The sequence below is a fragment of the Elgaria multicarinata genome, chromosome 2, assembly GCF_023053635.1.
Source record: "Elgaria multicarinata webbii isolate HBS135686 ecotype San Diego chromosome 2, rElgMul1.1.pri, whole genome shotgun sequence".
Lineage (NCBI taxonomy): Eukaryota > Metazoa > Chordata > Lepidosauria > Squamata > Anguidae > Elgaria > Elgaria multicarinata.
Window position 1 is genome coordinate 125,267,047 of NC_086172.1, and position 108,418 is coordinate 125,375,464.

A 108,418-nucleotide genomic window follows, 5' to 3' on the forward strand; every position below is an offset into this window, starting at 1 on the left:
TAACAGACTGATTGCCAGTTACTTGGAGGTGTGCAACGGCATCAAAGTACGTAGGAACAGCCACAATGACTGATGAGAACTGGATTTGGTGCTGGGGTGGGGGGACGTAGCCCAGAGCAATGCCACGTGTCTTGGGGTGGGGGTGGGGGAGATGAAATTCAATTACACTGGGGGTACTTCATGTTTTAAAAATCTAAGATGCCTGTGAGATGTTTCTGTAATCACATTGATAGCAATTAAATATGTAAGTACCACAGCCAGCAAATATTGCAACTCCATTTTGCTAGCCTTATATTCATTTCCTCCATGATTTAAATATGCTGGATTGGATCCAGACTACCTGCGAGCTCCACTGTGAGGAAGGGGACTGGATTTTGATCCCCAACTCAAACAGAAGGAATTTTTCTGTTTGTGGAAGGGCAAGTCTGGATTTTATCCAGTGACTAAAATCTTTCAGGTGTGTACACCAGACTAGTAAAAGATTCCTGTTATTCATATTTAGAGAAACTTGGTGATATATATGGCAACTACAATTCTTTTAGGCTTAGAATATTTTAACTGTTCTGCATGTGATCAAGGTTTTTGACATTCCTATCCCACATTTTCCTTATTACTTCTGAAGTAACAGTTGGGATTCTACTATATTGTACTGATAGTTGGATTATACCATAGCCAGTGCTATGAGGAAACATTTTCTTCAGAGCAAATGTCAATGAACAGATGACTGGTACTTCAATTGAAGAAATTTGTTAAAGCACTACTTCTGTGCTCCAAACCATCTTTTCTTGAGAAATGTAAATGTTGAAATAGTAACTGGCAGGACTCAAAGCCAGTTTAAAGTGCTGAACCAAAAATCCAAGAACTCAGTTGTATTTATATGTTGTCACGATGTGTTATGATGCAATTCAAAATCTTGCATGAGCCAGTCAATATTCAAGCTTCAAGTTGTTTTTTGCAACAAGCTGGCCACCTTTAACTTACATAGCTTATTAAGCCACCACTCAACACATGTAACTAAAGAGCATTTATTGTATTCTCTGCTATGACTTACTGCTTCCAAGTAATAACATTGTGGGGAGGAGAAACCAGAGAGGGATACACACAATAACTGGTGAAGCAGATGTGAGCAATCCTGGGGGTGTTGAACAAAAACAAATTGTCTAAGCAAAGAGAAAAATTAAACTAAACACTCACAGAAGGCATTTCCTTTCCTTTTTAAAAAAATTTGAACTGAATAAATCCCTTGAAATTCTAACAGACTCAGTCCCATATACGGACTAACAAGAATGAACAGGAGGACTACAATACAAAACTTTCACTACAGAATGCTGTACAGACCTGTTGTCTAAACCCTCCCTTAAAGCCCTGTTAACCATGCTGTCTCATTATTTGCTTGCTTGCTGAGCTTGTCTGCGGAGAAGGACGTAGATCTTCTCCTTTATCCAGTCTTTATTGTAGGGCTGGTATGTCTGAGTATCAGCACGATAACTGAAGGAGCAAAAAACCAAGACAATTAATATTGCCGAGTCTTTTTATCATTCATTTCTTCAAAATAGTTTCAAAAATAGCAAGTCTCAATATCCTGGTAGAGAAGCAGAGCCCAAGTTCCCAAACAGTGGGAAACTGGATCTTTGTCTATCAGGAATCAAATGGCAAGAAATAGGCATTAGTTTCAATCCACCTGGGGGTTTTCTGCTGTCTGTCAATGTAAGCTATTCTATGGAGGACGAAGGTCAGCTCCAGATGACAACGATACCCAACTGCATGTCTACACCGCTCCAGGATCTTAACTTCACCTATTGTATTACCCCTAACAGATAAAAAATGGCAGTGGAGCTGTGGTCTCTTTTCTCGAACACATCAGATTTCTGAAAGCTAAATGTCCAAAGCTAAATAAAAGGACACCTGACAATTCTAAACATGGAGAACGGCAACTTCAGGAGTCAGAGAACAAGACTGATGTGGTTCTAAGTACCTACACACACATGTACATTAGTAAGGGCTAACTCCGCAAAGTCAACAAAATGATCTTCACCTGCTTTTCAGTGCAATTATCTTACTTTTCTGGAATAATGCATGCAGTGGTTACCCCTTAACAAAGTTTTAGCCAAAAATTAAACTCAAGTCTATATTGCGGCTACATGTCAAGTTACAATGAAAGGTATACAAACAAAAGCTAATAATGAGTTCTTAGGATTACTAGCTCTGCTGAGAACAGCTGTGTCCCATCAATGTGTCTGTTTGATGCATTTATCCTTGGTGGCATGCTCCAAGTATGCCCTCTGGTGGCTTACTAAAATCTAAAACAAATGTGAATACCCAGAATTTACCTACCACTTCTGATCTAACACTCTGATGTGCACAAGGTGCTTGGAGGTGCACAGCCTACTCCATGTTTGCTTGAGCCAGGGAGGGGCTCAAGGGTTTTAAATAACCTGAAATATGGGGATACAGGAAGATGCACACTGGACAGTTTTATCTTTTCTTCTTCTTTCCAATGTTGCTCCTTTCTGCTTAACTCTATCTTGGCCCAGCTTTGCCCTCAACCATAAAAAATTAGCAAACAAAAAATAAATGCCCATGACTTTTCATGCAAATTACTTTATTCTCTTTCTGTCTTAATTCCTCTCCTTTGCTTGGCCTGACACCACCACCACATAAGCATAGAGTAACAACAACTCTATGTAGCCTGGGTCTTTGCACACATGACTTTAATCAGAGAAACTGAAAGCCAGAACTTGCAAGACCTAGTTAGTTAGGCTGGCCATTTCCGTGAGATAAAACTGAAATAAATGCCCATGTCTGACTGGTAGGTAACTTCATTTTTATAAGACTATAACTGTAGGTTTAGCATGTTTGCTACATTACTTTTTAAGTGAGAGAGAGTACTTAGAATCACAGAATTATACTTATGATTTTTAAAATTAAAAACATCAAATTTAAATTTTAAAACCCAGTTTTTAATAATTGCTTTTTATCCAGTTTTTTCGCTAACTCCCCCTCCGTGTGCAGCCGCCCACACCTCTCTCCCAGTCACAGAACAAAACTTAGGATGTAAGCTAATTTCTTCCATCTATATATTCTTTAAACCACTATAGCTACTGCCATCTATCATTGTTTTCTTGTCAAATACCAGCCATGCAAACAGCATAAATGGATGGCAATCTTCTCATTTAGTCTTTTGATTTAATATTAAATATTAAATTTATTTTATTTTAATATTTGATACAATATGTGGTAATATGATTTTTAAATCATATTACTACAAAATTTTATTCCCAAAACACATTCGATGAATACATATGGTCGCAAGGAAATTTAATAAATGTACTGGCACAGAAACAATCACTTTCATGAGACCTTGGCTCTGAAATACGCTTAAATTCCTGAAGGATCCAATCTATAGACTACTTACATTGCCATATTTCATTTGACTTTAACTGTAAATGGTTTTTAAATTGGTTCCATAAGCTATGTAAGCCATCCATATGTTTTTTGAAAATACTGTATATTCCAAATATAATCAGATTCAGGCCTTGGGCTCTTAGCATGCCACTCACAAAGTCACAGCTAGCTAATACTGCCATGTAATTACTCCAAACCTGCAGTGCTTTGCATGGGAAGAATTCCATATGTCAAATGACACTCCCATAGCGCTTTGGACTGGACTGACAGCTCCATTTTAGGCTTCACAATCAACCAGACAATTCAAGCACTGGTTCTACAATAGCTAATGAAATTTTCAAAAGTTCCAAAATTTGTTCTGCATGCAGTGGAAGTTATATTAGGCAAATTTTGACGATTTCAAAATAATCTTACATTCCAAGTAACACCTGATGTAGATGTATTACACACACAAATTCACATCAACAGCAACTGGTAGGGCTGTGCAGGGATGCCCCCCCTCCCCGATCTGCCTCGGAGGCAGATCCGGAGCCCCTGAAGCAGCCTTAATCCGGGCCCTCCGAGCCGACTTGGAGAAAACTCTCCCCAATTACCTGGTGCCTCCGCCGTCCATGGTGGAGGCACCAGGTAAGCTCCCCTCCCCCCTTACCTGAGCCCACCACCACCGCTCACAGGTAAGTGGGGAAAGGGGGGCTTACCTGGGTCTGCTGCCACATGTGTGGTGGCGGACGGAGGTAAGTGGGGAAGGGGGGCTTACCTGCTGCCTCCATTTTTCTACCGGCAGCTTCTGGTGCAGCCCACTCCCTTTCATTTTCAGTGGCAGCACTGGAAGCTGCCAGAAGAAAGATGGTGACGGAGGCAGCAAGTAAGGAGACTGGTGGGGGCGGCTCTGAAGTGCCACAAAGCTTCGGAGCCAATTGGCTTCGGGCCGCCTCAGCCTTCGCCCGAACCGCCTCGGATCTAGTTCGGAAGGGTCTGAACCACCCAGATCCGCTTTGGATTCATGGTATGGATCCGAGGCGGTGCACAGCCCTAATAACCAATAACAGAAATAGATAGGAGCTGTGGAGCAAAAGTATTAAAAGCCCCATTGCACATATGGAAACTTCAACATATTTCATAAGCTAGTAGAGATACGTTTACAGAAGATAAGCTAGAGAATACTTACACAAGACAGCTGAGGTCAGCCAAATCATCAATGAAATCAAATAACTGGCTAATATCATATGTGATTGAAGGGCTGTTAGGATTCATTCTCTTCAGGTGTTCTTCATACATTTTACAGACTCCTGAGAGGGAAGGACATTGTTCAGCACTTTAGGATCCCAGCTCGCCACTTTATTTATATATTTATTTATATTCTACCTTTTTTCCTCCAAGGAACCCCAGGCAACATACATAATCCTCCTCCTCTACATTTTATCCTCACAACAACCCTGTGAGGTAGGTTGGGCTGAGAGTCTGTGACTGGTCCAAAGTCAACCAGTGAGCTTCCATGGCCAAGTGGGGACTAGAACCCAGATCTCCCAACTCCCAGTCCAATGCTCTAGCCAGTACACCACACTTAGATGTCAAGAAATCAGAAAGGAAATAAGGTGATGCTAAAAGATTAGCTTAAGTATGGCCAATTCAGCTTTCATGTGGAGATGTGTACAAATAACATGGCATTAAGATGTCTTCATAATTCTACACTAGTAAAGCAAAAATTGAAGTGAATGATTGTTCTTAAGGTTTCAGATTCTTGGTTGCAGACATTTCAAGAAGATGATGATGATGATTCTAGCTATTTGTCAATGAAATGAATTAAATGGATCTATATATTAACCTGGCCAGAGTATTAGGCTCTTATAGTGAGAATGAAAGTAATGTCTAATCCAGGCTGTATTATGCTTGGCACTATTACAAATACACACGCACACCCAATTATTTCTACAGACATAGGAGTGTGAACAGCATCAGGGGGACACTGAATTAAATTACACTAGCATTTCATCATGTACTGTGTTTGGCTCATGTACAGGACACAGGACACACTCCACTGGGCTGACATTATTACTCCCTCGATATTGTTTTTTACCGGGCTACTTCTATGACGACTTGTTCTGTGCTTGAAGTTTCTGTGTACTACAAAGACATGAATATTCCATTGTAACGGTAATACAATTGTTACCAATGGGAGTGTCTTTAAAGATGTAGAATCAGGGTTGCAACATCCCCCCCCCCCCCCTGAGTCTCTCTCTTTCTTCTCCTTTCATTCCCTGCTTTTTACCTGCACTGATTTTCATGGGATTTGTAGGCAGGGAATCTATGTTGTTGCTCTTGCAGCTATTTTCACTGTGCACTTTCAAAGTTATGCAGCTATGAATAGCCACACAACTGATTTTTAAACCATTCTGCATAGCTAGTCCTGATGTCGATATACTACTTTCAGTATAAGGGGCAGTATGCCTATGTACACCAGTTGCTGGGGAACATGTGTGAGGATGCTACTGCACTCATATCCTACTTAGGAATTTCTCACAGGTGGCTGGTTAGCCACTAGATGAACAGAATTCTGGACTAGATGGACCCTTAGTCTGACCCATCATGGTTTTTATGTATTGGATTTTAAAACACACCCACACCAAAATGGCACCATGACTTTCCCACGTTCTTCCCTCTCCTCCACATCTTTCTCTTCCTCCTCTGTTTTTTTCTTTTTAGCTTTTTTCACTGTGTACCAGCAAAGCTGTGCAGCTGTGAATAACCATGCAACTTAATTTAAAACCTCCATTCCTGAACAACATCAAAGATGTGCATGAAGTTAGCAGACTAAAAAAAAAGCAAACTGAAATAGCAGCATAACCATCCATTTCTCCCACAACTGCAGCACTACCGTATTTCTTCGATTGTAAGACGCCATCGATTGTAAGACGCACACTAATTTCAGTACCACCAACAGGGAAAAAAAACCTAAGACACACTCACGATTCTAAGACGCACCCCATTTTTAGAGATGTTTATATGGGGGGAAAAGTGCGTCTTAGAATCGAAGAAGTAGGGTATATCAAATCTTGTGGCATGTGGTCATGCTACAAACATAAATGATAAAAAAACACATGGCCTTTCAAATTCTACTATTTATCCTGCAGTTACAATATTATGCAGGTGGCACTCAATCACGTTCTAAGAATGGTGGATACTGCACTGTGTTCATTAGTGTGCCCACCTGAGTAGCCATTGCATTTGAAAAAATAGCAGTGCAGCAATTCCTCACAAATGAAAGATGATCTAGTGTAGATCTTACCATCATGTTTAAGTACAGGTGGTACAACCAAGGTAATTCATTACTGTATCCCCAAGAAAAGTGGGGGGGGGGAGACAGGAGCCCAAGATTTTTACTGGATTAGTTTCCCCCGAATTGACTTACTGAATTTGCCCAATCTTAGAGGGAACTAGACTTCATACTTCTTTGAAGACAAATAATCGGAAACATCTCCATCTAAAGTAGTGGTATTTACCTTCCATACACTCATTCACAGATTCATAATCCGCATAAGTCCTGCCTTCTGGTCGTTTGGTAGGTTGAACAAGCAAAATTGTGTGAGACTGTACAAAAACAAAGACATTATTTGGACTTTTAAATGTACCACAACAAAGTAAATCAAGTTGTATCCAACAAATACTGCAGAAGTGTGATGATTAGAACAAGTGGAAAATTAGATTTCTCAGTCCTAAATCTTTTGTTCCCAGAAGTATAATATTGTTTGCCTACTCAAAGACTAGTACACAAAGATCAGACATGCTCGATATGTTATAGCCAATAAAATAAATGGTGTCACACTATCTCATTTTCAAAGTAATGTATTCTGTTAGATGTATTCAAAAATGTGAGTATGTTGATGTGAACATGAACCCAAATGTGAAAAATAAATCAGGAATATTTAATGATTTACAGTGTACATTATCTTTCCCTAAACTATTAGATAACTTAGAAAAAGAGAATAATTTAACAGATATTTAGGGACAAGGTTTGCATGCCTGCATGCACTCCTGGAAAATGTAGAGAAATGAGTTGGGCAGGATCTGGGTCCTCAGACATGTTAGGAAGCTACACAAAAGGGAAAGACATTAGACAATTAGATCACAAAGAGCGACAAAAGAAAAAAGGTGCTGGAGAACAGCATTAGCTATTAGCTAATAAGACATGTTAATATTGGAGAATTTCAGAAATCCAACTTAAACTGAAGTGGTGCAATGAAAATATAGGTCATCATGGAATAGTCTTGCAGGAAAATAGAATCATAGAATAGCAGAGTTGGAAGGGGCCTACAAAGCCATCGAGTCCAACCCCCTGCTCAATACAGGAATCCACCCTAAAGCATCCCTGACAGATGCTTGTCCAGCTGCCTCTTGAATGCCTCTAGTGTGGGAGAGCCCACAACCTCCCTAGGTAACTGATTCCATTGTCGTACTGTTCTAACAGTCAGGAAGTTTTTCCTGATGTCCAGCTGGAATCTGGCTTCCTTTAACTCGAGCCCGTTATTCCGTGTCCTGCACTCTGGGATAATAAAAATTATAGATATCAAGCTGTAATATATTTTTATATCTAACAACTGCAATGTTGGAATATGTGAAGGATATCATCAAAAGCAGGATGTGAACGGATATAGAATCTATTTGCTTAAATACTAACTGCTAACTGGACATATCAGATTACTAAAAATTTGCATAACTGCAAGTATACTACAATTTAGATGTATTAGCTTAGATTCAGAGTCTGCCTTCCAGGAAGGGTTCCTTTTGTTAGTGTAAAGCTTCTAATCCAATTGGAGCATCAAGGAGCTGTGAAGTCTGAAAACAGTTTAAGGAGAAATGGGAGTCACCCCAAATAACGTTTTAAAAAATATTTCCAATGCAAAAACTGGAGATTTGGGCATTAGATAACACTACTGAAGAGTTCAACATTATAGTTTAAATTTGATATCCAAATATCCTACTAATCATTAATATTGTGATCATACCAGTCTATTTCAGTCTAAATAACACAGCCTTGTTTAATACAAAATTAGTAGTTCCTATTTTTTCCTACTTCCCAGGTGGCAAAAACTAAGATACAGCAGTTTGCAGTTCTCTCCTGAGAAAAGCAACAGCAAAACAGGATGGAAAAAATCAAAAGATACTCCACTTTATTTGTAAACCACCCTGAGTTTGCTTTTTATCACAGATACCTAGGGGATAAAAGCCAAAGTGAACAAATGACTAGGTACTGCACATAATGAGGTGCTATTTTCAAGTACTAGCTTGAGGCCCGTCTTTCTTGGGGTTTCGGCAGCGGAATGGGATATGTGTTGGAGGAGCGCGTGTTAAGGACTCCGTATTCGGACGATCCAAGCCCATCTCGCAAAGCGGGATATTCTTTCCTTGGGCTGGGAATTGGGGTTATTTTTTGAGGGCGGGGAGCGAGAAAGGGGTGTAGAAGAGGTTTTGTCCTTTCTAAGATGTTACAGGCGCTTTCAAGAGGGAGGGAGTATCCTCTGGCCAGGCAAGCGAGTAACTGCTCCTCCTACCCCGCCATGGCCACCGTAGGCCCGAAGCACTGAAAAGAGGAGATGGAGGACACCGCATGGAGCGCCTCACCCTCGTTCAAGCAAACCCGGACGCCCGCTCTCACGCCTCAGCCTAGAAGAAACCAAAGCTCAAGCGCTCCTCTTTTACTCACCATGGCGACTCGTTTGCGGGGCTCAGGCGCGAAGCACAAACTCTCAACGACTTCTCTACCACAATGCACCGCGGCGACCGGAAACCATGCACCTAGCTCAACGTACCCTCCAAGCACACCCACACCTTTTTAGGGACCATAGAGATTCCAGGGTCCTCGCTCACGAAGTCTGGAAGCTAGAGCGGCGACAATGCCCATCTCGCGATACTGCCCTTCCGCGCGGGAGACGGAAGGGCTGCATTAACTCAGAGAGCTGCGCGGTAGCCGCCATCTTTGTTGAGGGCCCCCTCGTTCTGCAGTGAGGAGAAGAGTTCGGGCTCCCAATCCCAGCAAGAACGCATCGCCGCGGGTGGCCTCCTATCGCGTGTCTTTCCCTGTCCGCCATCTTAAAATTGGGCGGGAAAGAAAGAGACGAATAAAACGAGTGCGGCCCACTAATCGGTCTCCCTTCAACTGCCAGGTGTCCCGGAAGTTGAGTGAGGAAAGAGGAAGTGAGGGAAGAGTTGCCACTTGGCCTTTAGGGCAACAGCTGGGGCAGTAGGGCTTGTGATGGCGGCGGCGGCGGCGGCGTACTGAGGAATAAGCGGTTTCTATTGCCGCCTTCTATAGCCATAATCAATTACTGGTTGAGTCGTCCAGTTGGTTGACGTGGGCCTAGTCCGCCCGCCTTCCCGCTCTCTTCGTTTGCACCGCAAGGCGTGAGGGGAGCGCCTGTGGTCTGAGCTGGCTGGGGCTGGGCTGTGGACCAGAGGAAAGGGGAGACGGCCCGTTTGTCCCTCGCCCCTCCGAGGGTGGCTTAGGGCTTCTGAGGCTTTCCTCGGAGGGAGACGGGTGCCTGCAGCGGGCGGCCCCCTTGGTGCTGGGTGCCCCCCTTAGTAGGTTCCGAGCTTCTTGGCAGGCAGGCAAGCGGGTCTTTGGTGCTGTGGTTCATCCTCGGCGGCGGGGCGGCCCCTGAGTGTGAAACGGAGGTGTCGCCAGCCCGCCTGCTGCTTAGCGCAGCCGCCTCTTGGCCCATGAGGTTTTCTTCCCCTTTGGAGCCGTGAAGGCGATTTCCTTGTTGACTTGGGGTGCCCCGGTTAAGACGAACCAGAAGCCGGCCATGGATGACTTCTTGTCTATCAGCCTGCTCTCTCTAGCCATGCTGGTTGGCTGCTATGTGGCAGGGATCATCCCTTTAGCCGTAAACTTTTCCGAGGTAAGGAGGCTTCCGTGCAACGGCCACCCACTTCTCGAAGTTAAAAGGCTGCACAAAGTTTGGGGGGCGGGTGTGTGTGAGAGGAAGGGATGCAGCTTTTGACTTCTGAAAAGGAGCAAGACAGCAAATGTGAAACGTTGAGGAGGGCAAGTAATGTCATGAATGTTATGAACATCTTTGATGAGAGGGGGAGAAGCACTGTAAAAAAAAAAAAAAATTCGAATAGCTCTGATACTTTATAACAGCATTCTGATGAAGTACAACGACCCAGAAAGAAAGAATAGGTGGTAATTTTTTTTTGATGTTTTTAAAAAACAAAATCTGGGTGGTTTGAATCTCTGCTTTTTGACTTACTCTCAGTCTTACTTAACTGGAAGCATTTCCCCCTTATGTCAAGTCCAGTTTGCTTTTGTGGTGTCAAATGTTAGTAAAATAGTTCAGTAGTTTTAAAGTTTGTGGAGAGTTAAACTGTGAAAGAAATGTTTTGCTAGATACAAATTACTGAAAATTCAGTATTCTTCATAATAAAAATACTGAGTTTTCAGATCAGGTGATCATTACACTATGCTATTAACTGAAACTTGGACAACAAATACTTTTTCCTATACCTATTCCTACCTATTGTCTCATGTTTATTTGTTTAAAAGAGTATCTGGTTCTCTTTTTAAAATGAAATGTACTAATGCATTATGTGGGACAAAGTATCTTCTGAATAAAATCTTGCAATTGCAGTTTCCAGGTTTGGAGGGGGGGGGACTTTAAAATATCCTGAATAATAAACACAAAACTCAAAGTAAAAAGATAGCTTTGTATATTAAAGTCTCATGTATTTGAAATTCTGCATCTGGAAGAGAAAATGGTCAGCTACTGTACAAATGTCTACAGAAATAGCTTATTTAAATACGGGAAGCATGTGCACTTAGTGTCACTCCATTAAGAATACTCTAGTAAATCCTATTGAGCATTGATTTAGAGCAAATAATTTGAGTAGGCAACCTTTTAGTTCTACGAGTTCTCTGCATTAATATCTTGCCAGCTCCCAAAAATTCCCAGTATTTCTGCTTGTAACTGTGTGCCACAGAGGCTGACAAGTTGTTCTGGACCATGTTACTTTTTCTGTGTGACTAGCTTGGCTAAGTGAAAGGGCTGGCTTGTTCTGTACCATTGATCTATGTACTTGGAGGAAATACATTTGATATTTGTCTTCTTAAAATATTTATATTATTATTCTCAAAGGAGAAACTGCTACAACGATTGTGAAATGTTGGGAGTGGGGCGATTCACTAAACAAACATTAAGCTCTGTCAAGGAAAGGTTTCCTGGCGACAGATGGGGACGGGGTGGGGTGGGGATCAGAGTAGGTTTAAATCAAGGTGACTTAAATCGCCAAAAATAAAATTAAATAGAATAAAAATATTGTTTTTAAATCATTTCTTTTAGTTGTAGATTCCTGCACTCCCTGAATAAGCATGTATATCAACTGGTTGCAATAAGAATTGCAACATACTAGTTTTCAGTTAACTGTGCAAACATCTGTGTGTGTGTGTGAGAGAGAGAGAGAAGTGGTAGACCAACCATCGAGTGGTCTATGCCATGCTACTTCATGCTAGCCAAGGCTTGCGGTGTCTGGGCAGTACTGGATGTACCTCTTTCACACATATTGGTGTGTCCCCCCCCCCCATTACCCATTTGTTCCAATGGGGGGATTACTTATGACAGCTCCAGACTGGCACAGGGCCCCCAATCCTAAATCAAAGGAGAACAATGGATCTGAAATCAAGGGTGTCTGTCCTGCCCCCAGAAATTCCCATTGTGGGACCTACTACAGGCGGTACATTTATTCTTGTGGAACTGACTGTTGTCATACCAAAGGTGTAAAACAAATCATCTAATTGTGCAGCCCACATGCACTGGAGAATTGTTTCTGCTTAGAGTCAAGAGACAGATTTGTTTGGCTCCAACTCTACACATGAAAGGATAAGATCACAGAAGGCTAGTGCTGCAATCCTATGGATACATTTGTAAGCAAGTCCTATTTGAAAAAGTGGGACATATTTATAGATTGGCCTGAGACGCATGTCTAAATTTCTCATAAGCAGGGGAAATACTGGCAAAATAGATGGGAAGTCCATGTCCAAGTCTTTGGTTAGTATTCATACTTTTATTTGAAAGCTGAGGATGCAGTTCTATGCACTGCATCCTCGCTGTCTGGAAGCCCCTGACTTAAGGTGGGAGGAGCAACTGAGCCTCAGAAGTGGTTTTCCTCTGGCCCTTGGGATACTGATCCAGGGACCATGGGATTTCTTTCTGAATGCATTGCAGAACTCGGGTAGTTGACAAATACAAGAACACCCATATGAGTTTCATAGCTGGTCCTTGAATATGACTCATCTTGCACTTTTGTAAGGAGAGATGGGGTATAAATGTAATATAAACAAAACAGAATGACATTTCCTCGTTCCTAGCAGCTTTGAGGACTTGCCAACTGATAAATAAAACAAATACATTTGTACTGCTTAATTTGAGGGCAGATGTTTTTCCCGATGGTTCTGTTTTACATAGACCTTGTTTGCAAGTAACGACAAACCATCAGTTTAAAAAACAATGGGTCCTTATGCATGAGAAGTTGAGATCAGGTGCATTGCCTGCAGAATGCACGCTTCTTCTGCTTTTATTCGATGATCCAGCAGTTAACCCAGGTTAATTCCAGTACCAGTATGTATTTAGAAATGATTTATTATTCCTCCAGCTTAACTTTTGTCTTTCTTTTTTTTTTTTTGTGGAGAAGGCTCTGCATTTTTGCTCCCTGCACTTGACATGGGGAAGATGACAACAGGTAGCCCAACCTTCCTCTTCAGCTTGGCTCTGGACATGGGGCAGGAATGGTCCTTAACACGCACACCCTTCCCCGCTTTCCAGCTCCAACCTAGAGAGGGAAGTTGGGGCTAGCTGCTTTGGTGGAGGGCTGGTGAAGTGCCTAGAGCACCTTGACTACCCACCAGTAAAATAAACACCAAACTTCCTTGTCAGCATTGGATGTGAAGGTTGAGGCTGGCTGTTTTGAAAGTGGTTGACCAAGGCATTGAGAGTGCCAGCACCAAAGCCCCTGCTCTTCTCTCTGGCTCTAAAAGCTTGCCTATATTGCTGGTCAAGATTTCTGATTTCATGTACTTATATATATTTGAGCAAACAATATTTATCCAAAATTTATTCTTGTGTCAATGTTTTGGATCCTATGAAACATTAATTATTCTGAGTTTTATTTGCAGGAAAGGTTAAAGCTAGTCACAGTTCTTGGTGCTGGGCTCCTTTGTGGAACTGCCTTGGCTGTCATTGTACCTGAAGGAGTCCATGCGCTTTATGAAGAAATTTTGGAAGGTAAGAAAACAACGTAGCATCTGTGCAAGATGTGAAAAAGCTTCTACTTAACAGCAGTAAGCCTGTGTGTACCACTAGCTGGGGAACATGGGTGGGAGGGTGCTGTTGCACCATGTCCTGCTTGTTCATCTCTGGCTGATGGCTGGTTGGCCACTGTGTGAACAGAGTGCTGGACTGGATGGGCCCTTGGTCTGATCCAGCATGGCACTTCTTCCATTCTTATTTTTAAATCCCCATGACTGGGGCAGAGAAACCCCCAGGTTCCTGGCTGTTTAAGCACTTAGAAACATAATAGATGCTGCCAGGAATAGAAAGTCAGTAAAAGAGAGGGGCTTGGCATTGTCCCTAAGGTCACTGAAGATGTACCACTCGCTTGTCTTGAAATGCTTGTTGGACTCTAAAAATTTAGAATTACCACAGTGTCTGCACATGTTCACTTTTAGACTGTAGCTTTAAGCTTTTACATTTTATATTGTATTTTATGATGCATTTTGTGGTTTTAATTGTTGTGAACTGCTCAGAGAGCTTTGCTAATTGGACGATGTAGAAATGTAAGGAATAAATACATAAATTTGTAATCCTATTGGATTTTAAATCTTATTCTGACAGATTACAGAAGCTGAAGACTGAAAATGCATTTTTCACACATGCTAGTTTTCACTCAAGAGCAACATTTATGTGGTAGCTATTACAAGTGTATCTTGACTTTATACTCTTAAACAAAAACATATAAAAGAGCCTAATTTTTATTAAGTTAGCTCAGTTGCATTAAAAATCATGCTGGTGCACCTTTTCATAAAATGTTAGAATGCTTGAAAGGCAACTAATTGTCTAACAATTACTACAATTAAAATATGTCGGAAATGCAATGCCTGAGGCTTCTGTGAAATGCCAAACTATCATGTTCTGTTTCCTTTAGCAAAGCATCACCCAGCCAGTGAGACTCAAAAGATGGTTGAATCTGAGAAAGTAGCAGATGCACCAGATGTGCATGACCATGAGCACAGCCATGATCATTCCAGATTACATGCTTATATTGGTGTTTCTCTCGTCCTTGGCTTTGTCTTTATGCTCCTGGTAGATCAAATTGGCAGCTCTCATGTCCACCCTGCAGATGGTAAGTCAACCCAGATCATACACGGAACGAATAGTGAGAGAGTCTTGAAATATCAAGTATGCATGTTTTACTGTCAACTGTTTTAAGTAAGAATAAACAATTTGTTCAGCATCAAGTGCCTTAATTAAAGTGTTTCATGATCTGGAAGGCATAGTTTATATACATGTTGTATAATATGCACAAACATAGTGTATATCACAGCTTGATTGAGTTGAACTTTGTGGCCATTCTTTGAGCCTAGAAGTGGAGGTTCTGAAGCAAAATTACTGCTATGCCTGATAATTACAGTGTTATGGCTTTGCAATAAAATGTTTGCCCAAGAGTATCTATACTACCAGTTAAATAAATTAAACTGCATACTGGAAGAATTTTAAGTTCTTTTCTGCAGAGATTTAAGAAAAAAACATTGGTAACTTTGTGTTTTAAAAGAACAATGTTTACTTCTTTTTCTAGAGTAAATAAAACATTCTAAATTGTTAGTTAAACCCAGTATGATAGTCCAGTTTTTTCCTAAGTTTTTGGTAAATCCAGTCTTAATTCACAAAGGTATAGCAATAATTGAAAATGCTGCTACTGGTATCTACTGAGATTTAACATGCTGTAAATTAAGGGATGGGGCAACAGAAGAATGAGGCACAGGGTGCATTCCGCCAACATAATAGCCAACCTTGCCCTTATAGTCCATTCCACAGATGACTATTCGCATGTCACGCTTGGGCAACATGCCAGTAAGTCATCCGTGGAGTAGTTTATAAGGACAGGGTTGGTTACTGCTCTCTCCCCACCCCCTTCCCATCGAATGGCAATGATGATTCCCCCTTACCTTTTCGGGGGTGCCGCCATTCCATGCGGAGGGGGAAGAGACACCTCCTTCTCCCCTGCCTCTTTCTTGTTCTCCCGCTGGTTCTTTCCACGGCGGGTGGCGGCTGCAGCACTTCTCCCTTGCTGCGGCGATCACTCCCACAGCCACAGCAAGAACCAGCGGGCAGATCTCCTCCCCTATCATTGGAGGTGATCTGTCCGCTTGTTCTTGCTAAGGTGGCAGACAGAGTAAGGGAGAAGCACTTTGGAGGCTGCCGCACAAAGAATCGGAGGATGGATCTCCTTCACTGATGGGAGGAGATCCGTCCGCCAACGAAGGAGGTGGCATCGCGGAGCGAAGTCATCCCCTGTCAGGGGATCAGTTTGTTCCACCACAATGCCTCCTTCGCTGGTGGGGCCATAGAAACAAGGAAAGGGGCGGCTCTAGCACTTTCCCTCCACGGTGGGGGCGGGAGAAAGAGACGTGCATGTCCCTGGAAACACGTGAGGTGCTGTGATTTGCAGTGCCCCACCCAGGAACAGCATGTTCAGCTCCCCAAGCACTTCCCAGACAAGATTATTGCCGCTGGGTATAGAGCCCCGATGGGACAGCAGCAGGGGGTTCTGCCACTCTTGCCTCGCAACTCTGTAGGCAGGGGAAATAATCAACGGAGCCTGCCACATGACACAAAAATCAATGGTTGTGCAGATAATCAACTCTGCACACCGTTGATTATTGGCATTGGTTATTTCAGGGAAATAATCAACCATGGCATGGTTTTTCCCTGACAGACGACACAATAGTCAAAGGTGGACTATTTAGTCTACCATGGACTATTGTGTTGTCCGAACCCAGTCACAGTGTCCTTCAAAAGGGTTAGCTTTGTAGAATATTCCACTTCCACAGTTTTAAAGAAACTAGCAAACTTTTAATATGTTATAGCTTGGTTTTAGCTAGCAAGTTGGGTGTTAACTCCTGTAATATTTCTCTTTTAGGGTTCTCTACATACTTGTTTATATCTTACTGGTTAAGATTTCTTAATTATTTCAGACCCAGAAGCAGCAAGGTCGGGCAATTCCAAAATTACTACTACACTGGGACTAGTTGTCCATGCTGCAGGTGGGTTAATGTTATTGATTATTTTTTAAACCAATAACATTTATTTTATGAAGTTATCTGAGTTAGAATTATGCTTGCTTTGTATGACATGACATCAGTAATTAGTATTGCTGGTAAGAGGAGGAACCTTGTATCATGCTTGCAATTCCTTTCTCCACACTCTTTTCTGTTGGAAAAGAGAGAAGTGGAAAAAGACTGATGCAAACATTAGGGGCATGTACCTAAGGGTTATATACCGCTCAGTCCTTGAGGAATCCAGTGCACATATGAAACTCCTACACCAGCAAAACGCTACGCATTTGCTTTTAATTTGGGGGTGGGGTGGGAAGCAGCTGCCAGATCAGATCTTTGAACTGGAAGGTTGAAGACAATTATTGGAATCTCATTCACAGTAAAAACATCAAACAGCACAATGGTTTATATGCTAATAAGGTTACATGTAGTTTAAAACACCCAAATCTGTCCATGCCTTCAGAGGCTTAATTTCCACTGTTTCAATGTGTGTGCATGCACACACCCTTTTCCTTCTACAGCTTTTAGGCAAAGTGAGCCTTTATTGTGACAATAACTTTGAAATTCTCACTTTGTTCATTTGAGGGAATAAATTGCAGTCAAATATATCAGGCTTCTAACCAATAGACAGTTCAAGGAGAAACTAGGAACAATTCTGATATCCTTTAGAACACTGGTGTTCTCATGGTGTAAAGGAGTAAGCAGAATTGTTATGTGTTGCCACTCGGAAGACTGAGAATCCATTCATGCTTAGAAACTGTTGCCATGGATCTGATCTCTAAACTGTCCCTTATCAATTACATCTGTCATTAAGATAGAAAAGCAGATTAAGGTGAGATAAGAGAATGATGGGTGAGGATTACATTATAAATGTTTCTTATATAAATTGGCACCTTCAGTCTTTGATCAATAGATGAGTTCACACTTCTGTGTGTGTTTCCCCCCTTCATTAAGCTGATGGTGTTGCCTTGGGTGCAGCAGCTTCTACATCTCAGACCAGCGTCCAGCTAATAGTGTTTGTTGCAATTATGTTACATAAGGTAAGCCTTTGGGTAGGAAATTTTACGTGTTTCTGGTATGCATAGATGGTATTCACTTATTGGGAGTCATGGGTTTGAATTTGTGGTTGAAATTCTGATTTAAGAACAGTGTAAGTTAAGAAGAAATCCATGTAGTTTCTTGAAGTATTTATTTATTTCTCTTACCCCTGGAGGCAGTGGAATTTCTGCATCTTGGTTTCCAAAGTTATCTTCTAGTTTTCATGTCTACAAATAGTGGATGAAATGAATTGTAAATGTAGAATTGTATATTTTTCCCCAGCTGCGGATTTTGGCATCTCTTGGTGTGTGTCTTTAAACTCATGACAGACAGCCTAACTTGTGCCTTGGCTATCTATCCACAATCACGATGTATCTGCAAGGTTCCTTCCATCCACAGAAAGCTTCTGACCCAGCAGAGCATTTCTGCAGGCAGAATGGGGGAGGAAGCAATCTTTAGATGTCCCCCCCCCCCCGAAAGTCTGCTCCGGAGGTTGGGGGATCCTCTGGAAAAATGTGGGAGGCGGCACTGCAGGCTTGGAGTGTAGGGGGAATCGCTCAGATAATGCTGGCAGGAGGAAATGTTTGATCTAAACTAAAGAACAGTATGAACAGACACATTCGTCTGTGTATATATTTATCTGTCCTCTCCCAGTGAAACTGCCTGGTATATTCAAGACAGAAATGCATTTTTTGCACCATGTATAATTAACTTGGGGAATTCATTACCACAAGTGCTTTTAATGGTAACTTGTGTGGTTGTTTAGCTTTGGATTTAAAAAGAGGGGATTCAGTATGGTCCTGGACAATGTCTATCATCCACTATTAGCCATGATAGCTACATGGAACCGCCATCTCCAGATGAGCTACATGGAACCTCCATCTCCAGATGCAGTGTATCTTTGACAATCAGGTGCTGGGGAGCAACAGGCCTTTGGGAAGCTCAAGAGCAGAGCATGCAGCTGTTCACTGTTGACAGCTAATGCTGGGCTAAGTGGACCTTCAGACTAATTCAGCAAGCCTGGTGGGGTGGGAGTCTAGAATAATGTTGTTGCTTGTCATATTGCCAGTTAACTGGGTTTAATTTTAGAAACTGGACTATGTATTAAGTGAAAGGGGGGAAACTGCAAAGGTGGGTTTCTAAGAAATTGTGATGTTGAAATATATAGAAAAGTTAAAACAGGTCAACGCTATCCTTCCCCCAACACTTGTATTTTTACAATATTTCTCTTCCCCACCCCTACCCCCAAATCAGTAGTCTCTTGTGGTCAAGTGTTAAACTAGTTTTTTTGTGGTTTAAAGTAGTGCTTTATCCACAATTTTTGTAAACTGCCCAGAGAGCTTATTGGACAGTATAGAAAGATAATAAATAAATAAACAAACTAGTTACATTTGGTTGTCCTCCTTCCATCCAGTGTAATCACAAGCAGATTGCCCCTTTGTGCATAGAAGCTCCTTTGATTTACAGGGGAAATGGTAGGGGTTTCCATACAAGTAAAACAAATGAGTCCTGTTATCAGTAACATCTGCACAACATGTCTTATTTCAGCTTCATTTAAAAAAATTAAAGGGGGGATGATGATGCTTAGATATGCATATGTTTGCACAGCACTTCATGCTATTAAGAAAAGAAATACTCTATTACAGCAGAAGCTTGCTATCTAGATGTGTTTTGGAAGCTAATAAGAATGAAAATGGAGTGGATTTAAACCTTTTACAGTGCATTTAACTATTCCTTTCTGATTATTATGCAAATCTATGGGGTGTGATATGCTAATAGCTCCTGGAGTAGTTGAATTGTAATTTAAGGAAATGCTGTACTACATATACACCTTGCACTCAGAACTACCAGAAGTGGAGAAAGAACTTAAATAGGGCATAACAACAAGATAGTAGCTTTTGGGCTGGCTAAGCATTCTGTTTTATTGTGATTGCAACCTGTTCTGTTCTGTAGTTCTGCATAACATCTGTAGCTATTTTGCTCTTACAGGCACCAGCTGCCTTTGGCCTTGTCTCTTTTCTTATGCACGCTGGTCTTGAACGGAATCGAATCAGGAAGCATTTGCTGGTTTTTGCACTAGCAGCACCTGTTTTGTCAATGGTAACTTATTTGGGACTAAGCCAGGTAAATCTCTTTTGATACTTAGCTGCCCAGAATTATGATTTAAGAGTTGGGAAGGGGTGCATGGCAGATGTTAAAGTTGTGCTTTACCTACATCGTTTGTCATTACCACTCAGTTTTGCAAGAGTTAGTGTGTTGGGGAATGCATCTTATAGCTAATCAAGTACTACTGTGTCTCCTTCAGTAGTATATTATTTTTAGTGGAATTTGAATTGCCAGACATTTGTGCTATGATTAAAGCTTGAGTCTTCTACAGGTTACAACATCTGTTAAAGACATGATCAGTTGTTCCTTGTGCTAACATTATTTGAATAGAAACAAATTACAAATACCACATGAAACATCTAGTTTTGCACTGACACATTTAAGTAATTTATATCCTCCAAATAAGGAGTTGCTCAAAACATAATACATAAAAATAATATCCTGTCATTAAACACGTTATCAATGAGCTAAAAGCTGCAGCAAATACAGAGTACTAAAACTAATGACCAATACATAAAATTAAGCAAAAGCATGTACAATAAAGATTTAAATCTTTGGAACATTAAGATGTTATGTTACTTTGAACTATCTGCTTAAAGTTTAGTACTCTGGAAGTATTTGGCTGCTTGTTAACTCTGTTATAGCACATGCATGGAGAATGTTTTTCAGCCTGAGGGCTGAAACAAACTAGGAAAGGTGGGGGGTACATCCATATTTGGAAGGGTCCAAAGGCAGAATAGGTGTAGCTACTAACCATAAGCCTACTCAGAAGTAAGAAGTTCAAGGCTTTTGCATGTCTACTCAGAAGTAAGTGTGAGCAGCATGTCTACTCACAAGTAAGGACAAGCCTCTGCAGGACGAACCTCACCCATAGGCATAAATGAATTGCTCAGCAGCTTTCTTCCCAGTCCTCCAGCCCTTGCAGAGAAAAGCTTATTTCTGATTATCAGCTTATTAGAGGTAAGAGCTTTCCCCTGCTGCACAATGAGAAAGGCTCCTTTACGTGTGGGGTCAGGGCCTGAGGAAGAAGCTAGCCGGCCAGTTGGGGGACACTAACAATATTTATAGTACAGGAATCTTTGAATCATTTTCTTTCTTTTATTAATACAAATATATTTTATTGGGAAATCTGAAAGTATCAAAACATTTAAAAGCAATTAAAGATGTAACCCTATGCATGCTGGGAATTGTAGGGCTTGTTTCTGTCTAAACATACATAGATTCATAATATAAGATAATGTTCCTAAGCATTTTTTATTACAAAACTTACCGGAGCTTCCCTATAGAGAGACTGGCAGTTCATCATGGTCAAGGAGCTTCAATATTAAAGAAGCTACCTACCCCAACACCAAATCATATTTATACCATTTTTAAAATATCATTGCATTATTATTTATTGTCCCATAAACTTGGGCTCAGTTGACTCCTAAAAAGTTCCTATAAGATTAAAATATTTTTTTGAAAAGGCTTGCACACATATATTTCAGGCTAGATAAGATTACTTGTGAATTATGCCTTTGAGAAAACAAGTCCTGACTCAAAATTAAACCTTAGTATATAAATTTTATGCAAGTATCAAGCTTTTTAATGTTTGTACCTTGTACAAATTGTTTTGATCAATAATAAGCAAAAAATTCAGGTACACATTTGAACTTGAACCCTCTTCAGATAAATCTTGATCTTGGCCATTAAATCCCACAACTCTATCCCTCAAATATTCCCTTGATCTTGAGCAGTGGGCTTTAATTCAACATTCTTGCTTCAGATATTACCCCAAATCCCTTGCCAATTGATTTTGGTATGAGTTACCCAGAGTTCATTGTGGACTTGATTGTGTCTTCTCTATTAATATTAGTTCTGTAATTTTTTTTAATTCTCTAAATTTCCATTTAGTTCTTGCACAACTTATAGTTGTCTAGGGTTTGCTGCTCCAAGATAAGGTTACTTTTTCTTCTTTAGTGTGTGTGTGTGTGTGTGTGTGTGAATAATCACTCACTCAGTAAACATTTTGAGTACATTAATGGCAACCTTTTTTGATAAATCATTGTGGAGAGCTCTTAGGATCATTTATTTTTCAGTGGCAAGTTTGGGATAGATAATACTTTTCCGAGCTGGCTTCAAGTTTTGCATAGAATAATTAATTAAAGTATAATTAAATAGGAATCAGCTTTATGCTTTGTCTTTTTGCCATGTTTTTATTTCACAGAGCAGTAAACAAGCACTTTCAGAAGTCAATGCAACTGGAGTCGCCATGCTCTTCTCTGCTGGAACTTTTCTGTATGTTGCCACAGTTCATGTTCTCCCTGAAGTGGGTGGAATGGGACATAGTCACAAATCTGAATCTACTGGAGGCAAAGGACTCAGCCGCCTGGAGGTGGCAGCATTGGTTCTTGGCTGCTTGATTCCTCTGATTTTGTCCATTGGACACCAGCATTAAAAGTCAAATCCAGCAATCTTCTCCTCAATCTGGTGTGAGCAGCAATCTGGTGTCAGCTGCTCTTTTATCATTGCCTCTCTTACCCTGTTAACCACCCCATCTGTTTTAAGAAGTCGGAGTGAAGTATGATTACGAAAGGAGGAATTCTGGGAAAGCTTTTAGTATAGCAGATGGTACTTTTGACAGCCTGATACAAATCTTGCATAACTTCCCTTTTCTAAAGATACTCTTATGACTTCCTGCTCTATTCTCAGGGAAGTTGGAACTTAAGAAATGATTTGGGAAGAACTTTGCAGCTCATCTTGAAATCATAATCCAAGTATTCTGTATGTCTGCATTCACAGCTGACCTCTTGACATTAGGAGCTGCCTTCTAACATGTGGAACTACTATTCACCTCCAGATTTTTCATCTGGGCTGTCTTGGGCGGATGCATCCGGTGAAGAAATGGGTTTTGGGTGAAGGTCTAGGCAAGATTTGTGCTAGTAAAACAGCTTGATAGGATTCTTGCATAGAATTACTAGGAAACACATCTGTTGTGCCCCTTGAGTATAACAATCTATATGGTAGAATGAGGGAGCCACGCTGGATTGGAGTTTAGGTTATTCAAGGCTCTAAGGAGTAAGTGCTTCCCAATTTATTCTATTAAGATAGAATACAGTAAGCTCTGGTCAGTGAAAGTGAAGGGTGCTCAATGCATCAATCTGCAATAGCAGAGACTAATATTTACCATTATTACAAGCAAGAAGTATTCTAAGTTGTTGTGGGCCTTTTTAAAATTATCCCTTCCTCTCTGAAATCGCTTAATCAACTCTTGAGTGTAAGTGCAAGTCTGGAATGCAGTGCCAGTCGCTTGATACCTTTCCTTGTACGAAATGCTACCGTTTGGCTAGTAAATTTCATTTTATTATGAAGGAAATTGTAAAAGCCTTGGCAGAAACCTAAAACATTTAAAGGTGTATGTAGAGTCTCGGCACACAATTTTTACATCAGTTTTAAATCTTCATTCCTGTTGCTTACAATTCTCCAGTTAATACTTACAATGTCACTGCTTGCAAACAAGATAAAGTGTCTTTAGCACTGGTTATTCTATGTAACAGATATATTTTCCTCTTTCCCTATCTTTTTACAAGCAAGTAGCCCACATAACTTGGATCTCTTCCATGCTTTGTCCACATCCTATATTTGCTTGGCAGAGAATAATGTTTTGGTTCTTCATGAGGATTTTGTTTTTAATTGTTTATTTATGCTTGCTGTTTTGGAATTAGTGCAGCAGTAGTCAAGATCAAGACTACTATGAGGATTTTGTATTTTATGAGGGAGGCTTAACATTAGAAATTGAAGTAAAAAATCTGCACAGAATAATGTACATGTAGTCTTTTCTGCAGGCTAGTTATAGAACCAATCTAAAATCAACACTCATCAGGCCTACCCATGTGATCCACACCAGCTATATAAATGGATTCTCCAAAAACTTGGTCAAACCACCTGGTTTTTCTGCCTGCCCTAGGCTATTAGAACAGGTCTTGTCGAACACCTGGTGGGCAGCATCAGCTGATGAGTTTGGTGCATTGAAAATTGTGTGGGCCTGATTTATAGATTTTCTTTTTTTTAAAAAAAAAGAAAATCATATTTGTAAGGTATGAATAGTTTCTTGCTGATCAAGTGGAGATTTTTCTATAATGTAAAATAAAAATGCACTCTCAAAATACAACACAAAGAAAACATAGCAGGTGGTGTCTGTATGTGAACCAAGATGGCTTATATGCTTGTCATATCTGCATACTTGATTGTAGGAAAGCTAAACAGAAGAATAATTAAAGGCCAGGTTTGCCCTGCAGTGGTGGTTAAGGCAACAAGAAGATTGTTCCTGAGTTGGCAAGGAGGGAAATGGAGGTGAAATAAAGTGAATAACAAACTTGATCTGAAAATTTATAGATATTAGAAGCACTTGGTGTAGGAGTTGGGATTAAATCATACTTCAAAATCAGTTTTTCTTAGTATTTTAACATTTGAGAGAGCACCTCAGGAATCCCACTATAGGGCAAAGTTGCATTTAGTTGCCGATAGCTGTTAGCAAAAATGTGGCTAGAAGCTGCCTACACTATTTCATATTTATGAAAATGATGTCTGCCAGTTCTAGCTTCTCTGCTTTCTAACCTTGGGCCCAGTACCCTATCAGGAAGTCTATGTTGTGCTTCCATCCATGATTTATACGGAACAGTGTTTATAATCAATATGTTAAATGCATCACACACTAAACATGTGAAATGCAAGACATGAGGCAGTATAGCAAAGGGATGTAAGGTTGAAATGTTTCCAAATGCATTCAGCGTTCAACAACTCTCTCTCTTTGACCACTGCTGCTCTTATTCACCCTTGTGTGATGACAAGGTTGTCGTGTTTTATCTGTACTGAACTGCTACCACATAAGTGGCTAGCAATGAGAAGGGAATTTCTATATTATGGAAACATGCTCTAGCAGAGAAACAGATGTGCAATCCCTTTTGTAGCCATGAGAATCCTAACTTTGAGGAGATGTCTAGGTTGAAGCAAACTCGAGTTTACCATGCCCATCAAAATCCGCTCAAAATCAGGGCTCTTGTAGTCTGGTTACATGCCTCTGAAGTCTTATTAGTCAAATACAAATTTTAATCAAGGCTTCACAGTAGACTTCTAGAAGCCCTCAACTGCTGAGATAGAGCTGCATTCCTGTACTTCCACTATTCACATCAGTTGTGGACTGACTTGAAAGTGGAAATCAGTTAATCTCTGTGGAACATTATATTTGGCCATTTAATTGACCATCACGATTCATAAAATAAAGGGATGATCTCTTGCCTAACTGAATTAAAGAATCTTGGTGTATAACACTTTTGTCGATGACAGAGCAGACATATCAGGGGCACATAGAATCTACAAATATGGAAAGACTTCATGGAATTTCTGAAAATGTTCTGAAACAGCAGAAAATTGCTCAACTCTTCAGAGAGAGCTCAACAATGTCTTTCAGGTACACTCAAGAGAGCTAGTTTGCATTTGTCATAGCCAGCTGTATTGGAATGGGAAAACTTGAACTTGTGTATTGTGCTGCTGTGTTAAGTTTGTTTTGATGAACCACAGGAGACTTGAGAGGGGAGTCCTTACATCAACATGAAGAAGCAGAGTATTCATTTCAAAAGGAGATCAACTCAGTGCTTCAGTCATGTTTCTGAGCAGCTGTGACTTTCTGGGCACAGTGTTCCCTGGCCACAGCTGTATATGTGATTCTGTGTACTCAAGTGTAATTTTAATGTCTTTTCCAAATCATTCCATGGATGGCTGCCTTATTTTTATTTTTATTTTTTGATTTTTTTTCACTTTTAATTGTGAACAGTTTAAAAATGTTTTTATTATTAAAAAAATCTATTCACTGCATTGCAGAAGAAATTGGTCTCATTTCTTTTGAGTGGCTGTGCTGAAATGATTAAACAATTTGATACTTCCTGTGTGTGTGCTTTCCCTACAGTATGCGTTACTTCAGTTTTTGCATCGTTTTGCTCTCAATGGTGAAATGCAGATCTTATAAAATAGTTTTAGGAGAACCCTAGGAAAAGTACAATGGCATCAGCATATTTTTTCACCCTCCATGAGTTTTTGCAGTTCCATAATGGTCCAATGCAGTTCTAGGCTCAACATATGTTTAAAAATATGCATTAAGAGAAAAAAGGGCTTAAATGTGTATTTTGAAAGAGAAAATTAAATCCAGAATTCTGACGAGTGGAACTCATAGAAGGGTTCTGCTGGAAGAAAGGGGAAGGCATTTGCTGATTCTTCTCCAGAACCTTCTTGAAAAGCTGCTCTGGAGGATTGGGAATAGTATAGGAGGTCATGAGGGCAGGGAAATTGGCAAAGAATCACCTTCATAATAATCCCCTTCATCTTAGCATAGCCCTCAAAACCAAACTCGGAAGCAACTGTGGAGAAAGTCTCCCTTGTTTGCTTTTCAATTTTAATGTTGTTTGTAATGCAACTTGGCTTTCTTGCTTACAGTTGACACTGCATCTACAAGATGGAGTGCTTAAGAGAAAGTACAGGTTGGGGTTTTCTGGTTATGCTACTGATAGCAAATAGGATGCCTATCATGGCCTGAGTGATGATGCTGGTGGAGATCAGACTGACTAAATTTGCTCTATATTGGAAAGATTCAAACTTCTAATTTGCTTGTATCTGCTGTCTGCATAAACTCTAGAATACAAGAAGATCCATGCTGCGTTACAGACTTAAGCAAGCTGAGACTACTTGTACTTTGGGGTCCCATGCACATTTACTCCTTCACTGAGCAACTCTCTGTAGGCACATGCAAGCAATTATCTCTGCAGGTCTGCATAGAAGTTTCAAAGAAATAATTATTCAGGTTCTTGTGTTTGGCAGGGTTTTGCTATGTTTACTTAACTGGAATGTACCTTGGAGAGCATAATGGATCACATGGAAAGAGTGGCCTGTAAGCTTTATTGAACATAAGCTATTTTATTACATTTATTACATTTTCCCCTCTTGCAAGGAACCCAAGGTGGCTTACATGGTTCTCTCCATTTTATCCTCACAACAACCCTGTGAGGTAGGTTAGGCTGAGAGTCTGTGACTGGCTTAAAGTCACCCGGTGAGCTAGAATCCGGATCTCCCCAGTCCAGCACTCTAACCACTAGACACTGGTTCTCAGTGTGCTCTCTTCAATGGTATCCTTCATTTGGAATGGTCCTAAATGTATGTACTTGTCACAGTGATCAATTTCTCTCTGCCATGTAACCATGTGATTTTCAGTCTGTAGGTAAGGAGGTGCCACATTAATAGAAACAGTCATAGCATTGGTACTGCTGGAAGGCATGAGTCAGGATTTCCAGTTATAACCTAAGGGTTCCCATTAACCTGATAGCTTGCTAACAAGCTTGGCAGGCAGGCAGGCTTTATGTAGGGTTTTCACTTTTATGACTGCTTAGCTGCTTCCTAATCCTCTTCTGTTCACTCTTAAAATGTAATAGTCCTGTGAGCTAAGCAAGCATCAGTGGTGTTGCCTGTCCAGGTAATGGCTGGGGAGGGGGGTATCTTGCTCTCCCCCACATCAAAGTCCTGAAGTTCTGGGGATTAATTTTGATTAATAAATATGCCACTCATGGTGTGGAGTGGTGGACATTTGAGGAACTAAAAAGAAACATCTAGAGTGAAAATTTTCAGACCATTTTATCCACCACAGAATGGGTATCTCAAGACTGTGTGCACTTCCCCACTTTTGCACTATGTGCAAAGCTAATCCTGGATGCTTTCCTCACCATCTCCCCATGCAAACCCTGCACAAGATGAATGAACATTACATGCCATGCCTATAATATGTCACAGCGAAGTGCCCCGGAGGACCCACTGGCTGCTCCTTCTTCCAACCTGATGATTAGAGGAGAGGAAGTGAGACTACATGTCTTTGCCCACTTACTTTCCCCAGTTCTCACCTGGACCCAGCTTTATGATTGGCCTGAGGCTCTTAGCTGGTGAGAAGGTGTAGGTGTCAGGGAAAGAAAAACTGACCTTATGATCTTATGTGGAGGGGGGGGGGAACGCTGACTCTCCCTGAGCCTGATGGCAAAACCAGAGGAGAATTTGAAAAAGAGTTTGTGCTCAGAACAGCAAGGCTTGTGAGAATGGAGCATTAATGTGGCCTCAAACAATGATTGTCAGTACGTGGCAGTTAATAATGGTAGCCAAGCAACGGCAATGCTTCTAGGCGGACTGTTAATAGCACTAATCATTGTTCTTCTGCTGTAAACTGTAACTGCCTTTCCATGCTATCGGGAGATATTATGCATTTTCTGTATGTACATCCCACTATGTTCTATCCACACAAGTAACCTTAGTGCTACTCTTCGATCTTTTCCCCTCTTTTTAAAGGGGTGCAGTTTTGACGTAGGTAGTAACTTCTCAGGCACCTGAACCAATCTCATCTTAAAATAGATTTGCTATATCCTTTGTAGCGGAAGCCTTTTTTTTTTGGTTTTATATTTAATCTATCTTTTAAGCAGTGTGTTTAGAACCCTGATTATGCAGTACACTTGTACAAAACAGTTTTAGATTTAGCAAATCCAAAAACAAAATGCACACATGCAAGCAAACCTCAAAAAAACCTGAAAAATCCTCCTTTTTCAGCTCTCTCTGACTGTGACAAATTAAGTGTAGAGAAATCGTTATATATACACTTGTAACCAGCCCTTGGATTTCTGAAGTCTTTTATGTCAAACCATGTCTGAAATCATATTCCGAGTTGAATAAAGGCAGAGAACAATAGAGCTGGTTCTCATCCTGACAAAGGAACACTGTAACTGGACAGGGATACATGGTTCCAGTAAGAGCAAAAATGGACATGAAGACGAGGCTATAATTTGTCTGACTCTATAAACTGTGAGCGTTTCACAATTTCTTAGCATTGTTAAAAGTGAGAACTAGTGGTTTTCATCTATTCAGTTCATACAGTTATCCATGTGCTTATATGGCTACACTACAAACTGCTGCCTTCATTTGGGGAGTTGGCTCTGCAGGAGTAAAGCTTGCTCAAACCTATGATGGTCAAATCCACCTCTAGATCATGGCTGGAGTGCATACTTCCACTTTTCTGTAGTGCTGTTCTGCATATAGCATATTTGATATTCCCTTGTCCTTGTGTCTTCACAACAGCTCTGTGTGAACTTGCGGAACAGGTTTCTCTCTTAACCTGAAGGTCACACAATAAATTTCATAGCAAAGCCACAATCATGTGAGCCCTGTCCAAGGATTTCCATTCTGATAAAAGAAAAGAAAAGAAAGAAGGAAACTGGGATTCCTCTCTATTCGGCCCTGGTTAGGCCTCATCTAGAGTATTGCGTCCAGTTCTGGGCTCCACAATTCAAGAAGGACGCAGACAAACCGGAGCGTGTTCAGAGGAGGGCAACCAGGATGATCAGGGGTCTGGAAACAAAGCCCTGTGAAGAGAGACTGAAAGAACTGGGCATGTTTAGCCTGGAGAAGAGAAGATTGAGGGGAGACATGATAGCACTCTTCAAATACTTAAAAGGTTGTCACCCAGAGGAGGGCCAGGATCTCTTCTCGATCCTCCCAGAGTGCAGGACATGGAATAATGGACTCAAGTTAAAGGAAGCCAGATTCCAGCTGGACATCAGGAAAAACTTCCTGACTGTTAGAGCAGTGCGACAATGGAATCAGTTACCTAGGGAGGTTGTGGGCTCTCCCACACTAGAGGCCTTCAAGAAGTAGCTGGACAAGCATCTGTCGGGGATGCTTTAGGGTGGATTCCTGCATTGAGCAGGGGGTTGGACTCGATGGCCTTGTAGGCCCCTTCCAGCTCTGCTATTCTATGATTCTATGATTCATGCCCACTTTCTGTGAGGCACTCTGTGTCTCCCTCCATGGAGTTTTCTACATGAGGCCGTTAATCCACTACATCTACTTTTGTTTTGGTCACAGAATTGAGATCCAAGCACTACATGAGGAGTGTTTCCTTTCCTGCTTCTTTGCTACATAATCTCTAGGTCACACCGGGGTCGGCCTTAGGGATGGGTGAGCTGGCCTGGGGCGCAGAGCTGAGGCAGGTGCCAAGCTGAGCTGAAGTAGGCGTTAAGCTGAGTTCAGTGGCTGTGTTTTTTTCAATGTACTCTCCGGAGTGAGCTACAGTGGCAAAAGGCAAATGTTCATAACCTTTCTTTCAAGGTTCTACAGGTTGTTAACACTCATTGATCTTCTTTCAATGAGCATTAAAGTATCTTCCTTTGTCACTTTCCACTTTGGTGTCATTTGCGCTAGGTAAAGATCAGCAGAACACACTCTACTCTGAGGTAACGTTACCAAGCACTTAGCTCTTCAACTACTGTAAACACTAAAAGAATTATATAAATAATAAAATTAAGCTGTAAAGGTCAGCTGGATTGCTTTTCATTTATAACTTTCCTTTATTATTTTTAAAGATAATAATAATGGATATTCTGTTCCAAAAGGTAGGAATTAGTACTATATATTAATACCTGTGATGGTCCTTCTGTGGTGCATAATGCACTGCCCCTGCTCAGAATGTGGCTTTTTGAACTTTGGCTTGTGCAAACTGTATCACAGTGGCTCAGAGATTGGGTTTTTGAGCAATGCTGTTTCTGATGGACATCACACTTGCACCAGGCCCCAAGGTGCAAACAACTGGCAACCCCCAAGGTTGTCCCAGACTTGCGCCCACACTGACTCCTAGCCCCTCCCAGCACTTGTTACTTTCTCCTGAAATTCATATTTGAAAACCTTCTCCTCACCTCTCATTCTCTCTTACTGTCAACGATGTCACGCTCTCTCCGGTCAAGGAAGCTCGTAGTCTTGGCTTTATATTTGATTCCTCGCTCTCCTTTATTCCTCATATCGAGGCAGTAGCTAAATCCTGTCGTTTCTTCCTGTATAATATTGCCAGGATTCGATCATTTTTGTCTGTCTCTTCTGCCAAGACGCTTGTTCACGCACTGGTTATCTCTCGGTTGGACTACTGCAACCTTCTTCTCTCTGGCCTTCCTTCGTCTCACATCAGTCCGCTGGTCTCTGTCCACCACTCTGCCGCCAAGATCATCTTCTTGGCCCGCCGCTCTGACCATGTCACTCCACTTCTGAAATCTCTTCATTGGCTCCCAATTCACTCCAGAATCCAATATAAACTTCTCCTGTTGACCTTCAAAGCTTTTCACGGCCTAGCTCCTGCCTATCTCTCCTCTCTCATCTCACACTATTGCCCCGCTCGTGCTCTCCGCTCCTCTGATGCCATGCTTCTCGCCTGCCCAAGGACCTCCACTTCCCTTACTCGGTTTCATCCTTTTTCTTCTGCTGCTCCTTACGCCTGGAACGCTCTTCCAGAACACTTGAGAACTACCAACTCAATCACAGCTTTTAAAACTCAGCTAAAAACTTTTCTTTTCCCTATAGCTTTTAAATATTGAGTTTGTTCTGACTCTATACTGTTAGCTTCACCCTACCCGGTGCCTGTTTACACTTCCCTGTGCCTGTTTGCATTCTCTTTCCCTCCTTATTGTTTACTGCAACTTTATTAGATTGTAAGCCTATGCGGCAGGGTCTTGCTATTTACTGTGTATAATCTGTACAGCACCATGTACATTGATGGTGCTATATAAATAAATAATAATAATAATAATAATAATAATAATAATAATAATAATTGTATTCCTAAGGTCAACTGTATATTACCCAGACACGAAGATCCCTGATTAGGGCATTTTGGAAGGGTCAGAGCATACTCGGGACTTTTCATTTGCCCTTGGGGTGTTTATCAGGAACAAAATGTAACACTTGTCAGTAATGGAAAACATTGTTTATGTAAGAATGGTTTTGTTTATGGGACTTGTGATCAGTAGATTACCAGAATAGCACAAATACACAAGAGGAAGTCATGTTTTCTTTTGCTATCAGAAATAATACTCTGCTTTCCCCCTGCTCTAAAAGAAATTCACTGAAAGCGCTGCTTACAAACAGGAGCGAAACTAGAGGGTCCTGTCACCATCTTTTCCCTAAAGCTTTTAAAACTTTTAAAGCTTTTAAAGCTTTTAAAACTTGATGTTACTCGGACTTTCTACTGTTAGTTTTACCCTACCCTGTGCCTGCTTACCCTACCCTGTGCCTGCTTACCCTACCCTGTGCCTGTTTGCATTCTCTTCCCCTCCTTATTGTTTTACTATGATTTTATTAGATTGTAAGCCTATGCGGCAGGGTCTTGCTATTTACTGTTTTACTCTGTACAGCACCATGTACACTGATGGTGCTATATAAATAAATAATAATAATAAAAGAACCCATAGAGAATGACAAGTGCACAACAAATGCTTTGTGTAGAAAAGCTCCATCTCTCTGAGCTGTTTCACTTGGATGTTCATGTTTAAAAAGTACAATGTTTGTTTCTGACTAGAAGGAACACAAGAATTGCCTTGCTGGATCAGACAAAAGGCCTATCTAGTCAATCATTTTGTTCATACAGTGGCTGACCACAAGCTCCAATAGGATGTGAATACAATAGCATCCTCCTGCTTTTAAATGTGGAATTGCTACACATCCACCTGCCCACCTCTCAGACTCATACTAGGCACACTCATGTAGGGGCACTGTTGTGAACTATGCAGGAGGCTTTCAGACAAGGCTTTTATCTTGCCATCACCCTGCCTCATTCACCAAAATGTACCACATCAACCTCTACTTGTAACCCCCACCCCTGTTTTCCCACCACTTTTTTTTCTTAATGCAAAAGAAGTCATTAAGGAAGAAAAGACAGAGTAGCTGCACAATGCTTTCGGATTGGTAGCCCTAAGAGCCGTCTATGTGGAAGATCCCCTGGGTGGCCACCATGGCTTCCATCGAGTGCCGAGAGTGCAGAGGTCTTGAGCATCTTTCGGCCTGAGGGCCAAATTCCATTTCAGAGAAAGTCTCCAGGGGTGAACTGGGCCCAAGGCAAAAGACCAGCATCTTTTAGCTGAAAGCTTAGTGCCAGCAGCTATGCCTTAGGAAATACATTTCGACCTTTTAGTGCAGAGTGGGGGAAGCTGCCAAGCAATCAGTGGTTGGGAGAAAGGGGGCGTGGCCTGGGGAAAGGGGTAGGGCTACCTGGGGGAACCCAGAGGGCTGGATTTGGCCCCTGGACCTGGGGTACTGCACCCCTGAATGCTCTGTGAAAAAGTCTTTTAAGGTGTAATCCTATGCATGTTTAGAAGAAAAAAAAACTCCTGCAACTCCCAGCACTGAGACGTTGAGTTTGGCCTGCTCTACGATTTACGTGCTCGTTCCCGTGCTGTGAACGAGACAGTCTTCAGTCTGGTCTGGTTTGGAATGTTCTCTCTCTCTCTCTCTTCCGTGTGTGGAATGAGGAAGCTCTCATCATCTCTGCATCAGGCAGGCAAATATTGACTGAGCAGTCCAGTTATTGATTCAAAGCCTGGCCTCTGCCTCCCTCTCCCTCTGCAGAGTGAGTGCTTACGTCCTTCTGGTTCATTGCATTTAATCAGATTCCCTGAGCTGCGGAGGCAGAGAATTAGATTAAAAAAATCCCTCTCCCTCGCTCTCTCCCTCTCGCTTGACAATGTTCACTTCTAAATCCAACTCTGTCTCTCCTTCTCCGTCCATGGAACCGGCCGATTCGGACGCCTTGGATATCAGCACCAAAGTGCAGCTGTATGGAGTGCTTTGGAAAAGACCCTTTGGGAGGCCGTCAGCCAAATGGTCCAAGAGGTAAGCTGCAGAATTTGCTTGTGAGGAACTGCAGTTGCAAAGGAAACGCTCTGGGATTGGGGTGGGAGCGTGGAAGAGAAAATAGGGTTCATGCTGGAAAAGCCAGAAGATCAGGGATAGCCTTGGAGGGAGTTTCAAAGCCTGGCAGAGGGTCCAAGAGTTGAGGGGAGAGCTCAGAAAGGATGTAAAGGCAGAGTTCAGCATCATGGGCACCTAGGATTGAAGAAATCCAAACAGGTTTGCTTTTTTGGCTAAATCTGTAGGCTAAGAACGTGGCAATCAAAGCCAGGTGTGTGAGAGAGAAGAGTATATATTCATTTCTATTTGTTCACTGCGGTGGTATCGTAGCTTGAGCCAGCTGTAGGTAGGAGTATATGTGGTCCATGGAGCACTTTAGTTTTGATGCCACGTATTTTTAATGGAGTGTGATGCTAAGTTGAGCAGGGGCCTCTGCTGCCTCTTTTAGGGAACAGCAAGAGTTAAACTGAAGCTGGGCCAGGACCTGAAGTGGTTTCTTTTGCTCCCGTTTTGCTGAGAGAATGTGTAAATTCAATTCCAAAATGCTTTTTTGAGATCGCTGTTGGCATGACCGGAAGCAGCTTTTCCCACTCTGTCGTCCTTCAGATGATTTGGACTACAACTCCCACCATCCCCTCCTGAAGCTTTTCCTTGAGAAGTTTTTTTCCAGTTCAGCAAAGATGGGCTTAGAGGTCAGGTGTTGGAGCTTTTGGATGTGAGAGCATTGTAGTTATTGCCAGCTATTGTTGGGAAGTTGGTAATGGCCCTGGTTGCTAGCTGTGTCCATTTTATTCTATACAATTATCAGGTTTCAGAAGTACTTGCGTAGATTCTATGCAAAAGGTTCTTTTTAATGCAAGATGTATTGCACTACTAAACATGCCCAGTAGCATTTGAGTAACAAACTGAGTGTCTGTTTCCCCCCAACTTTGTGCATCATGAGATTATTTATAAATGTACTTAAATGTATATCCCATCTCCTCATGAAGGCACATAGGATACATATATAGGCTTGGATCTAGAGTTCCCAGAAGCAAAACTCTGCTCACAGGATGCTCCTGCTGGAGGAAAGCAGGGAGCTGATTTTGAAGATCCGTCCTTCCCCTGCAACTGCTTTGGGACTCCTCATGAAAAATGCCTTTGGAAATGTAGGGGACACTCCGGAACGGTGTGTGTGTGTGTGTGTGTGTGTGACGCTGGGCTGCAGGTGGAAGGGGGAATGAACAAATATCACCTTCCCTGCTCCAGCCCCCATTCCTCTCTGTCAGGAACATCCACTGCTGGATCCGTCCAAAGAGCTTTGGTTATTGGGAGGTATAGAAATGTCATAAATAAACCCTAGGTCCCTCCTGCAAACAGAAGGAGCCCTTCCATTTGCAGATGGGCAACTGTGGATCTAACCCTTTATCTGTTTCATTAAAATACACGCTTATATATATATATCTCCATTAATGTACAAGGAACTTTCAAGAACGACTTAGGCAAAAAACAGGTCTAACTTGAAGAGAAGACAAGCTACATTTAAAAGTGTGTGTATGTGTGTGTGTGTGTGTGCGCGCGCGTAGAATGTAAGATGGGGAGAATATAAGACGGGGGTAGGCAAGGGAGAAACAAAGGTTACCAAGGATTTATGTGAGCAAATGTAAACCGGCATACACTGGCTTTATTTTGGGTGAGTGGGGTTGATGGGAGTTCTAGTCCAACTTCTGGAGGGAGGATATAGGTTCCCCACCCCTGAGTTAAGCCAAGGTTGTCGCTCCTTGGTGGAGCACCTGCTTTGTATGCAGCATGTTGCAGCCTCAATCCCTGGCATCTTCAGGTAGAGCCGGGAAAGGATCCTGTGTGAATCCCTGGAGAGCTGCTGCCAGTCAGCGTTGACAATACTGAGCTAGATGGGCCAATAGTATGAGTCAGTATAAGGCAGCTTCCTCTGTTCCTGCTTCATGGAACAAGCGGGTTTGAACTAGGGTTCCAAGGACAAGAGAGAGGTGACACCACAAAGGTACTCTGTATGGTTGTTCCAGGCATAAAGAGCAGCAAGAGGGAGAACGGGTGGAGTTATTTAAGAGGGAACAGGACAGGGGTGCAGAACCCAGGGGCCAAATCCAGCCTGTCTGGGGTCCCAAGACAGGCCACGTCCCCTCCACCCTTTCCCAACCCCACCAAGCATTGGTGGTTTCCAAACTTTTTGCACTTTCCCCCTCGATTCTGAAAGGTTGAAGCCTCTCCTGAGGTTAAGGCCATAGCTAGACAAGGGCTTATCCCGGGGATCGCCTGGGGATTATCCCTGTGCATCCAGATGACGCACAGGGGATCCCGAGGGCAGGGAGGGAGGATCCCTCCATTTCCCTGGGATTTTGCCCTACCCTTCTAGCCCACTTTTTCTGTGGTCCCGGGCTGATCCCGAGACCATGGAACGTGTGGCTGGGCGTTGCGGTTTGTCCTGGCTCCTTGCGAGCAGCCACGCATGGGGCACAGAGCTCCTCATGAGCTCTGTGCCCATCTGGGGTGGGGTGGGGTGGGGTGGGGTGAGCGGGGAAAAGTATTTTTTAAAAAACCCACTTACCTTCTGTGCACGCTCTGTGTTCTTTAAAAGAAAAAAATGGTGGCCGCAATGTTGCGTGCCGCATCTAAACCAGGGTGACGATCTCACGATCATAAAATTGCAAGTTAGCCTCCCTCCAATCCCCCTCATCTAGCTGTGGCCTTAGATACAGGCAGTAAGGCTTTAAGCTAAAAGATGCTGGCATTTTTTTTTATTTTTTTTTTGGTATTTTGGCCCTGTCCCTTCAGCCCTCAGGCTGAGAGAGATTCAACACCTCCGGCACAGAAACATAGGAAGCTGCCTCAGGCCGAGCCAGGCCTCCCATCCCTGTGCGTCTGGGAGCTCACTGCAAAATATCCCAGATGGTGGAAATCCTGCCGACAAGCAGAGGGAAGTTTCAATAACTTCTGAAGTAGGAGCCACTTGAAATGTCCGGAAACAGGGAGATTGTGACTTGAAAACTGCACTCCTCCTAGAAATTACCACTGAGTAAATATGGACAGGCATGGCAGGATTGTTATGGAAAAATAAAGTGTTGTGTGGCACAATTATTTTAATTCTGCTTCCGGCTGACGGATAAATCTAGATGGAGGTATTTAACTACTAATACATAATTTAAGAAATCCTTACTGTGGCAGCGGTAAAGTACTCTAGTGTGGAAAGGGTCTCTGTCAAGGAATTTATGGTTCCCGTCATCCTTCTTTTGTTCCATAAATTTAGCATTACACAGGTTTGGCTAATTTGTAATGAGAAGAAACGACAGCCAAAGTATTTTATGTTTATAAGTAAGCCATGTTTAAAAGGACAAAGTCATTGGGTGGGTGAAAGAAGCTAAGACTGACGTTTATCCCCTGTGAGCAAGAATAATAAAGGGCAAAGATTCTTTTGCAGTTGGCCCAGAGTCATTTCGTTCTGACCCAAACTCTTCCCCACAACTCCAGCCTCTGAGTGCTATTACTAATTTAAAGTAGTTTTATTGCTAGTGTGATAAAGAAACACTCTTACATTGCCCAATAGCAAAAAGCTCTAATTTGCACCAATGGGAGTTTTTATGTATTGCTAATTAAAACGTGGGAGACATTTTTATTGGAATTGGTGGGAGGTTATACATAACCTCCCTGTGTGCTGCCATCCCAAATGCAAGTTTGTGTTTTATATTTCATTTTTTATGTTACTATAGGAATATATAGGCAGTGTAGATTTGAATAGAACTTAAGCATGACTTTGAGCAGCCTTGCATTTAAGCACTCGCCATTGGCAATAAAGAATTGCATGCAGGTGAGTGAATAGGCTGGAAAAGGAGAGAAGGAGGGCTCTGTCTGCACCCAGCACAGAAACCAAGCCGGCTGCTGGAGTAGTGAAACATCCGCATAGAATCTGCATAGGTCTGCTAGAAGTGGGATGGAGCTCTCTGTTCTTCCTCTGGCTAGTTGAAATTTTGCAGACTTCTGTGTTTGTGCATTTATTTGCAAGGTTGTCTTAAAGGGGCCGTACAACTGTCATGGTGTGCCGTTAGCCTGGAGAAAGACAAAAAGCCCCTTGAGATGTGGAGTTGGTAGGAAAGCCCCTCATTGTATGACCCACACAAGAACATTGCGGGACTCAATTGTGACTCAGAGTTTGCGAAGCACTGTGCTATACTGCTAGTAGCAGAAGTTGCAAGGTTTTGTAAGAGTTGGTATTGATTAATCAGGGGAAACATCTGAGCAAATGCACGATGTCCAGACAGGCAAGTGCAATTAAAAACTGGAGTATAGCGGTATCAGCAGGTTATCTATCTTCCATTACAACATATCGGTGCCCAGCATATGTAAATGGCTTGGAAGCTAGTAGACATGATCTTGAAAACTGATGCAGTATTAAGGTCCTACAATGGTATTAGTGCTACTTGTGGAGTTTCAGAAGCTATTATAAAAAACACCTAGAGTTCTTAGATTTATAATAATAAAATATAAATAAATAAAACAAACATATTAAGTAAATAAAACCCCAACCCTCCAGAGCAGTTTTTGTGGGCCCATGGGGTGTGTGGGGGAGAGGAGGATTAATTACCTTATTCTTGATTCTGCTGATGGAGGTAGTTTCATCAGCAGAACAATTTAATTGGCCTTTACCCATATGTCATAGATTGGTCATAGTTAAAGACTGAAACAGGGGGAAAGCAGGATATAAATCTGATAAATATACAAATTAAATAAAAAGGCACAGTTTAAAATTATTGAGTGCACGTACCAGGATTCCTGAGAACATCCTATTAAATAGTGGGCTAGATCCAGAATTGCATGGAGTGGAACTCTGCAAACTGGGTGTGCCCACAGATGGGGTAGGGTGGGGGGGAAGGGCTTTGTGGACAACTCCCCTTTCCCCTGCAGCTCCCTCTTATTTATTATTTTATTTATTTATTTATTTATTTATTTCATTTCATTTTATTTTGTTTCTATACCGCCCAATAGCCGAAGCTCTCTGGGCGGTTCACAAAAACCGGTTCCCTCTGCCCCCGAAAAGCTGTTCCAGAGGGTTGGAGGCACTGAGCAATGCAGGAGGGAATCGCCAAAATTGCCTCCCCCTGTCTTCTGTCTGCAGGAGCCTCCCCTGGATCTGACTCACTTCCAGGAATGGAAGGATTCCTTCCATTTGCAAAACAGGTCTGGATCCAACCCAGTTAGTCTTTCAAGTGAAAGGAAGGCAGGACTCAACCCATTTATGTAACTGGTAAGGGAGTTCGGTGAAGATCAGGTACTCCGCCTACCAAAAGCAGAAGTACTTTCAGGGTAATGCAAAACCACTACTGGATACAACCCCCGGGGGCTTATATGTCATGAGCCTAAGATTCAGGATCTGAAAATGCAAATGCACATATCACATGTATTACAATCCACTGAGCATCTCCTGGCCTGCACGAATCCCTATTTACTCTATGTCAGCTGATATTCTCAGAGGAATCTTGTCTATATTACTGGGTTCCACTTTGTGCCTGAATTCAGCAAGACAAAATTGGGAGTCACAAATATGTGCCATCCTTTCCATTGGTAATGACACGTCTTCCACCGGGAGCATCTTCCATTGAGTGCTAGGCATCTGATTTTTACAAAGTTCCTTCAGTCCTGTTTCCCCACGCTTCTGTTGCCATAGTGTGTGACCGAAACGTGTGGGTCTTAGCCTCTCTGAGAGAACATGCAGCAGCAGTTTCAGATCTGAACAACCCTAGAGGCTCTGTTGTTCCACTTTTACAAGAAGTTCCCCAAACGATGAAAATCACCCCGACATCAATTACATGCTATATGTAGTACCTGGAGCTATTCCAAAAAACCAAAAGAAAAAAGTGAGTATAGTTAGCTCCAAGGCCCAGCAATGATGTTATAATCTTCTGGGAACACGGCTCTTTTGTGTTTTCAAAACACTTTATAAATATTACCTCACTAATGTCATTGACTATGCATATTAGAAACAAAAACATTTATCCGTGGAAAACAGGCTTTATGAGAGCTGATCATGATATGACTATCAACAGGGTATTTAAAAATATATTTTAAGCTAAACATTTCAGCTTCCGGCTCTACAGTAGCTGTGCTCTTTAAATAAAAATGTTAATACCTCTCTCTCTCTCCACATACACACTCATACATTCTCTCCACATAAGTCAGCTTTCCCCAACCTGGTGCCCTCCAGATGTGTTAGACTAAAACTCCCATCATCCCCAGCAAGTATTAACAGAAACTGGTACTGAGAGGCATAGTGCCTTTGATACTGGAGGTAGCATATAGCCATCAGGGCTAGTGGCTATTGATAGCTTTATCCTCCATGAATTTTAAAGCTGTCAAAGTTGATGGCCATCACTACATCTTGTGGTAGCAAATTCTGCAGATTAAACGGACGCTGTATTAAGAAGTACTTTCCTAAATCTCCCACCTTGGATGGCCCTGGGTCCTAGTATTGAGATTATCATCCATTTTTCCAAGCACCTCTACTGTTTAGAACTATTTACTATTGAGCTAGTCAAGGTCACACTGAGAATCTCTAAACCTCTGCCAGAAGCCAGCAGGAGTGTCTTATGTGGCCATGGACACTCTTAATGTAATTATTCATAGAATCATAGAATAGCAGAGTTGGAAGGGGCCTATAAGGCCATCGAGTCCAACCCCCTGCTCAATGCTGGAATCCACCCTATTACCATCTCTATGATAAGTACTCCTAAACATGATGGCTTCCTGCTAGCATTATCAACACTCTGACTGTGGAAGTGAATACAGTTGTTACATGCACCTATTTGTGAGTTCTTTTGATATCACTGACGGTGAATAATACATGACATGTCCAGAGCAGTTTTGGAACTGTTATCAAAAGGTTTTTGTTTGTTGATTTTGTGGGGACGGGGAAGATAAAGGTTGATCTATTACTTGCTTTACTGGCTCTTGGGTTCTTTAAAGAGCTTTTCTGCACCAGTCCTTTAGAAATTAAATTGACTGGACCACAGGCTACTTGCAGTCTGGTCTAGTCAATTCCACCATTCCATTGACTTTTGAAAGGTAAGCAGCGGCAGTTAGGAAAAGGAAAATGGAGGAAACAGGCTCTCCAAACCTACATTACCTTTGTGTTATGAGTATACTAATGCTGGATCAAGGCTAATGCTCAGAAAAAACTAAGTGGGCAGGGAAAAGTCCCTCCTATTACTATACAAACATAGTCATCATCACTATGTAGCCCCCATACTTTGTCCTGGAAGCATTCTCAGATCTTTTCCAATTGTAATGTGAATGTCTTTAAAGCAAGTGATACTATGGATTGTGGCAAAATTAGCAAAACAAACCTTTCAAAGCAGGGCACAGATAGTTTCTTTCCTAGTGAGGTCTGTGCAGCTTCAATGTTATGAAATATGAGATGACCCATAAAATCCATAATGTAGCTTGTCTGTCTGCTTGAGGTCTGAACTTTAAAACTTCATTAAGGGCACAATCCTATGCATGTTTAGTCATGCTGGCTGGGGAATGCTGGGAGTTGTAAGACTTTTTTTCTGTCTAAACATGCATAAGATTGTGCTCATAGAGAATCATGCCAGTAAAAATAAGTTTGCACTTTAAAATAATTTAGAAATTTTATTTTTGATAAAAGAACCAGTGCTGTGGCAAATGGGCGGCTGGGTCATGTGTCTTAAAACACAAATATGCGCATTTAGGTCGGGGTAAAGAACCCATATAGACATGCCTCTAGTCTTTTAACTCTGCTATTTTAAATCTGCATTTTAAGGAGTCCATCACACCTCCTTTTTTATTCAGTTTTCATCCACGGTCTCCTCCGCCATTTCTTTAGCGAGTGGCGTGCCAGGCACTTTCACGTCTGTGCGTTGATGCGCTCTTTCAGCTCATGTATCTTCTCACCTGGAGTGTTACTATGCTGGCGAAATCTCCCACCCCGCCCCCTACATTCTGCTTTCCCCTGCAGTTGTTTATTTTTTTAAAAAATTCTTTATTTCTGCCAAATACAATAGTACAGCAGCCTGAAACTGTTACAGTAAAACAACACATGATTCTTTCCCCTAAGATCATATTAAACAAACTCCAAGGAAGAGAGGCCGCTTGTAGGAAGCAGGAGGGAGTACATGGGACGAGACTGTTGCTACCCCTTGGCTTGGGAAAGGTTTACAGGGGAGGAGGAGCAAACATTTGTTTTGCTTGTTTCAAAGGGTGGGCAAATTAACAATCATTTTAACTAATTTCTTTTGTAAAGGTGATTGGGTCCCCTCCTTTGCTCCAAGGTAACCCAAATACTTAAATATGCTTAATTTTTAAAGATAAAGAGCTCAAATGCAGCATGGTGATAGCTCTTAAGGAAGGCTTTAGCCACCCCAAGTTTGAATCAGATCGGTTCATCCCTTGATTTTAAGGAATTTTTAAAATGGAAATTAACAAAAATGCTTACTTCTGTGTAATTTTTAAAGCTAAAGAGATCAAAATTGGCACAGTGATAGCTCTTAAGGAGGGCTTTCAACATGCCATGTTTGATTCAGATTGGTTCATCCCTTATTTTTTAAGGAATTTTTAAATTTTCGCCTCTTAAACCCTTTTCCTCATAGTCCACCAGTGTGAAGGATCGCTTTTCCTTTCCTTTGATCATGGGAAGCTGTGCATCTCCAAGTTCATAAACTACAGATCTGCTTACTTGAGTAAATCCCATTGATTTCAACTGCATTTACATCCAAGTCATACTAAAATCAGATGCATGCTTACCTTTGAGTAAACCCCATTGAACAGAGTAAATACATATAGAACTGACTTTTAATAGTGTAGTCACTCGGAAGCTTTTTTTAAAAGTCTAAAACAGCAAACTGGAAAGAAGTCCTCTGCAACCCTATGTTTACTTCTGAGGTCTTACTTCTGTGTATTGCTCAGTTTTATTCTGGTTGTACTTTCGTATTCTGGTTTTATATTCTGTTTTTATATTCTGGTTTTAAGCTTTCATGTTATATTTTATGCTGTATTTACAGTTTTAACTTTTGTAAATTGCCCAGAGAGCTTTGGCTTTGGGGCAATATAGAAATGAAATAAATAAATATGATTTCTCAACCGACTGTGGATCTGCTGGTATGTACCACTGAGGGTCTGTTTCTAGAACCTTCAAACACTATTGTTGCTCCCCGCTGATACGGTATTTGTGCACATAATTTCATGATGGCCAAAAATGATTTGTTCAGTCCATTGGATCCGATGTAGCAGAACCTCAACCTTTTTAGAGCAAACATCACTCCATTTGATTGCACTGAGTGAGGCCTTCAAAATACCCATGCTGGCTGCTTATGCCTTTGGCAGATTATGGGAACTTTAACAGGAAGTTAAAATGGACCACTTCCTCTTTGTTGGTGTATGGGCTTTTCCCTTTTCAGAACTTGGAACTTCAGCGTTCATGTTGGGCTTTTGAAGGCCCGCAGGGGAGTGGCCTGCAAGGCTTGACCCTATCCATCCTTTAATAAGGCTAGCCTGACAACGCATCAAGCTGGACATTGCCATTTGTAGTAAGTTTCTTGTGCTAGTCTGAGTTTTGTCTCAAAAATAGTATCTTTTGCCGTTATTTGGAAGTTTGCATGTAGTTTTTGCCTGCCTTTACTGGGCTATATTATGCAAACTCCAAGTTGGCACTTTGACTTTGAGATAGGGATGCAGCAATTAGCAGTTAATGAGCCACTGTTGACAGAAATGGTTGTGGGCTAAGTTATTGGGGAATGATAGAAAACAGCTATCCAAGCAGGAGCTTCTAGGAACTTGAATCAAGAGAGGCCTTTATTTTGTGTAGACAGAAAATGTCTTTCTTTTGCCAAGACTGAGAATTGGAATTGCGCTGAAATATATCAGCAATTAAAGGCAGGCAAGCCCATCACCTAAAGAAATATTAGGAGCTGCAAACCTCTCAAGCTCCTTTTGTGGCTGTTAGTACATTCAAAGCAAATTCCCAGCTTCGATAATTACATTTCAGATCCCCAGACAATGTCAGTGGGTTCTAAGACTCAACTTACCACACTTTGTTCGCGTTGTTGTGCCGTTTTCAAACTTGAGAGTGAATGCTGAAGAACAGGGTATTATTCCAGAATTTTGTTTCCTGAGAACCTTAAGCTTCTGTTTTTTAAAAACAACAACAAAGCTTCTAGCCCTCACAATTGCAGAACGAAATTTTAAAATGTACGGGCAATATTCACTGAAGGCTCATATTGGCAGGACTTAGCAGGGATAGGAACCCTGGAACCCTCCACATGTTTTCGACGACAACTTCTATAATCCCTGACTATTGGTCATGCTAATGGGGCTCATGGGAGTACAATTGGAGTCCAAAACCCACTTGTGAGCTGGAGATCACTGCATTGGAGGGAAATGGGGGATGTGTTCACAGGCATTTCTTTAGATTTGTTTACTTGGCCAGGTTTGACATTTGCATGCAGTGATCAATACTTACATTTGAATAACTCACAATAAATAGGGTTTCTTCTGAGATTATCTTTAAAACAGATTATCTTCGCCAGTCTGGTGTCCTCCAGGTGTGTAGGACTACAACTCCCAACATCCCCGGCCAATATCACCAGTAGCCATGCTGGCTGGAGATGATGGGGTTTGTGCTTCCAAGTTTTTGAGGGCCCTTGGGCAAGACACCTTCAGTGGGGACCCTCTCTCAGTAAGACTACTTTCTCATTGCCACTGTCACCACCTGCTCTTGTTCCTTATCCTCTTTCTACCACTTGTTTGCTTGACAGGCAAAGAGTCAGTGAGCAAGCAGGCTATGTCATCTCCTGCTCCTCCTTACCACCACCATTGTCTGGGCCAGAGTGAAAGGCAGGTGAACAAACAGATAGCAATGATGAAGAGCACGTCCAGGAGGCGCTTGTCAGTGGTTCACATGCCTACTCTTGATGCTGACCCTGAATGCTATTATCTAAACCATTCAGGCTTGATGGCGGGCCTGTTCAGATGACATGCTAACCTTTTCAGCATATGGTTAGTGGTTATGTAGCCTCCATGGTTAGGAATGGTTCACACAGCACACTAAACTATAATGTTTGGTTCAAAATGCTTAACCACTGTGGCTTAGTGTGTCATCTGAATAGGGTTGTTATTAACCTTTGGTTGAAACCATAGAATTATAAGGCCCAGATGAGACATGATGATAATCTAGTCCAACTAGATGCAATGATGTAGATTTTCCAAAAGTGATGCTAACAGATTGGCAAATGTTATTACAAGGAGAGAGTGTGGTGCTCATGGCTAATCCTACTTGTAGGCTAAACAAGAAAAGTTCCATAATGTTTGTACTTTCCACAATAGTATCTAACCACAGATATATAGCACATCAGGAGGATTGGTATCTGTGTGATATTGCTGAACGTTGTGGAACGGGTATTTTATACAGAAATTCATAATATTTCTGTCTTCTTTTCGTTCAGGTTCTTTATCATCAAGGAGAGCTTTTTGCTGTACTATGCTGAGAATGAAAAGAAGAACTTCGAAAACAATCGGTACTTTAATATCCACCCTAAGGTAAGCAACATCTGCAAGCACACTCAGATGGTCTGTCATAGAAGCTAGATCCTAGCTTCTCTGCTTCATATGAGATACTTGGATATCTTACCCACGTACAAAAAACAAACAAACAAAAAACAGGTGTACCATGTATTTTTGATGCTTGTCCCTTTGAAAATACATATTCCAAGCCAAATTCAAGGTGCTGGGTTTTACCTTGCAGCTTTAAACGGGTTGTGTCCAGGTTATTTGAAGGACCACCTACACCTCGAACCAAAAAGATGAACTGGAGACTTTCTGGCCCACACTTAGCCACTATCACCAGCTCTATGATGAACCAGAAACCACCATGATGGCAGCCTGGCAATCCTGAGTCATTATCACTGTATCATGTTGCTGTTCAGTGGTGATACTTACCAATGAGTCTAAATCTTTGGTGTCTCCTCAGGGTGTCATACCTCTTGGTGGCTGCATCGTAGAAGCCAAAGAAGAGCCCAACATGCCTTATGCAATGAAAATCTCTCATGAGGACTTCCACGTAAAGTGAACTTTTCTTTTGAACTTAATGCATTTTTAATGCTGCAGACTGACTTGGACAACAAAGGAAATCCACTTTCCAAGGAAATCTATTTTCCAAGGGAACATAAATGGAACCCTGCTGGATCAGACCAAGGGTCCATCTAGTCCAGCATTCTTTTCACATAGTGGCCAACCAGCTGCCTGTGGGAAACTCACAAGCAGGACATGAGTGCAACAGCAGCTTAGATATATCTGCAGCAGTGCCTGGTCCATTCCTTTTTTTTCCTGCCAGCATCCCTCAGCAGCTTCATTGACCACTCGGGGCTAAACTACACACTATGTTAAATACGTAACATGCAGTGAATCCTCACCATTTCATTTACCATAGTATAAGCATCGTGCTGGAGGGAAGGGGCAATCCAGATGAAGACCACCATGTATGGATAGGAGAAGGTGGTGACAACGGAGGGATTGTTTCACTTTTTTTTAGTCCTAATGGTGGTGGTGTGAATTCTGAAGAAGAAAAAAGTGGTTGGGTGGGAAGGTTTAAACCTCCTCTACCTTAGATCTTTAGATCTGGTGCCAGAACATTCTGAGACTCACAGGACATTTATAGGTTACTGACTTAAATTGGTTTAACAGTCATTCCCCCTCCCTAGAGACCTCTGAAAATTGTAGTTCTGTGAGGTTATCAAAGAATCTCTACCCAAACTACAATTCCCAAGATTCCTTTTGGAAAACCATGTGAGTTAAACCAGTGTAAAACTGATATATGTCTGTAGCACGAATGGACCCCTGAACACTCTTCTTTTCATACACAAGAATAAATCATAGAATCATAGAATAGCAGAGTTGGAAAGGGCCTACAAGGCCATTGAATATTGGTGTTTCTTTCAACTGGCACTTTGATGTTTCTTTTATCAGGGTAACATTGTCCTGGCAGCAGAATCTGAGTATGAACAAGCGCAGTGGTTGGAGATGCTACAGGAGTCTGGAAAAGTGTAAGTCTGTCAGCAGTCACTCGGCTAATCTTGCCTTTACTTTGCAGTATTAAAAAAACACCATTACTTCTGCTTTGACTTCACAAGCATTCTGATTGACATTAATATTCTGCATTTCTCTTTTTGGGCAGGGGCTGTAGCTCATTGGGAAAACACCTGCTTTACATGCAAAAGGTCCCAGTTCAATCCCAGGCAACTCCAGGTAGGGCTGTCTGAAGGCCTGAAAAGCTGCTGGCAGCCAATGTAAACTTTGTGGAGCGAGATGGGCATAGTTAGTGGTCTGACTCGGTGTAAGGCAGCTCCCTCTTCCATTTATTGCACTCCCAGTTATTCTCACATTGTTTGAGATCTGCCAGTGGAGGCTGGTGGCTCTGATGTTAATGGGGTGGTGAATCCACTGTGGGTTTCGGTCAGCAGCAGTCAGAACTCTAAAGGAGCTCTCCAAAGTGCTCCTTTAGAGTGCTGACTGCCACTGACTGAAACCCAGAGTGGATTCACTGCCCCACTGACCTTGGAGCCACCATCCCTTCTGATATCTGCAAGGTCCTTCGAATAAATGGGACTCTATTGTGGATGATCTGAAGCTTTGGAAGGAACACCTGAAGAAGCCCAGACATTTGGGAGGTAGGGATGCACTCCATTCCCCCCCCCCCCCCCAGGTTTCTGTGAATGCACAATTTTATTCAAGCTACCAACAATTGTTTTTGTGAAAGCAGAGTAACTAAAAACATAGTTATCAATCTCCCTAGGTTTAGTTGAGGCTGAAATCCTACCTTTCATTGGTAATAGAGGTCTTTTGAATGAGCTACTAAAAGGCTGTTATGTAAGAAAATGGATTGGGAGGGGGCTACATACTTTATATATGAATTTTCACAGTCCCTCCTCATCCCGTTTTCATTTTGTGTCTTGTTTTTGAGTTGTATGTCTCTTGTCAACCACTGTCTTCTTTGTTATTGAATTATGTAAGCCTTCACGGAGCACAGGCTCCAGCTTCATGCAGCATTCAGTTTGAATCTTGGCTTTTTCTCCACGCTGCATTGCTCAGATCATGGCATGAGTGGCTGTTCCAGCCCTGCCGTGAAGCCTGAGCACAAGCGCTTTCCAGCTCCGAGAACGCAAGCAAGGCCTGGGCTCATGCAGGAAGGGGGCTTTCCCCAAACAGATGGGGAATTTTCCAAGCCCTGTAATAATCGGCTAAGCTGCTTAAGTTTGGCTGTTTGCTTCAGACCCGACAGTTTGCGCCCAGCTATATTTTATTCCATCAAGGCTTAGAGGAACAATTAAAAATAGCTCTCAACCCCAACAGGTTTATTCTAGGTCAGCCTTTCTCGACTTGGTTTTCTCCAGATATGCTGGACTGCAATGCCCATCATGCCCAGCTAGTGGCACCTGTGAAAGAGTTCCTAGTATTGTGCCCACTCCCCCCCACACACACACTCATTGTTTTAAATATACATACATGGATTTGTATATATCCAGAGCAAGGAATACATTGTGAAATGCCTATATATGAAAACACAACTTTTTAGTGATTATATATAGCCTTGCTATTTCGCTCCACCCAATCCCTTTCCTTGCTATTTCTCTCCTTTCCCTTTCCCTAGCCTACTTCTTTTTCTCATTCCCTAGCCCCTGGCCTTGCTCTTTCTCTCCCACTCACCCCTTTACTGTGCTGCTACTCTCAACTCCTAACCTCTAGCCTTGCTATTTCGCTCCCCCACCTCTTTACCTTGCTCTTTGAGGTTCTTCGCATGAGGCTTTTATTGCGCACTCGTGATCAGTCACTCATGGAAATCGGCAGGTCCTTTTCATGACATTGTCAACCTCCGGTGCCTCTCTCTTTGTTTTTAAGCTTTATTCTGCAAGTTTTAAACTCACCAAATAAATATAAACCGCCATCAAAGAAGTGGAGTATTTCTGGAATTGTGCAATTTTGCAGTGCATCTATTGGCTGTATAAATGGAACATATGGAACTTGCCTGCAAAGCAAACAGCCCCAAAAAAGTGAGGGGAAGAGCGTGTATTGTGCTGATCAGAATCCTGTAAAGACTCCAAAAGAAATCCTGGTACTGATGTGGTACTGATGTGGGTCTTTTGCTTCAATGTGGAGAAGCCCCATATTCCCCTCCTAGCTTCTAGCCTTGGTATTTCTCATCCCTCTACCCCTTTTCTGTGCTATTTTCCCCTCCCCACTAGCCTCTAGCCTCACTATTTCTCTCCCCGCACCTCTTTTGACTAGCCAAGCCCCCCATGGCAGTCATTATGTGAGTAGCCTCATCCTCATTTTGTAGTGCTACCCACAGCAGTTTCTCAAATTCCCAAATCTGCCCACAGATCCCAAAAGTCTAGGGACCCCTGGCCTAGGTTATCTGTCCATGTGTGCTCACACTAGGGCAGCCTTCCTCAACCTGGGGCGCTCCAGATGTGTTGGACTGCAGAGCTGGCTGGGGCATTCTGGGAGTTGTAGTCCAACACATCTGGAGCGCCCCAGGTTGAGGAAGGCTGCACTAGGGAAATAATATCACACTCAAGTGGAAATGAAGCCCCTATTGTCTTTTCATAAAAGGTGACTGTGCGGAATTCATCCTGAACCCACTTCCTGGAGAGTCAGGCCTGTGGAACACAGTGGGACCGACACCTGAGTGAACATGCCTTTGATTGCGCTGCCAGTAGCTGTGTGCCGGAGAATCCAGCTGTTTCGTGTTGGGGAGGGTATGGGGAGGTGGGGGAGGGGCTCCGTTGTCCTGCCTATAACAAGCATTGCTTCTCACCCTCTGATTTGCCCCTTGAATTGGGGGCTTAAATGAGACAGCAACACCTGGTTTATTTCAAAGGCTCTTGAGCTGCCCCTCTTTTCTGTCTTCAAATAACTGGCAATGTAATTAAAAGGAGGATTGTTTTAGCCCTGGTGAGTGGAGTTGGCAATTACATTGAAATCACAGTGCCTGGTGAGTGGCTCAAAATAGTCAACAAGTGGGTGTTGTTGAAACTCCTTTGAATTTCTTGTTAATGGAAAGCCTCGGAAAAGCCAAGGGCCAAAATACACCTGACTTGCTTCATTGTGTAGTAAGTACAGGGCTGTTCTTCATAGATTGCCATAGCATGTAGGGAAGTAGAAGGTTGTAACCCCTCCCATCCCCCAATACACTCTAGATCAGGGAGGGGGCTCTGTGCTGGCAATTGGTATTACCCCCAAGAGCTTTTTTGATAATTCTCATTGGAGGCGTGTGGTTTGGGGGGCAAGCAATTGGCATTTCAGGGGGGGATCAAAGGGTTAACGTCTCCTACCTCCCCACACACTTTGGTCCCAAACTTTATAAGCCCTCCACTCCACCCCCAGGCGTACTGGCAATTTGTGAAAATGACCTTTCACTCAATGGCATAACTACATGATTAAATTATGTATACTTTGCCCCTGAGCTTTGCCAATTTCTCCTACTACAGAAGGACCTCCCAGACTCTCTTTGACCACCCTGGCCTTTTGATTGTTTGGCAACACTATACAAAGAGCTTTTCTACGTGAGGCATTTATTGCACACTTGTGGTTCCTTAGTCACAATTCTTTACGGGTTATTGAGATGATGTCGCGATGCTCCATGTTTGCTTCTATTTTTTAAGAGCACTTTCCTGGGATGAGGGGGAGTTTAAAAGCATGGAAAATGGGGTATTGTTTCTGAAAGCGAAAGAAAAGGTATTTTCTTGCTTATGTAATTTCAATATTCTGCTATAGCACAGTGCCACCAAGAGGTTCATAGCAGGAAAGGGAAAGCTCTTGGTGTAGAGCTTCAGTCTCAATTCCACAACAAAAGCAAAACCAATTAACAGCCTTGTGTGGAAAAGCAAAAAGCCTTGGGAGGCATGTCGGACCTAGCCCTGCTCCTTCTGCCAAAATGGCTTCCTACCTTATTATTATTATTATTATTATTATTATTATTATTATTATTATTATTATTTATTTATATAGCACCATCAATGTACATGGTGCTGTACAGAGTAAAACAGTAAATAGCAAGGCCCTGCCGCATAGGCTTACAATCTAATAAAATCATAGTAAAACAATAAGGAGGGGAAGAGAATGCAAACAGGTACAGGGTAGGGTAAGCAGGCACAGGGTAGGGAAAAACTAACAGTAGAAAGTAACAGTAGAAGTACCTCACCCCATCTGAACTTTCGACTCCAGTCCTTGGCTCCTGTCCTTCCAGGTTGGCCTCTTACAGCGTGACAGGAACTGCTTCAGATGTCAAGCTCTATTTTCCTCTACACCTCTATATAGACAGTGCTTCATCTCTGATCAGTGTGCAAGAAGGCATCAAGCCAACCTGGATTCCAGCCTTTAGACTATTGCCGGTGGATGGCTGCGTGTCAGCCCACTCTCCCAAACTCTAGGCCTCCAGCCTAGCAGCAGGCCATACTAGATCACAAATATCTACTTCACGGTTTGCTCTTATACTGCCTGGGCTACCCGCAAGAAAAAATCCCTGAAGAGCACCTTTCCTGCCCAGGGGAGTTTAAAATAGCTCTGAAGGATGGCTCTAGCAGTCCTGATGTTGCCTCGTTAGGCGAGAGGAGGGCATGGCTGTGAAGGTCGAGAAGCATTTTGAAAAATGTGACTTCAGCAGGACTGAAGCAAGCAAGGCGGCCATCCATAACGGAACAGCTCAGCAAGCAGACCCTTCTCCCTCCCTCTGTAGCCATTTCGTCCAGGGTCAGTATCAAAGGTAGCATGGTGCCCACAACCTTGCAGTGCCCACTATCAAGATCTCCTTGGAGTTACTCCTCCTCTTCACCATGGCAACCTGCTTGTTTACCTACCTCTCGCTCTGGCCTAAGCAACGGCGGTGGTGAGAACGAGGAGCAGGTGATGCCACAGCCTGCTTGCTCACTGGCTCTCTCTGCCTGTCAAGCAATTAAACAGGAGCAATGATGAGAAAAGTGGATGAGGAGCAAAAGCAGCTGATGACAATGGCAGTGAGATGGTAGACTCACAGAGGAAGGGCCCCCCAGTGAAGTATCTTGAGAAAGGGCCCTCCAAAACCTGGAGATAGGACTGATCTCAATGCAGGACCCCCAAGAAAGGGCGGTACTGACACAAGGCCCTCAGCTATGGGGAGACTGGATAAGAGAAGATTGAGGGGAGACATGATACCACTCTTCAAATACTTGAAAGGTTGTCACACAGAGGAGGGCCAGGATCTCCTCTCGTTCCTCCCAGAGTGCAGGACACGGAGCACTGGGCTCAAGTTACAGGAAGCCAGATTTCAGCTGGACATCAGGAAAAACGTCCTGACTGTTAGAGCAGTATGACAGTGGAACCAATTATCTAGGGAGGTTGTGGGCTCTCCCATGCTAGATGCATTCAAGAGGCAGCTGGACAACCATCTGCCAGGAATGCTTTAGGGTGGATTCCTGCATTGAGCAGGGGGTTGGACTCGATGGCCTTGTAGGCCCCTTCCAACTCTACTATTCTATGATTCTATGCCATTCAACTGAACGCCAGTGCTGCAATCCATTTGCAGCGCCAGTCTATGCTTCTCCAGCAGTTGTTCTAAAGCAGCCTTCCCCAGCCTGATATCCACCATCAGCTCCAGTCAGCACGGACAATGGTCAGGAATCCTGGCAGTTGTCATCTGAAACATCTGGAGGGCAGTAGGTTGGAAATGGCTGATCTTGCGAGCGCATTCACCCTGCGCTTTCAAGTATGCCTCCAGAATGAATAAAGGTTCTGTATTCATCTGATGATTCTAGGCAGGGTCCCATCCCATGCCCACTTCAGGTCTCAGAAATCCACTTGGCGGGTTGGCAAGAACCCGAAGCCATTTGACAAACAAGTGGGTGTCGGTGGAGGATGGTGATTTGTGAGATGGTCTGAGGTCTACAGGTGGAAAAGCCAAAATGTAGAGTGTGGCCAAGGAAAGTGAAAGAGAAAATTCAAGGGAAGCTATAAGTTACTTTGGCACCATGTTTTCACTGTCCTTTTGTTCTCTGGAGCGAAACGGGTTCCCGTTCCATCATAGTGCTGGTAATTTAATTTCATTTTATTCTACCTCATCTGCTACAGTTAACTAAGGGGGAAGAGACAAGGGTTGCCAACTCTCATTGTTTTTCATAGAACAGTTATTTTTCTTCCTTTTCTTCCCTTTACAGCTATAGAGGGAGGGGAGAGAGCAGGATCTTTTTAAAGGCATTTTCATTCTCTCGTTTTTTCTTCTGTTTTTGTTCTTTTCTTTTTTAAGGACTTGGAGAAATGCTCAGCTGGGAGAAGCCATGATCGAGAGCCTTGAAGCGCAGGGACTCCAGCTGGCCAAGGAGAAACAGGTCTATTTAGGTTGGAACAAACAACTGTGGATCCCCAGTGAATCCTGTTTCAGTACCACCAACATTAGAATTATAATCTTTTATCACTTATATATGAACACATGATCCTTTCTTGCCTTTGCTGCCTTTCCAGTTCATTTCCAGGACCAATTCATAATTTTGACCTATAGTAAAGCTCCACGTCTGCCTAACCCAACAAGGTTCCTTCCAGACGTGTTGGATGACAACACCCAGTATGCCCCAGCCAGCATACTGGGAGTTGCCATCCAACACGTCAGGAGGGAACCAGGTTGGGGAAGGCTGCTCTATGCAGCTTGAGAGCTAGGTACATAACAGAACACCTTCCATAGGTTCCTTCCCATGCCCTTAAGCCGTCTTAGGAAGCCCGTCTCTGTGTGCCCTCTTCAGGCAGAAGTTTGGAGGATGACCATGAGAGAGAAAGGGCTTTCTCAGTGGTGGCCCCCTCTGGCTTTGGAATGCTCTCCCTAGGGAAGCCTACCTGGTGCTTACAGTTCTATTTGGTGCCAAAACTTCCCTGTTCTCCTAGGCTTTTAAAGGTCTGCATTTTAATCTCTGTGGTTTGAATTTAATTCCTGATCCCGTTGACCATTTTTAGCTTTATGTAGCTTTTGTAATCTGTGCTGTATTTGATGGCATTGTGCTAGAATTTCAGTGTTGGACTTTTTATTTGTGCTTGTTCTTCACAGATTATGGCTTTTATTCTATTTTATTGTGTTTTATTCTGTACAACACCTAGAGATTCTGTCGATAAGGCATTCAGGACATTAAATAAATAAAGTGCCATCGCTGTGTGGGCTAAAAGAAAAAATAATGACAGGTGTCATGGCCTGGCCCTGTATGTCACCGCAACCTGTTACTTAGCTACCTTCTTTCCATCGCTGCAGTTGGGTTGGGGAGGCAGTTTGGTTCTCTCTATGCACCTGCAAGACCTTACAACCAATGGCCTCAATTTGAGCAGCCTGTTCTATTAGTAAGCCGTTATTATGGCAGACAGTAATAGAGCAGAGTTAATGAGTACTTCGGGAATGCAGACCGTTCCTAGTTTTAAAGATTTTTTTTCTGTTTGTACTGAAGCCTCTGCATGAACCTAAATGAGGAGGAGGAGGAAAAGGCGAACGTTTGCAGGAGAAACTGGTTGGACGGATATTTAGCCCTTCTCACACCCACCAATTCTCCCCTACAGATGTCTCTCCCCCCATCATGCATTTTCTTCGGCATCCGGTCCTCCCACCTGGTTGAAGGTGGTGGTTGCTGGGAACACCCAGTCTTGTTTCACTGTGCCGACTTCCTTCTTCATATTCTTTAACAGAATCATCACCTGTACGTCTTCTCCTTCCGTTAAGGCAGGGCTGGGCAACTTGTGGCTCTCCGGATGTATTGGACTACAACTCCCATTACCCCCAGGCAGGCTGGAGATGATGATGGGATTTGTAATCTGACACCTCTGTCAGGCGCCAGGTTGGAGAAGGCTCTTTTAGGGTCTGGGGTGAGCTTTTCTCTGCTGCTTTGCCACTGAACGTGACCAGCGTGCACCTTGTGTGTGTTCCTCTCACCTGTCAAATGAAGGCAGTGATGCAGCCATGCCTGAAGAAAGGGTTGTAACGTTCAGCAAGTCCGTGAACACCAGGAAGGCCCTGGGGCAAAGCAAGCCAGTGTGGTTATTTATAAAGAATTTTACAGGAGACAGAGGAGGGAACAAGAACACATTGCAGCCATCTCATAATAGCAAACTCTCAAAGGAGCAGGAGATGCAGTACAAGAAGCCGGGTTCCCTTTGTCACGTCCCTCGTAGTCTGTGTCCAATGATCTTCCCTGACCTCTTCCGTGGTCACTGCTTTCACTTTCCCCTGCTTATTTGCAGATAAACTGATGGAAGAGACCGAGGAGCTGTGTCTGCAGAGGGAGCAGAGAGAGGTTTGTTCTCATTGAAACAAGTATATTTATTTATGTACTGAAGATATTTATTGTAATGGCAAGACATGCAGTGTATGCAGTACCGTTGGATTGCACTCCTTGTTTTACTGGCCCTGTTCAGAAGTTCACAGGGAAGGGACTGGGGGGCTTAGAGCAGCTTTTCCTCAAGCTGCTGTCCTCCAGATGTGGAGTACTACAAGTCCCATCATCCTCAAGTAGCATACCCATTGATCTGTTGGTTGGGGATGATGGGAGTTGTTGGGCAACTCATCCCCAACAGCTGGTAAATCTATGGGAATTTATGGCATTGTGATCAACTGTGGGGCAGCTTTGCTGAGGTAGAGCTCTATGCAATGTGTACCCCTTGCCTTATTACAAGAGGCACCGCTTGGGTCTGGCCAATGTGTCATCGCTTCTTAAGGTGAAGACAGTTTGAACCCTATTAGAAAAGGGGGCCCTTCCTGGAAGCACATTTGCTCCATTCAATCTAAACATACTTTCCCTCTCTATTAGGGAAATCTCCCCCACTGCAGTTTGGTGCTTTGCTGATGTTTCCAAGTTTAAAAACTTAAGACCAATCAATATGTTGGCATTTTTACATAAAGGGTAAATCAAGTTGCTTCCCTGGGGCATTTGTGCTTCCTGCTTTTTGGCACAATTGTTGTGGGCTGCATTACACATATGGAGAGGAGTGACCACGTGATCGGAATTGAAAACTTCCCCTCTAAGCATGCTCTGTTCATTTCCATTAAGACAGCAGCATCTAGTAGCAGAAGATCCTGCTTTTCCCCTGCTATTGCCACTTTAAAAGTACTTCTTTTCAGGATGGATTTCTAATGGATGCCACAGGAGATGTCCTGGTTGTTCACTACATCATTTAAAAGACCCGCAAACTTCTGGTGGTGGCCAATCATGAGCATGCAATAAATTGCTTGTTTAGGGGAGTCCATTATTGCAGCTCTATTCTACTTAGTAACTTGTAGCTGTTACTTCTTTCTTCCTTCCTTACTCTAAAATAAGTGCAGGAAACCCTAGTGCAGAGGATGCATGGAACTTTAACCTTTTGCCCCCTGCTATGGTCCTGATCTTAATTGGTGGCAATAAGCTTATATACACCAGTTGCTAGGGGACATAGGTGAGAGAGTACTGTTGCACCATGTCCTGCTTGTGGGTCCCTGGTTGACAGCTGGTTGGCCACTGTGTGAAGAGTGCTGGACTAGATGGACCCTTGGTCTGGTCCAGCATGGCTCTTATGTGCCCCGTGCTGCCAGTTTTCATTGTCAAAAGGTGATCCATTTGTTGGATCGCTTTTTGGCAGTGAAAATTATAGGTAGTGTTGGGAATCCAGACTGAAATCACAAGGGGGGCACAAAGGGTTAAAGTCACCCTACTGACCATGATGAGTTCGTGATCCAGATTGGGCCGCTGCACTTACTTTAGAGTAACAGAGAAAGAAAGTAACATGTACTTTGAGTCTTAGTAAAGGTGATGAATGTAAATAAATGCAAGAACATTAATGCATTGCTTTAACTTTAAGTGGTCATGTTGGGAAAATCTGCCGCAAGACATCTTTTTAAAGGCCACATCTCAAAAAATGTCCAGGGAAAACACTTTTATGGCAGACATATAGCACATATGTGTATGTTGTTATTAGTGATTGCTGAACATACAGGCTTGTGCTGTGTGTTCAGTGTGATTTGTTATAGCTTCCATGTGTGTCTGTGTGTGATGGCATCCAACTTGGCAGGGTTAAAGGAGAATTAGATGAATTCATGGAAGGCTACCAATGGCTACTAGTCATGATAACTCTATATTATTTTATTTATTTATTTTATTACATTTATATACCGCCCCACAACTGAAGCTCTCTGGGCGGTTTACAACAAGTAAAAATAGTAAACATTAAAAGTATACAAAAATTAAAAAAACATAAAAACAGTATAAGGAGCAGTATCAGGAGCAACATGCCTGTGTATGCCACATGTTGGGAACATGAGTTGCCATTGTTATTGCACACACATCCTACTTGTGGTTGGCTGCTGTGGGAACGGAATACTGGCCTGATCTTATGTTCTTAAACAGCAAGCATCACATTCTGATGTCTATGCAGGTTGTGTGTTGGGGCTTTTCTAGATGATGCTTTTAACCTGCCACTTTACCAGGGTTTCTACTTCCAGATTCTTTGTGGGATTAAGATTGGATCCTCTGCACATGGCTTTTTGGTTGGTTTTTGTTTTTCGTTTTCTGCCTTTCTGTATGTTCCCCTACGTAACCTCTAGGTGGCACTGTGGTACAGTGGAATTGTGCATTTACTCTACCATTTCATTCCACCATTTCCCCAAATTCTGGTCTTTCTCCTGTCAAAGCCCCACCCCCACCCTGCGAAAATGCTTGCAAAGCATAGGAGAGGCCCTGGTGGAGGATATCATCTTCTAAAGTACCTGAGGAATGGCGAGCACCAAATAAAAGCATCGTCTAGAAAAGCTCATAGTTTCTACATGGAAGTGCTTTCCCTGAAGGAGTTTGTCATGGTCACACTGAGAGCCAGTGTGGTGCAGTGGTTAGAGCGTTGGACTGGGAGTCAGAAGATCCGTGTTCTAGCTCCCCTATAGGGCCAGTGCACTGGCTGACTTCATGTTCACTGGGTGACTTTGGGCCCATCACTGAGTCTCAGCCTAACATATCTCACGTGGTTGTTGTGAGGATAAAATGGAAAGGAGAACCTTGCAAACTGCCTTGGGTTCCTTGCAAGAAGAAAAAAGGAAGGATGTAAATGCAATGTAATAATGTAAAAAATAAAATGGTCCAAGCAGTCCTGAAAGGAATGAGAGCCTGACATATTAGATAATGACTCTGCAGCCCTTTGCACGTTTTGAACTTTTCTACACAAGGTTGTTAATCTACTGTATCAACTTTCGGTTTCATTGCAGAATTGAGATCCAAGCACTATGCAAGGTGTTTTTCCTTTCCTACTTTCTGCCACATCACTTGTAGGTGGAACTGCAGTATAGTAGAATAGTGCAAATGCACAAGAGGAAATCATGCTTTCTTTCGCCATCAGAAGTGATACCCCCTTTTCGCTGCTCTAAAAAAATATATGTGGGAAGTATTGTTTACAAACAGAAGCAACACTGGAGAGTCACAATGTCATCTAAAGAACCCATAAGCCGTGAGTAAAGAATGACATGCGCTCAACAAATGCCTTCTGTAGAAGCTCAGGATCTCTTCTTCTCTTTAAGGCCCTGGAGCGCCTCAACCAAGTATTAGAGGCAGAGAAGCAGCAGTTTGAGGAGGTGGTACAAGATCTGCGGGTGGAGCAAGACCAGATTAAACGGTAATATTTCCTAGCCATGAAAGAAGCCGGGTGAAAAAGTGGGTCCTTCCATTGGCAGCCCAGGGGTATCCACACCGGCAAGCCCTCACTTAACCACCTTGGGTTGGATCCAAATTTGCACCCAGTGGGATGGAGGATTTTGCCAGCTCCACCTTCCCACTGTAATCCACTGGGACCCCTGAAAAGCTGATCCAGAGGTTGGGGAAACACTGGAACCCTGGGGGAAGTGGCACCAGGTCAGCAAGGGGAAGAGGGAATTGTCAAAAGTTGCTGCCTCATTGCCTTCTCCAGTGGGAAACCTGTGAAGGGGAGGAGCCCTTCCATGCTGAAGGAGCAATCCTGGATCCAGCCCCTTATATTTCATTTCTGAATGGATTCCATTGTGTCTTACTACTCTCTCTGTGTACCATCCTATGTTAGCTGTGTATGTTGTACTCCATTTTTAGCTTTGCCACTTTTTTGTATGCTGCTTTTAGATGTTTTTATTCTTGACCTATTTTATCGTATCTGTTTCCTAAAATTTGCTTTTATTCTTGCCATATGCAACCCTGAAAACTTGTTGATAGGGCAGCATATAAAACAGATAAGAAAGACCTCTGCTGGATCAAGTGGAAGCTGGTGGCCCTGGTGTCAGTGGGGCGGTGAATCCGCTCCAGGTTTCAGTCAGAACCAGTGAGAACTCTAAAGCAGATATGAAAGGGGGAAGCACTTTGGATGGCTCCTTTAGAGTTCTCACCGGTTGTGACTGAAACCCGGAGCAGATTCACTGCCCCACTGGCATCGGAGCCACCGGCCTCCGCTGGCTAAACCATACTTTGGGTCCATCTAGTCTAGCATTCTGTTTCCAGGTGTGATCAGCCAGATGCAGCTAGGAAACCTTTATGCAGGTCCTCCCAGAGTGCAGGACACGGAATAACGGGTTCAAGTTACAGGAAGCCAGATTCCGGCTGAACATCAGGAAAAACTTCCTGACTGTTAGAGCAGTACAACAATGGAACCAGTTACCTAGGGAGGTTGTGGGCTCTTCCACTCTAGAGGCCTTCAAGAGGCAGCTGGACAACCATCTGTCAGGGACGTTTTAGGGTGGATTCCTGCATTGAGCAGGGGGTTGGACTCGATGGCCTTGTAGGCCCCTTCCGGCTCTGCTATTCCATGATTCTATGCCATTCAACTGAACGCCAGTGCTGCAATCCATCTGCAGTGCCAGTCTATGCTTCTCCAGCAATTATTCTAAAGCAGCCTTCCCCAGCCTGGTATCCACCATCAGCCCTAGTCAGCATGGACAATGGTCAGGAATCAGGCTGTTCTTGCGAGCGCATTCACCCTGCGCTTTCAAGTATGTCTACAGAATGAATACAGGTTCTGATGTGGTGACTGCTACATCCCAGGCAAATCAGTTCTTCCGATTTGCTTCAGAAACCCTCAGTACACTGATTGGCTGCCTGCTATGATGTCACAAAAATCACTCTCCCCACCCCCGCCTCCCCCAGTCTAAGCTCATGATATAGATATGCCCTCCATCTTGTACAAAATAAAACTTTTGTATAGGCTTTCCTCAGGGAGATGTGAAGATTATCACTTTGTATTGTGAGTTTGTGCACCTCTCCATAGCGAGAAATATAAAAGTTTTTCTTGAGATGAGATGGAGGGGTCAAGGAACAGGAAATATGAGACATTTGCATTTCCTGTTTTCTTCCACACTTCTGAGGAATCTCAGAGTGCCAGATTTGATCATGTACGGTAATATATCAATGCATAATGTACTACTTAGGGTGGTGTTCCTGAGCTTTTAAGAGCTGTACTTCAAGCAGAAATTAAGTAGCTGTCTTTTTCTCACCATGGCGGTACAGAGGTAAAAAAGGCACTACTGACTGTATTTCTAAATGTCACGGGGGTGTTAACAGGCATAGTGAACTACCAGGGGGGAAATGTAGCGACTTCAATACTTAATACTATTACAAACTTAAGGGCTTTGAATCAGTGTTCTTCCATCAGTGGTATTTACATGGCTGTTTCACAGGGAGCTGGAAACGACTGCCGAGTCCCTCAAAGGAGTGGAGGAAGAAAAGAAAGGACTCCGAAATCTGACAGAGACATTGCAGAAAACACTGGAAGTAAGTGTCTGATGACAGCCTTTAAGATCTAGTAACTGGTTTCCTTGGGAATCGTTAAAGAATAAGCGGGACCAGCAGCAAAACCTTGCCGTGTGGAATGCTCCTCTTCCAGGTGCCAGCCAGCCAGCCAGCAGCTCATACCCTCTCCCAGGACAGTCCATTCCCTCTCCATCCTAGTTTTCCATTCCTCCTCCCAAAAGTCAGCCAGCATTCCATGCCGACTGAGCATGCTCAATCAAGTTCCCCCCTCCTTAGGTCCCCCCCCCACTTAAAGATTTTTTTGGTATACTTCATATACTTAGGGTTCCCCCGAATTTGCTGATTCTCTCCTTTTGTGCATGGATGGTGCTGATTTGGCTGCCTAAGGATTGGCACTTGGAGGAAGAGTGTAGGATGTTAGTGGTTTAAAGGATTCCTACTCTTGGCAATGCAATAGGATGTGCCATATTTGAGATTACTCATTGGACTGTTCTGGGGATTGCTGCTGCTGCTGCTTTTTCTAGCAATGCTTCTTTGCCCTTAACAGCTTTTCCCATCACTGAATCTCCACATTGCAAAAAGGCTCACTTGTTTAATTTTCTGGTTTTTGCACAGTTGTTTCAGGTCCAGAGGCCTGTTAGGGGGGGAAAAATAGTTGGCAACCCTAGTTCTACTCACGATTCTTAGGGCCAAACCAGATTTGGCAGGGCCATGATTCATGTGTGTGCCATGGTGTGTTATTTTAACAATAAAAAGAGCAGATGAAAGGCTTAAATTATTGGGGTGGGGGAAGAGGCAGTCCTCCCTTTTACCTTTTCTGATGGCCTGCTTAGCTGCTATTTAGAAAGCTACAGGAAGGGTCATCATTTGGCAAACATGGGGGTTAGTCAGGGGGGTGTTTGCTAATATTACATACACACACACACACCTGTTCCCCCTCTAATTTTAACACAGGTGGGAAAGGGGCAGGAGCCCTCTCCCTTTCTGTACCATACTTCCCTTCACTCAGAGCCAGACCTACCATTAGTGCAAAGTGAAGTGTCTGCCCCAGGCAAGTGCTCTGGGTTATCTTGAAAGGGCAGTAGATTGTTAGTGATTTCATTTATTGTTGTTGTATTTTTACTGCTGTGGAGTGTGAGAAGTGCTTGTGGGTCTTTCTGCCTCAGGTGCCAAAATAACTTGGCTGCCCTTGGGTACTGTGCACCTTGACTTGAGGGTGAGGTGGCGTTGGGGTTTCTGCGCCACCTCAGACAGCAAAGTGTCTTCAGCTAGCTCTGCCTAGCCACTTTTCTCTGTTTCTTCATGTGTGAACATGGCAGACACATACAATGAATCACATCTGCTACAGTTACATCTTGTTTGGTGCAAATTGGTACTTTAAAGGGTTATATTTAAGTGTTTGTGGGTGCATTAACAATACTGTTTTTCCTGAGGCACAATTGTCTTGAAAGTTTACCCTCAAAATCCCTCTCAAATGCAAAATTTCCTTTTCATTTGTTCACATAACACATTTATTGTGTGATGATGTAATCTCAGAGGCTGCCAGCTTCTGTTTGGCAAAGCAACTGTGCCTTTAAAAGCTGCATTACAGGTAGAAATGAAGCAGGTAAAGCTGTTTTCAAGTAGGGAAGTGGAGTGACGGTGGGGTGGGGGAGAGCTCAAGCTGCTATGTTTCTCCTCCCTAAGTGTGTGTTAAAGGCACAGGAGCCCTGCCAGGAAACAATGTGGCTACATTAGATACCACAACTGTGTGAACACAAGGTTTGCTTGAAGTGTTTTGAAGGGCACCTAATCCAAGTATGGGACATGGGAGGGGAGGAAGGAAGGAAGCTTGACCGCTGCTTAATGCATTTGCTTGGGCTCTCAGGAGCTGTCCCTGGAAAAACAGCGGACTCTGGAAATGCTGGAAGAGAATGAAAGCCCGTTGCGGCCCCAGGCAAGCCCAAGTGAGCAACCCGGTGATGCTGCTGGGGGCTTGCACAGCAACTTGCACCAGATTGAGGAGAAAATGCACCAGCTGCTGGAGGAGAAGCTCCTGGCAGAGAAAAGGTAAGATGGGGAGAAAGGGCGTGAGTTCCAAATGGGCCCTTTACCTTTCAATTTCCCAAGGAAGCAGGAGACTCCACTGCTCCTCCTGCCCCTCCCTTCCCCGTCCTCCTGCCACAGGCCCTGGGAGTCCAGCTTCTTTACTGTAGGTGGGAGTGAGAGGAGGAGGAAGATAGGGGGGGATGGGAGGGGAAGAGGAGGCACCCCTGCTCCATCGGGGAGTTTAAAGGTACAGAGTCAGTCTCCCGGTTGCCACCTAGCAGCCCTACAAACAAAAGGGAGGAAACGCTGCAGACACAACGGGATGAGGGCCAACCCGCTTTGCTGGGCTGCTTTGCAGAATGATGGAGAACGAAGAGCGCTCCCGAGCTCTGGAGAAGGAGCGGGAGTTCTATTCTTCCCAGTCGCAGGCCTTACAGAACTCACTCTCCGAGCTGACGGCGGAGAAGCAGCAGACCGAGAGAGACCTCAAGGTAGTCGGAACGTGCTGCCGGGCACTCCTTTGGCTTCTGTTGTGAGCGTGATAGGCAACCCCACCGTCCTTCTCTCTTCCTCCCCTGAAGATATATTCTGTTTTTTAAAAAAATTATATAGTAATTCATACAAACAATAAGTAAGAGCTTCAAACCATGTTTAAAAGTGATACATCAGGAGAGGTGGAGTAACTTAGGTCATCCTATTGAACGTTACAAAGGATGTGCCTCTTTCCTCAAAGGTGTCCAGCCGTTGCCTTCCTTTGCACTTCCCACAGGGCCAGCTTCAAGGCTGGGCACCCCCTGCGAAGAGCTCCCTGGATCTGCTCCTCCTCTTCACCAGGGCAACCTGCTTGTTTACTTGCTTCTCCCTCTGGCCCAGGCAATGGCGGTGGTGAGAAGGAGGAGCAGGAGATGCCGTGGCCTACTGGCTCCCTGGCTCCCTGTCAAGCAAGCACGTGGCACCAATGATGGGAAAGTGGATGAGGGGCGATAGCCACTGGGGACAATGGCACAATGAGATCCTAGACTCACGGAGGGAGGGAGCCCATTGAGGGTGCCTTGGCCAAGAATCCTCACAAGCCTACTAACAATGCTGGCTTGCAGGAATTGCAACCAGAACGATGGCTGCCTTTAATATACCATTCATTCGATGTAGTCATGTATCGTTCCAATTGTCCCAACAGTAAAACTAAATAGTTAAGAAGTTAACATTTAGCCATGTTTGTTTAAACATGTCCAGTTGGCTTTAAAGCAAACTTTCGGAGTGGCATCGAACTAAAATATGGCAATTTTAGCCTGCCTCCTTTCCTTCCTGCTCAGGCAGAAGTGAAGGTGCGCATGGACCTGGAGAGGCGCTTGCAAGAGGCTGAGGAGGCCCTGCAGAGCCTGGAGCAAGGCCTGAATTGTAAGCATCGGAACAAGGAGAAGGAGGAAAAAATGAAAGCGGATGTCAGCAATCTGAAAAGTGAGTGGAGCCGCCCTTCCCCCACCGCTGGCGTGTGGAGTCCCCCAGTGGTGCCACTGCCCCCAAATAAGGATGAACCTCTGGAAGAGATGCCCCCACCCCCTTGTTAGCCTAGCCCAGCCTTCCCTACCCTGGTGGCCATGCTGGCTGGGGATGATGGGAGTTGCAGTTCAAGATATCCGGAGGGTACCTGGTTTGGGAATTGGCTGTGCTGACTGTGGATAACGCACCTCATGGCCAAGACGGCATCAGGTTTGGAAAAGCTGGACCAGCTAATCAAGGCCTTTGAATGCCAGTCAAGAGTTGAATATGCTGGATTCTCAAGAGTGCTGAGCGCACTGCTCTGGCGGTTTACTTCGAATGATTGTAAAAGGGATCACCACAATGTTGGTTTTTTATTTTCTCTCGCACTGTATTTTTAAAATGTTTATATTGTATTTTGTTGTGTTACATTTTATGGTTTTAAATCTTGTGAACTGCCCCAAGAGCTTCAGCTGTTGGGAGGTACAGAAATGTAATAAATAGATAGATAAATAAATAAATATAACCTAACTAACAAAGGTTTCAGGGTGCCATCATGTGGGGACATAATAAATGATGGCCTAACTAGATGTGACATTAAAGCTTCACTCTTATGCCTGTTTAGACAGAAAGAAGTCCTACAACTCCCCGCACCCTCCTAGCCAGCTTTTATTTGAAAGCCATAGCATATGTAATGGAGCGTGGCACTCTGCACATGCTCAGAGGAGTGGGCTCATTGCTTCACATGTTCTAAGCACATTACCGCATGTATGCAAACTGAGCCATGGCATTTGCAGCAATTTCTAGAGCTGAATCCTGCTAAGCTTTGAGTCACGCTGTGTTCTGAATCCACTCCCTGCCCCCATCCACTGCCCAAGATGCCGAAATTAACTTGAGAGGATAAAACAAGTACAAGATGAGAACTAAACGTGGAGTACCTCTTTCACTGCCCTGGGGAACATCTGTCCCAGAAATCTATGAGAGGCAATTAGTGGGCAATAAGCCAGGTCTCCTAGTTCAGAGTAGATTATTAAAAATCTCATTACTGTTCTCATTTCTGTAATTCTCTCCCCCCCACTTCTTTCAGCGTTTTCTTATAGATATTGTTGTTAGAGATTTCAGAAAAATAAACAAGCTGGTAAAACTGAAAAGTTTAGCAAGTTCATACCTAACATTAATTGCCTTTAAATTTATCCAGAGGAGGAAAGATCCAGCTTTTATGAAAGCATCTGTCAAAGTCAAATTTCAAATGCCAAATTTGAAAACGTTCAGAATTCACATTCTAAAAGATAGACTAATTTCGGACATCCCCAGGGTGTTACATCAGCTTGAAGGGTGTCTATTTAAGCCAGCCTTCCCCAGCCTGGTTTCCTCCATATAGGTAGGATTACAACTCCCATCACACACACCCCAACCAGCATGGCCATTGGATGGGGAAGGCCCATCTAATAACTGTGTCTCCCTTTGGTATCCTCTTCCTCCAGAGTTCTTTGAGGAGTGCATCCGGAATGCTGAACTAGAAGCCAAGATGCCAGTGATCATGAAGAACTCTGTGTACCTCCACAAGGCTGCCACCCGCCGGATAAAAAGCTGCCGATTTCACCGACGACGATCCAGCAATTCATGGATTGACTGTAGGTGCTGTTTCCCCCGTCTTCTGTTACAGAGCTTTTCCTTTCCTGCTTTCCTGCTACATAACCTCTAGGTGGAGCTGTGTTATAGGGGAATAATGCAGATGCACAAATAGTTCTTTCTCTTTCAGAAATAATACCCCATTTTCCCTCTCCAAAAAAATAAAAACTGGGGAAAGTGCTCTTAAAAAACAGAAGTGAAACTGAAGGATCACAGTGTCATCTAAAGAACCCATAAACAACCATGAGTAAGCAATCACAAGTGCACAGTACATGCATTGTGTAGAAAAGCTCACAGTCTATGAATGTGGAGGTCGTGGTGGGGTTGTGAGGGTGCAAAGTACAGGATTTGCGATGGTCCTGTCTCCCAACACTTGAATGTAATAGTTGAGACAGCTCTGATACCCCTTTTCCACCTATGCACAGTAATATACATGGCTTTGTTTTAACGCTCCCACTGACATAGCAGTGAAAACCAGGATTATTCTCTTTCTTTGAGATCAAGTCCGGAAGAGGTTTCCTGTTTCCCTCTAGCAGGAGGAAACGATGATTGCTCTCTGCCATGGTTTTCTTGGTTCTTTTTCTGAGAGAGACTCATAGTCAGTTCACACAACTGCTTCTTGACATGATGAAGATGACCTGCTTTTTCACTATAAGCTGGAATGATTGTGTGAATGTACCTGTTCGTGATGCCACATAAGCTTGATCTATGCTAAGTAAGATTGTATGGGGAGCCCATAAAGCTCAAGCCAATTTGTGCTTCTCGTCAGCTTCTGGTTTGATGCACTGGGAATTTCCAAAAGTTTTGTGTTGGTCCAGCTGGAGTAATGGGAGGTGGAGGGTAGGAGAGGAAAAACCACAGTCTTGCCAATTTACTTTTGGGGCCCTTTCACACAGCAGGGAAAGATGTGAGCTCCAACCTTCTCCTCCTGTTCTACCAATGACATGATGGCCTGCAGACCACACAGGTCCAAAGAAGGCTTTGCCAAGCCCTATGCAGCCACCATGTCATGACTCATCGGCTCAGTTCAGACAACATGTAGTCAAGGCAGTGTGAAGACTCCACTCAATGATTGAGTTTTTAGGAGGTACTCCCCACACAATATATTCTAACCCCACTGTTGTGTGACTGTGGGCTACTGTGGTGTTGAGTAAAATCCATCACAATGTTTGATTGACAGTTCCTCCACCCTCTCTCCTGCCCCGGTCCTCCCGATGGTATCCCATCAGCCATTGCTGCAAAAAAACAATCCCGGCGGCTCTCCTAGAGGGGCACTTGCTCCTTTCACCACTCTTGTCAGGGAACTCGGGTGCCAGTGGGAAAAGTTATCGCAACAGAAAACTTCATGTAGCCTGCCACACAACACGCAACAGAACTGTTGTGCAGGAACTCTTCTCTGCACAGCATTGATATTCAGTGTGGAGTGTTTTCCAAAAAAACACTGTGTGGAGTTTTCCCGCCAGACATCACATTTCTCAACAGTGGTGTAAAAACTCCACTGTAGAGTTCTTACACCACCGTTGAGCCATCCCCGAGCTGAAGGAAAAAGTGTTGGGGGCGGAATCCTTGCAGGCTGTGCTTGGCCCCTGTGCTGTTTTATGTTACTTTAAATATGCAAGGAAACAGGTGATGCAATGTGTTTAGTTTTCTTATGCCTAGTCCACACTAACCCCTGCCCTTACTGACAAAGATTGATGATCAGATATTGAAGGACAAAAGAGAAACAGCCCAAGCTATTTTGGAGCCTGAGACAAAACTACCACCCAAGTGGGTCAAAATATGACCAGCAGCAATTTTCTGTCCTTTAATGGTAGCCCCAAATCTATTCTCTCACCATGTTTAATGGTAGGGCCAGCCCTGAGGGCAAAATCAAGCCCGTGTCCACTTTGAAGGTGAATCTGCTGAGTGCACTGGCATCCTGAGAGATTTCATCCCTAAAACCTGGCCAGGGATCAGGTTCTGATGGACCTGTGTGCCCCACATGGTTGGTTGGACTGGGCTTCATAGGTTGTGGCACTGGACTCTGGTAAGCTGCGAGGCCTCTGTGATTTCTGCTAAACACCACCTCGGTGGGCCGTAATCTCTCTCTTTTTCATTGATTGGGGCTCGGCAGAATAACTTCCACGCTCAACACCACAGCCGGTTACTCTTAGCAGACCTTGGGCCTGGCGTAGTTCTGGAGTTAACGCAGTGTCCTCTTTTTGTTTTCAGTGCAGCAGTCGCAATCGTTCATGTACTCAGAGGCTGAGAACTTAGAAGAGCTGAAGCAAGCGGCCAAGAGGCTGAGCCAGGATCAGCACTTCCGGGAGACCATCTTTCACATCATGACGTCGCGTCAAGGCGCCTCCTCCTCAGGCGACAAAAAGTGAACTCTTGCGCCTCCCAGTGGGAGGGAGGTTCCGAGCGCAGCTTGCCATCATTCCACTCTGCAGGAGCCAAGTGGTTGTGCCTAGAGGCAGAAGGGGGCTGACAGTCTGCAATGTGTGCTTTCCAAGGGAAAGGTGGATGCTGAATGGGACACCCTCCTTTGTGGAGGGTTGCGGTTTAGCTACTGTTCCCGAGGGGAAATGAGCAGCTTTGCCTTGTATGTTGTGATTCCTTTCCATCCCCTCCTGTCACAACAGCTGACTCTACTTCCATTTCGATGTGCTTCGCCAAGATTCTACATTGTCAAAGTGAGCCACAAGCCTAAGCTTAGAGCGTCTGTCTCCGACCTGGTGCCCTCCAGATGGGTGTTGGACTACATTCCCCATCATCCCCAGACAGCACAGTTGTGCTTGCTGGGGACAATGGGGGTTGTAGCCCAACACCCATCTGGAGGGTGCCATGCTGAAGAAGACTCCTTCAAGGTTCTTTAAGGGTTTTTGTATGTGAGACATTTATTGTGCAGTCATGATTGCAGTAGAACAGTGCCGTCAGTTGGCCGGGTGCAGTAACAGTGGCGAGCTGCACATAGTGACAATCAAATTGTTTTCTTGTTTCCTCATCTCCACCATCTCACAAAAATTGAAATTAAAAATGTGGGATCTGTGGGATTGCTATTGCCATGGGTTAAGTGAGGCTAGAGTTCCCCAACTGGCTGTGTTGGGCCTCAACTCCACTTGGCTGAGAATGCGAAGAATTGCAGGCCAAGACATCTGGAGGGCGATAGGTTGGGGAAAGGGTGAGTTATGCAATCCCGACTTCCATTAACTGACATGTGACTTGAAGTGCGTTGGCTCCCTCTGGTGGCACTCAGTAACCATGCAATTGCCATGGGTGCCGCTTTACAAGCTGTACAAAAATAACACTGCAGGTGGCCATCAGATTACAAGCACAGACTCACCCCTGTCAAAGTTATTTCATGAGAAACAAGCAATGCTGTTCTCTAACTAGACAAGAGGGGGTTTCCCTTTCCTTTCTCTCCCATCTTAGCAACCTCCATGGGGCTGCTGGAGATGTTATTTTCACCATTAACTGAAACTGTCATCCCAGATTGAAGCAGAACATGTAGCCAAATATGGTATAATACTGCACATTAGAGAGAAAACTGTGTGTCTGTTCAATGCAGGCAGATAAGGGCACCTTCTTTAAGTAGCTATACAAGGCCAGTACTGCTCTTGACTGGAGCAGGCAGCTGAAAGGATGTTGGAAGGCATTCAGCTCAGCAGGACTTCTGCTGTCTTCCCCCAACCCTTGGGTAGGCCTAGTGGTGAGTCACCAGAAGTGGGACCATGGAGTTGTGAGGCCTTGTGCATGGTGTGGGTGCACATGTGCGTGGAGCACTTGGCAAGCTGGCTATAGCATATTAGGCTTGCATTTGCCTACCTTTGTTCTAGATCCTTACAGTAGAGCATCCCACCCATAGGGGCCCATTCTGACAATGCTAAACCATGGCTCGGACTGGCCCTGAGCATCTTTGACCTTCTTTGCTGCTGCTGCCTCCTCCTCATGTATTACTTATTTATTTTTAAAAAACATTATAAATGGTGTCTTCATCCAAACTGTGGCCATTTCAGTCTACACCTGAGGGGGGTGGGATGGGACCTGGGCAACTCACAACATCTAAGAGAGAGTAAATTTGGAATTATTTAATATCTGTCTAACAGAGATGTACTGAGGACATTGCTATTATAGGTCGTTACTATGCAGTATTAGTTATGTGACAAATAAACTAACATTATTGTCCAGAAAAGGAGTGACTCAGTTGACCCTGGTGTAACATTGCTCTATGCACAGTTAATTATCCTACCACCCTTTTCGCATTGAATGACATCAGCAAACTTTTATCACTTAACTATGGCCATTCAATTTCTATTATCCCTGTAAGTGGTTTTTCTCATGCAGTGTGTTCTGTTAAGATTCATTTCCCATACAGTATTTACTGTCAAATTGGAATTCTGATAATCCTGTTATTCCTCCATTACTGCTCTCTTAAAGGCAGCCTAAAAATAATTTTGAATAAATAATAAAAGATTCTGATAAATATATATCTTATATATCTTACATTGTTGGCACAATACAGTTTATTGTTGGAACAACCTCACCCCTGGGACTTTAGTCACAAGATGATATACTAATCAAGGTAATACTGCTGGAAAAAGATAAATCAAGACTCTTGTGTTTTGAAAATAATGTGTCACATGGGTTTAGATCCAATGGCATCTACTGCAAATTGGACACCCATGGGAGAAGGGATTCCATCTCCCTGTCACAAACGGACTTCCTGGAGCTGACGCACAAGTCTTAATAAACTTTTTATTGCAGCAATTCCAGTAATTAACTACAAGCCTTTACAGTCCCAATAAAGATCGATAGTTAACAGATGACATAGCTTCTTGACAAGATTGAGTTCATGAGCATCACAACAAAAGACTCTATCAGCTCTGGGTTCAGTACATATAATAAATCTAAATAAATTCACAGTTTCAATGAAACTAAGAAGCTTCCAATGAAACCAATTAATTGCTTCCAGCCAAGGCAATTGCTCTGGTTTAAATTCAGGGGGGTGGCTGCTAAAGATTGCTATCAGGCATTTGATCCTGGCAAGGAAACCTGGTGTTGGGGGACCCTCTGAAGTAGATTTGGGGTGTGTAAGGGGCTGCAAAGGGGAGGAGAGGAAGAGGAAGTCCAATATTATTATTATTATTATTATTATTATTATTATTTATTTATTTATATAGCACCATCGATGTACATGGTGCTGTACAGATAACACAGTAAATAGCAAGACCCTGCCGCATAGGCTTACAATCTAATAAAGTTGTAGTAAACAATAAGGAGGGAAAGAGAATGCAAACAGGCACAGGGAAGTGTAAACAGGCACCGGGAAGGGTGAAGCTAACAGTATAGAGTCAGAACAAGCTCAAAGTTTAAAAGCTATAGGGAAAAGAAAAGTTTTTAGCTGTGTTTTGAAAGCTGTGATTGAGTTGGTAGTTCTCAGGTGTTCTGGAAGAGCATTCCAGGCATGAGGGGCAGCAGAGGAAAATGGACGAAGCCGAGCAAGGGAAGTAGAGACCCTTGGGCAGGCAAGAAGCATGGCATCAGAGGAGCGAAGAGCACGAGCGGGGCAATAGTGTGAGATGAGAGAGGAGAGATAGGCAGGAGCTAGACCGTGAAAAGCTTTGAAGGTCAACAGGAGAAGTTTATATTGGATTCTGGAGTGAATTGGGAGCCAATGAAGAGATTTCAGAAGCGGAGTGACATGGTCAGAGCGGCGGGCCAGGAAGATGATCTTAGCGGCAGAGTGGTGGACAGAGACCAGCGGACTGATGTGAGATGAGGGGAGGCCAGAGAGGAGGAGGTTGCAGTAGTCCAACCGAGATATAACCAGTGCGTGAACGAGAGTCTTGGCAGAAGAGACAGACAAAAATGGTCGAATCCTGGCAATATTATACAGGAAGAAACGACAAGATTTAGCTACTGCCTCGATATGAGGAATAAAGGAGAGCGAGGAATCAAATATAAAGCCAAGGCTACGAGTTTCCTTGACCGGAGTAAGCGTGACATCGTTGACAGTAAGAGAGAATGAGAGATGAGGAGAAGGTTTAGGAGGAAAAACAAGCAGTTCAGTTTTTGCCATATTGAGTTTCAAACGGCGATGAAGCAGCCAGGCTGAGATATCTGAAAGACATGCTGAGATACGATCGTGGACATCAGGAGAAAGTTCCGGAGATGAGAGATATAGTTGTGTGTCATCGGCATACAGGTGATATTGGAGGCCATGAGATTGAATAAGTTTACCCAAGGGCAGCATGTATAGAGAAAACAGCAGCGGACCGAGCCTTGCGGAACCCCTACTGAAAGGGGAAAGGAGGAGGACGAGCTGCCGTTAGCCGACACGCTGAAAGAGCGACCCTCTAGATAGGAGGCGAACCAGTTATAGACAGAGCCACAGAGTCCAAGGTCATGGAGGGAATCTAAGAGAAGATCGTGGTCAACCCACCTCTCCACTTGGATCGAGGCGGGGAACAACAATGAATATTAAACACTGATTAAAAACATAATATACATGATTAAAACATCCTAAAAACATTCTAAAATTTCACTGGGTAGGCCTGCCGGAATAGATCAGTCTATCGCTTTTTTTAAATTCTAAAAGACTGTCAAGTTGCCGAAGCTCCTCCAGCAGGCCATTCCACAGTCTGGGAACAGCAGAAGAGAAGGTCCTCTGGGTAACAGTTGTCAATCTAGTTTTGGTTGACTGAAGTAGATTCTTCCCAGAAGACCTGAGTATGCAGGGCGGATTGTACAGGAGAAGGTGATCCCACAGGTAGCCTGGACCCAAACCATGTAGGCCTTTAAAGGTAATAACCAACACTTTGCACTTCGCCCAGGAACTAATTGGCAGCCAGTGAAGAGATTTTAAAACTGGGGTAATGCAGTCATCCCTAGATGCACCGGTGATCAACTTGGCTGCCATATTTTTTTTGGGGGGGGAAATGCAAATTAATGTGGAAACAGAATGAGGCACAGTGGATATGACCAAAATGTTCTATGTTATCTAACCTGAGACTGTAGTTGCTATGCTGTGACTTGTGCAGCTTTTCTTTGGTTGTGAGCATGGTAGGGGGGCCTTCCCAAAACCTTCCAGAGTCAAGAACCACAGCTTTGTTAGTCCACAAAGAATTTGCAGCTACTATGCTATGCTCAAGCTACTACTTGAGTGCCATTTTGGGGTAGAAAGGTGGGGTATAAATACTATAATAATAATAATAATATTAATAATAATAATAATGATGTCAGTTGGTTCCACAGCTGCTGACTTTTGTACAAAGAAGGAACCCCAATGCCTGGATGTTTTTATTGAAGCACATTTTTACAACATGAAGAGCCATCTCAGCTGTCACTGCTATAAAAGAAGCAGTGGAGAAGAAACAGGAACTGCCCCTAGGATCCAGAATCAATACTGCAGCAATTAACAATAATGACGCATTTCCTATTGTGTTTCATCAAGCGTCTTGGCTGCATGCTTGCCACAGGGAAGAAAGCTATTGTGTGTGTGACTGCAAATGGGAATGGAGAGAGGCCTGCTGAATGCTTGAAAAAGCCAGGGGTTGATGAGGCAATTCAAAATATCTTTGAAACCTGTCAGAGAGAAACATCTCTACTGGGAGCAAACTGGGTCATTTTTACGGTTTTGCCCAAGCCCTTTTGGAAAGTATGTTTGAAATTGCTCTCATGCTATATTCTGTGATATTTGGTGTAATCGTATCCCAAGAACACCTGACTGACAACTTTATTATTTTTATTTGTTTATTATTAGATTTAGGTCCATCTTGCAAGGAATCTGAGTTGGCTTACAAGATCCTCCTTTTCTCCATTTTATTCTCACAACAACCCTGTGAAGTAGGTTAGGCTTGGGCCAGATCTACAGTACTGCTTTAAAGTGCTTTATAAGAGTTTTGAAAACGGTATATGGAGTGTGTCCTGGGCCCCAACAGTTGTCAAAACTGTTATAAAGCACTTTAAAGCAGTAGTGTAGATCCTGCCTGAGAGTCCGTGATGGGCCCAAAGTCACGCACTGAGCTTCGTAGCCAAGTGGGAACTAGAACCCAGATCCCCCAAGTCACAGTCCAACATTCTAACCACCACACCTCATTGGTTCTTGCTTTGTTATCATGCTTGTGTCCTCTGGGGAATCCACATCTTTAGGACCTCTTTCCCAGGACCAGCCCTACCATTAGGCAAGGTGAAGTGGCCTCTCTTAGGTAGCAGATTTTGAAGTCTATTAAAGGGCAACATACTGCCAAATATTAAAAACCAAATAGACATTTTTACAACGCAGGGAGCATGCCATTTGGATTCTCAGGTTCCAAAATGTCTTTTGCCATCACTGTGCTTTCCACGTAACATTTAATGAATGGTTTTATGAAATGATCCTCTGAGCGCACGCAGAAAGGATGAACTGGTGACCAAATCTGTGGGCAGGATCCAACGTCTAAGAGCCTGAACATGGGATTGTCCCTCCATATATGGTCTCTGTTGCAGTGTCTGATCTTGCTCCCCTATAGTTTAGCAAAATATCTTTTGTGGATTTTTTGACCCGAGAAAGTAGCAATGCAGAAAAATACAGTTCTAAGGAAGAAACTGTATTATGGTCATTCCTGAAAGTATGTTGCCTCCTGCAGGTCAAATTGTGTGCAATTAAAGTTCTTGCTCTTCAGGTACATCTTCTAGCTCTGGTCTAGCCACACAGTTTTGCATGATCTGCCCTTTCACATGTCACACCAGTATCTTGTACAGTTCACAACTGATCTTTAGCTCTTTATCGTTTAGCACTCCACTTTTGGGTTTTCACACATTTCCAGAGCCTTGTAAAACCCTTAGCTATTTACATTCCCATAGCAGTATCTCAAGGTCTTCTCTCTTTGCTTTTATTAAATTGTTCTTCTCAGCAGATAAATATCTATAGGGGCATAAAACTATACTACTCCCAACAAATAGTTCACTAATCCCAAGAGGAGCAATACAAGAAGGCTGAAGATAGGTAACACAATGTTTAAGATCTGCACTGCTGCAAAGATATAGAAGGATGAGTCCTTCTAAAAAAGAATCAACATGGCTTTCACAAAGGTATGTCCTGTCTCACTAACCTTCTAGAGTTCTTTGAAAGTGTCAATCAACATGTGGGCAGGGGTGATCTGGTAGACATTGTCAAAAGCCTTTTGGAAGTCCAAGTAAACAAAGTCCCTCACCAAAGACACCTGAGCAAACTTAGCAGTCATAGAATAAGAGGAGAACTCCACTTACGGTACAATAACTAGTTAAAGAACAAAAACAGAGGAATAAATGGGAAATTCTTCCAATGGAGGGATGTAAACAATGGGTTTCCAAAGGGATTTGTATTGCGACTAATGCTTTTCAACTTATTTATAACTGATCTGGAATTAGGAGTGAACAGTGAAGTGACCACATTTGCTGATGACCCCAAATTATTTAAGGTGGTTAAAACAAAAAGGGATTGCAAGGAGCTCCAAAAGGATCTCTCCAAACTGGAAGAATGGGCATCAAAATGACAAATGTGGTTCCATGTGAGCAAGTATAAAGAGCTGCACGTTGGGGCAAAACAGCCCAACATCAAGTATGAGCTGTTGGGATTTGAGCTAGAGGTGACAGACCAAGAATGAAAATGTTGACCCAGTGTGCGGGGGGGGGGGGGGGGGAAACGACACTCAGTTTAAGATGTCCTAACCTCATGCATGATAGGGGTGCCCACACTGCTGTGCAAAAGGCAAGCTTCATGATAGGCATAATTAGAAAAGGAATTGAAAAAAGTGTGAATATCATACTTCCCTTATACAACTCTATGGTGTGAGCACACTTGGAATACCGTGTACAGTAGGACTGTGCTTTGCTTCGGTCCCGAATCCAAATTGAAGAGGGCCAATTTGCCCTGCCTTAACCCAAATCCTGTTTGGGATCAGATTGGGCTGCCTTGGCCCAAAGCAGCTGAACTGCTTTGGGCCAATTTGGCCCAATGAACAGCCACTGCCCCCTGCCTGCTCACCTGTGGAACTTACCTGAGGTATCCATGCATGCTGTGAGCTGCCTGGCCTCCTCTCTGGCTTGCCATAGCTCCACAGTTGTAAACTATGGTGACCGGAAATGGCTATTTCCAGATGCTGTCATTTGGAAAAGTAGATTTTGCTATGGTAGGTCTTCTAAAAACAGTAGATGGCGTGGGGGGGGGGGATCACAAAAGGTAATGAAGATGTTTGGTGGGAGATTCAGAACAGATAAAAGGAAGAACTTCTTCATGCAGTGCATAGTTAAACTATGGAATTTGCTACCCCAAGATGTAATGATGGACACCAATTTGGATGGGTTTAAAAGGAGATTGGACAAAGTCCTCAAGGCTATTGATGGCTATTAGTCCTGATAGCTATATGCTACATCCATATAAGATAGCTATATGCTACCTCCAGTAGCAGAGGCAATATGCCAATGTACACCAGTTTCTGGGGAACATGGGCAGAAGGTTGCTATTGCACTCCTGTTTTACTTATGGGCTTCCTGCTGGCAGCTGGTTGGTCACTGTGTGAACACAATGCTGGATGAGATGGACCCTTTGTTTGATCCAGCAGGGCTCATCTTATGATCTTAAGGGGACTGGTTTCTCTTGTTACTTGAGCACTGCACAGATGTTCAAGTAAACCTGCATAGGTGCAGGCTGCTAAGGTAACGTGAGATGCACTTGCATGGAAACTTGCTGATTTTCGAGACAATGTTTTAGCGTGTGGAAAGCCTCATCCATGTAGGTCCTACAGTGGCCTCATTCTGTCTTTTGAAGTTTTGTAGATTTTGTAGACTAGTCAGCTGTGACTTAATTCACTTTATGTAACAAATTATTTCAGTTATTACTTTGAAAGTACAGGACATTCCGAGCATCTTCAGACATGAGCAGCCCCAGCTACTTCAGGAACTTCATCTGGGAAGGGAGATTTAAACTCAATGAATGAATGAATCAGTGAAGGATGCAGCCTCTGGTGAGCCTGGACTGTGGTGGTCAGATGTACGTGGGAATGAATACCCGACCCCATTCCAGGTTGTCAGTTGGATCCGCTCTCAGGAGTTGTCATCAATGACAAGTATTTGCCAGGTTTTACCCTAAAGTATTGCATTGTATTACATTTCTTTGAAGTTAAGCCCTCTTGATTTCAGTGGGAACTTACTTCCAAAAGAGCTTGCTGTCTTGAATCATACCCACCAGATGTAAACATCTGCCCTTAGTGAACAGGTACCAAGACAACACTGTTTCCTCCAGACATTTTGGACCACATCTCTCCTTATCCCTGACAGTTGGCCATGCTGGCTGGGGCTTTCGCAGGATGTGGTTTCTCTACCCCTGGTGAAAGTTTTGTACACTGCACCATGGAAGGGCAATGGGGGTATTATGTAACAGCTTGATTCAAAGATTAAATCAAGGCCACCACAATTAAAAACTGCAGTACATATTCAGCATTCACAAATGTGGGGGAAAACCATTTCAAAGCCATCTTTAATGAGCTACCGGCAAACTGTAGAGCTTCAAATTTTTAAAGCATCTTTAAGTTTCTCCCCTGAGTTGCCAAAATACCTTGAATCTGAATGGAGGGGGGACTTCAAAAGGTCTGCTAAAGACCCTGGCAACAGAGTAAGAAGCCAATTTCTGCTACTCCATGTCTTGTGGACTATCAGCTTTCATTCTATTTTATCAGCTTTCATTCTATTTACTCATAAGAACCATCATGAAGGAATATTAAAACATATGATATATTACTTGGATGGGGAGCTTTTAACAACTGCATGTAAAGATTTTGTGTTTCTTATAGAAGATTGAATGTCTGAACTCATTAACAGTTTGACATGGATCTCTGTTGATTCCCACAAGAAAGAAGACATCTAGCTGCTACACACGTTCATAAGTTGGAGGGTAGAAAATGTTTGTCTTGCTCTTCTAACACCTCATATACTATTTTGCTTAGGGTTCCAAGCCTGGTAGAAGAAGGAGAGGACTTCCATGGAACTCTGCTCTATGCACATGTCCTGCAGGGAGAGGTCTAGCACTTTTCAAAACACTTTAAAAAAACACCTTACCTTTTGCTGTAGTGCAAGTGCACTCTGGCTCCTCTTCCTCTTCCTTTAAAAAAATAATAATGGTGTCTGCGGCGTGCATGACATCCCTCCTCCCATTCGAGACCTTGCGCTTCCATTTAGACATCCTGGGATGATCCCAGAAGCAGGTAAGTCCGGGATCGCCCCCCACAGCCCACCGCCACCATATGATGTAGAAAGGGCCTTTCTCATTCAGGCATATATTCATCTCAATGAGAGAAAAGAAGCAGCTTTTATTTCTTACTTGAGGTGTGGGTGGATCATGAATGAACTGCTAATGTTGCCTATGGAACCATATTTCATGGAAGGGAAAATATATAATATATTTTAGAGCCAAGATCTGCTGTTCCAGATTAAATCCTGATTCGACGTCAGTGGGCCCCGTATTCTAGGGTGACCATATTTGGGAAACCAAAAAAGAGGACACCTAGTGTGTGTGGGGGGGAAGCAGCTTTCTGAGTCCTGCAGAAAGTACGTTATTCCCCCGCCACCTTAAAGAACCCGATTGGAGTGGAGGAGGGGAAAGGATTTCATTCTGCACCACCACCATCCACTCCAATGGGGGCCTTTTCTATAATGTCCACGAATGACCCACTTTCCCCTTTAAGACCTCAATTGGAGCTCGGGGTGGGAGAATGATGTGCCTCAAGAAAGCATGTCATTCCCTCCTGCCATGCTAATGGCAGCCTTAAAGGGGAAGGTGTGTCATTCCAGGACATTATTGAAAATGATAGAAAATCCCCCGACACCATGGAAAGAACAAAAACCAGGACAAATCCGGGGAAATCCTGACAGTTGGTCACCCTACCGTATTCATCGATCCTCGACATAGATTGTCTTTCATGCATTATATTTCCTTCTGCTAATCTTCTTTCTCAGTTCTAGAGGGAATTTCAGGAAAGAACAATAGCTCATCTTCCTGCTCCAACTATGTACCCTGCTTGTTATAGCTTTGCTACAACATCTCAGTATGCATAACTAAATTACACGAAGTCTCTCTCACCTTATGCACCCACTGTGCTTCAGTCAAACCTAACATTTGTTATGATTGCCTGTGTGTGCGCAAGAGGATGTGATTGGATCCAAAATTGAAACCTCACTTCAGACAAACAACAGTTTCTTTCTTTGCTTTTGAGTGTATTTATTTATTATCATTTAAGGGAGATGAGATATAAACAGTCGTGGACTTTTGTTTGTGTTTGAGATTTCTTTTTTTTTATTATTTTTTGCTGTAAGTTGTATTCCGCTGTCCCCCAGCTTTTGAAACTGCTTTAGTAAATCCCATCTCCCTCTTGCCCCCCTCCTAGCTGAGGCTGTTCAGTCAATTGTTTAGCAGGATGCTTTCATCAATCCAGAAGGGCAGGTGGAATCCCTGGGGAAGCCCCCCACCCCACCCCACCCCCCTCTCTGTATGTGTTTAAGCATTCATCTACCCACGCACTGCTGACTGTCATGCTTCATGGGTCTCATCTCTGGTCTGTGGCTCAGCTCTCTCCTTATCTCTTTTTGCTCTCTAGGATCTTGAATTGGCCCCTATTCCTATCCTTGGTTTCAAACTGTAGATGAAACCTAAGCTGGAGAAATCAAACCAAAAAGTAATTAAAGCTTTGAACTAGAAGTAAATGCAATTCAGCAGTGAATAAAGGCTTTGGAATAGGCCCAAAGCAGTGGTTACCCTTTAGCTCCTAATGGACCAATGGGACCAGAGAGACAGGATAGTGTAATGGTTAGAGTGTCAGAGTAGGTAAATGAAGACCTAGGTTCAAATCCTCAGCCACGATGCTCACTGAGCAATTTTTGGCCAATCATGAACTCTGAGTGGCTCTGCCTACAGTGGCTTTAGAACTCGTCTGTCTCACTTCCTCATTAATGGGCTTCTTGAAATTTTTAGTTTGTAATTTGCTATTTTTATGCTGCCTCTGGTTGTTGTTTTCAATTTTTAAAATATTTTCATAGCTGCTTTTTTGTGCTTTTATGTGTTATTTTAAATCGTAATGGATAATTTAAATAGTTATTTTATGTTTTTTATTGTTGTCTGCTGTCTAGAACTCTTAGGGAGAATGGTGGGAATAAATAAATAAACCTACCTCACAGGATGGTTTTGAGGATAAAATGTGGGGAGGATATCCATGTATGACAAGAAGAGCTTTGTTGCTATAGGAAAAAGTAGATCAGAGTGGTGTGAATTACATCTGGTGGGCTTTGTGGGGGGAGGAGGTGGTTTTTCTTTAGTTTAGTACATTTCTTTGTCTTTGTATGTATTTGTGTTTTCTTTAGAGAACTACTGCAAATTAAATGATGTTTCTAAATATTGTAGTGATTTCAAGCAATCTGTCAGATGGTAGCACTAGACTAGAGAATATACTGCAGATTGTAGGATTAGAGAATATGCCAGCTAAGGGTAGGATATTTATATGTACATCAGCAAAATTGCACAGGGCATTGATTCCACTGTGTGGTGTGTCTGTTCTCTGGCTTTAAATAGACTTTTGAGTATTCAAGTCCACAGCACCAGCAGCTTTTGACAGTATTGTATTTACGCAGCTAAGCTGTAAACAAAAGGCCTGGTTTCAGGTTCTCTTCACAAAACTGTTTCTTTCTTGTGCATTCTAAGTAGTAAGAAAACAACAATGGCATTAAAAAAACAAATAACACACATTACACATACATTAAGGGTGTGTGTGTGTGTGTGAATTTGGTTTAGAGCAAAATGTAAGACAATTGAGTTCCAACAGAGCATTGGGAGGGGATGTGCATGTAACAAGAACTGTGTGAATATATTTGCAAAGGAAGGGTAACTGTTGGGTTACCATAGTAACAATACCAAAGAGGACAGTTAGGCCTTAACAGGTTTTAAAAGGCTGAGCAGAAAGGCTGTTTTTTTGTTTGGAGTTTTTGTCTGCTTTTATTCTACCAAGGGTACTTACCTGGAAGTAAACCACACTGAAATCAAACAGGGAAATACTTCAAAATAAATAAACATGGTTAGGCTAGGGCTGAGTGATTGTAGTGTGTGTGTGGGTTTTAATCAAAGGAGAGGGAAATCTTTGTAGAGAAACAGCAAATCATATAGAACACACTAAATGATGCTCAGAATCATACTGGGAGGATATGGGTCCATATGCTCACCATTATCATCTTGCCAGAATATTTGAAAGCAGCTCAGACCAGCTGTTCTCAGAAGGCCTTGTGGGACAACAACACCCCCAAAGGGGAAATACTTTGAAACATGCCCAGCTTTTAGGACAGAGAATCAGAATTTGTGATTTGTATAGTCCTGATTCATCAATTTCTCTTTCCCCTCCCCCCAATGTACACTAAACATGACGGCAATGAAGGCTTCTTGAGCAAAATATTTTTACTACTACAGCTTGAAGAACCTCCAGTCACAGCTCCAAATAATACAAGCAGGATTTTGTTGAAATAAAGCCTGGTGCAAACCCTTATTTACTGACATGCTGGACATGAATAATGAACATGTAGCCTTTTCTTATAACCTGCTTTTGTCCAACTCAAAATCTGCCTTAAATAATTTATAATCTTTCAACACTAGGGATGGATTGCAAATATACACTCGGGACTTTCAGCTTTGGCCCAATCAATAAGAGAAATGCAGCAACTTCTTTATTTTATTTATTTATTTATTAGATTTTTATACCGCCCAATAGCCGAAGCTTTTACACTCAACACTTAGCTCTCCCCTTGGATCTGTACCTCAGAGTACTAGGTTTCCAGTGCCGCCTCAGCTTGTAGCAGCCTTCTTACCAACAGCACACAGCATCTCCTGTTTATAGGTTTTGTGTGAGTTTCTGGCCCTTTGCCTCGTTTTTATTAAACTCCCAGCTTCTCCAGATCACTGCCTCTTCTACCCATCCTTCTCATCCTGTCTTTGGTGTCTTTTCTCACTCCCCTTCCCAGCCTCCTCTTCTGGAGGGTCACGTGGCACCTTAAAGATGAAAAAATGTTTCATGGCATAATAAATTGTGGAGCCTGGTCCAAAAGAGTTTATGCCTTAATACACTTCTTCATTTTCAAGGTGCCACAAAGCTCTTTGCAGTCTTTCCTTCAAGCCTCTTCTGCCTTCTTCACCCAGCCTCCCCTGAGATTCTTGGGATACAGATGATACGAACATAACTGGAGCAACAAGTGAAAGTGACATTGAGCCACATAAATACTTTAACAGAGAAACCCTGATCTTTTTTTAAAGACTTCCTTATATTGTCCTGACTAATCTAGAGTAGCCTTCCCCAACTTGGCACCCTCCAGATGTGATGGACTACAACTTCCATCATCCCCAGCCAGCATGGCCATTGGCCAGCATGGCCTGTTGCAGTCCAACAAATCTGGAGGGAAAGCTGCTCTAGAGTTTTTAAAGATTAAAGGCGCAATCCTGTACAAGTTCAGATGGAAAAAAGGCCTACAACTCCCAGCATGCCCTAAGATTAAGCCCTAAATAGTCAAAAAGTAAAAGAGAAATGTAAATAGAGACAGTAAATCTGAAGTAAGTAAATCTGAAGTAAGTAAAACATAGGGTGCTCTCCAACTCTCTCTCTCCAATCCCCGGCTGACTGCCTCATACACCCTGGCAGCAACACCCATGCGGCGTGTTCAACCTGAGAGTCCTGCTCCCAGGGAACCTAAATACGCAGAGCGAGAACCCTCTTTCAGAGAAGTGCCTTGCCTATATCCCTCAGAATCACCTTCCGAGGCCAGCTGAAGCTAGACCCTCCTAGAGATCCTTTCCCCACATCTTAGTAACTACTCCTCCCTAGCAACAAACAGCACCTGTGGCCAAGTCAAAGCCTTTATGAAACAAGAGCTGGGATGAAGGATACCCTGAAAAGGAATGACACATGTGTGGGCAAGGGCATTGCCAGGCCTGAGACTGTGGGTTCCTGACCCTGAAACTATTCCCCGGAGTGCTGTGTGCATGTTGATGTCAATGGAAGATGTATTTCTTCTCTTCATTGCCATGCAGGAAGGGATTTTCTAGGGGGATTGCAAATGGGAAGGGAAGGTTTAACTCTCCTCTCCCCACATGCTGGAACACTCCCTGAACACTGCCCCTCCCAAGCATGGCAATTTAACTGAAAAACAGCTTTCCATTGGTGTCAAATGGAAGCTTTTCATCTTAGCTCAATTTCATGGTGGGGCTAATTTTCCTCCAAGAAGGAAAGAAAAAGAAGCAGGTGAGGGAGAGAGATAGCAAATTAATTGTAACTGAATAGGAACTACTGATTTGTGATGACTTGGGGAAGGGTGCAAATTAATTGCAGGATTTATTTCATTTGAGGTGATTTGGATGAGAAATTTGCTGGCTGGTTTTGCCTTCTGTGCAAATGAAATAAATCCTGTTGTGGTGTAGGGGATAGAAGGCTGCATTAGGACTGGGGAGACCTGAGTTCTTGTCCCCAGTCTGCCATGAAGCTCACTGGGTGGCATTAGGCCAGTCACAGACTCTCAGCCTAACCTACCTCACAGGGTTGTTGTGAGGATAAAATGGAGAGGAGGAGAATCATGTATGCCACCTTGGACTACCTGAAGGAAAAGCAGGATATAAATGTAACACATAAAATAAACAAATATTTCTAAATGTATATCTACACCCCACACAGGGAGGCCATAACTCAGATGACAGTGCATGTGGAATGGGCTGCATCTGTCTGCACTTGTGTCATGCAACCTAGAGCTCACAAGGGACCATTTTTGTGATGGGAAACAAGAAGAAAGGGGTCTATAGGATTGCACCTAAAAGTCTCAGTTATTTGGAAGTGTGCATTTCCCCTGCCTATTGAAAATGTCTATTTAAACTTCGCCCTTTTCAAAATAGTTGTCTGGTCACAAGTATGCCCCCTCCTATTGGGAAGTCCTGCTCTCTTCTCGGAGCCAGAATTGCTGCTTTGTTAATCATCTCCAGTACTATTAAAAGCTTTTTGCTCTAAAGCATTATCCCTCAGAACCTAATGCCAAATGCACTTGGCTGCCAAATATAGAGTCAGAAATAGTGTGTATGCGTGTGTGGAATGGCGTGTGTTTCCCAGGTGCCACATCAGTGGAGGCTGCTGCTGTTGCAGGCAAAGGAGGTTGCATCCCCTATTGCTGCAAGGCTGGGGTAACTTCTTTTGCACCCTTAACAGTTTCTAGAAGCAGTCATAAAGCCCCCTCCCTAACTGAGAGTGAGAGTTTAGCCTCTCAAGCATGTGCTAAGCACTGGCTGGGTTATTTGTCAAAGACAAATCCTCAACCTCTGGGTCAAGAGGGGAATGATTTGCTTTGTAATTAAACTGCTGCCTTAAACAACATTTTTCATATCTTTGATCACCCTTTGGGGATGATGGGTTTCCTCCCCTCAGTGTTCTCTCCTTCTGCTCCCACCTCCAGTAACCTGCCTTTAACCTCTGAGATCTTGGAAGCTTTATTAACTCTTTTGGGAAATGTCATTATGTCTTTCAGCCTGGAGAAGAGTAAGTAGGGCATTTTGGTTTCGAATGCATATAGCCATATGCCACACAATTCTGCATTGTGTGTAGGCTTAGGAAGATCAGCATCCAACAGTATTTTTGTGCACTGAGTCCAAAGATAGCTCTCTCTCACACACACACATACACACACATATGTATAGTTCATGACTGGAAAATGTTTTCCTCCTCCCCCTTTCCCTTCAGAGGGTTTCCATTGCTAAATAAATATGAGCTGAGTGATAATACTGAGTAGGAATGGAAGTCTACGGCTAATTATCTCAAGTTTTCATTTGTGAGTGTGTAGAGAAAGCAGGTGCTTACAATTGCCTGATGAGATGTGCCAGTTGTGCCGACTTCTGTCTGGTTACTAGACCTAGGCTGTGTTCAGAAGACACCTTAAACCATGGCTTTAACCACAGTGAATAAGACTTTTTGCTTTATTCACCATGGCTAAAGCCATGGTTTAAGGTGTCTTCTGAACACAGCCCTAAATGGCTTAGGATCTAGCTATCTAAGAGACTTCCTGTTATGGTTATTGTCTTGAATTCAGAAGACAAGGGAGTTCAAATGCCCATTCAGATACAAAATTCACTTGAGGTCACTCCCTCTATCTCAGCCAAACTAGCTCACCAGGATATTGTGAGAATAGAAGAGGGGCAGGGAAGAAACCACATATGTGTCATGAAGCATGTAACTTCTTTGTTGAGGGAACTGCACTGGCTGCTACCAGGCCAGGTTTAAGGTACTAGTACTAATGTACAAAGCCCCAAACCACTTGGGACTAGGATACCTGAGAGAGCATCTTCCCCCTTACCAACCTGCATAATCACTGAGGTAACCTGAGGGCATGTTCCTGGCATGTGACTGGAGACCACCAGGAGAAGAGCCTTTAGTGTGATGGCTCCCTTCCTATGGAATTCCCTGCCTGGAGATCATGCAGGTACCAACATTGTATTGCTTCTGGCACCTCCTGAAAATGTTGCTGTTTCAGGAAACTTTCCGTGAATGGCTGGCAGTGGTTTTACCAATACTGGGATTTTATCAGAACTTTGTTCTTTTAAAAATTGTATTTTTAATATGGTGGGTTTTTTATTCTGTTTGTTGTACACCACTCCAAAATGTTTTGGATGGAGAGTGGTATATAAATATCGTAAATAAGTAAATAAACAAAATGGACCAGGACCCCAAATCCTCATCCTCAGGGAATCTCAACCCCTTGTCCTCTGAAGAAATGGCTCCAGAATTAATGGTTAGTCAATGGTTCAGGGACAGGAATTGGCCACAGGAGGGCACCATGAGGCTTCTACTTCCAAAGGAGGACCCTGTTCTCCATAAAGGCCTTAAGGATGAGCACCCCTGCATCTAGAGGTGGTCACATCAGGCCATGATGAAACTAGCATGTCACAGCCACACCCTTGTTGTTACAGGCTGGGATGGTTAAAATAGGCCTAGCCACTTTAATAGACAAAGCCTCAGTCAGTATGGAGGCAGGGCCAATCAGCCTAAAGGCCCCTAAACTCTTATTTGAAACCTCAATCTTGCTCTGCTCCTTGTTGGAGCAGTATCCAGTCTGGCTTCCAGTTCTAGCACTACTCAGAGCTTTCTATGGCGCTGATCTCTTTCCATCTTGCTTCCCTGAGAAACGTGACTCCTTCTCAAGATCTGATCCATAGCGGAAACCTTTTATACCGCCCAATAGCTTTGGCTATTGGGTGGTATAAAAATGTAATAAATAAATAAACAAGCCCAGGCTACAGCACATGGAATCAACAAAACCCATGGTCTGAAACAGTACTATATGCTACCTTGAGCTTCTTGGAGGAAAGGTAGACTATAAACATAATTAATTAATAAATTGAAGCCCTGAGTGATTACAAAAATAAAAATGCACTCATATACTAACAAAAATTCTTGCAGAGAGCGTATGTGCTTATTTCTAACTAATTTCTAATTGGATGCTACTGCAATTCTTCAATGTAATGCAAAGTGTGGCTTTTGTTTAAGCTGACCTGGAAAACGTCTTTAACATTGGCAGATTAATTGGCAAATTAATAAATAAAACCTCCCATCCCAGGAGCTGGGGGAAGTGAACATCTACATGGAGCATCCCAATTCTTTCCATGTTCTCATTTCACCATCTGCTTTGTGCAACTGTGCATGGTGAATGAAAGTTGGAAGATTTCCAGTGCTAGGCCTTACGTCTTTTCCTTATCTACAACCACAAGGTGTTCTTCAGTATTTGTATTCATAAAGGATAGTTGCTGCTGTTGTGGAGAATATATATATATATATATATATATATATATATATATATATATATATATTCTGAAGAAAATGCTCATTTAATAGTAATCAATATGATTGCATACTAATTAATGACAAGCCTATAAGGAACTTAAGATGTAAAGAATAAAAAAGAATCTATCATAGATGGAGTCTAACATTTGTTTGCTTTTGTCTTGGTACATGGTACCTGCCTGTGTGTAGAATGAATCTATTGTTATCTGCATTTCAAAATCCATAATGGATTTATTGATTTATTTATTGCATTTTTATACCACCCAATAGCCGAAGCTCCCTGGGCGGTTCACAATAATTTGTTTTAAGCAGCAAAACTGAACTTGCAGTCGTTTCACACAAAAATCCATTCCTAGATCAGCGTTATGGATTTTTTCACACAAAAATCCATAACACCGATTCTGGCCCGCTTGCATTGGCTGCCTATACGTTTCTGAGCCCAATTCAAGGTGCTGGTTTTAACCTATAAAGCCCTACATGGCTTGGGACCACAATACCTGATGGAACGCCTCTCCTGACTTGAACCTACCTGTACACTGCACTCAACATCTAAGGTCTTACTCCAAGTGCCTACTCCGAGGGATGCTTGGAGGATGGCAACAAGGGAGAGGGCCTTTTCAGTGGTGCCCCCCCCGACTGTGAGGCTCGTCTGGCGCCAACTCTGTTATCTTTCAGGCGCCAGGTCAAGACTTTTCTCTTCTCCCAGGCATTGAATAGCATTTAACAATGCTAAGTTTGTTTTTTAATGGACCACAGAACTGTTGTTTAAATGGATACTGTTGTTTTGATACTGTTGTTTTTGATGGTTTTAAATTTTGTATATTTTTAATGTTTACTGTTTTTCACTTTTGAAAAGAGCTTCGGCTATGGGGAGGTATATAAATGAAATAAATAAATAAATAAATAAATAAATAAATAAATAAATAATAGTCCCCCCTCCCCACCCCCAACTTTCTTTATTTCTGCAATCTTATTTAAGGGAGGGGTAGAGAAAGCCTTTTATTTTTGTGAGCGCAATTGATAAGCAATTGGGAGTCAGAAATGCTTGCAGATCTACTGCAAATCACCCAAAGATCTACCAGTAGTCCCCAAATTACCTTCTGCCATCCCTGTTTTAAAAGCCAAACCATATGATACACACCTGCATATATTTCTTCCTCTAGCATTTCATTCTCCCCTCATCTTCCTTGCCAAGAGCAGCCTTGTGAACCGCCCAGAGAGCTTCGGCTATTGGGCTGTATAAAAATGTAATAAATAAATATTTGAGACTGCAAGTTTAGCCCCTTCCCTTCCCCAACTTGCTTTTCACACTCTTTGGAAAGATACAGATTATTATTATTTTTCATCTGGAGGAGAAAAGCAGCTTCAGGAGGAAATATCCCAAGGGCAGAAATTTCATCAGCCCCTCCCTTCCCTTGCTGACACTCCACTCAAAAGTGCAGCTGCTTACAGCCAGAAAAGATACAATTCTTCTAATGTACAGTATGCCTCTATGTGTGCCACTAAAGCTGCAACCCCAATGGGAGTAGGTCCCATTGAACTCAGTGGGGCTTACTTCCAAGTAAATACACAGAGGATTGGGCAGCATTTCCCTATACTTTAAGAAAAGATGAAAATACTCCTACCTTCATGAGTCATTTGGCAACATACACCTTTACCGTGGGTTTGACTAAGTGGTGTCCCTTTGTATAATACAGCTTTTTAATAGGGCCCAAGAGGTCATGAGTCAGATAATGATGTCACATACAAACTGTATTAAACGTGATAACAATGTGACCCGCTCTAGGATATTGGGAAGCATAGTCAGGGGTGAGCAACTTGTGGCCTTTCAGATGTTGTTGGACTGTAACTCCCATCAGCTCTAGCCAGCCTAGCCAATAGTGAGGGTTGATGGGAGTTATAATTCAACATCTGGAGAGCCTCAAATTGACCACTCTTGGCATAAACAGAGACACAAAACGGAAGCTGCTAATGTGGAATCACTGGGAAAATGTGTAATGCTGTTTTCAGAATCTATATAAAATAACTCTTCCTTAATCCAGCCAATCACCTCCAGAGTCCTTCATAACATTATTCCCCATATTTATGAACACATACAACTGATGAGATCGAGTGATTCTAAATACCATAGACTACCATTTCTAGCCTAGAATGTATACTTTTGGTCTCAGCTGATAGGTTAAAAATTTCATACTGGCAGAATTGATCCAGTTCTGTTTGTATAGCTCACTTTGTTCACACCAATGTCAATGACACCAGGAAGTCACAGCTGCATCTCTGAGAGTATTTTGTAACTTGTTGGCATGACCTTGGCGTAAAAAATATATATGCTCCTAAATTTTTTATATAGCATCCTTAATGAAAACAGCTACAAAGTCACTACGAAGTGAATGTAAAGTCATCCTGAGTGAGCTCTGGAATTGACCAGTAACTGCTATATATGAATAAAAACACAAATTATTTTTAAGATTGAATATGCTCAGAGCTTGGATCATTAAACTGCATATCCAGTAAAAAGGCAGAAACTGACTATTTACTGTGGGAATGATCAGGTGGTGTTTGGTCAGTGGGTTCTTTCTAGAAAATGTACATTTGTGAGGCTACTATATAGTGCTTGCATAAAAACAACACAGCAGCATACCTAATCCCCCAAACTGGCATATATTTATGCTTCACTCTGTGTTGCAGAATGGAGATGCCAAACTCTTGTCAGCCTTGATTCTCATCTGACACTTTCCTAAAGAACAGGGCTGGCAAAAAGCAGCTCACCCCTTTGAGGGTATATGTCACTCCACGCACCCGGTTGTGCAATCCTTGTAATTACAGACTTCTGTCCATTAATTGGCTCTAAATCAAGGCAACATTAAAGGCCTTGGTAGCCTTGTTCTTTTCTGGAAGGTGTGGGTCCTAAATTTTTATGCCACATTACATTGTGAACCGCCCAGACAACTTCGGCTATGGGGTGGTATACAAATGCAATAAATAAATAAATTTAAATTTTGTTCTCAAATACACATCTCCTCCTAGGAAAATATTCCAGTAAGGATTGGTTCCCATTTCTAAGCAAAGGGATAGCAATTGGCTAAAGGGATCCTTGTTCAAACACCCAGAGGTGTGCACCAGCTTGGTGGAGGCTGGACTATAGATTTCAGTATGGAGCTCCCACCTGGTGACCTGGTTCACACATAACAGCTAACTATAGGTTATTTAATCCCTAATGTGAGTGGCAGAAACAGAATGTAAGAACATAAGAAGAGCCATGCTGGATCAGACCAAGGCTCCAGCTAATCCAGCATTCTGTTTACCAGCTGTCAATGGGAAATCCACAAGCAGGACATGAGCGCAACAGCACCATCCTGCCCAAGTTCCCCAGCAAGTGGTGTGCATAGGTATACTGCCTCTGATACTAGAGGTAGCATAGAGCCATCAGGACTAGTAGGAATGGGAGGAGGTCATAAATAAAATAAATCTGTAAACCTCCCCTCTTCCCTTGTTTGCAAGTTTTCACATCCTGTTACTCACCCACCCCATTTGATACTGCTGCCATCATTTTAAAAATGGCGTAAAATATCATTGTTACTTCAGATACGAAGGTTTAAAAGTGTACCCAATGGTTTCGTTCTGGCAGCAGAAGGAACCGGTGCTGGTGGAAGAGATTTCTCCTCCCCGCCCAACCTTGCAACCCCTCACCTAAATCTGCCTCCGGAGCATTGGGGGACAGGTTTTGGGCATGCACAGGGGGCTGCAGAGGGGAGGAGAAGACAACAAAGTCCCATGGTGCAAGTGGACTTCTGCTCTTATAAGAGTCGGATCCAAACCTATGTTTGTAACACCATCATTTCCATAGTAGCCACTAGCAGTATCACAGATAGTGAAGCATGTCTTCTGCTTGGAAGCAAGCATCTGTTACACCTTGGATTTACAAGGAATAGAGAAATAGATCTCTGCTATGTGAGGTGTTTTGCTATTAACAGCTAAGCACAGAATAAACGTGGCAACTTATTTCTGCGTAGAACGATTCCCATGGGGGCAGTTGCGCTTCATTAAGAGACTCATTCCACTACACTCTGCATCTAGTTCAAGCTGTAACCCCCCCCCCAAAAAAAACATCACGCTCCCCTGCTTATTACAAAGCCTGATTGGGTTCAAAAGATGTCTGTGTCTACACTAGCCATTTATTCCTGAATAATATTGAAGTCAACCCTTCCAGGCCATATGATGCACAGCTGATCCTGCTGTGATCTCAAGTCCACCACTCCGTTATTCAGGAATATTTCTGTTATTCAGGATTTGTCACGTTTTTCCAGCTATATCACTACAATCCCAAAGTCCACGGCTGCCTGGTGTGCCCTCCCCCACTTCGCGAAGATGTTGCTGTTCAAGGAGAGTTTCCCAGCTCGGTGAACAGGCAATTCGCTGTCAGGGGCATTTCCAGCAGTTTCGGAGGTATGCAGGAGTGGACCCGTCCACCTTTTTTGTGAGGGAGGAAGCAGCAGCCAGGCACCTCTCCACCGTGCCTGGGTCCAGCTCCAGCTGAGAGCCCCCTCCCTCCTGCTACCAACTATCTCTGGAGAGGCCACCAGTGAGGGAGGAAGCAGCAGCCAGGCACCTCTCCACTGTGCCTGGGTCCAGCTCCAGCTGAGAGCCCCCTCCCTCCTGCTACCAACTGTCTCTGCAGAGGCCACCAGTGAGGGAGGAAGCAGCAGCCAGGCACCTCTCCACCGTGCCTGGGTCCAGCTCCAGCTGAGAGCCCCCTCCCTCCTGCTGTCAACTGTAACTGCTGAACTTTGCAACTAAGATTGTAGTGCCTGAATTTCCTTTCCTTTTCCCCCTCCTCCTCCTCCCTCCCAATCCCCTTTCCTTTTGTGTCATGTCTTTTAGATTGTAAGCCTGTGGGCAGGGACTGTCAAGAAATACTTTTGTAAGCCACCGTGAGAGCCTTTTTTGGCTGAATGGCGGCATAAAAATCCTTAAATAAATAAATAAACCTTTTTCAGCAGTTTTTGATTGGTTCTCAGCGCATTGTGGCACCGTGCGTATTTTTTTTAACACAAACATAACTCTGTGCATCATCACATATTCGCTGGACCTCCTATCCACCCCATGCATAGATGTGATTTTGCGTCCATGCATATCCCTTCTGATTCATAAAAAAAAATCCCCGTAGCTGCGTCATCTGCCTCGCCCTGCCCACTTCTCCTGATCCACATGTGGAAGCGCTGTCAGGGGATACACGTGCTCCCGCAACGGCACTCTGTTATTGCGGGAAACTTCCCTCACGTGTGCCCCCTGAGCTGTGATCGCAGAAGTGGGAAAACTTACAACCACCCTTCCTCCCTTGCAAAAGGGAGGGAGATGTAGATTAGGCCTTTGATTAGCACCCTATGATTAGCACCACTGGACAAATAAATGAAATATCCTTTCAAAGGCCTTGTTTCAGACCACTGTTTATCTGAAGAAATTATATTATCATCAATCTGTGGGTTGTTCATAGTTTTAAATGTGTTATGTTTAGCTGGTATTCCTGTTCTGGATAAGTGGAGATATGTTACCATCGGCATATAGCCTAGTAGTTTCTGCTCCCCGATTAGACACAGTGGTCCTGTTCAGAAGGCACCTTACACCATGGCTTTAACCATGGTGAATAAAGCTTTACTCACCGCGATTAAAGCTGTGATTTAAGGTGTCTTCTGAACAGGGCCACTGATCTCTTCTTTGGGTACATTGGTATGACGCAAATTGAATGCACATGAATGCAACAAGATAACAAAGTTTTCAAGATGGTTGCACTCTTTGGGTGCATTAATTCCTGCAGATCAGTATTTGCAACAGTATTTATAAGGCCTGGCCCTTTTGCTAGGTTTCTTGCAAACAATAGCTCTCACCTGCAGCTGTCTGCATAACATTAATGAAAGGGACTGTAAACACCTTCTGAGCGTTTGTCATTTTATTTGAACAAGAGTTTCTGAACATTGTTTTTGGGTCACAGATCAGGACTAATCAGAATTTTACCTGAATTGGGTTTTTTAAAAAGTTATGTTTACAAGCCCCAGTGTTCCCAACAGCATGGATAAAGTGCACTATATTGGCCAAACACCACAAAATAAACTCATCTTAAATATGGACATCCAGTATTAGAGAGCACAAGTTCCAGCATGCATTTCTACATCCTGATCCAAAGCAAATGGCGTCCAAATTAAGCCCTGGGGGTGTCAAAATGAAATTAGTTGATATTTGATCAGTTGGGCAGGGGGAATTGAAATGGCCCTTGACTTTTTGGAGATGTTTTACTGTGGCACTCAGTTGTAAAAAATGTGTTTGTTCCTGTTTTATTTCTTGTAAACAATGTTTTGTTCAACAAAGGATGGGATACATCTTTTTCTCTGTGGGGTGGTTGAAACAGAGTTTTAAAAATGTATAACAAAAGCATTTTGGAAAATGAAGTAGCTGCCAGAGTTTGTGTGCTCCTCTGAAATAATAACTAAAGTTTTTTTTTTTAAAAAAACAAAACTTTTCACAATGGGCATCAGAGGTTATATTCCCACTCAATCGGAAATAGAAAAGACTATTTTTTAACCAAGCCAGCCTGCAATTCTGCCTCAAAGGCCATCCTGTCAAAGGTGCGCATGTTCATCTCTTCCCGTACTTTTTCCCGGACATGGAAAGATGCCCGAGCGACAGACCTGGCATTTTCCAAGACGTTTTTTTTCTCCTTACAAATCTGTTCACTCCTTTCTAGCTTCTTCTCAATTGAGAGCAGGATTTCCCTGCGCCGGATATCTTCACACTGTTCTACCTTCCTCTTGTTTACTTTCTGCACTTTCTCCTTCTCCATCCGGCTCTGGACCACTTTGCGGGCTTTCTGCTGGACGACTTCCTCCGCCACCTGTGCTGCGTGCTGGAGCTTCCTCTCAGACGTTTTGGCCAAGGCCTTCAGGTATTCCTTCTGCTCCCTTTCCCTCCTCTCCGTCGCCAGCTTGGCCCGCTGACTCTGCTGCTCCTCCCGCTTGGCTCTCTCCCTCAGCTCCTGGTTCCTTTTCTCCGTGAGCTGCTCATAGTTCTCTTGAGCCTTGCTCCAGCTCCCTTCCAGGGAGGCCCGCAGCGTGGCCTTCTCCTCAGCCTCGTGCCTGGCCAGCTCCTTGAGTATGGCCTCGTGCTTCCGCTTCTCGGCTTGGTTAAGCAGCTTCTTCTCCTGCTGCAGCAGCTGCTCCTTCTTCAGCTTCTTCTGGGTTGCCAAGGACAGCTTCTCTTGCAGCAGCTTGACCTCCCGTTCCACGCTCTCCTTCTTGCCCTCCTCCTGCGCCTTCAGGTTGTGCTCTTGGTGGCGCTTCTTCTTCTTGTCTTCGAGGGTGGCCTTCTCCAGTCTCTCTCTCTTCATCCTGTCCTGCTTCTCCAGCTGATCCCGCCATTTCTCCTCCTCCACAGAGCTCTGCTTCTGCTTCAGCAGGGCAGCCGCCTCCTTCTCGTGGCTCAGCTTGCAGCGCCGCTTCTCCAGCCTGGACTCCCACATCTGGTGGCACTGCAGCAAGGCCCTCTGCTTCTCCTTTTCCTCCTGCTCCCTCCGCAGCTCCGCCTGCCGCCGCTGGATGTCCCACTGGAGGTGGGCGCTGTACCTCTGCTCGTTGAGGATGCTCTCCTCCTGGTGCTTGGCTATCATCAGGGCGGCGATCTTCCGGTCCCTCTCAGACACCTCCTTGAGGCCTTTCTTCTTCTTCACCTCCTTGACGATCCTCTCCACCTTCTTGGTGGTCTGGGGAGAATGGCTCAGGTCGCCCAAGCTGAAGCTTCGACCCACCAAAGAAGTCATGGTGGCCACCGTCTTAGTCCTGGGCAGCTCCTTGGGCCATTTGTCCCTAAAACTGTCTCCGCTGTAGGACGAGGAGGCCCCCGAGTCAGAGGAGGTTTTGGCGGAGAAGCCTTCTCTCCTCTTCTGCAAGGAGTCCAGGGAGTGGCTCTTCTTGGTCCTGGTGCCACCAGAGGTGGGAGGAGGGCCGGCCCTGGGCCGTCCTGCTGGGCTGCAGCTCCCACTGGCCGCTGTGCTTCTGAAGGCCACCCTGGAGGCCGGCGAGGAAGGCAGGCTGCCAATCAGCAGGGGCGTGAAGAGGCGCCTCTTCTCCTCGCGGATAATCCTTTCCCGTTCCTCCCGGCACTGCTGCAGCTTCCTCTGCCGGTCCATCTCGTAGACCTCGTAGAGGCCGGCGGCCACCCGCATGGACCTGCCGGGGGCCTCTTTGACCAGCTCGCTGAGGGATCTGGTCAGCAGCTCCACCGGCTTGACGGCGCAGCGGGCGCAGGCTTCCAGCGAGCGGGGGCTGGTGAGCACGTAGCGGCTGCCCTCGGCTTCCGGGCAGTCGAAGTTGTACAGGTCCAGGTGCAGCATCGGCGACTCCTCGCGGAGTTTCTCCGCTTCCCCGACAGGAGGAGGAGGAGGAGGAAGAGGAGTCGCCGCCGCCGCCGCCGCCGCCGCCGCCAGGGCCGGGGGTGGGGGAGCGGCAGCCTCCGCCGCCGAGCAAGGGGCTGCCGCTGCTGCCGGCAGGGCGGCTGCTGCCTCCGCCGCCGGGGCCGCCGGGGCCTCTTCTCCACTCGCTGCGCTTCCGGCATCCGCGGCGCATTTCCCCTCGCCCGGGTCCGCCACCGGGTCCACCATGCCTGCCGGGCTTCTTGCAGGACCTGCAACTGAATGGAAAGCAAAGCAAAGCGCTGCAAAACCCGGAGGGCCAACCGTAGAGAAAAAAAGGGATACTATTAATAACCTGGCCGGGATTTAGTCCACTACAATGGAAGGCTTAGCCGGGCTCTGCAGCCCTGCCCAGGCCGGGGGGAGGGGCACCGAAAAGAAAGAGCCGCGGCTCGCCCCCGACTCCCCCCCACCCCCCCGGTGATCACTGCGGGGTCTGTGTGGAAGTATCGGGGAGCCGGGAAGGTGCTGGGCGCGGGGGGTGGCGCGCTGGCGTGCGTGTTGGTCATGACATGCTCCAGTTCTGATTGGCCGGGAAGTTACCAAGTCGTCCTAAGTGAGCCTTTGCCCAAGCTGCTGCCCTTCAGATGCTTTGGAATACAGGTCCCAGCATCCCCAGCCAGAATGGCCAATGGGCAGGAATGCTGGGAGTTGTCGTCCAATCTGGGGGACACTAGTTTGGGCTCCTATCCGTCGATAGTGACGCCTCAGCAGGTAGCTAACCTTAGCCACACTCCCGCCCCACAGCTCCCCCCCCCGCCCGACGTTGGACGTGTCAGATTGATAAGCCCTCCCCTCCCCCCTCGAATAGAACTTTGGAGGGGCGGAGCTATGAAGAGAAGCAGCCCCCTCCCCCGCTTCTCTGTCTAGCAACCTCGTCGAAATGCTACCAGGGAAAAGAGTGGGAGGCCGGCTGGCCAAAGGGAACCGCGGCCCCGAGTCCCCTTCTCCCCGAGACAGCCGCACTCGTTCGCTCACGCCCGGAGGACGAGCTGCGCCTCTTCCTCAAGCAGCTTCTTCATTCTGAGCTCGGGATGCGGCTAGTCCTGGGATGCTGAGCTCTCCGCCCCTCTTGCGAGCCTGGAGGCTGGTGGCTCCGATTTCTGTAGGGCTCTGAACCCAGTCTGGGTTTCGGTCTGGACCAGCCAGAACCCTAAAAGAGCTATCCGAGGTGCTGAAGCCGATCCCCAAGGCCAGTGCAGGCTGGTGGCTCCGATTTCAGGGGGGCTGTGAATCCATGCTGGGTTTCAGCTAGCACTCTAGAGGAGCTCTCCAAGGTGGACGGCTCCTTTAGAGTTGTAGCGGAAACCCACTGAAATCGGAGCCACCAGCCTCCACTGGCCTTGATGCTGGGGATGCAGATCCGCTCCCTGGAAACGCCTTCCTCCTCCTCCTCCTCCTCTTCCCCGCATCGGAGGGGAAGTATCACTTCCACCCCCGTCCCCATGCATTTTTGCACCAACGCCCGTCGCCCTCCAGCCGACCCCTTCGCACGACCCCCAAGCGCGCGTCCTCGGAACGGTCCCTCCGCCGCAGACCAAACCTCTCTGCTCCATCATCGTCCACTCACCACTTTTGCTTGGGCGCGCGAGGGCGGAGGCTGGCGGCTGGTGGCTCCCGGGGCGTTGGGTTCCCCGCTTGGCCAGCCGAGGGAGCAAAACGGAGATCGGCAGGGGGAAGAAGAAGAGGGCAGATCAGGTTACGGGGAGCAGCAGCGGCGGCGGCGGCGGCAGCGGCGGCCTCTCCATGGCTCCCAGCAAACCCCGCGCAGGGTCTCCACCTGCAGCCGGGCGGGTGCGCGTCGCTGGTGTTTTCCGCGGTGCAATCCCGAGCATTTTATGTCTGGATGGATTCGGTTACCCCCTAGGCTGAAGGAGGAAGAGGGCACCGGCTCCCCATCTCGGCTCCCCCCGACCTCTGTCAGTCCAGCGGTTCCCCTCCCTCCTTTCGCCTCCTTCGGAGCTCCTGCTGCTTCCGCCGCTGTTGCTGCTGCTAGAAACGGATGAAGCCGCTGGTTTTCCGGGGAGGGGGGGAGAAAAGGGAGGGAGGCGAACGGGTGGGAGGTGTGTGTTTGGGGTGGTGGTGGCGATCCAGCAATAAAAACCTTGGTCCACCACTTCCCACCACAGAGTGGAGCAGGGGGGAGGAGGAGGAGGAGGAAGAGACGCGGGCGGTGGGGAAGAAAGGAGGGGGCACATGATGTATGAGGGACGACGAGTCGCTGCAGCGCCTGAGGGTCGGTGTGTTCTGGCTGGCGGTTTTAGCGGAGGCTGAGGAGGTGGGCAGATCAGGATATGAGCAGATTTAGGACGCAACCCTATGCATGTTTAGACAGGAAAAAAGTCCTACAACTCCCAGCATTCCCCAGCCAGCACAGCTAGCTTGGGAATGCTGGAAGTTGTAGGAGCCACCCCCACCCCCGGTCTGAACATGCATAGGATTGTGCCCTTGTTGCCTTCGCATTATTTCTCCACCTCCCTTTTAAATAGCCCTGACACACCCATAGCCCTTGCACTCTCCTCCTAAAAATAATGTATGGATTAAATCCATTCAGGTATTCAAGGGGCTTCACCTGTATACCTGAGTAATCCTTACTACAGCCTGGTATTACCTCCATATTGCAGTTGGGGGACTGTGACTGAGAATAAATAGCTTGCCTAAGGCCACCTAGATCAGTTTGTGGCTGGGTTATGATTGGAACCTGGAGTTTCCCTTATCATAGCTGTGCCACTCTGCTTTCCAAGTACAGATCTGGATGGCAAATAAGTTTTAAGTCTCTCATGTTTTCCACTAATAGTGAAGTCAAGTGGTGAGAGCTGACAGTACTGTAGCCAAAATAGGGCCACTGAGAAACAAGAGGGGTTTTTTTTGGGGGGGACTTAAAAAAAACTCATCTAGGGTTTCTGGGGGGCTGTCTTGATTATTGGCATGCAAGCTCCTAAAACCCTGCACTTGCACTCCTGCGGGGTTGTCCCCATGCCAAGGAGCAAGTGCAGGGTTTGCATCCATCCATCCATCCATCCGAAGAGTCACCACCATCCTGTGCACCGCCACTCCATGCTCTGCCACTGTGCATCTCCGCACGAGTGCTGCTGCGCATCCCTGTGTCCCTCCCCATTTTTTTCACCTTACCTTGTGGGGCTTTCCCCTCCAAGTGTTTCCTTCTCCCCATGCAAGAGGAAGCTCAGAGGCATTCCAGCAGCCATTCCACTCACTGGCCCACCCCCTCCCCACTGTCCGGGCAGATGGTGACCAATCAGGGGTTGCCATATGCCTGGCCATGCCTCCACCGCGACTCCGGAGCAGTGACAGATGGCAGATGCTCCATCGTCACTGCGCTCCAGAGAAAAAGTTGCACTCCTTTTTTATTTTGGCGCTTGGGGGGAAAGCCCTGGGATGGCTCCACAGTGGCATCTGCATCGCATAAACCACACAGCGCCACTGTGGAGCCACACTGGGGCTTTTTCCATGTATAGACAGCCCCTGGGATTTAAGTACCTATGTGCTAATAGTGTTAAGAGAATGAGCGAGTTTTAGTTCTTGCAGGAGGCCTGGGTGGGGATTCTCCCTCTCTCTTTCAGTGCAGGCCTTGTTGGAGATGAGACAGTGTGCTAGGCAGCTCCTTAAGAGGTAGTGTTTTCTTCATGTATTGTAGTAAGAAAGAACCCTGTTCTGAATATGCCTGAATCTATTGAGTGTTGCCTGCAGGACAGAGTCTAGGAGTGGGCTGCAAGCTGAGCAGCTCACCCCCTCCCCATATTAACCATGCCCCTCATACTTGTAATGGCCTTTGGACCAAGGGGCATTCCCGGACTGAAGGCACCCACAAAAAGGACTGAGGGATTTAGCTGTAGATGGAGAGAGATTGTCTGGTTACAAGGTCTATTTAATTGAGAAACAACAGAAGTAGACCTGGCATACAAATTTCTCGAAGTATACCTGGTCTCCAGCTCTTATCACTGTTCAGTCACCTGATCTATCAGAGATGCTGGACTTGTTAATTGATGCTGTCAGGACTTTTTTTTTAAGTGCAGCCATACATTACAGGAGCTAAGACGCATTAAGGGCTTGTTTAAATGAAGTCACCCTTTGTGTTACATGACCTGCATTCATTGTGTACCCTACCACACATACACACATGCTACATGTCAGAATATCCCTCTATAACTAGTGCTCCAAAGTGTTACGTTGCTACTTTTTCCCTGACAGAGGATCTGCAGGTTGAGTAGCAGCATGAAATACAGAAATGCAACAGGTGAAGTCATTTTGTGACTGCAGTTCATTTTTGGGGAAGTTGCATCTGTTATTTTTACCAGTTATTCAGCTGTTAAGGGCACAAAGCCTCTATTAGGGAAAGGTGGGAGTGTCCATCAAATGAAGATTATTACAGGCAGCAATAGCAGTGGGGCTGTGGATCAGGCATAGCATGTAGTACACAAAGGGCTGTGTTGGCCAGTTGAGGCAGCTAGTGCCATTATTACTGTGTCTGGATACAGATACAGCTCTTCCTCCCTTCCAATCCCCTTTCCTTTTGTGTTGTGCTTTTCTACATGAGGCTTTTAATCTGCACCTTTATCGAGGCTTCTACTTCCAGATTCTTTGCGGGATTAAGATCTTCTCTCTCTGCCTTTCTATATATGCCATTACACAAGCACCAGGTGGTGGTATAGCAGAATTGCATAAATACACAAGGCTCCTATAATGCAGTGGTTCCCAAAGTGGGTGGTATTGCCCCCTTGGGGGTGGGTGGGATTGCATAGGGGGCATTAAGAGGCAAAGGGACGTCAGGGGGGCACTAACAGGCAAAGGGATGGCAGGGAGACGCTTGAGGTGGTTTCTCCAGAAGGTCCTAAAACCCAGGGACCGAGCAGGAAAGAGCAGCAAATTCAGCCGCTCTCCCCACACCGCTCCTGCTCAGGAAGGACTTTCTCACTCACGCAGCCGCTCTCTCCTCCTATCTCAAGCCCACAGTGGCCCCACCAGAAGTAGGGGGTGGGGGAAGCGCCCACAGGAGGCAGAAGAGCAGGAAACAGCGGCGAATTCAGCTGCTCTGCCCACTCTTCTCCTGCCTAGGAGGGCCCAGGGCTTCTTTCCTGCTGGAGCCGCTGCTGCTCACTCGCTCGCTCCCTCCCTTGGCCAGAGCTGCTCCCTCCTACAAGCTGCTCCGGCAGACCTCTCACGATAGTTGCTGCACAAGGCGGGAGCAGCAGCCCTGCGGCGGAAAGGAAGGAGCATGTGGAGGGTGGTGGGCAGCAGAGCAGCTGCCAAGAACAGCAGTCAGCCGGCAGGCTGGGTGGGGAGCAGGACTGCTTGTGCTGCTGCAAGGTATCTCCAGGCTCCCTTCCCCTGTAAGGAGTTGCAGATTGGGGCCATCTCCCCTCTGAGCTGCTGCCCTCTTGTCCTAATCGGCCCGGCAGGGTTGGAGAGAGAGAGAGAGAGATGCTGTGTGTCTGGGTGTGTGCTCCCACCTCCCAAAAAATCTGGACTACAACAGGATTGGGAGAGAAAAGAAAAGGGGGAGGGAGAGAGAATGGTAATTCCCCAGGTCCTTCCAGGCTAAAGAAGATTCAGCAGCACCTTTTTTCAGAATGCTTGCTGAAACCATTCCTATCTGCCCTTGCTTATTTCAGGGTGTCCAACTCCCTTTTTTCAAGCATTCTTTTGGTAAAAGGTATATGTGTATCTTGTGTCACCATAAAAACAGAGCTGCAGCACAATCCTAAGTATGTCTACTCAGAAGTAAGCCCCACTGAGATCAATAGGAGGTAGATGTGCATAGGAATCAGCCTGAAAACGAAGAGAGGATGAAGAAAAGACAGAAGAAAATGAATTGTAGAAATAGAATAGCAAGGTAACTGTGGGATATTTAACCATATTTAAAGACAATAAGTACAGTAAAATTAGTGCCCCTCTACTTCAATTCCAGCCAGGTTTTCCATAGGAAAACTCTGTACCAGGTGGCAGATAATTATTTTAAAATTTTAATTAAAATACATTATCCTTTCCTATAACAAAATGGTGCTTACTCCTAAGTAATTGTGATCCACTGAAGAAGGAAATCTTATTTGATTCCTGTATTCATGCTAGTGTGACATGATAAGTTAAAGGCACAATTTTATGCATGTTTAGACAGAAAAAAGTCCTTCAACTCCTAGAATCTCCTCTAAATGGGAAGCACCTGCCCCAGGCTTGCCGCGGGAGGGAGGGAAAAGAGAGTGAACACCTCTGTTTGCAGCCAGCATGGCGGGGCACACCAATTGGATTTTGAATAAAGTATTCAAGTAATTGTTACTGTTTTGAATTTTATTGTTATTATCTTCCTTGGTGAGTCATTGAAAACTGCTATTCTGAATAATGATTTTTATAGTGTAGGGTAGGGGGGCGCTGGACATGAGTTTGTGGAACCAAGGGGGCAGTTACCTGAAAAAGTTTGGGAACCACTGCTATAATGCTATTGAGAAAAATATCACACTTTCCTCATTAAAGAAAATGTGATAACAGTTGCAAAGCACAGGAGAGGTCACGGAGGATGACAGTGTCGTGTAAAGGACTCACAAACTACCGTGAGTGAGGAATCATGACTGCCTAATAGAAGCCTCATGTAGAAAAGCTCTAGATCGTAAGTCTTCAGGCAGGGACTATTTTATTTCTGATCTTTTTAAGTTCTCTAGGAACCTTGGCCAAAGAGCAGGATAAGAATGCTTTGGGTAAAATGAATGAATATTGATCTGACTGCCTTGTGTATTACTAAAATATCAATATATGCTTGTTTGACGATATTATATGGAGAACAGGAGTGGAGAACTTGCGGCTGTACAGATGTTGGCAGACTGCAACTCCCATCAACCCTAGCTATCCCAATGGTGTGGGATGATGGGACTACAGTCTAACAACAACTGGGGGGGGGCACACATTCCCCAACCCTGATCTAGTATCACAGGCAGCATGCCTCTGAAGACCAGCTGCTTGGGAGCATGAGCAGGAAGGTGTTATTGCTCTCGGGTCCTGCTTGTGGTATTCCCATAGGGATCCAGTTGTCCTCTCTTAATTGGGTGGCAGCCTCACAGAGGCCATAAAAAAAGCATTTACCCAGGTAGGTACTGTTTCCAGAGAGAGAGAGAGAGAGAGAGAGAGAGAGAGAGAGAGAGAGAGAGAGAGAGAAATGTTTAAATAGCTTTTAGCCCATGTGGAACGTAGAATGCTGCCTCATACTTAGTTTAGACCATTGGTCCATTTAGCTCAGTATTGTCGACACTGACTGACAACAGCTCTCCAAGGTTTCAGGCAAGAGTTCTAGCAGGCCTACCTGGACATGCCAGGTATTGAACTTGGGGGGTAGGTTCGGAAGGCCCCAGCTGTGGAGGGCCCCAAACAACCCACAAGCAGGTGGCAATAGCAGTGGGGCTGTGGGCAAGTCATAGCATGCAGTAAAGGAAAGCGCTGTGTTGGCCCGTCGAGGCGGCTGGCGCCATTTTAAATCCAAGTATATTCTAAGCGTGAGAGTGGCAGCCCACTGCCTTTGGGGGTGCGTGGCCAGTGAGAGCACTGGTGTGGAGGCCTGCCCCCTTGCTGCTCCAGGTAAATGGGTGGGTGGGAGGAGAGAAAAGATAGCGAGTAAAGAGGCCAGGGAGGAAGAAAACAAAGAGGTCCCTTTTTCTACTCCCCCCCCCCAAAAAAAATGTCACAGTGCATGTTGAAGCCTTCTGCCCAGTGTGCCTGATAATCTTGGGGGTGGGGTGGGGTGGCGGAATCAGGGGGGAAAGGCAGGAAAAGGGAGCCATTTGTTTGTTTCCTGCACTGCCTGAGTCGCGTAGGGCATTGGGGGAGAGAAAGCAAGTGAGCAGGATGATGCAGGGAAACAGTAGCAAAGCAACAAGAATGGTGCTACTTCAAAAGGCATCTTGGCAAAGTCCCCTCAAAGCTGGCAGTGCCACGGTAGCAGTTAACAGAGACAGCAAAAATGCCCCAACTGTTTTTCTCGTCTACATGCCCAAAACAAGGACCAGAAGGTCAGGCTACCCACAGGAAAGCAACCCCCCACCCCACTCGAGAGATTCCCATCACAAAACCCGAGGTTCTTTTGGAAATGTCAGGAGTTTTACATTCATATGAAGGGCATTTGGTTAAATTCTGTCATGTGCTTTTCACAATATCCATTAATTCTCTCTCTCTCTCTCTCTCTCTCTCTCTCTCTCTCTCTCTCTCTCTGTGGCTTGCTCTCTCAGGGCAGTTTTCCAGTGGGTTGTACCTTCTGCCTTTCATGGGATCATCTTCCTTTGGCTGTTGTGTGTCTGCATGCACAAGTGTGCGCATGTGTGTGCCACACAGATGTCTCATTTTCATTCCATAGATATCTAGGAATGCTGCCAACGCTGGAGATTGCTGGAGGAAAATCTACTAAACTCTGATATTGTTTGGAATAAGCCTCTGTGCCAGATGTCGAAGAGTTAATCCTGTAGAAACACGGAAGTCAGCAAAGCACAGTTTATATGTGCCTGCCCATGAAATCAGCATGCATTGAGTTTTGCAGGGATGTTAATTAGATCTTTCCTCATTCCTGAGTCTTTTCAATTGATGACTTAAAAACAACATCAAGAACCCAAAACACAGAACCTATCAAAACAGACAGTCTATCATCAAAAGAGAAACTGTTGTCTGACACATGCATTTTTAAATTTTGTCTTCTAATGACAAGGTAGAGTAAGCAAACAGAAACATCTGTCCTCATAACACCATTTCCCAAATGTAAGGGAAAACCTTTAGAGTTTGAATAGGGTTACCAGTCCCCTACCAGTCCCCACCCATCCCTGCAGGCAGCCAAGGGCTTGAACCCCCTTTTGCAGGGTGTTTCTGAGCACAACCTGCAAAGGGGAGGAAACGGAGTCCATATGCCACAGCACCCTTGTGGCAAGGGTTCCAGACTCACCCAGGGAGGGAAAGGCTCTCTTGCCAAGCAGCCAAGGTTGCTCTGCCCAGTGAGCATTTCTGCAATGCTTCAGATTCTGCAGGCTCAAAGACAGATTCTATACTGAGTCAGGTTCAGATTTCACAGTTTGGCCCAAAGGGGGTGTTTAGAAAATGTAAACAGGCAGGCATCAAGGGGACTTCCCAGGTTAGCAGAGGTTGGGTTTAAATATTTTTCATCACTAGAGGGCACTCACTGATCAGATAAATTCATACTACTTAACTTTATTTTAAAAATTTTAACAACCAACTTTCTAAAAAAAATCCCTTTCAAAATAATAAAATTGCACAATATAAACAATATAATAAAATGGGAGAACATAAACAAATGCATTTTTATCAAGTGGTAGAATCAAAAGATCACACAGAGCAGCAATAAATGCATGAATCCCAAGCATGGGTTTATAATATAACCAGGGCCAGATCTACACCTTGTGTTAAATCATTACGAATATGGATTAAAAAGCAGGAAATAACACCATGGAAGCAGTATATGGAATGTGAATTGTGCCCCAACAGTTATCAGTGCATTTAAATACTGCTATAAAGCAGTAGTGTAGATATAGCCCTGGTTCTGATCCAGTCCCTCTCCTACACTCAACATTAGGCACAAAGATCTGTCCCACTTGACATGTGAAGGCTGCTAACAGGAGAGGCAACCAGGGGAGACTTAGGAAACACAGGAAGCTTCCTTATGCTGAGTCAGACCTTTGGTCCATCTAGCCCAGTATTGTAGACACTGGGCTAGTGTGGGCTAGCAGCTCTCCAGAGTTTCAGGCATAAGTTTTTCCAGCCATACCTGGAGCTGTCGGGGATAGAAACTGGGACCTTCTGCATGCAAAGTGGGTGCTGTACCACTAAGCTACAGCCCCTGCACGTGGATATGGGTGAGCAGCATGCATGGGTAGGGGAAGGATGTAGTAGGGAACTGTATTGGGCTTGAAATGTTTTTTACCTGTTGCCCAAGAGAGGAATTTTGAAGGTGTTCTCTCTGGGCTGGTCTTGACAGTAGATCTTACTTCTGGTGCCATGCCAACAATCTTCACTTGAGGGGCAAACAATTCCTTCAATCAGCTTTCCCCACCCTGGGGCTCTCCTGTTGTGTTGGACAACAACTCCCAGCATGCCTGAGCATTGGCTATGCTGGCTGGGTCTCATGGGGACTGCAGTCCAAAATATCTGGAGAACATCTGGTTGAGGAATGCTGCTTTACAGACATGTGTATGTCAAAACCTTGATGGTTGTGTCTAAAAAGAAAAACAGTGGCTAGATCTACAGCAAGCAGGATATAACACTTTGAAAGCGCTTGAAAACAGTATATGGAATGTGTCATGGGCCCCAACAGTTGTCAATACTGTTACAAGCCATTAGAAACCAGTAGTGTAGAGCTTGTTGATGTCCCTTCTCAAGATAATATAGTCCCAGGAAGGAAAGAATGCATGGAGAGTAGAACTGGAGATGTGCTCAATAGCCCCGTCTCTCAGCTCTATGCAGTCATAGGAATTTGTGCACTGTAGAGCTCACGCAGATACAACCAAATGCATACAGATTATCAGACACGCCATGCATACACTCTGCTCATCAAGGTTGACCAATTGTGCATTCAGGACCTACCTATGCACACCTAGATATGTGTAGGTTCCATTGACAAATCCCAATGATCATGTACTGCTTGGGTGTGGAGCCTGTAGGTGTCCCCCCAATTCCCTTCTCCAAACATTCATCCCTACCACGGCCAGTGTCAAGGGTAGGGATGGTTGGGCACCTGACAAGGACCCACATCTCAGCAGGGGCTCATTTACAAGAGCTCCCAGGAGTTGCTCCTTCTCCTTCCATTGCAGAATGCTTGTTCACCTGCCTCTCACTCTCACCCAGACAACAGTGGTAGTGTGCAGTGTTAGAGTTATGTTTTGTTTGGTAAAGTTCGGCTGCGTAACTTCAGCATGTAATTGGTGTAAGGCAAGGCTATAGAAAGAAACACACACACACTGCCATTAAATATAGCATTGTTAAGAGCTTATAGCTCCTGGAAAAACAAAAGTGGTTTCAGAGAGAGTTGCGAGCAGCCATGGTTGCATGCTTCAGACAAAGAAAGAAGTTAACTAACTGAGAAGGAGGAGGAAGAAAGTGAAGCCTAAGAATTGCAATCTACATCAACAAGTACTTACATGAAGAAACTGGTGGAGGAAGAAACAGGTTCCCTGTCTGTCTATCGCCCCCACCCCCAGCCCCACTGGTTCAAATGACTTATCACAAGCGTTGTTGCTCAACTCCAACATGGAGGAGGAGGAAGAGGAGGAGCAGCAGCAGCAGTAGATGCCACTGCTGACTTGCTCACTGACTCTCTACCTGTCAAGTGAGGAAGAGGAGCAACAGCAGCTGATGACCATAGTGATGAGAAGATAGATTCACTGAGGGTGTCTTGCCAAAGGGCTCTCAAAAAGTCACAGCCAGCACTGTTCCCTACCCAACATTAAACCTAAACAGGCCTCATGTCAATCATTAAGCTCGCAATACCTTTTCCTCTTTCCTTTCTATGCACTCAGTAACGAAACCTACTATCTGCTTTTATTGGTCAACTAAAGCCACTCTCGGTGTTAAAGGCCATACAGTAGCAACTCTTTGAGCTTCTTATCTCAATACTATCTGCTCTCAACTGCTACAGGCCTTACTTAGGCAGAGTTCTTCTGGACTGCTCTGGGCCTAGGAACAAGTCCTTACTGGGAAGAGTGATGCTCCTGATCAAAACTATTTTTTAAGAGGGTTTTCAACCTGTAGGACTCCTAAATGAGGAACACGCTACGAGATCTTAAGAAAATTATGTAAAACGTGTGTCAGAACTTTAATAAAACTTTGTTAGAATACACCATCATTGTAATGTATCTAGTTTAAGTGGCTTTATGGAACTGCAAAATTTGAAAAAGAACACTACATTTTAATATGAAAAAAGAAGCAGTTGTTTGAAACAGAGGTCAGTTGGTCCATTGTTTTTATGCTCTTCATGGTTTTAATTTTTGTGAACCGCCCAGAGAGCTTCAGCTATTGGGCAGTATAAAAATGAAATGAAATGAAATGAAATGAAATGAAATAAATAAATAAATAAATAAATAAATAAATAAATAAATAAAATAATGTTGTCTTCACCCACTGATCCTCTCCCACCTGACACAGGGTGGCTATGAGTCCTACCTTTCAGAGGACAATCCTCTATTTAAAGGTGGACTCTCACTTGAAGGGCTGTCCAGTCCAAGACCAGGTTAAAAACAAATAATCGTAAGAAGGAAAAGCTGGGCCTTGAAGTTCATAGAATCATAGAATAGCAGAGTTGGAAGGGACCTACAAGGCCATCGAGTCCAACCCCCTGCTCAATGCAGGAATCCACCCTAAAGCATCCCCGACAGATGCTTGTCCAGCTGCCTCTTGAAGGCCTCTAGTGTGGGAGAGCCCACAACCTCCCTAGGTAACTGATTGTCCATCAACTGGCTGAGGAAGCACCCCCCCCCCCACTATCGTGGGATGTATTGCATTTCTCTTTAAATTATAGTAATTATTTCTAAATTGGCATCTCTACCTATAAATGAGCATATGCAGATTTTATACAAACCCGTTTTGGGGTGATGTGTAAGTGGCTACCCTACGCAGGCCTGACATCAAGGGCAGGTATGGTTGGACACCTGTAGAAAGCCCACATCCCAGCTGGGGCCTACTGACAGGAGCTCCCTGGACGCTCTTCATCATTGAAACCTGCTTGTTCGCCTGCCTCTCTCTGTGGTGGTGGTGGTGGTGGTGGTGAGAAGGAGCAATAACACATGCCACTGCCTACTTGCTCACTGGCTCTCTGCCTGTCAAACAAGCAAACAGTAGGGATTATGAGAAAAAAGATGAGGAGCACTGGCAACTGGTGACAATGGCAATGAGAAAGCAGACTCACTGTGGGAGGGAGCTGATTGAGGGTCAGTGGAGGACAGCAGTTCTGATGTCAGTGAAGTAGTGAATCCACTCTGGGTTTCAGTCTGACCTCTAAAGGAGCTATCCAAGGCCCTTTCTACACCTCCTGGCCTTCTGGGAGGGAGGGGGGAGGATCTCATGATATTCTGCTCGTGAGATCCTCCCCATGGATCCATACACATGCACGGCATCCCGGGAGGAAGGAGGGATGCTGTGCCCGCTGTTTTAAAAAATAAAATAAAATGGGGAGATGAGCGCAATTGTGCTCCAAACAAAAATGTAAGTTTTTAAAAATAAAAAACAAACCAACCCTGCTCCCGCCCCCCCTGATGGGCATAGAGCGTCCAAAGAGCTCGGTGCCCTGTGCCTGTTTCCTGCCTCCTCATGTTTATTCGTGAGGAGGCAGGACAAAGCAGGGGCAGGTACCCACACACCTCCCAAAGTCCCAGGGTGGTCCTGGGACCACAGAAAAACTGGGAAATTCCCAGTTTCCGTTTCCCCAGGGTTATCCCCGATTGACCCTGGGATCCCCTGTTCATCATTTGGATGCACAGGGACGGCTCCGGTGTGACCCCAGGCAAAACACTGGTGTAGAAAGGGCCCAAGTTGCTCCATACCTTGGATAACTCCTTTAGAGTTTTGATTGGTTTTGACTGAAACCTGAAGCGGATTCAACACCCCACTGACCTTCGGAGCCAGCAGCCTCCATTGTTGAGGGTGTCTAGCCCAAGAGTCAGTG

At 44.2% G+C, this 108,418-nt stretch overlaps 4 protein-coding genes across 4 annotated transcripts; 2 read left to right on the top strand and 2 right to left on the bottom strand.

Annotated features, from left to right (window-relative positions):
- Nucleotides 1–1,011: 1,011 nt before the first annotated feature.
- On the bottom strand, nucleotides 1,012–9,214 carry ERH (ERH mRNA splicing and mitosis factor). Its single transcript, XM_063118850.1, has 4 exons — nucleotides 9,107–9,214; nucleotides 6,906–6,993; nucleotides 4,574–4,694; nucleotides 1,012–1,488 (listed from the first exon to the last, which is right to left on the bottom strand). The coding sequence occupies exons 1-4, from the start codon at nucleotides 9,107–9,109 to the stop codon at nucleotides 1,386–1,388; spliced, it is 315 nt and encodes a 104-aa protein (XP_062974920.1). The 5' UTR covers nucleotides 9,110–9,214; the 3' UTR covers nucleotides 1,012–1,385.
- A 256-nt stretch (nucleotides 9,215–9,470) lies between these two features.
- SLC39A9 (solute carrier family 39 member 9) lies at nucleotides 9,471–25,726 on the top strand. The gene is made up of 7 exons (XM_063117588.1): nucleotides 9,471–10,301; nucleotides 13,571–13,679; nucleotides 14,599–14,796; nucleotides 16,649–16,717; nucleotides 17,684–17,769; nucleotides 19,757–19,891; nucleotides 22,080–25,726. Exons 1-7 carry the CDS (start codon nucleotides 10,206–10,208, stop codon nucleotides 22,308–22,310), a joined length of 924 nt encoding a protein of 307 aa, XP_062973658.1. The 5' UTR covers nucleotides 9,471–10,205; the 3' UTR covers nucleotides 22,311–25,726.
- Nucleotides 25,727–33,393: 7,667 nt separating this feature from the next.
- PLEKHD1 (pleckstrin homology and coiled-coil domain containing D1) lies at nucleotides 33,394–69,888 on the top strand. Its single transcript, XM_063117586.1, has 13 exons — nucleotides 33,394–33,580; nucleotides 45,064–45,157; nucleotides 45,588–45,677; nucleotides 46,583–46,659; nucleotides 52,893–52,984; nucleotides 54,857–54,909; nucleotides 58,149–58,243; nucleotides 60,264–60,357; nucleotides 62,204–62,385; nucleotides 62,723–62,855; nucleotides 63,678–63,822; nucleotides 65,328–65,477; nucleotides 67,687–69,888. Exons 1-13 carry the CDS (start codon nucleotides 33,432–33,434, stop codon nucleotides 67,842–67,844), a joined length of 1,512 nt encoding a protein of 503 aa, XP_062973656.1. The 5' UTR covers nucleotides 33,394–33,431; the 3' UTR covers nucleotides 67,845–69,888.
- A 22,362-nt stretch (nucleotides 69,889–92,250) lies between these two features.
- CCDC177 (coiled-coil domain containing 177) lies at nucleotides 92,251–94,956 on the bottom strand. Its single transcript, XM_063118434.1, has 2 exons — nucleotides 94,821–94,956; nucleotides 92,251–94,715 (listed from the first exon to the last, which is right to left on the bottom strand). The coding sequence occupies exons 1-2, from the start codon at nucleotides 94,954–94,956 to the stop codon at nucleotides 92,875–92,877; spliced, it is 1,977 nt and encodes a 658-aa protein (XP_062974504.1). The 3' UTR covers nucleotides 92,251–92,874.
- Between the last annotated feature and the right edge of the window lie 13,462 nt (nucleotides 94,957–108,418).

Bases quoted from the DNA above. Each gene is read 5' to 3' on its own strand.
- ERH (XM_063118850.1), bottom strand. The intron at 4,695-6,905 runs GTAAATACCACT...CTTCCCTCTCAG, and splicing joins TGTGAATGAGTGTATGGAAG to GAGTCTGTAAAATGTATGAA. The intron at 1,489-4,573 runs GTAAGTATTCTC...TTGCTCCTTCAG, and splicing joins GCTGACCTCAGCTGTCTTGT to TTATCGTGCTGATACTCAGA.
- PLEKHD1 (XM_063117586.1), top strand. From the start codon at position 33,432: ATGTTCACTTCTAAATCCAACTCTGTCTCTCCTTCTCCGTCCATGGAA. The intron at 46,660-52,892 runs GTAAGTCTGTCA...TTCTTTTTTAAG, and splicing joins CTACAGGAGTCTGGAAAAGT to GACTTGGAGAAATGCTCAGC. The intron at 63,823-65,327 runs GTGAGTGGAGCC...CTCTTCCTCCAG, and splicing joins GGATGTCAGCAATCTGAAAA to AGTTCTTTGAGGAGTGCATC.
- CCDC177 (XM_063118434.1), bottom strand. From the start codon at position 94,956: ATGGTGGACCCGGTGGCGGACCCGGGCGAGGGGAAATGCGCCGCGGAT. The intron at 94,716-94,820 runs GCTCGGCGGCGG...CTGTCGGGGAAG, and splicing joins GGCAGCAGCGGCAGCCCCTT to CGGAGAAACTCCGCGAGGAG.
- SLC39A9 (XM_063117588.1), top strand. From the start codon at position 10,206: ATGGATGACTTCTTGTCTATCAGCCTGCTCTCTCTAGCCATGCTGGTT. The intron at 13,680-14,598 runs GTAAGAAAACAA...TGTTTCCTTTAG, and splicing joins TTATGAAGAAATTTTGGAAG to CAAAGCATCACCCAGCCAGT. The intron at 14,797-16,648 runs GTAAGTCAACCC...TAATTATTTCAG, and splicing joins TCATGTCCACCCTGCAGATG to ACCCAGAAGCAGCAAGGTCG.